This window comes from Enoplosus armatus, chromosome 13 (assembly GCF_043641665.1).
Source record: "Enoplosus armatus isolate fEnoArm2 chromosome 13, fEnoArm2.hap1, whole genome shotgun sequence".
NCBI classification, from domain to species: domain Eukaryota; kingdom Metazoa; phylum Chordata; class Actinopteri; order Centrarchiformes; family Enoplosidae; genus Enoplosus; species Enoplosus armatus.
This window is the reverse complement of record NC_092192.1, coordinates 2,649,847-2,789,850: the sequence shown is the minus strand read 5'-3', so window position 1 is coordinate 2,789,850 and position 140,004 is coordinate 2,649,847. Positions and strand designations below refer to the sequence as shown.

The 140,004-nt window shown below is 41.5% G+C and overlaps 22 protein-coding genes, 7 non-coding genes and 6 pseudogenes across 29 annotated transcripts in view; 19 read left to right on the top strand and 16 right to left on the bottom strand.

Moving 5' to 3' along the window:
- Positions 1-23,869: 23,869 nt before the first annotated feature.
- Positions 23,870-23,942, bottom strand: trnav-aac (transfer RNA valine (anticodon AAC)). The gene has a single exon. It is a non-coding gene; the product is annotated as a tRNA-Val (tRNA).
- Positions 23,943-24,383: 441 nt separating this feature from the next.
- On the bottom strand, positions 24,384-24,456 carry trnav-cac (transfer RNA valine (anticodon CAC)). Its single transcript has one exon. It is a non-coding gene; the product is annotated as a tRNA-Val (tRNA).
- Positions 24,457-26,075: 1,619 nt separating this feature from the next.
- trnav-aac (transfer RNA valine (anticodon AAC)) lies at positions 26,076-26,148 on the bottom strand. Its single transcript has one exon. It is a non-coding gene; the product is annotated as a tRNA-Val (tRNA).
- Positions 26,149-27,049: 901 nt separating this feature from the next.
- Positions 27,050-27,122, bottom strand: trnav-cac (transfer RNA valine (anticodon CAC)). The gene has a single exon. It is a non-coding gene; the product is annotated as a tRNA-Val (tRNA).
- Positions 27,123-29,279: 2,157 nt separating this feature from the next.
- On the top strand, positions 29,280-37,231 carry ncf1 (neutrophil cytosolic factor 1). Its single transcript, XM_070917111.1, has 11 exons — positions 29,280-29,370; positions 29,509-29,589; positions 29,718-29,793; positions 32,340-32,505; positions 32,608-32,666; positions 33,057-33,179; positions 33,732-33,839; positions 33,926-34,043; positions 34,562-34,675; positions 35,716-35,888; positions 36,043-37,231. The coding sequence occupies exons 1-11, from the start codon at positions 29,299-29,301 to the stop codon at positions 36,204-36,206; spliced, it is 1,254 nt and encodes a 417-aa protein (XP_070773212.1). The 5' UTR covers positions 29,280-29,298; the 3' UTR covers positions 36,207-37,231.
- A 707-nt stretch (positions 37,232-37,938) lies between these two features.
- Positions 37,939-38,010, bottom strand: trnaw-cca (transfer RNA tryptophan (anticodon CCA)). The gene has a single exon. It is a non-coding gene; the product is annotated as a tRNA-Trp (tRNA).
- A 373-nt stretch (positions 38,011-38,383) lies between these two features.
- On the top strand, positions 38,384-38,455 carry trnae-cuc (transfer RNA glutamic acid (anticodon CUC)). The gene has a single exon. It is a non-coding gene; the product is annotated as a tRNA-Glu (tRNA).
- Positions 38,456-42,078: 3,623 nt separating this feature from the next.
- st6gal1 (ST6 beta-galactosamide alpha-2,6-sialyltranferase 1) lies at positions 42,079-54,812 on the top strand. The gene is made up of 8 exons (XM_070917894.1): positions 42,079-42,090; positions 49,214-49,420; positions 49,994-50,362; positions 50,590-50,854; positions 52,490-52,587; positions 53,038-53,139; positions 53,444-53,618; positions 54,541-54,812. Exons 1-8 carry the CDS (start codon positions 42,079-42,081, stop codon positions 54,810-54,812), a joined length of 1,500 nt encoding a protein of 499 aa, XP_070773995.1.
- Positions 54,813-62,254: 7,442 nt separating this feature from the next.
- Positions 62,255-62,566, top strand: LOC139295696 (histone H4). The gene has a single exon (XM_070917931.1). The coding sequence runs from the start codon at positions 62,255-62,257 to the stop codon at positions 62,564-62,566; it is 312 nt and encodes a 103-aa protein (XP_070774032.1).
- Positions 62,567-64,095: 1,529 nt separating this feature from the next.
- On the top strand, positions 64,096-64,464 carry LOC139295019 (histone H2B 1/2-like). The gene has a single exon (XM_070917072.1). It carries the CDS (start codon positions 64,096-64,098, stop codon positions 64,462-64,464), a length of 369 nt encoding a protein of 122 aa, XP_070773173.1.
- A 1,011-nt stretch (positions 64,465-65,475) lies between these two features.
- LOC139294912 (late histone H2A.L3) lies at positions 65,476-65,875 on the top strand. Its single transcript, XM_070916903.1, has one exon. The coding sequence runs from the start codon at positions 65,476-65,478 to the stop codon at positions 65,857-65,859; it is 384 nt and encodes a 127-aa protein (XP_070773004.1). The 3' UTR covers positions 65,860-65,875.
- Positions 65,876-66,306: 431 nt separating this feature from the next.
- On the bottom strand, positions 66,307-67,024 carry LOC139294921 (histone H1-like; annotated as a pseudogene).
- A 3,432-nt stretch (positions 67,025-70,456) lies between these two features.
- LOC139294807 (histone H2A-like) lies at positions 70,457-70,840 on the bottom strand. The gene has a single exon (XM_070916739.1). The coding sequence runs from the start codon at positions 70,838-70,840 to the stop codon at positions 70,457-70,459; it is 384 nt and encodes a 127-aa protein (XP_070772840.1).
- A 364-nt stretch (positions 70,841-71,204) lies between these two features.
- Positions 71,205-71,622, top strand: LOC139294804 (histone H3). The gene has a single exon (XM_070916736.1). The coding sequence runs from the start codon at positions 71,205-71,207 to the stop codon at positions 71,613-71,615; it is 411 nt and encodes a 136-aa protein (XP_070772837.1). The 3' UTR covers positions 71,616-71,622.
- Positions 71,623-73,974: 2,352 nt separating this feature from the next.
- LOC139294811 (histone H4) lies at positions 73,975-74,286 on the top strand. The gene has a single exon (XM_070916742.1). It carries the CDS (start codon positions 73,975-73,977, stop codon positions 74,284-74,286), a length of 312 nt encoding a protein of 103 aa, XP_070772843.1.
- Positions 74,287-77,163: 2,877 nt separating this feature from the next.
- LOC139294808 (histone H2B 1/2-like) lies at positions 77,164-77,535 on the top strand. Its single transcript, XM_070916740.1, has one exon. It carries the CDS (start codon positions 77,164-77,166, stop codon positions 77,533-77,535), a length of 372 nt encoding a protein of 123 aa, XP_070772841.1.
- A 1,047-nt stretch (positions 77,536-78,582) lies between these two features.
- trnad-guc (transfer RNA aspartic acid (anticodon GUC)) lies at positions 78,583-78,654 on the top strand. The gene has a single exon. It is a non-coding gene; the product is annotated as a tRNA-Asp (tRNA).
- A 3,339-nt stretch (positions 78,655-81,993) lies between these two features.
- On the top strand, positions 81,994-82,629 carry LOC139294812 (histone H1-like). Its single transcript, XM_070916743.1, has one exon. It carries the CDS (start codon positions 82,009-82,011, stop codon positions 82,627-82,629), a length of 621 nt encoding a protein of 206 aa, XP_070772844.1. The 5' UTR covers positions 81,994-82,008.
- A 1,344-nt stretch (positions 82,630-83,973) lies between these two features.
- Positions 83,974-84,345, top strand: LOC139294809 (histone H2B 1/2-like). The gene has a single exon (XM_070916741.1). It carries the CDS (start codon positions 83,974-83,976, stop codon positions 84,343-84,345), a length of 372 nt encoding a protein of 123 aa, XP_070772842.1.
- Positions 84,346-90,133: 5,788 nt separating this feature from the next.
- Positions 90,134-90,544, bottom strand: LOC139294805 (histone H3). The gene has a single exon (XM_070916737.1). The coding sequence runs from the start codon at positions 90,542-90,544 to the stop codon at positions 90,134-90,136; it is 411 nt and encodes a 136-aa protein (XP_070772838.1).
- A 2,903-nt stretch (positions 90,545-93,447) lies between these two features.
- On the top strand, positions 93,448-94,165 carry LOC139294803 (histone H1-like; annotated as a pseudogene).
- A 3,648-nt stretch (positions 94,166-97,813) lies between these two features.
- Positions 97,814-98,211, bottom strand: LOC139294806 (histone H2A-like). The gene has a single exon (XM_070916738.1). It carries the CDS (start codon positions 98,209-98,211, stop codon positions 97,828-97,830), a length of 384 nt encoding a protein of 127 aa, XP_070772839.1. The 3' UTR covers positions 97,814-97,827.
- A 364-nt stretch (positions 98,212-98,575) lies between these two features.
- On the top strand, positions 98,576-98,993 carry LOC139295295 (histone H3). The gene has a single exon (XM_070917464.1). The coding sequence runs from the start codon at positions 98,576-98,578 to the stop codon at positions 98,984-98,986; it is 411 nt and encodes a 136-aa protein (XP_070773565.1). The 3' UTR covers positions 98,987-98,993.
- Positions 98,994-103,642: 4,649 nt separating this feature from the next.
- LOC139295698 (histone H4) lies at positions 103,643-103,954 on the top strand. The gene has a single exon (XM_070917932.1). It carries the CDS (start codon positions 103,643-103,645, stop codon positions 103,952-103,954), a length of 312 nt encoding a protein of 103 aa, XP_070774033.1.
- A 482-nt stretch (positions 103,955-104,436) lies between these two features.
- Positions 104,437-104,815, top strand: LOC139295022 (histone H2B 1/2-like). Its single transcript, XM_070917076.1, has one exon. The coding sequence runs from the start codon at positions 104,438-104,440 to the stop codon at positions 104,807-104,809; it is 372 nt and encodes a 123-aa protein (XP_070773177.1). The 5' UTR covers position 104,437; the 3' UTR covers positions 104,810-104,815.
- A 2,283-nt stretch (positions 104,816-107,098) lies between these two features.
- LOC139295833 (histone H1-like) lies at positions 107,099-107,805 on the bottom strand (annotated as a pseudogene).
- Positions 107,806-111,111: 3,306 nt separating this feature from the next.
- Positions 111,112-111,618, bottom strand: LOC139295832 (histone H2B 1/2-like; annotated as a pseudogene).
- A 9,157-nt stretch (positions 111,619-120,775) lies between these two features.
- On the top strand, positions 120,776-121,087 carry LOC139295702 (histone H4). Its single transcript, XM_070917937.1, has one exon. It carries the CDS (start codon positions 120,776-120,778, stop codon positions 121,085-121,087), a length of 312 nt encoding a protein of 103 aa, XP_070774038.1.
- A 2,438-nt stretch (positions 121,088-123,525) lies between these two features.
- LOC139294844 (histone H3) lies at positions 123,526-123,947 on the bottom strand. Its single transcript, XM_070916790.1, has one exon. It carries the CDS (start codon positions 123,934-123,936, stop codon positions 123,526-123,528), a length of 411 nt encoding a protein of 136 aa, XP_070772891.1. The 5' UTR covers positions 123,937-123,947.
- Positions 123,948-125,632: 1,685 nt separating this feature from the next.
- LOC139294845 (histone H1-like) lies at positions 125,633-126,359 on the bottom strand (annotated as a pseudogene).
- Positions 126,360-128,233: 1,874 nt separating this feature from the next.
- On the top strand, positions 128,234-129,082 carry LOC139295413 (piggyBac transposable element-derived protein 4-like). Its single transcript, XM_070917606.1, has one exon. The coding sequence runs from the start codon at positions 128,234-128,236 to the stop codon at positions 129,080-129,082; it is 849 nt and encodes a 282-aa protein (XP_070773707.1).
- Positions 129,083-132,419: 3,337 nt separating this feature from the next.
- LOC139295028 (histone H2B 1/2-like) lies at positions 132,420-132,791 on the bottom strand. The gene has a single exon (XM_070917083.1). It carries the CDS (start codon positions 132,789-132,791, stop codon positions 132,420-132,422), a length of 372 nt encoding a protein of 123 aa, XP_070773184.1.
- Positions 132,792-135,894: 3,103 nt separating this feature from the next.
- Positions 135,895-136,305, bottom strand: LOC139295284 (histone H3). The gene has a single exon (XM_070917449.1). It carries the CDS (start codon positions 136,303-136,305, stop codon positions 135,895-135,897), a length of 411 nt encoding a protein of 136 aa, XP_070773550.1.
- A 364-nt stretch (positions 136,306-136,669) lies between these two features.
- LOC139294836 (histone H2AX-like) overlaps positions 136,670-140,004 on the top strand; it is a 25,076-nt gene continuing 21,741 nt past the window's right edge. The window contains exon 1 of the mRNA XM_070916779.1: positions 136,670-137,049. Coding sequence (XP_070772880.1) covers positions 136,670-137,049 — 380 coding nt within the window. The remainder of the gene's footprint in view (positions 137,050-140,004) is intronic.
- The window catches only part of LOC139294878 (histone H1-like), a 739-nt pseudogene continuing 214 nt past the window's right edge, over positions 139,480-140,004 (bottom strand).

The following is a 140,004-nucleotide window of genomic DNA, read 5'->3' as shown; positions in this document are numbered from 1 at the left end:
GTGTGTGTGTGAGTCTCAGCAGGTGAAGCAAACCAATTACAGCTGCCCGACACTCGCCTGCGTCCGTCTCAGCTGTTACAGAGCGAATGTGCAGTGAAAGCAGCCGTAAATGGGAGAAAAACTCTTCTGAAGCAAAATATTTTAGCTGATTTCAGCATCTCAACTCTTACCAACAACAAATTGTGTATTCCCCCTCCTCCAACTGGTTTCCCTAACACAGTGGTGGAGGAAGTATTCAGATCCTTTACTTAAAAGTATCAATACCACACTGTGAAAATACTCCACTACAAGTAAAAATCCTGCAATCAAAACTTGCATGTTACATACTTACTTAAGTATGTAACATGCAAAACGCAGTAGAATAGTCCCTGTCAGTGTTTTATATTCTATCTGATGTTTCTAGATTAATATTACTGCTGCATTAATATGCATTAATGTTGCATTTTACTGCTGTAGATGTTTCAGGTTGAACTCATTTTAACTACTTTATATAGTGTTGGGTAGTTTAATCTACAGAAAAGCATCATACTCTGTAAGATCAGCATATGTTTGTAGCTTCGAAGTCCTGTGAGAACCACGTAGCTCTAAAAAGTCAACTTCTCATGAGCTCAGAAAAACAGCCCTGTTTTCAGCTTTGTGACGATGCATCTTCCAGCTGATCCATGAGGGGTTTGAAACAGTTTATTTAGCTTAAGAAGTGGGACATTTTTTCAGCCCATAAAGGAACGCTTATTCCTTCAGTATATTAGAAACATTCACATTCAAATCTCCAAAATTTGGAGATATATTTTTCACTAACTTAATTTATTTATTGTTTTTCACTGGATCATCATCAATAAATCAAATGATGAATGAGTGTTAAAGTGCTCCTTTACCTCATTAGAATTACTCTACGCTACAGCACAACAACATCAGAGTCAATTTAGATTACAACAAGTCAAAGGAAATGAGTTAAATTACGGTTCTGGGGTGGAGATGAGACATCATACTTCCTTCCTGATTTAGTTTGCAGAAAACTGTCCTCTCTGTCTCTTTCCCTTCTTCTGCCTCTTAATCTTGTTTTCTATCCGGCTCTCTCCTTCTTTCTCACACCCTCCCTGCCTCCGAGAGATGGTGAGAGGTAAAAACAGAAAAGCAGAGGGGGAGGAAAGAGAGGGAAAAGAGGAAGAGAGGGGGCGGGAGGCAGAGAAGCCATTTTATAACTGAGTGACCTGGAAATGTCAGAGATGAGGAGCGAGAGTTTCTACAAGACACATACACACACTCATTCTTTCTAACTCACACTAATACAAATTTAGACACTTTCACACAGTTTCTTTCAGACACATTCATGAACACACACATTTTTCAGGGTGAGACAGCCCTGCAGGTGGTTCTCCTTCTCTCTTGTAAAAGGACTTTTGCCTTTGAAGTAAGTGAAGCAAAATCAAAAGGAAGCTACGCAGGAAAGTTGTATTACATCAGCTGTGAGAGATGTTCGCACACCGGCGGCCCCGCATGGCGGCGAGAGGTAACTGCTGGGGAATGTCATCACCCAGACATGATGTCAGTAAACTACAGCTGTGTTCAAATAGTTTGCACTATGTACTCATCTAACTTAAACTAATTGAGTATTAAGTGCATTCAAACAGGAAACATGCTTCATTGTGTGGGTCTGTAATTTCCTGGAAAGAATAATTTGTTGGTACTACTCCGAATATGATGAATTGTTTGTAGATACATTTCACATTTATACATGTTCTGCTGAATAAAAGACTCTCTGGGTTAACACTAATAATTAATGAGAATGAATTAATTGAAAGTGCACCAATTGAACATTGTTTCCATTTTCTCCATTAGTACCAGGCAATAAAATTAAGTTAAGTTCAAACAAGACCAAGGTGGTTAGGCACAGCTGTGCTTTGAGCTAAATGCTAACATCACCATGCTAACGTGGTCACAATGACAATGATAACATGCTGATGCTAAGCAGGTGTTTGCCATGTTTGCCATCCATCCTGAGGGGGGCATGAATGTGTGATCCCAACTGAATGGCAATCCTTCCAAAAGCAACATTTCACTAAAAACCACAAATGTCAACCTCATGGTGGCGCTAGAGGTAAAGTCAGGGGATCTCCAAAGAACCAAATTTTGTGACAATCCATTTAGTACATGTTGTGATATTTCACAAGATGAATAAAAGAAAAACTTTGACCTGCTGGTGATGCTAGATGAAACGTCAGGGATCACCAAAGTCAGTAGGATTCATCCTTAGGACACCATGAATACCTGTACAAAACTTCATTGCAGTCCATCTAATAGTTGTTGAGTTATTTCAATCTGGACAAAAGTGGTGAACTGCCCCACCAAACACCATTTCCACCATTTTTAGCCATGCTGCTAGCATAGGGATGGGCAGTATTGCTTAAACCAGTTGCATAACTTATAGAAATATATTTGCAAAATCAATATACTGTATATTACTATATGGAAAATGCATGAAAGTCTCATGTAAATTCATCAAATTTGTGTTCAAGGGAACCAGCCCCACAGCATGTAGACTAAAGTACTGTGTAGAGTGACAAAGTCGAGAGTCAAACTTGTTTATTGCCATGACTCTAATCACCTTATCCTATCTGAGCTGTGAGAGCTGAGCTCAGAAACTATGATAGTTCTGCTGCTTTAAAAGCAGGTTTAGTAACAAAGAAGTTGTTGGTTCAAATCCTCCTTGAAGTTGTTGTAGTTGAAACTCTTGTTGTTTTTGCATGTACAAAAACACACATTAGAGTAGAAGTAAGAAACATCCATGTTTTCATGCAGCTCTGGAGGTGTTTGTTTTTTTTGTTTTTTTAACTATAAAGCTGTCCAGCACCACATTTATACCCAGAAACATTATGAACAGTCAGTGTCAAAAGCTTAGTTTTATGGTAATGCTGCTGGCTCTTTGGCTTAATGTGTATAAAGCCTGTAAAATTAAAACCCCAACACACTGTACTGGCAAAGAAGAACAGAGAGTTTGCCAGCAGAACCTCACAAACAGAATGAATGATGAATCATTACAAAGCTTTGGCCTGAAAAATAACCACAGCTGAACCCACATTTTCTGTGCCCCAATCTGCACAGCAAAAGCACTCTCTCTTGAATTGCACAAAGCTCTTTTAGATAGCAGGGATGCTATTCAGAAACCATTTCCACAACCTGGTGTGAGGAACACAAAGACCGCAGCACCAACAGGTTTAGAGGTAATTTTGGTCTGATGAGTTATTTTTCATAGACCTTTGTGAAGGCAGGACAAGCAGGACTGAAGCTGCACTAAATGTGCCCTTTTATTCTTATATTTTGAATAAATCATGAATATGACAAAGAAAGAAACAGGCTGACTTTCAGAACAGGCTGCACTAGCATGTTAACATGCTAACATTTGCTAATCAGCACTAAACACAAAGCACAGCTGAGAATGATGGGAATGTCATATGTTTCGCAGGTACAGTATTTAGTCTTAATGAAAATGATGATTTTGACCTGATAATGGCATTAGATGAAATGGCTGTACCAACCTTAACAACAATCCATCCAATAGTTGTTGAGCTATTTGAGCTAAAGAAAACAAACAAAAATGATCAACTTCATGGTGGCACTAAAGGAAAAGTCAGGGGATCAACCAAAGTCAGTAGGATACATTGTCTGGAAGCCATGAATATCACAAAATAATTGCCTAGGAGATGTCGAGATATATCTGCTGGTGGCACAGGAAAGGGGATCACTAAAGTCATCATGATTCATCTTCCGGGCACCATGGATATTGGTAACAAATGTCATGGCAATCCATGCCATAGTTGTTGAGCTATTTCACTGAAATACAAAATGTCAACCTCCTGGTGTTGCTAAGGGAAAAGGCAATCATGCATATCTTTACAGAATTTCAAAGCAATCCATCCAATAGTTGTTGAGTTTCATTCTGGACCAAAGTGGTGAACCAACGGACCGACATTGCCATCACTACAGCCATGCCACTACCTGAAAATGAGCAACCGTAAAAACAGTACATATCAAAGGAAACCTTAAACATTGGGTCAAACAGTGCTGTAAAAACTATTTCTCCACGCTCAGAATTTTTCATGTTTTACTGGTTTACAACACTGAATCAAAGTAGATTTAATGTGAAACGTACAAATACAAATACAATACAAACACAAATAAGCTAAGTGGGTTGAATGTGGAACCAACACTGACCACACACAAATTAATTCAGATAAATGCAGCATGAGGCGTTTTATTTATTTCTTTTGTCCTCTGTTTAAAAAAATATCTAAGACGGATTAAAACCACCCTGAAGGCAGAATGAATAATCATAACACAACATTCACTCTCTGAATTTTCCTTTTGAATAAACGCACTCTCTCACATATGATTGTGACAGCATGCCCACTTCAGTTATATCTCTTTACATTTTATTTACTCATTCTTGTTTTCTCACATTTCTCCTCCTTATCGAGGCTGGAAATAATTTGTTTCTGTTTGTCAGGGAGAGTTTTTGTTTTACTCCGGGTGAAATATTTTTGGAAACCCCTCAGGGTTTGTGTTTCCCTCTGTACTGGGAAGCTACACCTCAGTGTGAGTAATACAGTTCATTCATCCATCCATCCATCCATTAATCCGGCCAGTCAGCAAGTCTTTAATCCATCCATCCATTTTGCCAGTTGTTTATTCATCCATCCTGCACATCCATACACCATCTATTCATCTAGTCATTTATCTATCCATCCAACTTTTTCCAGCCATCATCTGTCTATCATGCACCATCCATCCATCCATCCATCCACCCAGTCTCCCATCCATTCTGCCAGCCAGCCATTTATTTATCCAATCATCTAATCATCCATCCAGCCAGCCATCCTTATGTTCATCTATGCATCCACCATGCCTTTCATTCATTCATCCAAAAATCAAGCAGGCTTTTCAACTATCCACACATCCATTTGTCCATCCAGCCAGCTAGCCTTTTATGCATCCATCCATTCAATTATGATCTATTCATCCAACCATTCATCCATCTATCAATCCATTCATCCGTCCATCCACCCAGCCTCTTATCCGTCCTTCCATCCAGCCTTTCCTCAATCCATCTGTTCATTCACCAATCAGTCTCCCCACCATCCGTTTACCCATCACTCCATCTATCATCCATCTGTTTATTTCTCCGTTCATTCAACCCTTCATGCATCAGTTTATCCATTCATCAATCATCCCTCACTCCCTCTACCATCCATTCCTCCATCAAACATCAGTTCATCCATACAGTCCATTCCTTCCCTCTATCCAACATATATCCATTTCTTTTCCATTAATTCATTCATCCACTCCAAGACAACTGCCCCCCGATTAAAGGGGGGTCAGATAGAGTCAGAGACTCCGTTTAAAATATGGTCTCAGACGTTGCATCAAATCACATCATCACGCCAAATTACCCACAAGTCTCTGCTCATTTGTCTCCCGTTGTGTCCAATCTGTCCGTCTGGCTCCAACGCTCCACTGGGCAGCGCTGTTAGGCCTGACCGGATTCGGGATCCTCCTCTGATAATTGGGCCAAAAAAACAAAAAAGGAAGTGGATCTGCAGGGGACAGGAAGGAAGTGACGCACTGAAAACTGTCTACTGCTAAATCCCTGTTTGATTTTGTGGCAGTTTACAAACATGGACGAGTAACGCTAAGTATAGCTGGAAGGAGGAAAGACAAAGTGTGAAGAAATGGGCCAGATAAACTGAATCTAAACACTCTAACTAGGTCACATGGTTGCAAGTCCTGAGTTTTATTAAACAACAGTGATGAAAACCAACTTTTCGGGTCCTCAGCAAAATTTGCCATCACCCCTCCCATTATAATAACCCCCTGCAGTGTCCCAACACATAAACTGCACCTTGTATGGTCACCTCAGAGAAAATTCTACATTGTATTATTTCATTCTGATGCGTATAAATGATGCTCAAAAAGTATTTGAGCTAGGAAATGTAAACAGTGACGTATTATCAATCTATAACAAACAGTTGCTTTTTTACACTTGTTTACAGAGCAAAATTAGCATTAATTTGGAGTCGTGTTTGTGTCACCTGGTGAATATAAATCCAATATTCACTCTTATAGCTCGTCGCTAACTGTGTCTGTCTGCCACTTTCTGCTGAGCAGGTCATGTAAAGTGAGTTTTCACAGCATTGTTTGCTGAAAACTACACTATGAGAGCAGTGGGAGAGGCTGGACAGCTTAACAATAATCTGAAAGATGGTAAAGAAGTTTGTTTGACATTTTGGAAATACACTTATTTGCTTTCTTGCAGAGAGTTACATGTTTAGATTGACACCACTTTAATGTCTGTGCAGTAAGTATGAAGCTACAGCCAGCAGTCAGTTAGCTTAGCTTAGCATAAAGACTAGAAACAGGGGTAAACAGCTAGCCTGGCTCTGTCCAAAGGTAAAATCCACCTACCAGCATCTTTAAAGCTCACTAATTAACGTTTACTAACTATGATATGCTCAGTGCAAACAGCTCAAGAGCAGCTTTCAGACAATAAATATTCATATTCCTGCCGGTTCCAGTATCCTCACCTGTACCTGAACCCCCACTCATCTGCTTTGGACTTCAAATTGGTCATTTCTTCTCAGTAAAGACGATTTTGTGACCGGATGAGCACCAGGGTTTGATTTTATCAAATAGACTGCAGTGGGAACTCTGTCAGCAAAATTACATCATTTCAATATGAAATACGATGTGAGGAAAATCAAGTTTGTACAAACACACAACCATTACAGATGATTCCCAGGACAAGATAAATCTCTCTCACACACTGCTCTATCTCTATGGCCTCAGGTTGTGGGTTTAGATCATCTGGATTAATGAAGCGAATACAGCTGGACTCCAACTCTGCTCTTTTCTTCTTCTTGTTTTTTTTTCACCATCTTCTTTCCTTTCTTCTCATCTACTCCTCTTTCTTTTATTTGTCTGCTGTCTTCTCTCCTCCTGTCTTTCATCCTCTCTTCCCCTGTTGATCTTTTTTATTTAATCCGTTCTTCTCTTCCCTGAGGTCACATGTGTTCTGCAGTTATTCCAGCCATCACTTTCTGTTTTATGAACCTCCACATCTTCATTCTCCTCGTCCTCCTCGCTGCCTGCGGCCATGCAGCTGTGAATTAAGAAGCGCGATGACCTTCGACCTCCAGTCACTGATCATCATAATGCAAACAACCACCAAAACAGAAAAAACAATCATATTCTTAGGAGAAAAAAAAGTCTCAGAGAATCAGTCTACTCAAATCATGTCATATGCATTGCATATGCACAGATTTTGGGTCAATAAAGACCAAATTACATGCTGGTAACATCCTTCATATTCAGACAGAAGAACAGCCTGAACCATGTTGACCCGTCATCACAGATTCAGTCTAGAAATTCAAAGGTTGTAAGTTTATACAATTTTGAGCTAATGTTACCTGTAGCTCTCAAACAAACTAAACATCCACATGATTAACTAGCCTGGAGTTCATCAACTGTTTCATTCTGTCTGCAACTCACTATTATTTATTTTCATTTCATTAAGCTGCTGACTGATTTTTGATAACTCTAAAATGTCATTGTTAAAAAAACGTCCCTTGTAATTTAACAGAGCCAAAATTGACATATTTGAATTGGGAGTTTTGTCCAACAGGCACATTCACTTCATTATCATATGAGACAAAGAAAACTAGCAAATATTCATATTTTAGGAGCTGGAACCAGCACATTTTTGGCATTTTGGCTTAAAAATGAGTTCAACGATTAATCGATTACCAACAGTTATCAATAGTCAGATGAGTTTTGGAAGCATTGACAAGAAAATGGAGTCTATATATTTATCTATATGTCAATCTATTTGTTAAAAACAAGGTGGCTAAAATAAGTTAGCCTCTCTCTCTCTCTCTCTCTCTCTCTCCCTCAGGAGTCAGATAAGCAGTATCTCTCGCTCTCTTCCTGGCAGTCAGTTTGAATTTACTGATTAGCCTTCAGCTAACCTGTGGACGACAGGATCCACCGGCTCACGTCTGTCTGGATTAGGGTCGCCTGTTAATTCACCCTGTTGCTTTTGGCAAAATACCAACTCTGGGGAAAGAAGGAAAAGAAATGAGAAAGAAAAGTACATCTGCATGAAGAACGACTTTCAGGAACGATGCAAAGAAAGACGTTTATGTGTGTTTTTGAAATTTTACATGGAGTTGATAGCATGTGCTTTCATTTCCTCCTCCCTCATTTTCTCTGTCTCCTCCTGAGCTTTATTGATCATCACATTCAATAGTCACGTCTTCAGTCCTGTTTGACACTGACAGTGAGGTTGACGTGTGAGACGTGGTGTGCTCGGCTGGTGTCAGAACATTCACACAGCTGTTAAATCTGGCTTTATGTTATTTTAGTGTGTCTGGAGTCTGGAGAAAAGTCTATAAGTCTTTTTGAATCAGAATTAACTTTATTGGCAAAGTATGTTGACGCATGTAAGGAATTTCACTCCAGTTCTCAGCAGCTTTCAGTACATGTACACATGAACGGTCTACGGCCACGCTAGCAGCTCTGTGAGGTTGTACTTAGGCACGGCTAACATGCTGATGTTTAGCAGGTATAACGTTAACCATGTTCACCATCTTAGTTTAGCATGTTAGCAAGCTAACATTAACTAATTAGCACTAAACACAAGTACAGCTGAGGCTGTCTGTCATTAGTTTTGCAGGTAAACCAAATTAAAATTTTGACCTGATGATGGCGCTAGAGGAAAGAGAGGATCACCAAATTAGTCAGAGTCATCCTCTGTGAACCATGATGGCAATTAATCCAATGGGTGTTTAGATATTTAAGTCAGCTTGCACGTCTAAAACTTTGTAGAAGGTCAACTCCGGTCTTTGAGTCAAAATCTGATAGTTGTTGCTGCCACGCTAGTTCCAACTCAATGAAATCTCTCATGCGTTCTCTCTGGTCATGTGGAGGGGGGGTTTGTTTTTGCCCTGACCAATCAGTAATGTCCCGCCCATTTTATGTAATTTTTAGTCGACACTGAGATTGGTAGCCAGTCCACATACAGGAGCATTTAACTCAATGGGAAGACAGTTGGGTCCCCGGGCGTGATATGCATTTTTATTTTTTATTTATTATTTGACCAGATTCCTTTTTTTCTTTTCCTCTCCTTTATTTGCTTTCCTTTCCTTACATTGCACATAAAGCCATGCATGTCCCTCTCCCTCTGTATTTGTATGTATGTGAGTGTGTGTTAACATATACACTAAATCTGTGTGTGTGTGTGTGTGTGTGTTTGGCAGGTAGTGGGCCAGTTATCAGGTCTGTCCAGCTGCTTCATGCTCGCTAAGCTCTTTACCAGCCAACACTACACACCCAAGAAATCACACACACACACACACAGACACACACACACATACACCCACACACACACCCATCCATCCGTCCACTCAGATATCAGCAGCATCCATCCCTCAACCTTTGTCTTTCCCTCCATCCTCTTCCTGTTCTTCAGGCCTCGTGTCTGTCACCACTTTACTTCGGGCAGGTCGGTCTCAGTCTCAATGAATCTATTAACATCAGGACTTATAGTCTAAGTTTATCCTGCCGACGAGAATTCAACTAACAGACTGCAAACTTTACTGCATTTCTCTAACCTTCAGCTGTTTTTTTTTTTTTTTTACTGTCGTAGTTGGTTGACGTGGAGCTCAACTATTGTGTATCGGACTAAAGCTAATGATTATTTTGATTATGGATTAATCTGCTTTGGCCCCGCCCACTGAGGTTTAACTCAACCAATGAGATTTTTTCCGGCTACAGACTCAACGTGTGAATCGCCATCCCTCCATCTTCCTTCATCCCCCTGTCCTTTCATCCCTCCATTTAACCAAGCTCGAACCAATCGCATCAAACACACACACACACACACACACACACACACACACACACACACCACCTGTCTCTCATTCCCTAAATCTGCCCAAGTCATCTGGAGTCACAGCTAAATCTCCTGCAGGCTTGTGTGTGTGTGTGTGTGTGTGTGTGTGTGTTGAAAGCCTCAGAGCAGAAAGATGCTGATCAGTGAAATATGTGTGTTCCTTTTACATGAACAATGTGGCAAGTGATTTTTCTAAATGACCAGCCTTTCAGTATTTTCACTATAAACAACATTTTCATCTAAAAAAAGACTAAAAGCTCAGTCACACCAGCATTTAAAATGGTGAAATCTTACAGTGAAATCAATTATTTTCACTGTAATCTGCAGTGAAGTAAGTCCATGTGAATGTTTCCACTTTGGTAAACTTTGACACGCAAATTTGTGCTCTAAATAGAGACACGTCAAAAACTCCGTCTCTCATCCGTCTTATGTATGTGTCTTTTAGAAGTAGCATTATGTTTATTCTGCATCACTTCCTGTTTCCTTCCGATTGGTTGTTTTATAAACGCGGCTCATATCTGCAGTCACCATTTACACTTGTTGTTTCAAATGTCTCTGACATCCTCCTCCCGTCCAGAAGGAGGTGGAGATGCACCTGAAGCTGTTTGTTCATGCTGGGACAGCAGTACAAGAAAAGTGTGTATATATATTTTGACCATATGCATACGTTGCTCACACTTTCTGTTTCGTTATTTCAAAATAAAAAAGAAGGGAGGGAGGATGTTCATCTATTAATTTCTTCTAGCAACGCCAAGGTGGTTCAGCTATGTCTTGTCTTGTTTTTGACTACGATAAACTGCCGTAGAAAGAGTTAGATCGAGACGAGTACAACCGCAAAGTTTGAGTCGAGGGTTTTTGTCTGAAGTCCTGTAGTCTGCACGAGGATTCAGGATTCATCCAAAGTGTTGGAGAGGCAGACCGACATCACCAACCTCAGACTCAGTCGAGTGGAAAAAAGGTTCTTATTTTTCTGTGGCCTTCCACAGGGAAATCTTTCAACTTTCCAACACACTGTATTCCCCTGCCTCACACACTCTCCCTGTATTCTCCAGTGTGTGTTGTGGTGTGTTTTTGTTCCCAGAGCACATTTGCTTTCCGCATCATTCAACACCCCTCCAACCATCTACCACACACACACACACACACACACACACACACACACACACACACACACAGGGATATGGGAACGACCTGGTAACTCCAATCCTGATGCCTTTTTTTTCTTTAAAACTCAAAGACTGATATTTAACATTTAGACCTGAATAATTAAATGGACACGGCCATGACTGTCTCATGTGGTCACTCAAAGACTTATGTCTAAAAAAATACCATCATTTGGTTTATTCCAACATGGTGTTCAGCTGAGACACACTGACCCGAGGTAAACTCTGACGTAACGGCAGTATTACTATCAGGCACATTAAAGTACCTTAAAACTTTACATTAAATATTTGTATAAAACAAGCAGCAACCAAAGACAAAGATAGAAAACCATCATGAGTTTTAAATGAATAAGAGTTTAACTCAGGTTAAGGTTTTAAACTATAACTTAGTAAAAACAAGTTAGTTAGTTAGTTGAGATAGAAATTTATAAACTCCCCAAGCAGGTGTGACACTGAATGTCCACAGGATCCAGCATTATGTTCCAGCCGAAGGGAGAGACTAGAAAGAAAGGAAACAGAGAAGATGAAAGACGATAAGGAGAAAGGAGGAAGACAGAGGTGGAGGAGAAGAGGAGAGGACGCTGGGGGAGACAAAAGGAGAGGAAAGGAAAGGAAAGAAAAGAGGAGATGAGGACGAAAGGAGGATAAGATGAGAGGAGGTGAGAGGGGAAAATAAACAGAAGAAAAGAAGGAAAGGAGAGGGCGAGAGGAGGACAGAGGACAGCAGTAAGGAGATGAGGACAAAGGGAGGACAGGTGGGAAGAGAAGATGACCAGAGGAGAGAAGAGAGGCAACAACCAAGAGACCGAAGGAAAGGAGGAAACAGGTGTGTTTGAGAAAGTGACAGAGAGGATGTTAGTGTAACACAAACACACTCGGTAGTGAAAGGCCATGGTCTCAATAGAGAGGAATTAAGCCTCAGTGCTTATATAAGACGCCTCCACAAGACAGGAAGATTTATATAACAGAAGAGGAGAGGAGACAAGAGAGGAGAGGAGAGGAAACAACAGAGGAGAGAGGAAACGAAAGAAGAAGAGTGGAGAGTGGGATAGTGGAAGCAGGAGAGGAGACAAGACAAGAGAAGAGATGAGATGAGAGGAAAGGATGGAAAAGGTAAGGAAAGGAGAGGAAAGAGGATGAGAGGAGAATCGAGGCGAGGAAACAGACGGACAGAAAAGGAAATGAAGAAAAGAAAAAGGGAAGTGGAAAGAAATAAATGAAAACTGCAGCTTCCTGCTCTCTCTCTCTCTCTCTCTCTCTGTCTCATTCATTCAAACATACACACTAACGCTTTGCCAAAACTCTGTCTCCATGACAACAGCTTCCCATTTTCTCCCTCTTGTTGATTGGCTGCTCAGAGACACATCAGACTTATTTCACAATGAACAAGCGAAAGTGGGCCTCACTGGGTGAATGGTTTCAGCCCCAGTTAAACTGGTCCAAACTGGTCCAAACTAGTCCACATAAATTAAACTGGTCTAAATTAAGATCATGAAATTAATCCATACTGAGATGAACTGGTCCAGACTGAAGTCAAACTGGTCCACTCTGAGCTGAAGTGGTCCACATCAAGTTAAACATAATACAATACCAGAACATCATCGAAAAAATTACCTCATCAATCAACAAACAAGATACAACAAGTAACTCAGACAACTTTGGGATTGTTGTGTATTTTTTACTCTTTAGACGGAGCTAGGCTAGCAGTTTCCCCCTGCTTCCACTCATTGTGCTAAGCTAGGCTAAACACATCCTACATGACCCATCTTTCTACAATGCGCAGAATGAGTGAAACTGACATCCATCTTCTCATCTGGCTCCGGAGCAAACGGCTAACAAGCGGATTTCACAAAATATTGGATTGCGCCCCAGATGAAAAGATTTCCGCCTTGTTTTTTTTCCTCTATGTTTTGCCTGCAGTCGGGTTGGAATGACAACAACAAAGCCGATGAACTCGCCGATTTATAACAGAAAAAAAACATCAGCCGACTAGCCATAACCACAGTAACTAGCAGCCTGAGGACACTAAAATACAGATTTAATGAGTCGAATCGTCAGATGAAAAACATTCGACTCAGCTGTCTTTTTCTTTCTTTCCGCAGCTCTCTCTTTAAAGATCCTCTGATCATTTATGTGAATATTGTCGGGATGCTGTGACTGACTCTGACTCCTGACCTCCTTACAGGCTGCTCACCATGTTGGTGATCGAGGAAATGAAGCCGTCTCTGCTATTACGCTCCTTTCATGTCAGTATAGATATTAGAAAGTCCTTTTCTCAGAGCACCACTATGAGTCGGTCTCCTGTGATTTAACTCGTTTGTATTTTTAATCCAGAGCCACTCTGTCACGACTGTAGTCTGCAGTGGTGTACGGTACTTAAGAATAATCTCAATATACTTGTACCTTGAATACAAGTCCAAATACTTGAATATGTCCATTTTACGCTACTTTTTGTCTCGTGTGTTCTTAATTCAAAGGGAATCTGCCACGACTGTAGTCTGCAGTGCATTCACTCAAGTACTGTACTTAAGCAGCATTTATATGCTTTGTTATACTTATATTCAGAGGGAAATATTATACTTTTTACTACTTTTTTCCTACTTTTATCTGACAGCTGTACTGATTACTTGCAGTTTAAGATTTTAGATTCAACATACAAACCCATGATCATCTTGTAAATCATGATGCATCATTGTAAATAATTAAAATGAGCTCCATCAGCTACAAAATGGTGATACTGTACCTGCAGTAAATGTGTGAATGCAGGACTTCTACTTGTAATGGAGTATTTTTAAATGGTGCTATTGCTACTTTTATTTAAAGGATGTGAATCTTCCTCCGTTGATAATCTGTAAAACAGAAATAACCAAAAACATAACTTCTTTTTGTAAATTCTCATGTTCTGTGTTGTTTTCAAGGATTCGTTATTGGCTTCTCCACACTTTCTTCTCTCCTCCTCTGAGTCAAGAATCATAGAGGATGAAGTGAATATGATGAATGAAAGCTTTGGTAGCATCTTGTCTTGTCTGGCTTTTGATTGCCTGTTGGTGGTTTTCGATGTAAACTGGGATCAGGCAATAAAGCACGTTTCCTTTCATTCATCTCTGTACATTTGAGTGAAATGAAGACGTCGTGGGGTAAAATAGCTAAATCCCATAAGCTCTGCCTGCAGGTAGTATCGAGCTCTGAAGCCTCCATGTGTGAATAAAGTTTTTTTTAAATACTTGGACGTGCTGCAGTGACAGACATTGGTCCCACTGGATTATGTCAGAGCTCTGCGGTGAGTCTGGAGAGTCTCTGAGCAGATTAGGAATCAGGGTGAAAATGAGTGGGAGATGTGTGGGAGAGCAGCTGTAGGGAGCTGGAGAGGTGATGAGAGTGTGTGTGTGTGTGCGTCCATATGTCAGTGCAGATGAGGCACTCTGGGGACTGAGTGTGTCGGTGCCTGGGGAGTCGAGTTTTCTGTGTGTCAGTTTGTACTGTACATCAGATACAAAACATTTCTCTGCACTGATGAACACTGACACTCACACACACGTAGTGGACCATCACCTGTGGTCATACAGGTGAGGTGGTTTATTTTTCTCTGTGACAGTAAAGACAAGAACACGCATCTCCTCCAAATGGGGCATTGGGAAAACTTTTCTGACCAAATGTTGAGCAAGTTTTCATGAGAATTTCCAAACAAGACTTTGAGTCTGCAGCCTCGCTAGTAACTCTGTGAGGCTGTACTTAGGCAGAGATGCTTAGAGCTAAATGCTAACATCAACATGCTCACAATGACAATGCTAACATGCTGATGTTAGGAAGGTGTAATGTTTACCATGTTCACCATCTTAGTTTAGCATGTTAGCTCAAGGTTCAAGGTTCAGCTTTACACATTACAGGGTTGCAAAAGTTGTAGCCCGCCGCGCTACACACACAGAAAATGTATAAATATTTGAAATTAGAATAGAATAAAACAATCAAATAGGCAATAAAACAGTATGTAAAAGTAGCGCTAAAGGAAGACATGAAAAAGGGAAACTAAATTACATTCAATTCATGTGCAATATCATTGTAATATGCAAGTTATAGTGCAAAAACTTCAGGTTGCAGACATTTGTGGCATTTCATTGCTGCTTCACCCACACAGTAATATGAGAGTGATGTTATACCCATGAATCTCCTCTGTCTACACACTTTTGTCAGCCACTATTTTTATTCTTTATTTTTAGGTCTTTCTGGTGGAGTGAAGGCATGACAACAATATTCTGATGCAGGAAATAAAACAAGAAGAAGAAGAGCAGCAGGTGCAACAATGTGATTATTTATTTTAGAGAATCTGTCACCAACATATTCTCTTCAATAGTTTGAGTATGTTTTTTTAAACTCATGGTGTTTTCAATTCAGGTTTTTAAATGTGCAAATTCAAAATGTGCATAAAAATAAACGTTTTGTTTGATAAATAATAGAGTGTTGATTCGGTCTGGCTTACTATTTCACTGCTCTTCCTTGTTATTGGTTTCTGCCTCGCTGCAATTCCTCTCCATTTCTTCCTGCCAGGGTTTGTCACTTCTGTGTGTGTGTGTGTGTGCTAAACAAGTGTGTGAAGAGGGATAACAAGGGCAGCACCCTGCCAGTCTGAGTGGGCTGACTCATGGTGAGTAGGGAGACAGAGAGAGGCAGGTATTTACGGTGATTTGGCTTCTGTTTAATACACTCCCCTGTGTTTCTGGGCTTTGGTTGCACTTCTGTTAACATCGTGCCTATAAAACAGACTGAATTAAGGCCTGAATGAAGGGAGAGATCACCGGGGAAAGACAGAGCGATACAGGGGGAACAAACTCCTTTAAGGCTTGTTATAAACTGTGAGGATCCATCACAGAGAAACAAACTGTATTATGAGAGGGAACACTGGCAGTGTCAGACTCAGAGGAAGGTGAAATGCAATAAGCCAAAAGTAATGATAATAACTTGCTGAAGAGATGATTGTAAAAATACAATTTGTAGAGATGATCCTTCATTTAAAGGCTCATTTCAGAAATTTCATTTCATTTGCATTCAGAAAGTACAGAAGCATTATCAGCAAAATATACTTACAGCATCAAAGTAAAAGTACTCGTTCTGCAGTATTATGTCCCCTGTGACTGATAAATGATTCTCTGGCCCCTTCAAAGGGTCACAAGATAAATCTGAGGGGTTGTGAGATTATTAATGGGAGAGAAAAGAAGAAAAAACTAAGTTCTGATACACAAATCTGTTCTTTTCTTCTTTTTTTTCTTTCTTCTAATCTTTCAGCTTTGAAGCGTTATTGAAATGAAACCATGTCAGAAGTTCAGAGGTGGAATATATCTTTGGTGGAACTGATAACAACTCTGAAACATCTGAAACACAACAAGCTTCTACAGGGTTCATCAAATTAAATGTAAGACGAGAAGAGAGTACAATTTAATACTTTTTTCACGATCATACCAGTCAAAGAATGACTGCAAGCACTATTACTTATTAAGCAGTTATTGACATTTTTGTCAGTACTTCCCTGCTGTATATAACAACTCAGTAATACCTAGTAATATAATTAATCAATTTATGTAACCTGGGCTCAGATAAGAGGCATACAATGAATGTATGGATTAACCAATTACAAAAGATTAATTCATTTAAGAGTTTGCAAAAATCTTCACTTGCTGCAGCAGTGACAGTGTTCGCTGCAGGTCTGATGACTGAAAAAGGATTAAACAGCCTCCTGCAGCACAATCAGCTGTCACAACAATCCCACGTTTAGTTTGTAGCTGTGTAACGTCTCCCGACAGCCCGCAATCACACACACAGGAAGTTATAACTAATGTTACCATCTACAGCAGGCAATAAACAATATTCAAGACCTTTAAATTACATTTAATTCTTTTTAAATAACCTCTAAGGCCTTTTTTTCCTCCAGGGAAGGGAATTCAATTATTTTTTAAGACTTTTCAAAACCTGCAGATACTCGTCTTCTTTGTAAGGGGTCAGAAGCACAAAAGGTTCAGAACCACTAGTTAAATATATAACACTGTGTTGAGTTTTTTAAGCTTATTATGTAGAATGATGTTATGAAGTAAAAAGTTGAAGTAAAGGTTTAATATTTAAAATGTAGTAGAAGTATAAAGTAGCATAAAGCAGAGCCACATCTGGCAGCCACATGTGGGCTTTAATCTTAGAAGCACCTGAATAACAAATTGTGAGTCTAAACACTACTGAGATCTTAATGGGGAGATTTAAATACCAGATTTAAGGTGTTGAAATATTTCACTTTGCCAACCATTTATCTGGATTTGTGTGGTTTGAAATCACCTCTTTCAAATTTCCAGGTCGTTTAAAGAGCTGAAACTTCAAAAACTGCGTGGGTGTTTCTGTACTTTTTCTGTACAATGAATTGTGTAAAGTAAACAGTTTTAGTGACCAGACTTCAATTCACAAATTGATCAAAACTCCCATCATTCAGTCTGTCCTTTCAGTCGGGGACAAGGACGACTCTGGCTCCATCTGGTGTTCACCGAACAGAAACAACTCCAGTTTATTAGATAAGAATCAGTTTTCTAATCTGATGTCAATTTCTCACTTAATTAGTGACACCTGTTTAATTTGGTACAAACTGAGACTTTAATCATCCCAGCAGCAGCCTGCAGGAGACAAATGAGTCGTGACAGAGAGCATGATGGGAAGGAAATGACACAAAGTAAAAAGCTAAATTATGTAATAATCTATTTAAACATCAACGCAGACTGACTAATGAATCGTAATCATTAAATGGCTCATAATTATTAGAGTCACATTTAATTATTTTTACTATTTGAGTTGAATAAGTAAAATACAAATTATTTAAATACGCAGTTTTAGTTATGTAATCAATTGTAATATGAAACGGTCTAATTATTATGATGGCACACTGCAGCCTCTGCTAGTTAAATATTTTAATTTGATTTTTAGCAGAAGCTACAGTTTATGACGCTGACAATGAACAGCTTTTTAGTGGAAATCAAGTGGAAATATTCCAGATGTCTTTTACCTCATTAAAAACACAAATTCAACCTGTGAATTTGGAGCCATCGGTACATCCAGTAGATGTCATTATGGTCACTTTTGTCTTTCAGGAACGCCATCACTGACTGTTACTCTATAGTTTGATTTTGATTTTCTTTTCTTTTCTGTTTTTGTTATTAAGTAAATGGTCTTCTTCTTTTCTTTTGCATTGTTGTGTTGTTTTCTGTTTTGAGACCCCATTAAAAACAAGATGATACATAAACACATAGAAAAATCTGCAGATGTTGCATAAATATAGTGCAGTAAAAAGTACAATAAAGCACAATATTCCCTCTGAATTGGGTTTACACTCAATTACATTAGATTCAGATTTTGGATTGAAAATATTCATATTCTGTGTTCAGGTGGAAATTTGAAATAATATGAAAAGACATAATGAAGATTAAAGACACTTTAATTTGCAATAGAAAGAAAAGTCCCAACAACAGAACATAACAAAAGAAATGTACATCCAAGGCAGGAAAATATGTTTTCAACCTTTCATGTATTGTTTAGACTGCATTGAAAAAACTAATTTATTAGCCACAAAATGACCGGCGTCCATATGTTTGACAGGAACTTCCACACCTCTTCACAAAACTACAAACATCAACAAAACAAGGACGCATCGACCTTTAACCTCGTCACATGCAGCCAATCATAAAGCTCATAGTGAGCTGCTTTTGGTCCACGACTGCAGATGAAGATGAAAGGCTAAAACACACTAACCTCACTGCAGATTTTGGCTTGTTTAATGACTGCTGATGTGTGTTTGTGTGTCCAATGTGGGAAGATAAACGTGAGATGAGTCATTAGAGGCACTTCATGCTTTTGGCTAAATCAATTTAGAAACCTTTAAATCATATTTGACCAACTGATGTTACTGTGTGTGTTTACTAAAGCTAATAATCTTATAGTCCCAGCTTCTCAAATGGATTTGATGGTTTTCTGTTTATCATTGTAAACTGAATATCTTCATGTTATGGACTCTTACGTCACCTTGTAGGAAGTTATCTTGTAGGAATGCTATTAATAATAATATTTAGGGTTTAGACTGCTGGTTGGACAGTCTAGTGATTGGAAGACATCACCTTGGGTTTTAGGAAGTCGTGACTGTGAACATTTTCTGGCATTTTACAGAGCAATCAATCAATCCTTTGACAAAATAACAAGTGTAGTTGCAGCCCTAATCTGATCACTGATTTTCTGCTTCTAATCAATCTCGACTTCTATATCAACAGGTTTCAGTTCTCGGACAAACATGATGTCTGAGTTATCATGAAGGTCCAGCTCGCTCAAGCCGTCCTCCGGCTCCTCTTTGCAGACAATCTGTGAGGACTCAGAGACCTCAAAGGGCAACTCAAACACTTGGCTCAGATAATCTCCCTTTCTGCCATTTTTTCCTGCTATGGCTATCACCTGAGATGCAATGGACCATGCAAACTCCACCTTGCGATGGCTCTGAGAGCTCAGATCAAAGTTGTACTCCAGAATCTCGTACAGAGCAGGAACGTATCGGTGGCAGTTTTGTCCTACGTACTGGTGCATCTCAAAGAGAACTCCCCTCGTCAGCACTTGCAAATCAAGTTTTGTTTTGGCTTCTGATCTAGAGCCAATATCAAGGTCCAATCCTATTTCTTTGCAGATGTGATAGCTGTTGATCCTTTTCGCCTGATGCACATTTCCATTGAAAGCCCCCATTTCTCTGCCTGGCTTTACGTCTTCTGTATCCAGATCCTCCAGGCTGTTGCCAGTTGGTGGTTGTGGACTGGGCTGCGTGTGACCTTTCAGTGGGACAACCATGTTTAACCACCTATTTATCTTTGGTGATGTGTTTTGCTTTTTCATGAAGCTTTTATGTGTCACGCACCATCTCTGGATCACCTGTGCGGCCTTGGTTGCATCACTTTGCAGATCAAGATCAAAATTATGCTCGAGGACTTCATTAACTGTCTCACGGACTGCACCACACAGCTCCCTGACAAAGCTGAATATTTCGAGCACAGCGCCCGTGGTCAGGACAGTCAAATCAAGCTTCTGGCTCGCCGGACGTTCTTCTCTCAACCAAAGGTTGAGACCTAACTTTTTACAGAACGGGTGGGACTCCATTTCTGCCTGCTGTCTTGTAGCCAAGGCTGGTGAATCCAAGTTTGTTTGCTGCTCTGTCTCAGCTTCCTGCTCACTTTTAAAATCGCTGGTTACATCAACCATTTTGTAAACTTCCGGGAACTGAAAGGGACTGCTGAGAAACTCCATTTTCTGTCTAGCAGGGTGGTTCTGGAGAATCTTTTCTTTTGTTATGATGTAAAATATGAAATTGCGCTGATGCAGTTCATCTTGGAGGACAAGGTTAAAATTGTTGTTCAGAATGTCAAATAAGAAACTGCGTAAACTCTTTGTCATGGCAGTTGCAAATTTATAAACCTCCCACAACACACAGTTGGTGAGAAGATGCAGATCCATGTTCTGTTTGTTACCTGAACCGACATTAAAGTCTAAACTTATCTCTCTGCAGCGGGCAAACATGTCGTTCACTCTGCTAGACTTAAGGATTTGTTTTGAGCGTGTAGCACGTCTCATCCACAGCTTCTGTTTCTGTGTTTTTACATTCATATCCTCATTTTTATCTTCAGAAAACAGATCCCAGATTGCTTTTAGAGCCGTGTCTTTTGGACGAGGACTAAACAAATAAGAGTTGTGGCCATTTGTCTGAGGCTGCACTGGGGAGACGAAAACTTCCTCCTCTTCCTGCTTCACATCCACAGGCACTGCCGACATCGTTTCTGCAGCTGTTTCTGACAAACAACTTTCAAACTTAATTTTTTCTAGTCCGGCCTCTGTACCCGACTGCATTTCTGTATCAAAATCAACTGGACACATGTATGACAGGTCACTATCCTCCCAGATTTCTTTCGCATCACTGTCCCTGTGCCTCAGCGTTTCCTTCCTCTTACTGGCCAGTGTTAGTCTTTCCAGTTGATCTGCGTCATAGTGTTTTCTCTTTCTACGATTCTGTTCCTGTTTCTTGGTCTGGACTTTAAAAGGCTCCTTTAGGAAAGCGTCCTTGTCCTCAGCTGTTATGCAGGCGTATTTTCGCTCCATCATCTTGGTTACTTGCATACGGAACTGCATTTTATCCAACTCATGACCAAAGTTTTGCCTGACCAAGTCGTTAACTATCCGAGAGTGTGTTCCACAAAGCACTCTGGAAAAGTCAAGCAGTTCCATCATCACACCGTTTGTTACCAGATTTGGATCTAGTTTTTCTGTGGGTGTGTCATCTGGTCGAACAACCAGAGTCACACCAAGTTCTCTACAGAAAGAGTAAACGTCACCTGTTAGTTTTAATCGAACTCCTCCTGGTTTCTTTAAAACGAACACACTGCTCGCAGCTCCGTTACTCTCTGTCTTCTGATTTTCTGACGACTGGCTGTTCTTGCTGCCATCAGTGAGGACTGAACTATCCACGATTTTGTTCCTTTTAGGGTAGTAGCGAGCTATCTGCTCTGACCCAGCGGACCCCATTATAATGTTATGGTCTGGTAATGGAAAGCTTTCTTTCCATCTACGAGGTTTCAACTTGATTTGTTCCTTTAGCAGCTTAATTTTACTGTGAACGCGTCTTGCATAGTCATAGCACTGCATGTCATTGTCCAGGTCCACGCCGAGGTCAAAGTTGAACTCTAGCATTTCGAACAAGAAATATATCTCTGACTTAGTCACAGTTTTGGCAAAGTCACAAAGCTCCAGCATCACAGCATTTGTCAGCAGACACAGATCTAACTTTTCCTTCCTTTCCAATGCCGCGTTGAACTCCAAACCGATTTCAACCGACCCTGGAAACGGGACTGCGCCTTTCTGATACCTAACCCCATGGTGGATGCGGCGCTGCCAGATGTAGTCATCATCAATGCCATCCATGTTGTCATCTAAACCCCAAAGTTGACAGAAGCTGTCGAGAGTCCTCAGACCACGCGATCTCTTTGTGTCCTGAACAATACCTCATGAGCTGAGTCCAAAAAGACTCCTAGTCCACTTCTTTGCAGAGGAATCCCAGACACTGTCTTTTAGAGCAGCTGGAGGCATCGTCTGCTGTTACTGCATCACTGCGACATCTTCTCAGTCTCTAAGTAAAGACAGAACATGAAGTTTGAGTTAGTTAACAGAGTGGTAGTTTATAATCCTAAAACCTTTAAATATTGGAGCTGTGTGATACTTCATTCTATAACTGGCCTATTGTAGCCAAAATATCACAATAAATGGGTATCACAATATTCAGTCAACTTTACTGAAATATAATAATTTACCTCACACCATGTGAAGGTAATTTTTGTCATAATTTTCTGATATTTTAAAGACTAAACAATTAATCAGAAAAATAACTAACAATAAATGATAATGAAATTAAGTCTTTGTTTGTTAAAGAGACAATTTTCCTTATCATAGACCCTTAGGGGTGGGTATCATTTACAGTTCAATTCATTGATTTACAGTCTCTGTATCTACCAGTCAACATAGTGAGGTAGTATTGATATAATAAAGAAAACCCACCATCTTAAATACTACTACTCATTTTATCCTCTGGTAGCTTCCTTCTAGGTTCAGCAAAAATAAAAACTAAAAAACTGCTAAAATAAAAACAGCAAAAATATAAAACTGCTAAGTCAATCTTTGTTTTTTCTTCCTAATAATCACAACCCCTCATAGTCACCTTGTGAGCCTTTGGAAGGGACCTAACCCCAAGTTGGCAACCAATAGATGAAAGTACTTTACTGAATATAATATATAGTAGTTAAAACCTCGAGCAGCTACAACAGTAAAATTCTGCTTACACATTGATGCATCAATCTAATAATGTCATATGTAATAATATATAACTGATATCAATCAAGATCAAGTAAATTGTATTTCTTTACTGTTCCTGTGTGTACTCAAATTATTTACTTAAATGCGGTGATACATTTATTTATATATTTATATAGATTCCATGTGCAATTGTACATTGTGTACACGTGTGTACATGTACCTGTATCTCCCCCTGGCATTGTGCTCTTACTGTTGAAACGAGTAACGTAGCATTTAAAAAAATAAATAAAGTCCACGTTTCGTCTTTACCAATGGCACCTGGATGTGGTGCTCTTCTATATGCTTCAATTCTACACCAAAATGGCGGCGACATGCAAACACAACTTCTCTTTCAAAGTCCAAAATACTCCAGTTATAATGATAATGGGTGAAACAGCTTAACAGTTAGTGGTAGTGTTGTTTGCTAGCAACGAACATCCTGAGCTGTTTACGAAGCTACAGAAACACCACAGTCGGCGTTAATGCTAACGTTAGCCTCTCAAAGGAAAGCTAACGTTATGTAGGCACAGCAGACGGTCAGAGGCATTTGGCACGGAGAGGCTAAATACGAGCACTTACCAAAGACCGGAGCACAAACCGGTCATCCCGGTGGGTCAAGAGGTTGGTATGTAGTCATGAAGTTTATGAGACCACAGCTCCAGATGAGGTGCTGCAGCGCTGCAACACGTCGCCAAACATCAGCAACACACATGTAAACTCCCCCTAAAGGCCGCGTTCGGGGACGCATGGGAAATTCCGATTGCAAAGACTATCAATAACGGACAGTTAACTATGTATTCTGATCTGCCCAAGAAGCAGCTGAAAGCTAAGTGAAAATGATATGTTGTGTTTGGTTTGATATGTGAAAAATAATTGTTTCCGCCCGGTCTCGAACCGGGGACCTTTCGCGTGTTAGGCGAACGTGATAACCACTACACTACGGAAACGCTGTATGGGTTCAGTATTCACGATCATGTAAATCATTGTTCTTCCATGCCCGCATTCATGTAGTGTGATTGCATTATTGATCATAATAGCCTGACCACAGTATATGGTCTAAAGTTTAGACGTATGGTATACATGACAGCGCCAACATGCTGATTAAAATTGCTTGTTTTTGTAGTGTAGCATTTATGGACACTACTGTTTGTGAGTGTCACCTTCAGGAACATAACTTCCATAAACATGTATCGTATCATTATCTAAAAGCCCCGCCATGTTGATTTAAATAGCTTGATTTTTGGGTGGCGTTGGTGTTGATGGACCCTTGTGAAAAAATCAATGCACAAGAGAAAATGGGAACACATTTTTTTGGGGTTTGTAACAATCGCAAATTAAATACATGAACCTGGAAGTCATAGTCTAATAAAAAGAATAAGAATAAAGAATGTTTCCGCCCGGTTTCGAACCGGGGACCTTTCGCGTGTGAGGCGAACGTGATAACCACTACACTACGGAAACGGTGATATGCAGCATGTATAACGATGTCTGATCAAATCTCTACGGTCGTTTTTATCACTGTGGATGTAATTTCTACTTTGGCCACAAGAAAGATTGTGGTGGCGCTGTTTCCCCTGACAGAGTGACAGACAGTGCAGCATCAGTGGGAACAACATACATAATACAGTGCAAGGTTTGTTTTCTTTCTACAGCATTTTATCACGGCTCTGTCATCTAACAAAAAGTCAAACTTAAACGTAAGTAAATTAACATGTCTCAGTCGTTTGTGAGCAAACTGTTGTAGTAAGTTGTGTTGTCTCAGCAGTGACGGGTTCTAACTCGGTCTGTTGTTAGCTAAGTTAGCTAGTAGACGAAGGTCTTACAAAAAAAAAATTGACAACACACAGCCTTGCAATGCAACATAATTTAAATAAAAAATGTGGTTGTGGTTTGGTTAGCTAGCTGGCTATGTAAACTGTGTAAACTTAAATGCTGATTAATGTGCATTGTCCCTGGTTAATAAGTTTTACGTACTGCCACCTAACCATGGATGCATTTTCTTGCACCAAATGCGTGACTGCAATGCATTGTGGGTGAAAAACATCTCTGGAGTGACCATCGCTCCCTCAGCCCTCCAAGGGTTGATCTCACCAAGTTCACTTCAGTTTTTCAGACAAATGGAACAACACTTATGATAGCAGCGGTGATTACACCGAGGGGAATTCAGAGATGTTGAACGACTAATGAAATGCATCCTCAGTCTTTGATGGATAACCCCAAAGCTGACAGAAGCTGTTGAGAGTCCCCATACCACACCAACTTATGGAGTATTAACAAATATTTTGTTCATGTTTCTACATTTAGAATTCTTTTGGATCAGTATGGTTTGTGTGTTTATTTAAAAACCCTGATAGAAATTTAAAACCTAGTAGAAACGCAAACATTTCCAAAAATACCAAATATGTCAGGACACATTTTAAGTGTACAAGTATAAATCATGTATATGTATGTATGCTGCACAAAACACCCACAATATTTAAGGCATGAAATGCATGTCATTGTTGAGCCTGAATATTTCACTGCGTTCACTGAGTTCAGTAAAGCTAAATTCAAATGTTATCACAATAAAGATTGTGATACTGTCGTCAATTGTTTTTTTTTTTTTACCTTTAAAGTTTCTAAAAGGTCAAAATAATGGGAAAATCTAGGTTCAATGGGTCACTTTGCATCATAAACAGGAAAAATAAAAAGTTGAGGCGATGTAAGGTAGTACACAGCCTTCACTACTAGATGGCAGTCAAATACAGTCAGTGGATCAACAGAGTAGTGAAGGCTTGTGACAGTAATTCAATTCAGTTCAATTCAATTTTATTTATGTAGCGCCAAATCACAACAAAAGTCATCTCATGACACTTTACAAATAGAGCAGTTCTAAAGTGTACTTTTTATAATATTATAACAGAGACGTTTCAACTAATATTATTACAGAGACCCAATAGTTCCCACACAGGTAAGGTGACAGGTAAAGGAATAATGAGAATGCACAAAGCAGTAGAGAGCTATGTGTGAATGACACATGACGTGTGGTTGGCCTTTTTGATATATGTATGAACATAAATCGTCAAGGAAAAGTAAAGTCTTGTTTCCGCCCGGTCTCGAACCGGGGACCTTTCGCGTGTTAGGCGAACGTGATAACCACTACACTACGGAAACTCCGTGATAATGACCTGTTCAGGAACATACAGGAAATGTGCCCCAGAAGCGTGGGCTGTATGGTGTGTTTGTGTATGGTTTGTTGTGAGGGACAGATTGGAGCAGGGGGCTGTATGCTGGGGGTTGGGGGTGGGGCATTGGGCAGGAAGTGCCATGGATGTGGAGGATGGCTGCGAGCTGACTGTTGTGTGAAGGGGGGAGAAGGTGGGGGTGGGGCAGTATGCAGGGGTTGCAGACGATGGGGGTTGCAGCAGAGTGGACTGGGCCGGGGGGTGGGCAGATGCCTGATCAAATCTGTTGATGATCAGATCATTCACCCGCTTCCGGTCCCCCACATGCTGTGAGTTTGGTTCAGCCAGAGATGGTTTTAAGGCCCTTCCAGACTCCACTGATATTGTTCTGCTGCAGCTGATCCTCCATCTTCCTCCTGTAGCTGTTCTTACCGTCCCTGGGATAATACAGGGTTTGTTGTTGGAAAAACACCGTTATTTGGGGTGTGGGTACGTTATTTTCCACACAGAAGTTAATATCTTGAATCCACCTTCAAGTTTGACTAAAATGACAGACCCTTGTGAAAAAAGCAATGCAAGAGAAATGGGAACAAATGTGTGTAACGAGTTTTATCTAATAAAACAAATGAAAAGGAAATCTCACTCAGTGTTACAAACATAACATAAAAAAGCGCCGCCATGTTGATTTAAATAGCTTGATTTTTGGGTGGTGTTGGTGTTGATGGACCCTTGTGAAAAAAGCAATGCACCAGAGAAAATGGGAACACATTTGTTTTGGTTTGTAACAATCACAAATTAAATACATGAACCTGGAAGTCATAGTATAAATGAGCGTTTGCTGGCAGATTAGAAATAGAAACACAATGTGTGTGTTCCAAGTATGAAAAGGATGTTTCCGCCCGGTTTCGAACCGGGGACCTTTCGCGTGTGAGGCGAACGTGATAACCACTACACTACGGAAACTTAGCTGTTACGTCAATTTCAATATCTATAGTTATCCAGTCTACCCAAAAGAGTCCGAACCCTACCTGTAAAAAGTTTCTTAATAACTTTCTGGAAAGAATGGACAGAGTACTTCTTCCACCACTGTCTATTTTTATCTATAATTATATTACACGGTTCTTTCTGGGAAACATTCCAGGAAGTGATTATGAATTTATGGTAAAATGTTTGTCAAAGACACACTAATACACACTGATGTGTGTGTTCGGATGTAGTAATAAGTGAGTCATTAGCTGCTCCCTCAGTGACTCAGTAATGTGACTCTGGATGTCTTACGGGAAGGAAATCATCTGCTTTCTCCAAATATAAACACCTTCACCTTTTTGAACTCTTGAAATGTCATTCTATATTGTGGCGATCACTTTAATTTGACAGAAATCTAAATGCAAACTGAAGTCATTAGCCTCACTGACCTTTTTCTCAGTGGCTACAACGGAGGAAGTTTATCAGTGTGGGTTTGTTTGTGTTTCTTTTTACACTGTTTTTGTTCCTCTTTGCCTGTTGCAAAAGTTTTTGGGAATCACAAGTTTAGCTGAAAGCCCCTCTGAAAGCCCACACGAGTGACCAAAAAAGAAAAAACGGTTGCTACAGAAATAAAATATGTTTTTTGTGTAGGACAGAGTCGGTGTGTTCATGCAGGGTGACATCAACACGGTGATTCCCCTTCTGGACTATTGAGAAACAGTTTGGAGGGGAATTCTTAACTTGCAAGATTTCTTCAAATTTGACCATTTACTGCTTTCGAGTCAGTTAAAGATGCAACTACAAGAATTTCTGCTACTGCTGGCACTGATACGGCTTCTGACAAGGGAGTACTGGGAGAAAGAAGTACTCAGATATTTTACTTAAGTAAAAATGCAAATATAGAAAGAATCAGAAACTGTTTATTGCCAAGTAACATACATTACATACATTAGAAATACGGTATTACAAGTTAAAGTCTTGTGTAAGTGTAAGTATCAAAAGTAAAAGTACTTGTTCTACAGTAAAATGACTCCTGTGACTGATACATTATTATGTCTCTTAAACAGTTATTTAAATGAAACCAGCTGAGAAGTTTAGAGGTGAAATGTCTCTTTGGTGGAACTGCTAACTACTCATAGACATCTGAAACATGATAAATGGCCTCAACCAGGCACTGCTTTATTGTAAGAGGTCACAAATCAAATAGGCTCAGTAACCACAGGTTTAATCTTTAACAGTGTGTTGAAGATTAAACATATTTAATTTATAAGCTTATCTTATATAAAGTCACCAGTAACTATAGCTGTCAAAATAAATATAGTGCAGTAAAAAGTACAATATTTCCCTCTGAGATGTTGTGGGAATAGAAGTATAAATCCCTCCCTCTAATCTATCCCTCGTGGGATAGAAGTACAAAGCAGCACAACACGGAAATACTCAAGTAGTACCTCAATATTGTAGTACAGTGCTTGAGTACAATTTCCCCCTGGGGATCAATTAAGTATTTCTGATTCTGATTCTGAGTAAATGTACTTAGTTACTTTCCACCACTGAGTATGACATCTTCACAAACTATGGTTTTAAAATCAGTATAGAATCTAATCTGACGCAGTGTAAAAAAAACCAATTTGCCTATAACATTAAACAGTCATAGAAATACATTAATATCATTATGTAATATTGTACAGGGGTTTGTATTAAATGTATCACTACAAATTATCATAGTTAATTTCAGAAATATTACTACAAAGTTCTTGTAAAGTATGGTCTGTATGGGTGGGGGTGGGTCTCCAGGTGAGTTTTGGTGAGATGGTCTGAGTCAAACTACTTCATCACATTTCTTAGGCAAATATTGTACTTTTTACTAAACCTTGGCTGCTGCTACCATTGCTATTATTTGTATTACATTTAAATATCATTATTCGTATGTTAATAGCATTATTATTGTTCCAACAGTTGACGAGTGAAAGCAATAATATTTCCTTGTTTCTTTTTCTCTGTGATGCAGTTACATTACTTTCAAAGAGGAACTAACTCTTGCGGTATGTTGATGGGATACTGTACACACACGCACACACACACACACACGCACACACACACACACACGTTATATAAGCTTCATGTCTGGTGCTCTTTATCTCAGTTGGACTCTGTCACTCCGGTGTATCTCAGCATGGAGGGGACCTACGTCAGGCATGTGGAGCTGTTGGGCTTCGAGAAACGTCTCTACCCGAGTCAGCACTATGTAAGGCTCAAAACATTTTCTCTACAAACAGAAATTCTGCTAAAGAAGCTTCAAATCAAGAATCTAGTCTTTGAAAATAATAGATGTTGTTGTGTTTAAGTGTAATGTAATGTGTTGTTGTACTGTCTGTATGTGCAGGTGTACATGCTGATGGTGAAGTGGAGCGACCTCTCTGAGAAGCTGATCTACAGGACGTATCCTGAGATCCACACCTTCCACGTGAGTTCCTCAGCGCTACAAAATAAAAGCTCTGCTGATGGTGGAAATAAATGAAGTAAAACCAAAACAAAATGCAGTTCTTGAATCTGTGCTCATCTTTCTCTCAATCTTTTATATTTTGGCGACAGAAATCGCTGAAGGAGATGTTTCCCATCGAGTCTGGTCAGATAGAAAAGAGGGACAGAATCATCCCTTCATTGCCAGGTAAAAAAAAACCCCCAAAACAAATTCACTATATTTAAGCTGTTTGTATATAAAAGAGTACAGATTATGTTTCATTCTGTCGCCACTAGTTACTAGTTGTCCTGCCATCCGGGCTGTTCAACTCTCGTTTCTGCATTTTGGTTTTGTAGGAAGTCACTCTGCTTTGTTAGTTAGTTCATTTGTTTTGACAAGCTGCAGAGTGGATAGATCAAACTGGATATATTACACCATGACTAGTATAGATAAAAGATAATAATGAAGTAGATGAGGCATTTTAATGATGAAGGAAAAATTGACCAACCTCCTCTCCGGTTAAAAAACCCCACTGCCTGCTGTAATGTTCTTTCAGGAAGCATCTGCGGATGTTAAACACATGTGGGTAAATCTACTTCTCGTTTTTATATCAGTTAAGCAAACTGCAACAAGGCTGCTATCACAATGTTAAAATGTACTATTTGATCCCTGGGGGGAAATTATACAGGAGGGGTGCTCCCATTCAAGAGTCGAAAGTAGCATGAATTTAGAAATGAGAGTATGTACAAAAATAAGATATAAAAAATTAAGAATATACACATTTACAATATTTAAGTGAAAAATAAAAGTGAAAAATATATACAATAACAATGTCTATATATATATATATATATATATATATATATATATATATATATGTATTGCACTGACTAATGAGGTGGTATATGAAGCAGGTCCAGATTTCCAGTCTGTTTCTTCTGAGTGTCTGACACTCAGAGGGAGGAGTGGAACAGTCTGATGGCCACAGGCAGGAATGATTTCCTGTGTTGCTCAGTTGTGCATTTGGGAGGAATGAGTCTCCCACTGAAGCTGCTCTTGTGTCCGACCAGTACGTCATGGAGAGGATGTGAAGCATTGTCCAAGATGCCCCGCAGCTTAGACAGCATCCTCCTCTCTGACACCACCGTCAGAGAGTCCAGCTCCGCCCCCACAATGTCACTGGCCTTGCGGATCAGTTTGTTGAGTCTGTTGGAGTCCGCCACCCTCAGCCTGCTGCCCCAGCATGCAACAGCATAGAGGATAGCACTGGCCACCACAGACTCATAGAACATCCTCAGCATAGTCCGGCAGATGTTGAAGGACCTCAGCCGCCTCAGAAGATAGAGACGGCTCTGGCCCTTCTTGTAGAGGGCATTAGTGTTCTTTACCCAGTCCAGTTTATTGTCTATGTGAACTTCCAGGTACTTGTAATCCTCTTCAATGTCCACACTGACCCCCTGGATGGAAACAGGGGTCCTCGGCACCTTGGTCCTCCTCAGATCAACAGTCAGCTCCTTTGTCTTTGTCACATTGAGCTGTAGATGGTTCTGCTCGCACCATGTGACAAAGTTGTCCACAGCAGCCCTGTACTCCTCTTCATCACCCTTACTGATACATCCAAGTATTGCTGAGTCGTCAGAAAACTTCTGAAGACCTACCGACAACTTTATTGCTAACTAACTAATTCTAACTTAGTTTAATCTGTGCACAAACTGAAATGTGAAAAAGGCAGATGGTGGCTTTAGGGGAGAGTTGCATGCTTGAACTATTTCTTGACCAACAAACGATGGCTGCAGTGGCTGTGGCCTACAGTGAGGTTGCCAGGTTTGGTTTGATACCATCACGTCCGAACAAAGACTAAAACCTGTGCTCACTTCACCAGATCATTTTCTGTTCCTGTTCAGACGTTCAGGGATAGTTTTCATGAAAACAGAACTCAACACATTCCCCTTGAGAAACCTTAATTACAAAACAGTTGTTGCAAAGTAGAGAAAGAGAAGCAAAGACAAAACCTCAACCCTGATGCAACAGCAGCCTACCTACACAGGTCTGGAAATTTCCACCTCTTGAAAGTCACAATCGCAAGAGGAACTCTTGCAAGCTGGAAAAGAGGTTTTAAAAAGCCAGAAATCTTAAAGGACAGGGCAGAGTAACCACTGAGCCCTTAGTTTTAATAAACAATAAATTGGTATTTGTGTGCGATTAAACTAATAAAATGCAAAACAAAGCTTACAAATTAATGGCTGCATGTAATTATGTACTAGACACTAGACATCTTCTGACCATAACTTCCGCACAGTTCACCAAACTGTTTTTGAAAATATTTAACTATTGTAATATTGTCTTGTCATCCTACGTTAATTTATTTATAAGACCTTCATTGATATTCCCCCAGGTCTTCGAAGGACTTTCAGTTACATTACTGTTGTACATCTTAATATCAATACACAATCAAATACAGAGGTCCTGCTATCCCGAACAAGTTGTAATCAAATATAAAGTAATATACATCGTTATATGTCTTCAAAACTCACCTTGCAGAGGCGAAGAAAAAAGATATTTGCTAACTGTCCATGGATCGCTTGGATTTTATTTCATTTAATTTTAACCGTGGACTGACATGTGGATGTACTTCAGGTCTTGGCTGTTAAACTCATTGATGTGTTATCTCTGAGATGCCTTAAATGTATTTAAGAGGATAACAAACTTTTTGATTATGTGATGTGATGATGTGGTTGTGCTTGTGTCCTCAGCGCCGCGGTGGCTGGACAGCCAGAAGTCGACAGAAACCAGGCAGAGCACCTTAGCGGAGTACTGTCACTCTCTCATCAACCTGCCGCCTCACATCTCCCGCTGCAAACACCTCACCAGCTTGTTCAAGGTCCGACCCGAGGACGAAAACCCACCTGCCCCAAACACGTCAGTATATCACACACACTTCTGCCTCCTTTATAGCTGATGTATTAGATAGTAGAGCATAATAATGGCAGATCAGTAAATTGATGATAATTTCCTCTTCAGACTGAAAAGAAACGAGACGTTTGTGGTGTCCAGGGAGTTGGCCAGAGGCAACGCATCCGGTAAGAATCATTTCAAAACGCTTTAACAAATTCACTACATGCTTAAAATTACAGCCTTGATTGTTAACAACATTTTGAAAATGGCAAAATGTGTTTCTAATAACTTAATACTGAAAGGAATCATGGCTGGATGGCTTCTAACGGTCTTTTCTTTGCATGGTTTTTTATTTGTTTGCTGGATTATTCTGATATACTGGTTTATGTATAAATGTACTTAATATGTTGTATTTCTCCGGCAAGTTAATAACTTCAGTTGTAACTTACAGGGCTTGACTTTAACTGCAGCTATGAGTTTTGGAAACTGCTACTGGACTCATTTTGAAATTGCAAATCAGTTTCCTGTTAATGTTGCAGGTGTTTCCTGAAATTAAATTGTGTTTTACCCCTCAGAGATTTCTGGCCCCATCATACTGGACACCTACAGAGTGATCGCAGACTTCACCAAGACGTCCAAACATGAGATCAATCTACACACCGGAGACCTGGTGGAAATTGTGGAGAAAAATCAGAACGGTGAGTTAAAACCCTTAAAGTCATCAGCTCAAACCACACCCACATAGTCCTGATGGACCAGACTAGTTGAGTTTTTGACTGTTTAACTCATAATAGATACGTTTTTGTACCTGGACTTTAACTTGGAGTGATGCATATTTAATCATATTTAATGTTATAGAAAAATACTTGATTTGATTTTTAGGTTTTCAGGGGCTTTAAGCAAATCCTGAGTTTTGAGCTTAGTAGGTAGAGTAGGCTGTCCAGTAGTCGGTGGTTCGACAAGTGTCCATGAGCAAAACACTGAACCCTAATTTCCTCCAGATTGTTAGACCAACCTTGTATGGTAGCTCGCTGCCATTGTTGTGTGTGCACTTCAGATCAATGTGCCATGTAAATGCAGTCAATCCATTTTAATCTATGTATTCTTTGTCGCTGTCACTACGTAGCGTCTGATTTAAGATGGTCACCTTAACATGAAAAAACATATCTGGAAGAATAAATACAATACTCCTTCATCTTTGATAACTGAGACCAGGTTTTTAGCTGCTGTGGTCCTACTGTTGTGTTCAGGTTGGTGGTTCTGCCAGTGTGAGTCCAAACGGGGCTGGATTCCATCGTCCTACTTGGAGCCTCTGGACGGACCGGAGGAGTCCGAGGAGGCTGAACCAAACTACGAAGGCAAGATGTTTTCTTAATGAAACATTTCAGTCACATTTTCACTTTCCCCTTGTGTGTTTTTTAAACAGTGTTGTGTGTCCCTGCAGGAGAGCTGCACATCACTATCAAAGCCTACAAGGCGGAGCAGGAGGACGAGATCTCTCTGGAGCTCGGTGAAACCATCGAGGTCATTCACAAGCTGCTGGACGGCTGGTGGGTCATCAGGTATGATCCACACACACACATTAAAGCGGCCGACATTTTTATAATAACAAAAATCAAATGACAGTGTGTAACATGTGAAAGGGGTTGCTCGTAAACCTACAGAGAATTAGCACCCAAATCTGCAGCTCCTGTCGGCTTTACAGGGCTTTATAGCGAAGTTCAGCTCATTGTTTATGTGTCCGGCTGCAACTTTACTGTTTTGGTTCACTCTCACCCTCTCATACCATCGTTTCCAGTGGTAGCAGGCAGCTGTTTTCAGAGAAAGAGCTGCAAAAAGCCACTGTACATGACCTGCTCAGCGGCAAACATTTTTGGATATTTATATTTATTTATCGCTGTATTTATTGATGAATATTTGTCAAGATATTTCACTCTGAGCCTCTCACAGCCTTACACTGCCATCTGTACAGCCACGTATATTCCCATTTTAACATCTTCTAAAACTTAGCATACAGTTATTAGTTAATTTGGATACTGTTTTTTGTTATAAATTAAATTAAATCCATTTTTTTTAACAGGAAAGGAGATGAGACCGGTTATTTCCCCTCCATGTTCCTGCATAAGGCCGACAAGAAAGAAAGATATGAAGCAGAGAGGCTGAAGCTGCAGGGAAAGAAACCACCACCCCGCAGGTTTGTCAGAGTTTACACAGGATGACTGTAAATAGAAGTCATTCAAACCTTACAGCTTATATATGTGTATATATATATATATATATATATATATAAGAAATCTTAAAAATCATTGAAAAGTATCACCTGCAATTTGTAAAAAGCTCCTGCCCATTTCAGGAATTAGATTAGTACTAATCTAATCTAGTAAAGAGATCTTAAATATGAACAGTTAAACTGTTAAAATTGTCCAATGTAATGACTTGATATGGATGATACCCACAGATGTGCAGGTTTCCACGTAGTTCCTCTGTGGCCACTTGGGTGTATTTAGTCACTTGAGACAAAAAAGGAAGTGGGTTGTTTTAAACTTTCTCACTCTGTTGCACCACAGTTTGTCATTTTATTCCTCTTTGCTGCTGACTGTCATGAATTCACCTGTTTCTGCGACTAAACTAACATTAATCTTTGAAAATTGATTAGATATGTTTCCATAAAAACATTAAAAACCTACGTTATTGTATATTGAAACGGTGTCTTTATTAGGAAACAGAGCCCTAAAAGGTTTTTGACGGATAATTTGAGGCATAAACGCTCCACAAACATGTTTTTTGCGTTCTTAGTGCTTCACTACTAAGTTTCTTTTAGATTTTAGATTCATTTATTAATGTATTCATTACAAATTCCACAAGCTTACTGACTTAGGCAAGTTGCTGTACACTGTAGATCTTGCAGGGATGAATAAAGTTGTATTGATTTGAATTGAATTGAATGATGAACATTCTAACATCATGTAAACGTGTACAGTTAGCATTTATCATGTTGTCATGTTGCTTAATTAGCATGCACTATTAAGAATCGTGCAATGTGAGTTCAGCTGTACACAAGTTCAAGATCAAAGTTTATTTGTCATTTCAACTATTCTTCATCTCACTGTTAATATTTTGAAACTCAAAAGCTGGAGGATGTTCTAGGATTTGGGAGATTGTAAAAATATGTGAGATCAACACCCACCACGTCTACTTACCAGTACAATTCTGGGTGTCCTTCTCCGGTCTCAGGTCCTCCATCCGAAACGCCAAGAGCATCCACAAGAAGGGTCGTCAGCAGCTCAGCCAGGACTCCTACCGCAGGAACAGCCGCCGATACCTCCAGCAGAAGGGCAGCCGCCTCGCCGAACCAAACAAGTACTCCGACGCTGCAAAGTCACCACTGAGGGAGAGGAAGAACCAGGGTAATGAAAACATGTTCATACTTACATGTTTCAGCAGCTCAGGGCAGGTTGTCACGTCTGCGGCAAGAAAGTAGAAAACAAATACAACAATCCATCCATTAACCCACTCCCATCACACATACGAACTAATAATTATGTTATTTGTAACCAACAGAAAACATTCCCGAGCAGTCTAGCTCCAGTTCAGAGAGCGAGCTGAAGAAGGAGGCGCCGGTCATCCCTCCCCGGCCCAGTCCGGAGCTCATCCTGGAGCGCTGCAGCGACAACACCCGCAAGAAAGTCAGCATCCACAAATCACGCTCCAGCTCCTCCAGCTAGCATGGGGATTCATCGTATGTCGTAAAAGTTGCAATGAAATAGCTTTTGGGAGCTTTTTTTCTTCCTTAATTTGTTGCAACAGTTCAAATACAAGTGTAAACCAATGGGAGATCAGTTAGATGGAGAAAGGCAGGCGGCCATTAGAGTAAATGTTATGGAATTTAGAAAGTACTGGGAAAATAAATTTGTCATATTTTATTTATATATTTTTTAAATTGACATTATAATTATATTAATTGACATTGCCAAAAAGGTCAAAACTATTTTTTCATTTAGTTGTGACTTTAAAGAACAAGTCTATATTGTCTTTATTATAGTGTCTGTCTGGAGCTCTCAGCTCCAAACTCATTGGTTCCTACTTAAAAAAAACACCTCACAAATATATAGTTTATAATAAAAAGCACATACACATTTTTTGTACAGATTAAACAAACAAGATATAACGTGTTAGTGTGAGAGTGACATCAATCTTCTCGAGAAAGCTGAGAGAAAGCGAATAAGTCCTGGTTCTCAAAACACATCTCCAGACGACATTCAATCATCAAGTCTTTATCTCAAAATGTTACGAACAAACACCTAAATATGAGCACCATTTGTAATGTCGAGATTTCAAGTTAACTGGCCTAAAATATGTTTAGCCATCACAGCGGCTCTGGGCTTCTGCACACAGCTAACATCACGACAGTGTAACAAAATTGGCAATACTTGCTTAGATTTTACTCTCCGGCAATCCAGTGGGACTTTGGTTTGCTTAGTTTTGCTTTGGTTTGATGTGTTCAGCTCTACCTCGCTGTTAGCTTCACATTCGCACCGCAAGAAAAAGAAGCTACGAAAAAGAAGCTACGAAAAAGCTACAATTCCTAGTAAAAGATGAATTTATTTGTTTGCTGTAAAAAAAATAATTATATGTCCGTTTGTGACTTTTGTGTGGAAGCGTTCTATTTCAAAGCATGCGATCTGTAAAGCTTTGTTTTTATTTATTGGCTCAATATATGTGTACAATAATAAAACAAAACGTGAAGCTTCATGATTGTTTAAAATGTTAAGGTATCAGCAGTGCCTCCCCCACGCAAGACACAAACGCTCACTTTGGGTTTCTGTTAAAGATCTTTGCTTATAAAACATTTATTGGAACTTTTAAATATGGCAATGGCAAATATGGCAAACTACCCCTTCTGAAATTAATCGATGCTAAATAATCTTCCATTTATATTCTTCTGACTTTCCTGTATCAGGCTGCTCAGACCACAGCGTTTCATAATCTGAGTTCTGTAAAAGCAGATGGATGAAGGTTTCCAGGATTTGTGGGACAAACAGGACAGAAGTAGGTTATAGAGAATGTAGGTCTGTCTTTAAAAAGCCTCAATGTCAACACTCTGCAGCACATTTAAAAATGAGGCTGAGGATGTCGAGGACAAAATGTTGATTTGAACATCAGAGGTTCCACTTCTCACTCTGTTTGGCTGACACCTACCTTTTTAACTTCTCACTGACCTAATTTAAACAGACCTTTGTATTCTATATTAATCCCGTCTTCATCCAATATTCCCTGCAACGATTTCATTATGTCATGATGTAGATTAGATTAGATAAGTGTAATAATCCCCAGAGCAGAAACTAGGTTGGCAGCCTATGCAGAGTAAGCAATTTACTCTAAATGTACAAATACAGAAATATAAAGGTAGATATAAACTCTGTGCCAATGAATTCTTCCTAAAGAAAGGAAAAGATTTGACCCCGACGTGATTTGAACACGCAACCTTCTGATCTGGAGTCAGACGCGCTACCGTTGCGCCACGAGGTCTACTGTGAGAAAGGTTTGTCCAAGACTAATAAACATGGACTCTATGTGGGCAAATCAACACGACAGCTTCCTCGCAAACTAAATCTAAGCTAATGTTAGCGAGGTTCAGCTAGGTTAGCCAGCTAATATGAACAAATAGAATATGTTAAGGGAAGACAGTCATTTGTAACGTGTTGCAAGTAACTGCATTACTAACATTTGCTAGTTAGCTAACTAACTTCAGGACAAGATAACGGAGTTTACCGACGAGGTAAGATCTTCTGTGTTAATAGTTGACATAAATAGATCAAGTCTATAATCAAACCACTCGATCATTACACCACATGCAGAAAACAATGAATTAATTCAGTCATGATTTCAAACGAAGTAACCTTCCCTGGTGGTCTAGTGGTTAGGATTCGGCGCTCTCACCGCCGCGGCCCGGGTTCGATTCCCGGTCAGGGAACTCAACTTTTTACTCTTGTATATCATATACATTTATTTATGAATACGTCATGCATACATACAACAAATGAGAAATAATAGAATTTATATATAAATCTATATAAATAAATGCTATTTAAATACATAAATAAAATGAATATATATAAATTATTTCTACATATCTATATGTAGTAATATTTAATACAATAATATTTACATATTTCTATATTTCTACATGAATCTGTCTGTATGATATGTATTGGTTCTGTATTTGTTTATTAGCCTGCTTTCAGTTTCACACACACTTCAAAAATCTCTCTCTGCCTATTAAAATGTTGTAATTTTCTACAGTAAAACAGTTTTTCAGTGGTGGAAAATAACTAAATGCATTTACTCAAGCAAAGAGTTAATATCCACAGCTATTTGCACAATGCACAGTGCAATGCAAAGTACTAAGCTTTTGAATTTGCATCATCATTACTCAAATATCAACAATATCGATACTGTAATCAGTATGATGACAGTTGTGGTTATAGCGATGCTGCAATTCAAGAATCAATCTTTAACTCAGGACAGAGGACATATGTAGAGTAGAGATGCCCTCTGGTCTGTCTCTGTTTCTGCTGTGTACCTTCATCTACCCTCCTTCTCTGCAGAGAGATTGCGTGTCTTGGCTGCTGCAGAGAGATCCGTCAAGGTGCACATATTTAAGGAGAGAACCGGACGTCAGGTGATCATCCCTCCCTTTCAAAATAACATAGAAAAAGTAATATGTCACTTCTGAAAGCAAACAATTGTATGTGGAAGGTCCCTACAGGACAATAACAAAGTTAGTAAAACAAGTAAAAAAGCAGTGATTGACTGTATTATATATGAAGTAAAATTACAGCTACTGAAATGTAATAACAAAGCAGATACTTTCATTAGTAACTAAAACTACAGTGGTGCATTGTTAGACTCTGTGTACTCCTATAATTGAGTGTAAATCTTCGAAATGTCAAGTTAGTAAAAGAAAAAAGCAAAACAGAAAATGATTGTATGACTTCTTCAACGATGAAAACACAGTTAGGCTGAAGGGGAAATGGAAGTCCTTATGAAACATCATCACATTATATTTAGCCTGTTAGGAAAACCCCTACTAAATTATACACAAGTCGAGCTACATCATTATTTCCCTGAAAGGCGCTCATGATCCTGAGATAGCCCAAATAATCTAAATTCAATATTTTTCACGTCTTGTTTTATGTAAATAGTGCGTTATGGCATTTTAATGAAGTCACATTAGAATTAAGAGGCTTCCCAGAAGATAAAAGAGCTAAAATTACAAATAAGAAAGAAAGGAGTGCACAGATTGACTAAATCAACATTGTATTATTTGTACAACCGTTACTATTTCATTCCACTTCATAAGAAGAAACACAGTGAACCACTACAAACCATCAACCAATCGCGGCTCTTATTTTGAAAGCCTTGACACAAACGCTTTTTCTTCTTATCGCTGACTTGACACTCGGTGCTGCAGCCCGTTGTGTGTGTATGAGTGTGTGTGTGTGAGTGTGTGCGGTCACAGGGAAGAAGAGGACTCGCCGCCCCGGTTCGTACCTCTCCCAATGCCACCGGACACCGACAGAGGCCTCGGACGGGACAGACAGACAGCGGGACCGCGTCGCACGGGACTATCCGGGAACATGGCGGCGGGAACAACAACCTGCTCGGTACCGTAGCGACGATAAATCAAAGGAACGACGCGTATGGCGGGCGGGCAACGGAGGAGCATCACTAAACACAGGTCAACGAATATCAGCGTAACACCTTAGATAAACTAAAGCTAGATGGATTAGCTACAGATAGATGAACAAATAAATCTATCTGTCGATCTGTGTCGATCTATCGATCTATATGTTCCTATCATGTTCTTGTAATGATCCTGTGGTGACTTGCGTGGTCTCTGATGATGGCCTGCCTATAAAATATATCTTATAGTATCTTATTTGTCATCTATTTACTCATTAACTACTTTCATTAACTATCATTTAGTAATTATTATATGTACTGTATATACTGTGATACACAATTCTATATTACGGTATTAAAAAAATATAATATATATATATATATTTACTCTAAATAGTTGGTCCCATCCTCCCTTTCTCCCTTTCTTTCATCGTCACTTGTTTCCTCCACTTCCTCTCTCCAGGACAGTCCCACAAGAGGACATATAGAAATAACAAACAAACAAATAAAAGCACAATGAGACAATTGGAAGGCGTCCAAAGTGCTGATAGTATCTCTGCCAGGATACAGCACAGGATGCAGTAAAAGGTTCATGTAATAAAAGTGCTGAGCTGTGCTGTTGTAGCAGATGTGGATCAGCAATATTAACTCAGCTACACTGTGAATCATGAGGCAGCTCATGGTGGATTATAGTTAAGAGCGCCTACTGCACATGGGATAAATGAAAACTTGTTGCAAATTTTCAGACACCTGCATATCCGAGGATGTCAGATGCCTTCAGATTTGCGATGATGGTATGCGGACGATACAATTATCACGTCTACGGCAAAAGAAATAGATGATATGTTTGATTTCTGGAAGTTGAAGGTCAATAGTGAAACCAGTGTCACTGTTATGGGTAAAGGTTAGAAAAGCTGATATAAAAGTTTGTAAGTATTAAACAATATTTAGAGATTGTCCATGGCCTAAAATGTCTGTATGTCGTAATGAATTATAATGGATCATTTAAGATCATTTGCCTTTGAGTAGCTGCATAAACAGGCCTCAGAAAACAGAGGCAGGTTCATTGCCAAGTAGGTTTTCACATATGAGGAATTTGACTTAGTGTTGTGGTGCACAACAGTAAAAAAAGGAAAAAGAGCACATCTTCATATTTGCGAAGCTGGAACCATGAAATGTTCAAAATAAAAAATCTAAATAGTTCATTTTCATTCATTTTCTGTCAATCGACTAATTGTTTCAGCTGTACTTGTATATACTTTTGGGTAGTTTAATTTATAACAAAACATCATATTCTATATGCTCGTTGTGTGTTTTGTATTTAAAACTCTTAATTTGTAAAGTAACTAAAGCTGCCAGATAAATGTAGTGAAGTAAAAAGTACAATATTTCCCTTTGAACTGTGGTGGAGCAGAGGTAGAATGTGGCATGAGAAGACTATTGTGAAGTACAAGTACCTCAAATTTGTACTTCAATACAGTACTTGAGTAAATGTACTTAGTTACCTTCCACCACTGGAGGGATGCAAAAACATGCAAATAATAAGTAAAACTACGTCATTATACATGTTTCTTCAGCTAACGCATTGCTCATCATGACCAATTATATTTTGTACAGTCGCTCAGAAGATGTGACTCACCTCTAGTTCTGTACTGCAGTCATCGAGGACTTACTCTTTAACAAAATAGAGAATTTTAAGTAGTAAGAAATGTGTTAAGTAGGTTTTATTCAGTAGTGAAGTCCAAAATTTCACTTTCAACAGTTTGATAGATAAGTGTGTTTATCCGTGTGTGTGTGTGCAGAGAGCTGACAGATATATTCTGTGTCCACAGAAGCGATGAGGGGAAACCTGAAGGCAGCAGCCCGTTTCTAAGCAACAAAACAGCAACACAGTGTGCGGTACTACACACCATGGGCTATAAGGTAACATCACCACACTGAACAGCAGCAGCAACTGGACCGCAAACATCAAGTGTTTGCTCTCAAATCCTCCACAATCATTTCCCCGTGAGACCGTCAGTCAGTATTTGAACACAGAAATGTGTGTTTTGTGAGTGAAGATGACTCCAGATGACTCACAGCTTCAACAGTAGTAACAGTTACTGTAGCTGTCATGATTCATTCATTGCACTGATACACCTACAGTAGTAGGATTTATGCAGATGTAACTACATGCATCTGCTGAAAGAAATGCATCAAAACACAGTCAGCTGGAAGGAAATTTAGGAAAACAGGAAGTGGACTGGAAGCTGATATGTCTCTGGTTAAAAATATCATTGAGCTTGTGGTGAAACAGTCTCAGTCACTCCTATCTATAAAGCTGGAGATAGACACGTATTCTCTAATTACAGATCTGTGTCTTTGCAGTTCTCTAAAACTTTGGAGAACCAGATACAAACACACTGTACTACTAACGTTATTATCACATTACGATTTACAGTCTGTTTTAACTGTATGCAGACATGTATGGACTGCTGTACTATTACAGGTATTTTGAACAATGCAACCTGTACAAAAAAGTTATGCAGCCTCATTAGAAACTTTGTATTTGCAATGTTAATTAATTTATAAGATTGATACTTGGCGTCCATGTATCGATGCAATATTTTCACCCAAAATATCACAATGCAGTGCTGTATTGATTTCAGTGTTTGCCACAGTGGGTGGGTGACGCGGTGTGTGATGATCGGGTTCAGTAATAAACCAGTCAAACAAACGTTTATGAATAACTTATTGATACATCATTTTGCACTGACTGTTCAGTTCGGTGTCGAGGCTAACATCACTAGCCAGCCAGGTTAAAATAAGGTATGTAACGTTAACATTAACGCAGTAAATACGACAAGTCATTATTTTTTAGGCATCCAAAACAAGAGGTGAAATGGTGCACAAAATCCACGGTTCGGTATGTTACCTCAGTTTTGGGGTCACGGTTTGTTATGTTTTCGATACAGCAGGGAAAACAAAAAAATGCCTTGTCATTGAAAAATATAAACATTCTGTGCACAGCTCCTTCTCATTTAGCTGAATCTGTGCTTTTTTTCTGTATATAACCAATTGATATGGGTGTTATTTGGTAACATGTGATCTCCTTATTTTAGGTGGAACTGTCTATTCTGTCTCTATTAAGCCTGTTTTTTTGTGTTGTTAGCCTGAAGAAGGTCAAAACATTGCACATTTCAGTGTGCGGACAACCTCTCTTTTTTTGCTTTTTGTCCGGCACCTGCTTCCAACTGCGATATATAATATTTACCTTATATTGTACATCTGCCTCACATTTTAATACCTAAGAGTATTACTTCATCATCTAAATGTGTACAGATTGGTTGATACGTGTCTGACCAGACTGAATCAAGTCTCAGTTTTTTGTTTTTGTTCAGTCATAATTCACAATTTTCTGCCATGAAGAGAGAACAAGATATTCAGTTGTGCAGCTGGATTTTGTTCTCTGATAAATCTCACGCTGCACCCGACAGCAACCAACCAATCAACCTCTCTGTGGTTTGATTCAGAGCTGCTGCTGACACATACATAACCATCTAACTCCCTCTCACTGTGCCCAGCCAGATTAAAACACACACACTGCAGAAACACACACTCGCACAAACACACACACACACACACACACACACACACACACACACACACACACACACACACACTGTAGCAACATACACAAACGCACACTGCAGAAACACACACACTCCTACCTTTTAATCTTGAGTAGTTTATGGCTCCGTAAATCCATGCATAATACGCACACACACGCACACACAGGCAGCCAGAGGTGTGTGTGTGTGTGTGTGTGTGTGTGTGTGTGTGTGTGTGTGTGTGTGTGAAGGCAGGGGATTTAGGGCGACATCTTTAAGCAGATATCGGGTGACACCACCATCTGTCTGAGGCTCTGAAGCTCTGCAGCACTGCAGTGATGCAGACGTTACATTCATTCAGTCATTCATTCATTCAGAGGAGCCGCCAGGCGTCACATCCTCCGGCAGCCATGTTGGAGGTCCACAGCTGTGTGAGCTGTAGCCGCATTTTGCAGGCGATCCACTCCTCTATAGTTCTGATATTGATTCAAAACTGCAGCTATAATTGATATGGTAACAACAACGTATGAAATCACAATATGAACAGAGAGTTATCTGTTATCCCCTCGGCTTTACGGAGCTTTAAAGTGAGTTTCAGCTCATTGTTTATCTCTCCGGCCCACAACTTTAGTGTTCTGGTTCACTGTCAGAGCTCTCATAGTGGTGTTTTTTAGAGAAAAAGCTCTAAAAACCCACTGTTCGCTCAGTAGCAACAACAGACAGACACAGTTAGAGACTAGCTGGCAGATGAACCAACTAGAACCAGATATATAGAGCTGAGAGAGAGAATATTGGACATACATTCATCAGGTGACACAAACACCAGATTACATTAATGATAATGATGCTTCATAACTGCTGGTTGTGTAAATAAGCAACTGTCTGCTAACAAGTTCAACATGTCAACTGAAAAGGTGAACAACTGAAATATCACTAAGCCATTTAGCTAAGAGAGGCAGCAAAATGTCTCGAAAGAGTCAGATATTGATAAAAAAAATGTACTCTGCTGTTCATGAAAGAGAAAGTAAGAGGGTGCAGACAGATCCTTCCTTCAAATGAAGTGAAGTAGAAGCAGCTGTTTCCCCCAAAAGCCTCTTGATTTTCTCCCTGAGGTCAATCAATGGAATCTTTTCCGTCTTTTCCGTCACTTTGTTTTATTTTAGCTGGAAGTGCAGATGGTCCATTTATACACTGAACCGGACTCAGGGCTTTAATTTCAATGATCTCGATGGAGAAAGCCACTGAAATCAATTCAGAACTCCTGCTATATTTTTGGAAATGCACTCAAGTGTTTTCTATTTCAAATTCCTAAAAAGTTAACTTTCCTGCATTTATTGGTTTCAGCCTCTTAAATATGACACTTTGGGGCTTTTCTCTTTTTTAATCAGCTAGGTGAAAACCTTTGGAGTTGTTGTGATTTTGTTTGAAGACGCTAGTTTGGTCCAGACTGAAATATGAAACAACTACCATTTTTCACTATTTTCATAAATGTATACAACAATCAATTGATTCATACTGAAAATAATTGTTACTTGCAGCCTTAGATTCATCTATTAATCAATACAATCATCAGATAAATTGATGTGAACTAATTTTTACCTCCAGTCCTCTCTAAAACAAGTGATATTGATGAGAAAATATACTGTATTATACCTAAATCAACCTCAACAAACGTTCACTCTCACCATCATATGTACAAGCTGATTTTTCAACTATAGAATAAGGATCAAGATTGTTTGTTCATATTAAGTTTTAAAAAATCACTATCCACCAATATATTGTTATCTGATTTTTTCCCCTAAATAATCTGGTATGTGTCGGGCTTAAGTTACCACTGTGGCACAGAAAAAGTAATTCAGACAAATAATTAAAATCAAACTGCTCTTGTGTTCTTCACTGTGTCTGACTGCACAGTGTGGAGCTGCCTGCTGCACATTATGCATCCGGCTGTGTACAAAATCTATGTATAGAAAAAAACACAGCAGGAACATATTGATTTCATTGGTTCTCTACACTCGTATGCAGCAAATTGAGCAGTCATGCGTGAGTTTGTGTTCCATAGGGTCTGAAATATCCGATGGATTCAAACGATGCCATCTGACCACGTTGTGTAGCAGCACAAAATGAGTACGAGTGGTATGAATAATACTGATTCCAGGGTTAGGTATTGTTTAGATTGAAATCCGTTTTCTGACGCTTATCCAGGTCGAAGCTAAGTAGTTCAGACACCGTTCTCCCTAGCTATTCCCTCCAGCTCCACCTGGGGCGTCCCAAGGTATTCCCACGCCAGATGGAGTATATAATCTCTTCAGCTGGTTCTGGGTCAGCCCCCGGGTCCAAGTTGATTATGCATCTCCTCTGAGAATCCTCACCTTATAATGGTGGATGGTTTTTTCGACCCTGGAAGCTGTGTTGTCAGGGGCAATAGCTCGTCGTAGGCAAGTTTGTTGCAGGCAAGGGACCAGAACAAGAGCGATTCAAGGACCCTTATGCAACTGGTTGGGGGACCTTCACCCATGGGATTCAGTCAGACTCAGCCCCCAAAAACAAACAGACACACACAATGCGACGCCAAAAGTCAAAGATTCCTTAGCTTGCTCAACTCAAGTAAGAAAATAAAACGTAAGAAAAAGTAAGAAAAGTGAAAGATCATCACAATGTAAAGGAAACGCTGAGTCATGTTATACCACCTTCCTCCCTGCAGGGATTTATTTTGGCTCAGTGATTACATTTCACTCTATCACTGCTGTTTTTGTGAGACTGAGCCTCACCCTTCAGCACCAGCTCAGCCACAGGGCTAAAAGAAACCTCGGACTAGTGGCGAGACCTAAAGATGATGGTGTCAGTCTTTGTCTTACTTTTACTTGGGGGATAATCATGCTCTAAGTTTTGAAACTACAGGTACTATAATTTGGTGGCTTTGTTGGATGTAAACAGGAAGTATAACGTTGTGATGGAGTCAGTGAGTGACGCTCTCTACAACTTTTTTCTAGCCTGTATTTGTTTACATTTTGGCAAATTAGCAACATTGAAGGTATGCAGCAGAATTAGCTATTAGCAGTTCCTGTTTGCAGTGTACTGATGGATAATCAGGTCAAATGCATGGGCTGAAAAAGCATTGTGGAATAAAAGGCAACCACTGACATTCTTGGCTTCTGCTCCTGTAATGGACTTCCCCCATTTCTCTCTCTATTTTCCTCTTTCTCTTTAGGCCTCTCTCATCCCGCCTTCCCTCCTCTTTTTTTCCGTCTAGCCTATCCTCTGATGAATCAAGCCATCTTCGCCCCCCTCCTCCTCCTCCCAGCTCTTTCTCCCTGATTTCACCCATCACCCGGGGCAGTGATGGCATGCTTCCGCCTCCCCATTCTTCTTTGTTGTTTCACTCATTCACTTACAGTGTTAGAGGCAGGATTCAGTGGGAAAGCATGTTTCATCTTGTGTCTGAATGAAGCAGCCGTTATTAAAGAGTTTATTGATGGATTCACATTCATTTCAAGGATGTGATTTTTCCAGATTAATCCGGAATCCTGGACTTTCCAACCTGAAAATGTGACCCACGTGAATCATGTCGATCTGTAAAAGAATGAGCTGGTGCTTTGAGCTGCCTGAGTGAAATGGAGAGGATTTAAGAACATCTATAAGTTGAAGTGCGAGAAGATATATATATTTTTTCCTTTCCAAGTATCCACAAGGATGTTTTTGCTTGCGTTCAGCTCAACCTGACGGTTTTAAAAGGACAGTGGCGAGCGGGAGGGAGGCGACCGGTGCTACCTTGGCTGTTTTAATCAGTACAACGGGAGAACTTGCTGGGTGAAATAATATAATCACTGTGACTTCACTCTAAAAAGGGGGAACTGCTGGTATGTGGGGTTTCTGTTTCTGTATGACTTACTTTTTTTTGTTATAGGCGAATTGTATTTCTGTCCACCGTTTTAGAGAATGTATAATTTTTCTCTCAAGTAGCATTAACGCTAACCCAAAATGAAACTCTGTTGTTTATTGTTTATTTGACAGGGACAGCGCACAGCTTCTTAGCTGTACCAGAGTTAGCAATAAGCTAATTTACATCGTCGCTGTCTTCCATTGTATTGGGTTGGAGGCAGAAATATTGTAAACAGATATCTCAAAACATTATAAACAAGAACTGTCTGCATGGCTAAATACCACTAGAGATAAGTGCCAAAATAATTTCCTTGTTATTTGGGTGAACCGATCCTTTAATACATCCGGTTGTTGTACTTTTTATTATTATTGTACATTTATTTTACACATATAGTTACTTTTGAGTTTAAGACTTTACATTAAATCATATGATCAGTTAATAAAATACAACCCATATTTAAGATTAAATCAGTGGTTTCCAACCTTTTTGCTTGTAATGGAGTATTTTCATACTGCTGTATTGGTACTTTTACTTAAGTAAAGGCTCTGAATATTTCTTCCTCCACTGGTTATTTTATGATACATTTTGATTAAGATTAGTTGTCTAAATGTCAGCCATGATAACAAGTTGTTGTTATCCCTAAATGCTGAGGAAAAGAGTGATTCCTCTTCTGTCTCTTGTAGTCCGTCTTTTATGAGAGGAAAGAAGATCCTGCTGACCCACTTGTTCAGGCAAAAAAAACAACAACTCACACTGCAGATGAGAGCTGCCAACAAGTGATTTCAAACACTACATCAGTCAAGGTTTCAATTACTCTCACACTAAATAAAAGTGAGATTAGTTAGATAAGTGACATACTTAAACCTACAATAACTGATTTTGTTGGCCACTTGGAGGCACAACATTGACATATTGTCATCTTTTAACTGTAATGTGAGCCCAATATTCACTGTCTTTTAGTTTTTGGGCCAATCTGGCTAAATGTCCACTATGTTCACCAGCTAGTCTCTTAGTGTGTCTGTCTGCTGTTTGCTGCTGAGTAGGTAGTGCACAGTTGCAGGCCATGAAACCAAAACAATGAGCTAAAAGAAGCTAAAACTATGTGCAGGGATGCCATGGTGAAGAACGTTTCCCACCGGATAATAAACTCTTGACAGCACAGGTGTTACCAATTACACCGGACATTTTACAAGAGAATATTTTCTTGATGATGGCACTCGCTACAAGACGTGCCTCAGCCCTGAACATGCAGGACTGGCACTCACTCCCTCGGCCATTTGCACCCACTGTGTATGTCACGGAGAAACTGCTGCAGGCGGACGCCTTTCAGTGTATATAAACTGCCTTACAGTAATGTTTGAATTAATTAGAAGAAATTACGTGTTTGTTTGAATTGAATTTGATTTTATGAAAAACTCACCGCTTTTCTTACTCAGTAAGTTGTTTTATAGCTTCAAACCAGCTGTTGGAAACTGTTGTCGTCCTGATTTTATTTGTTGCGTACATTTAAGAAGTTAGAAGTTAGGATAGACTTTCCTGGACAGTAGACTGTGAATGTGTGTGTCCTGTGCAGATCCCTGGGGCGGCGATGGACAGAGTCAGCCTGCTGTGGCGTCTGAGGCGCCGGGCTCGCCGTGGAGTGCTCTGCATGGCCTTCTTCTGCATCTCCATGGCTCTGCTCTACGCCATCTGTGCTGAAAACAGCGTTCCTGTCACTGACGCCATCTTTGGGGTCCGGGCGCGAACCCGGGCTCAGCCTCGTGCACACTCTGTCATCAAGGTCTGTCGCCACGTTGATTTTGTTAGCTGAATCGCATAACCCAAAGTAACAGAAATCTGAATGACTGAGCTTACGGATCTGTCAACGTTTTAACTTCTAGCCCTGCTGATCTCTCCAGATTTGTCATAGTTTAGCTTAACTAGGCACATCAAAAATCAATCTTCGAATGGGGCTGTAGTAAGAGAGATATGCAGTATATAAAGAGTTTGGAAGGTGGCGTCTTTATTAACCTTTCCAAGCACATCATTAGCTAACTAGGTAACATTAGATTACAGGTTACTTTTACTGTGTGTGAGCCAGTTCTTGACGCTATCAGGCTAACGTTAGCAACTCTGTCCCGCTATTTATTGGATTTGGGGAAGTTTAGTTCCTGTAACTCCAGCTAAACTCCAAGATAGCTCTACATTTACCAAAAACATTGGTTAGTCCTCATCCTAAAAGCTATTTCTCTCTAAAATAAAACATACTATCTGAAGATACAAACAGGGAAGGCTAAGCAGCCAAACAGATAAATACGTGCCCTGGATGTTTGACCTACATGACTTGACATCGTCGTCCCTCTGACTTCCAAAGGTCCTGCGAGGCGGAGCCAAGCCCATGTACATCGACCCTCAGAAGCTTCCTGGTGTCGTCCCAGGTGACCCTCACCGTCCAATCCCTGTCCTCTCCTCTCCAAACCACACCCACGAAGCCGGGGACTCCTCGTCAAAGCGACAGCCGAGAGAGCGGGAGCCCTCTGGGTTTTTCGCTCGGCTGCTGCCGCGCCCCTTCACTCGTGCGCTGGAGACCCTGTTCGGAGGCCGACGGAGGGGGGAGCTGAGTGGGAGAGCGGGGGATGCAGAGTTCTTTGGACCTCATGGGCTTTTGGGAGAGGTATGGGATGATGAGATGTCCAGTAGCATGCTGGGAAGCAGACTGAGGAAGGTGGTGCAGAATTATCAGGTGAGAGTCAGTGGACTAATATGGAGATGGAAGTCTGAATTCTGAGAAAAATAATAATACGTTAATTTTTTTTATTTATTCACAAAATTCAACTTTACTCTAAATATAATAACCACACTGTCATAATTTGACAGTGTCACTGACATTTTATCTGAATTCTGAGATTATTTTCAGAAAAAAACATCTTTTTTGTCCCTAATCTTTTTCTGTATCTCTGTCTGTGTCAGGCGATGAATAAGTACGGAGTCGAGTTCTCCGGCCCTGGCGGTGTGTCCAGCAGGCCCAAGTTGAGTGGCCCCAAGCTTCTCTGCCAACTGAAGGACAACGTAGAAGTCACGACTTTGACCCCTGACCTCCAGCCCTTCTCGTCACTGCCCTGGGCCACCCAGCTGCCACCGAAGCAGCTGACCTCTGACCTCGGGCCGTACAAGAGCTGTGCTGTGGTGTCGTCAGCAGGGTCGCTCCGCTACTCTGGACTTGGCAAAGAGATCGGTGAGATAGTTTTACATGGAAGTCTCCCTATATAAGAAAATAATGGATTTACGTGGACACATAGGAGACTGTTTTGTTACGTATACCACAACTACTTAACAAAAGAACAAACAGAGGCTGCATTTAAAATGTAAAACTCCTGCTCCATGTGTGTTGCACGCTTGGACACAAAGAGATTGCCAGGCATTCATATGTGTGAAACACTTCTCTACGTTCTGGAAATACAGAAGCACTTCAACATAACGTAGCTGCAGGCTGCAGGTTGTCTGGGTCTACTGAATAACCCGTGTACCCTCATCTCTTACCCACAGGACCCCTCATCTGCCCAAAGTGCCTGAGTTAAATTAACTTAAAATAAAAATATTACAGTCACTATTGCAAGTGAACATACATCAGATTACGAATGAACAAAGTAATAAAACCAAAACAATGATGAAATAATACATGATTCTCACACATGTGTCAAGTGTGTTTGTAGTCACTTTAAGACATGGTTAGGGTTGTATATCAACAGTCAGTTAAGTGCAGCATCAGTACTGTTGATACGGTTAGCTGCAGTATGACATATTGTTTAACTATTTGAGAGAGAAAACTGTCCATTCGTCTTAATGTGTCTTTGTTTTTGAAGTTGTCAAAAACATCTTCACGTTTAAAGTCTACTTTTTTCTTCAGTCCTTGTGATTTGCGTTACTTTATATCCCACAATTACTATTTCTGTTATATGGTCAGTTTGTCCTGTAAGTTATTGTTTGCATTTTAAACCAAGAATGTGTTTCAATTTTTTCTGCTGAAGGCTGAAAGCTGTAGAGTCTCACATGTATTCTGAAAAGCACTATCGCTGTGCTGACTGTTTACACGGGCTGGATAACAGCTTGCGACTAAGTCGTACTTTATGTACTTAGCTGCGATCCTAAGTGTCTTCTTATGCTTGAACTTAATACACATTAATACACACACATGTACATGATTGTGTGTTGGGCTGTGAGTAGATACTCTGTACTTAGCAGTGACTGGGTTGCTTCTCGCTGTATACGTGCAATATTACGCATACTTACACTCCATCATGACAGTTCCTCTTTTTTTGAAATAGTCAACGCTGCAACAGGCAGCTCAGCATCATTGAGTTGCGCCTCTGCTGCTGTTTGTTCTGTTGTTAAGGAAACCCTTTTGGATTTTGATTAATTCCTTCTTGTGTGCCAAGATGTCCCACCAGTGACCAAAATGAACACCAGCTGTAATCACAAAACAAGGAGGAGGCGTCGCAGTGCACAAACATCAGAATGAAAACAGGAAGAAATTAAGCTAATTAGTCAGTTAACTTTTTCAATTTCAGTAAAACAAGACTCCTAATTCATTCTCTGTTTGTGCTGCTGGTGCATCATGTTTTTTTATAACTCTTTATTTTGTTGAACAATATTTTAAATTTAAAATCTCTTGGACCAGTTGGGTTGGCTGATTGTTTGCTGATCTTTGAGGTGACACTAAACAGAAACATCTGAAATAGCACGCACTATTTCTACTTTCATGTTCCTGTTTTTGTCAACAAGTTACAAACATAGAAACAGAAAATTGGTTGCATCAATAACTCAGACAGTTTCACTTCATGTAAAATCGTTTTCTTTTATTAACTTACAGACTCTCACGATGCTGTGCTGCGTTTCAATGCCGCGCCCACCACCGGCTACGAGAAGGATGTCGGGTATAAAACCACGTTCCGTCTCATCAACTCACAGGTGAACACACTGACTGAGCTAACTTATTTAACTTAAGTTTGCACAAATATTCATAATAGATACAATGTCATCGCTTTGTTTCTCATGATCATCGATTTTATATTAAATATAACTTAATAAATAATTATCAACAGGTGCAATTTTTGTTGTACAGAATTGTGTACTTACCTGCTTAAACTGAAAGGAGTTGATGAGGAAGCAAATGTTTTGTCATACCTCATTCTCTCTCCATGTTTCCTGTCTGTCAACGCCAAAAATGTTGGATGAAAGGATCTGTCCAGTTTGCTATAAAACATTGTTGTAAAAATGATTAGCGGAGTTTGTGCTCAGAAGCCTCTTGCCGTGGAGACACTGGGTTTATTAAAGATTAATTTCTCATCTGTGTTTTCACAGTGCTATAGATATGAATATGATGCATTTGTTTTAAATTAATGTTCACGTGTCCTGCAGGTGATGGCATCTGATGACCATCGTTTCCTGTCCAGTTCTCTGTACAGCTCAGGTGCTCTGGTGGCCTGGGACCCCGCCCCCTTCTCTGCTGACCTCACTCAGGTGACGTTTACATCATACAGCACTCATAGAAAACAAGCTAGAGGGCTGCACCTTTTTATAGCTATTACTGAACGTAATTCCTGCTTAATCTTTTGGGATGAAAGGCGTCGTCACAGCAGAAAGTTCATGCTAATGGCAGAATGGGAAAACACCTCTTATTCCGACTTGTCTTTGTGTTGTCATAATTAATGTTATTTGTCACTTCTATTATTTCTTTGTCTTACTTCTATTTGGAGAGTAATCATGCTCTAAGTTTTAGAACTGCAGGATGTGAACAGGAAGTATGATGTCTCCCCCCCTACAGTGGTACAACAGGACAGACTACCCCATCTTCACCCAGTACCAGAGATACAGGAGGCTTCATCCTATGCAGCCTTTCTACATCCTGCATCCTCGCTTTGAGTGGCAGGTCTGGCAAAGAATACAAGACAACATGGCCGAGCCGATACAGAAGAATCCCCCCTCCTCCGGTCTGCTCGGTATGTGAAACTCCACTCCCTTCACACTTCCTGTTTATGATGTCGATTCATAACACACACACACATGTTTTTGAAGTCTAGGCTGTACTGTTTAACAGTATTATTTGTTATAGCTGTTAACTATAAGGAAAGGTTTGGTGTCTTTAGAAATCTAGCTGGTTTCTCTAATAGTCCTATAATCCTCTAATAGGTTTAAACACCTTAATTTTGCCGTTTTTATGTAAAGCCCCCTTTCAGACATGCACCCCTTTACATTCGTCTGTTGGCAGTTTTACATGTCGGTCTCATGTCTGAACAAGTACCCTGTTCTGATCTTATGAAATCGGACCTGAAACATTTCTGTATCACTTTCGAGTCTGAATTCAGTGCCGTCTGATTAACGTGAAGGCTGCAGCAGTACGAGGTTAAATATACAGAAAGAGACTAAATGCATCTTGTACCACTTTCTAAGATCACTGCAATAAATATGTTATCTCAATCACATTTCTTATTCACAAAGAAAATAAAAGAGATTTTTTAAAAAAACTGTACAACCACAGTAATAATCTGACCAGCACTCCCCTCTGCCTATTTATTTTTAGTTTTCATTTATGCCCACTATGGATGAATAAATTCATATTCAGCAAAACGCTTTACATCTTTTACCTCCTAAACAATCTTTGACTGCGTACAGACACTGTCTGCAGAGGGGGCACACTAGAAAACAGGTTTTTATTTTGGCCTGTCATGAAGTTACTCACATGATTCATGTTAATTAGCCGATCTGACCTGCTGTCTGCAGCGTTTGCTTTAACCGGTGAAAGTGAGCGTCTGCACCGGCTACAACAGAGAAGCTGCAGTCTAAATGTTTCGTACACTGAGCTTTGCTAATGAAAAGAGAAGAGAAGAGATAACAGTCTCCTCTCCTTCGTATCCTGCCCAGGCACCGTCCTGATGATGTCGCTGTGCGAGGTGGTGCACGTTTACGAGTTCCTGCCGTCCCGGAGGAAGACGGAGCTCTGCCATTACTACCAGCGTTTCTTCGACGCCGCCTGCACGCTCGGCGCCTACCACCCTCTGCTGTACGAGAAGAACCTGGTCAAACGGATGAACCAGGGGTCGGACCGCGACATCTACACCCACGGACGCGTCACTCTTCCTGGGTTCAGCAAGATGAACTGTACCCAGGCTGCTGGAGATGGACCCAACCACTGACTGGAAAATACAGAAGCAGTGAAGCAAATTACACATAAACACACACACACACGATGCGAAGCAGAATCCTGCATGAATACACGTAACGATGAGGACAGACGCATGAAAACTTCATCCTCACTGCCGAACCTAAAGGAACGCTGTGACACTCACTATAAATATTACATGTTGTTATTATAGGCTGTAAACATAGAATACACACATTTCTTTGTCATAGCACACACACACACACACACACACACACACTGATAGATGTGCCTGCTGTTCACATAAATATATCCTTATGAGGACGTTCCACTTATAATGTTCATCCCTGAACCCTAAACTAACCCTGACACCGACCCTTAAAGGACCATACCCCTGCTTTTTGAAGGTTTTAGCCAGTTCAGGTGAATTGCCAACAACATACCCAAAACTATTTAAAGATGATTAACTTTGAGAAATAGAAATTTCTCTCTGGGGAAGACAAAGAAAACCACAAGACTCTTCATAAACACAGATAATATTTTAGTTATACAACAAGCTCCTGATAGCTAAACATCTATTAAATTAAATGGTTTCTGTTTATTTTAGTCTTTGAGATTTGAAACTTGATTGAGAAGTTATTCACCACAGTTTACATCGTCATTAAAATGTAAGTCGGGTGTTATTCTATAATTTTCTGATTGACAACAAATCCCATGAAAAGACCAAAACCAAAAATGTGTTAGTTCGTCTCTCTATACTTTCCAAATTCCCAACTCAAGTCTTGCATGTCCGAGCATCCATGAATATAGTTGAGTTTTTAGAATAGTCTTGTGTTGCAACCAAAAAGTCTAAAAACATGTGGCATGCTTTGGAAACAATAGTAACATGAAATATTTGCATTTTGTGGTTTATTGGACTGAAACATGTAAAATCAACGGTATGGTCCTTGACTCCAATTCTAATATTAATCCTGAACCAGACCAAAGTCTTAAACTGACCCCTGAAGGAGTGAGAATTGGCCAAATGGACCTCATGAATCAAAAAGGTCCTCACTACAAAGGTCTAAATTATAAAACAACAGCACCCTCCACCACACAGACAGGGAGGGCCTTTACCTTTGAAATGTATATACTGTAATATATTAGTCATTCCACTGTGAGGCGCTGTTCTCACGCTTTCATTTCTATCTTTGACTTTTATTTTGAAACCGAATCACAAAGTTATTTTTCCTTCTGATTGTTCTTTGGATTTAGCAGCAGTTTCTGCTTCAAGATGCTCGGCTGCCCTGAAAGGTGTAATTTAGTTTTTTTTTCCTTTTGTTTGATGATAGAGTCAACCAGAGTCTAGATCAGTCTCTGGATCAGTTTTATCACTGCCGATACTTCTCCCCTAACATCTGATCATACTGAGGACCAATCAGATTCAGTGCGTTTACTCAGCTCAGCTTTGAAATTAGCATTACAAGTTCATGAAGACTTACAATCATTAGAGACGTGTGGCACTTATGTGTATGAGAAAGACAGAAAATACAGCTGCTTTGCTTTGGTTTCAGACATGTTTTAATGTGGCTTGGATTTTATTTGTTGGTATTTTTTACTGCCCTATTTTCAGGGCTTAAGAAGCACCTCAAGGATCAGGGTGTCTTGGCTCGAAGTCAGCAGTCTCCTCCAAATGTGATTGTATTTGTTCTCAGACTGAGACAGGGAAAGTGTACTTACTGTGATTGGTGGTGTTAGGTAGAGTCCTCACCACAGGAACGAACCACAGTAGGAGTACGCCCACATTCAGCCAGTTAAATTTAAAAATGCATCTTCTTCTCCCCATTTCAGACCTCTGTCCGCACAAACGTTTTCTGGAGTCGATAAATCTTGTTTGTAACTGAACTAGAGTATCAGCAGGTCTTGAAAAGTCTTAACTTTAATTTATAGAAGTTTTAAACTTTTGTAACTTTTGTTCGTTGGTCAGTATGACTGTAAAACATGTGATGTACTACATTCAATTTGGCATTAAAAAGGTCTAAAAAGGTCTTGAATTTAACCCTGAAAGCAGCTTGTAGAGCTTTCTGTCCCCTTTAACCTTCTCGTTTCAAATGTCAATATATATATTCATGTTTTATTTGTCAGACGGTGTTGCGGTAAAAACAATTATACAATTAGATAACAACTTGACCTGCACCGCCTGTTAATACTCAATCCATTGCCTGACGACAGAAACAGAAAAATGTGTAAATGTGAACAAATAAATCATTTATTTGGTTGTATTAAAACGCACTATAGGTGATCAGAGAGCCGGACTACTGACCAGATTGATATTGACGTGATGCTCAGTTTTGTTGTTTGCCGACTTAAATGAGAACAAAGAAGAAGAGAGGTGGCCATTTTCCTCCTGTCAATGTGTTTCAGTGTGGACAGAGATCTTAAAAAATGAGTTATTGTGGACGCAGTCTGAGAGCAAACACAAATCAACATAATGAGAGGTTAACTCATAAACTATTATAACTAAATAAAAAATAAAGTGATACATATGGAGGGTGTAACACTTAGCCAAGCCCAAGGGATTTAAAACCCAGTTGGTTGGGTGATTAGCTTCAATAAGATACAACATGTTATTCAGACAGCTCTGTAGCTGTCTGAATAACATGTTGGTGGTGTATTTTTCTCCCTGCTACTAGTTTGCGGATCTGCACTGGATCCACAGAAATCCATCTTCTCATCTGACTCTGGAGAACACAAGAGAACCAGAGGATTTCACTAAAATGTTGGACTGCTCCTTTAAGAAACCTGTGGAGGGAGTAAAGTGATGAGAGAGCTGATGAATGTCTCTACATGACACACACACACACACCTTGCTGAATCTATTTATTGAAGAAAATACTGCCTGCGGATGACTCGACTCCTCTTACCTTGTCTTAACAGTGATCCAAAAATCCTACAAATTAAACAGACTAGCAAACATTTTGTATCCACATTGTCAACCCTGTAACAACCTATTCCCAATAATCTTTTTATGATTCTTATATAGTGTAAATATTATTGCAGTAATATCCAGGGGGACGGTCTTTAGTGTGATTCTGTGACTCAGCTATGTGAAGCAGAACAGAGTTTTATTTCTACAAATATTCATACGAACATCCGATTCTGTTGTTGTTAAAAGCAACATGTCCTTGGAGAAGTGCTAAGGTGGCTGCTTGCTAATGTAGATTAGCTCCCTCAACAGCCTGCACTGACTGCTTTAAACTTCATTAGATGAACCCAGTTTTTCTCTCTGGCTAATAAACTATTAATTGAGTTAAGAGAGGAGGAAGCTAATATCATAAAGCTAAAATGCAACAGACTTAAGATATCAACGGTAGCCTGTTAGCGTAGCTGATCTTAGAAGTTGGAACTAGTCATATAAACCGGGTGACCTTGGTCATAAGTTAATAAGAAAAAGGAACTAATTTCCATTTGCATCACAGCTTTGACGAGAACTGTCAAACTTTTCTGTACAAATCTTACAACAATGTGTCTGAAAAATGTTTCAAGGACTAAAACTCCAGTCTGCTCACACATTTGCATCGCTGTTGTATTTTCAGTATTGTCACAGTAAAGAGGATCCTCAAGGGTATTAAGACTTTTATTCTATTATTACTGACGCATGTGTACCATCTGTAAGTTTTTCTCCAAAGTAGTGTAGCAACAGGAGAAAGCAAGAACACGTTACATCTCTCATAAACAGAAATTATCCGCATGGCACAAATTCAGCTTTTATCCCTTGATTTTTCTTGGTAAATAGTAAAAACCATTGATGTAAAACATGCATATTGGTTTTAGCATCATGACATGTGAGCCAGGTTATTTGCATGCAAACAAAGACAATGAGCCTGGAATAGGCAGTGTGAGTGTAATGCTCCTCGGAGGATGGATGTTTTGTGTCTAAAATATCAGATTTTTCAGCCAGAAATAGAAACCTCATCGGTTTGATATTAGCTGCAATGGAAATCTATGTAGACAGATAACGGAACGGTATTCTGTGGAGTTAATGCAAAACTAGGGGGCGCCATCATGAAACCAAAAAATAGAAAATAGAAATCTCTCCCTTTTGTTTTGCTTGTTTTCTTTTCTCAAAGGAGACAAACACATGAAGTGATTTACAGAGCAGATATGTAGCTGCAGCAGACAGCGAGTGAATTGTGTCAACAAGTATTGGATGGATTACCATGAAAATTGGTGCAAACATTCATGTTCCCCTCAGGATGAACTGTAATAACTTTGGTGATCCTCTGACTTTTCATCTAGTGCTATCATCAGATCACAGTTTTAATTTGTCCAACACTTTTATGACCAAATACCTGCAAAACTAATGACATCCCCATCAGCCTCAGCTTAGTACTTAGTGATAGTCAGCAAATGTTAGCATGCTAACACACTAAACTGTGATGGTGTTTTGACATCAGCTGTTTGACATCAGCGTGTTAGCACTGTCCTTGCAAACATGTTAGCATGCTGATGTTAGCACGACTGTGCTGAGCTGCTAGCATGGCTGTAGACTTCTTCAAACACAATCCAGAAAAAACAAAAGATAAGACACTATATTTTTGGGCCAGTACAGTGATGAAGCTGCCATGTGGTTTTACCTGTGTGCATTTGTACCTAATGTGTACTTTGAAAGTGACAGTAGACATACACAATGCACAAAGGACACTAGGTGGCAATGGAGAGTCAACAGCAAATGCTGATGTTTTTGAAAGACATGATGTCACATCGATTTTTACTTCAGTCTGAATGAATCAGAGCTGAAGAAGTCTCCAAGAAACAAAATGGCTTGATTTTGTAATAATTTCAGTTTCATGTTTTCACCAGGACTTTATTGTTCATTCAGGAGGCAAAACATTTGAAGAATTGATGTCATTGCATTTCAGAGGAAAACTACGAGAACAATTTGTCGCTATGCAGTTGAACTCTTGTCCCATCTCCTGCTCATTTAATCTCAGCTGTCAGTGAACGTTGACATTTTATTGGAGCTTACAGATGCACTTTCTGGCTTCTGAGAGGGTTGGTTGTTACACTGTTAACTGTGGTTTCATGTGGTTGATTGTATTTATTATTTCTTGATTTTTTTTCCTGTGCTACTGGACTCTTGTCACTTGATGTGAGAACAAACATGCAGCAAACATACAACTGACTTTTGTGAGAGTTTCATATTTTTGTTGTTTTTATAGGGTATGAATTCACTGAACCATCAGTTCTTGTTTGAGTTCAGCTTTCCTTTCATTTATTATATTTTATAACATCAAGAATTAAAGTGTGATTGCCAAATATACAATTTCCTTGTTCCTACATGAAAGATGAGTCCAAATTATTAACTTAATTAATTATTAATTCCAAATTGTGTTGTTTTTATCCACCTGAGCGGCATGGCTCTATATGGCGATGTCTGTCGGTCGGCCCACCGTTAAATATCTCAACAACTGTTGGATAGATTGTCATGAAATCTTGTTCAGACATGTTCCCCAGAGGATGAATCAAAATGACTTTGGTGATTGTGTCTTTTCCTATAGCGCCACCAGCAGGCTGACATTTTAGGCTTTGAGTGAACTATCTTCTCAACTATTGGATGGCCATGACATTTGGTGCAGATATTTGTGGCAGGTGATGAATCCTACTGACTTTGATGATGAAATTACTCAACATGTACTATATGGATTGGCACAAACTTTGGTTCAGACATTTGTGGTTCCCAGACGATGTATCCACATGACTTTGATGGTCCCTTGACTTTTCCTCTAGCGTCCAGCATGAGGTTGACATTTGTGGTTTTGAGTGAAATATTCCAACAACTTTTGGATATATTGTCATGAAATCTGGATCAGACATTCATGTCAATTCAAGTGTAACTTTGATGATCTTGTCTACATACATCACCATCATCAGGTAAAAATTTAAATGTGCCTAATGCTTCAATTTCTGACCATATGCCTCCAAAAGAGTGACATTCCCATCAGCCTCATTTGAACTTTATGTAAGTGCTAGTTAGCTAATGTTAGCATGCTAACACATCAAATTATGGTGATCATGCTACCTGCTAAATATCAGCATGTTAGCATGTTCATGAAAGTGACGTAGCTCAGAGCACCACTGTGCCTAAGGACAGCCTCACAGAGATATTTAGCATATTTACCGACTAGTGAAGATACTTTACTTCTTCAGGCCTCTTAAACTTGTCTAAATAAAACAATCTGAGAAGGAAAAATCATTCTTTGTTTGCACACAACTGATGTCGTTACCCAGTTTCACCAGTGATGAAGGAGTCACAATAAGTTTATTTTAAAGGATCACAAGTCAAAAAGGTTTGAAACCACCGATTTAACATCTCCACTGCCTGAATATTACATTCCACAGTCACACAGGCTATAAAATACACCACATCCTGCTTCTCTGGTTTCATAACAGTATATTTTTAACCCTGCATGCATTAGTTTCAGTTTCCAAAACCAATGCAGTAAATGTTAGTTAAGCATCTGCTTATGTTGGATAAATTATTATTATTATTATTATTATTAATGTTGTATTTTGAAGATTCCTCTTTGTGTTACAAAAGCTGTCAGTGAACTGTTTACATGATGTTTGGTTAATGACTTCAGCCATTTGATCTGTGTGTGAGCAGGAGGTTGTGACAATCTGGAGTGAAACATATCTGGATGTTGGGATGAAGACAATACATGTATTTAAAACTTTAAAACTGAGGCCATCAGTTAATAAAGAACTGGCGAGAAAAAGGCTCTGGAAATCATTCAAAATAATCATCATCATTTAAAATAATAAAACAAACAAGAAATAAATAAATACACTGTGTTATATATATATATCCATCTTATGTATGTATTTACTGTGTCATAACTAAATGAAAAACGTGTTAAAAAGGACAAATATTGAGATTTTTTTTACATCTATCGCCGGCCATTCACAGTTCGTGAAGGCAACAATAAACCGCCATTAGCCAACACTAGCTGTTTACAAGGTTAAGTTATTAGCTCTAAATTTATGCTACTTTCTAATCTTGAAAGGGAGCACCGGTACTGTACAATTTTCCCCGGGGATCAATAAAGTATTTCTGAGAACATCTAGTTAATGTTTGTTGTCACACTGTTTACAACTTGTCAGAATATTTAAACTGTTCATCATCACGCTCAGTGACTTCACAAATGCAGAATGATGTTCTCAAATTTCTGTCCTGCTGCTTTTATTGAAGTCAAAGATCTAAATACCTTTTCCACAACTGGATAAAACAGATGTAGCTCTCAGCCAGCCTTATATGAGACAAGCTGTCTCTGATTTGCTCAGTTGGTGGCGCTAATGCACCAAAGACTTACTTATCAGCTGCCAGAAGGAAGAAGAACGAGCCCGCCTCTGTCTTCTCTTACGTCCTCAAACAAGGTATAAAGTCCGGTGTGTCTTTCTATTACGATCAAATCTGTACTCAACATTTGACAGAAAATGAGTGGACGAGGCAAGGGAGGTAAAGGACTCGGTAAAGGAGGCGCCAAGCGTCACCGTAAAGTGCTCCGTGATAACATCCAGGGGATCACCAAACCCGCTATCCGCCGTCTGGCTCGCCGCGGCGGGGTGAAGCGTATCTCCGGTCTGATCTACGAGGAGACCCGCGGTGTGCTCAAGGTGTTCCTGGAGAACGTGATTCGTGACGCCGTCACCTACACCGAGCACGCCAAGAGGAAGACCGTCACCGCCATGGACGTGGTCTACGCTCTGAAGAGACAGGGTCGCACCCTGTACGGCTTCGGAGGCTAAACCTGATCTTGATGCACTGATATTGAAACCCAAAGGCTCTTTTAAGAGCCACCCACTTCATCTCAGAGTTTTGTCCTCATGTCCTTTTAAAATGTATCTGATGTATATTCTGAAAAACTACTATACGTGATACTACTATAAATTAACTTCAGGATAAAGACCACAGTAAACATCTAACTGCATCATGTAGGGCAAATTTATGTAGCTCCAAATAAAGATTTTATCACCTCAACTGCTGGTTTTAATGGTCATGTGTACAGTGAAAGTCCAGTAAGCCTTTGTAATCACATGTAACTAAATCTCTTCTGTTCTGATTGTTACTGTAAAATTGATTTTAGTGTCCAAAAGCCATCTATATAAGTGTGTCCTCTTCTAAATGAATGAATTTGATAATTAGTACAGATTAGAAGACCTGTTCTGTGGTCACTGCACTGTTTGTTATTTATCTTATCTTATTTTTATTCTTCTTATTTTACCTTTTATATTCTACTTATTTGTTATCAAAACAACAGCACCTTCAGACCACAGCAAATTCCTTGTAATGTATGTTACTTGGCAATAAACAGTTTCTGATTCTGATTCTGCAACACTGAACGTTTAAGTCACCTGCCACCAGCGAACCGACTCGTAAACGACTCGTACGATCCTGTTATTTGGCACTACCCCAGTCCGAAGTTATGTCACTTTGTTACTTGCTGTTTTGGTCTAAACACCTGTCAAATGGTTAAACTAGCGGCATTATATAACAAATACTAATCGTGTGTTTCTTTCGCTTCATTGTCGCTGCAGCGGCTTCTTCAGTGAGTGCTTTCAGGTTAGCTCTAAACGAGAGCACTGCTTCCAAAACTTTTTTTTATGTTTGATATAGAAATTCAAATTATTTGGAAATGTTGACAACACATTTTATTATCCACGAGCAAATCCCTCAGAATTGATTTTAATACATCTAACTCATCAAAATGAATAATTATAATAAATATTCTGATTAACCCTTTGTGTAATTTATTTATCATATTCCATTTTACCTTGTATTGTTTGTTACATTGATACAGTGGTCTAATACAGCTTAATACACTAACAGTTGTGCTTGTACACATTTCTGGTGTCTTATCACAATGTGTGTCTTATTGTGACGGTTGGTAATGTACTCCTGATACATGCTGTAATTTTACTACCCTGATCTGAATCTGAGGACTGAGGGTGTCTGTCCCCTGGAGGCAAATCTGTGATATTGGGGTGTATAAATATAATCTAATTATTTTGAATTGATCAGTCTGAACTTATTACGATCTATCAATACATGATCAATATTTTCCTCACAGTTTCAAGTCCGACATTTAAAAAACCCGGTCAGATCGCACTGTCAAAGGGTTACTTTGTGTTGGCGCAGGCTCAGTATAGAGCACAACAAACGCAGCCAATCCTGTGCGAGCAACAGCACACTGCACTTTGCATCAGGCGCATATAGATTAAGTGTCCGGCGCGATGTTTAAGCATCTGTTTGAAGGAAATCTGACTGCAGTAGAAAAATGCCAGAACCCGGCAAAGCACCCAAGAAGGGCTCAAAGAAAGCCGTGTCTAAAGCCACCAAGAGCGGCAAGAAGCGCAAGAGGACCAGGAGGGAGAGCTATGCCATCTACGTTTACAAAGTGCTGAAGCAGGTCCATCCCGACACCGGCATCTCCTCCAAGGCCATGGGCATCATGAACTCCTTCGTGAGCGACATCTTTGAGCGCATCGCCGGTGAGGCTTCCCGCCTGGCTCACTACAACAAGCGCTCCACCATCACCTCCAGGGAGATCCAGACCGCCGTCCGCCTGCTGCTGCCCGGTGAGCTGGCCAAGCACGCCGTGTCCGAGGGGACCAAGGCCGTGACCAAGTACACCAGCTCCAAGTAAACCCGCTGTTCATCCCAACAACACAAAGGCTCTTTTAAGAGCCACCCACCACTTCAACTAAGAGCTGCTGTCCTGCTACATTTAGTTTTAATCTGAATATGTAACTCTATGAAGGTATCAAACAAATGTACAGTACAGTGTGCACACACACACACTGATACTTCCCACCACTGCCAGTAGACTCATTCAGTACTCCATATCAATAACTCTTAAGGTTCATGTTGATCGCTCAGTCTCAGCATGATGATACGAATCATTTGATGCCGACTTTCTTTCACTAAACTACATGTTGAATCAACTGTATCAGTGCAATACCACATTGAACCACACAGTCCGACTGTTATTCACCAGCTGTTACGATACAGAGGGCGCTGTTTCTCACCTAAAGAAACTCACAAAAAACTGGAGAAGAAACTCATTTAAACTTCCAGAAGAGATGTATACAGCACTTCATACTGGTAAAAGCACATTTACCTTAATAAAAACAATAACTATACTATAAGGTGAGCTAAGGCATCTAATCTTCAAAATAAAAGCCAACATGTTCAAAAGAATGTTGAAAAGAATAATTTACTCTATTGAATATTAGATTTATCATATGTATATTGTAATATCTACTACACATCTATAGGAACAAGGGTTTCAACGCAGGTTCATTTTTATTTAGTCATTTATTTATTGGTAAGATCATTTAGGTGTGGTATGTTAATTAAGGTAATGTATGTATGTAATTAAAGTATGTAATATATTAGTCATTTAATAGGTATTGATTACATATTGCATATTGAGTGTGTATGTGTGACTGCCATTTTCGTTTGTCTAAATCTGTTTCTGTCTAAAATTCCTTGCAGCACAAAGCGAAAGTCTTATTACAACACAAGCTCTTTTCTTATTGGGCGATCATTCACTTTCAGTCTAACCAATGAACGAGCAGCTGCGTCGCCATATAAGGCCGATTTTCTGTCTCCCAGCTTCACTGTTTTCGACTCTTTCGAAGAACAAATACTGAAAATGTCTGGTCGCGGAAAAGGAGCCGGTAAAGCCAGAGCTAAGGCCAAGAGCCGTTCTTCTCGTGCCGGGCTTCAGTTCCCAGTCGGCCGTGTTCACAGGCTGCTCAGGAAGGGTAACTATGCTCAGCGTGTCGGTGCCGGAGCCCCCGTCTATCTGGCGGCGGTGCTGGAGTACCTGACCGCTGAGATCCTGGAGCTGGCCGGGAACGCTGCCCGCGACAACAAGAAGACCAGGATCATCCCCCGTCACCTGCAGCTGGCCGTCCGCAACGACGAGGAGCTCAACAAGCTGCTGGGCGGAGTCACCATCGCTCAGGGCGGCGTGCTGCCCAACATCCAGGCGGTCCTGCTGCCCAAGAAGACCGAGAAGCCCGCCAAGAAGTAAACACCCGGAACCGGCTGACAACAACCAAAACAACGGCTCTTTTAAGAGCCACACACTTCTGACTAAAGAGCGACTTCCTTTTTCTTTTGCACAACGAGTATGAGAACTCATCTCTGTACCTTATTGCTGTGGAACTCCGTGAAAAATGAAATGAGTGATCTTCAATAAAAAATCAAGAACCTCAATTGAAGATTGAATTGAAAAATGTTTTCATTTCAACATTTCACATCACATGTGTGATTTTGGGAGAAAATGGCTGCCCTTGTTTATCTTTCCATTATAAAATCTAATCTAATATTTTTTAATTCTATTTGAAATGAATAGTTATTTCTTTAAATACAGTTTTTCACAACAGTAAGAATAAGTGGGACCAGGCTCTTTCAGGATGATGTGGTGGCTCTTAAAAGAGCCTTTTGTCGGGACGTTGATCATCAGACTGATGGCAGCTCACTTCTTCTTGGGTGCTGCCTTCTTCACTTTGGGCTTGGCAGCCTTCTTTACGGGGGTCTTTTTGGCTGCGGGGGTCTTTTTGGCTGCGGGGGCCTTTTTGACCACCTTCTTGGGGCTCTTGGTGACCTTCTTGGGGCTCTTGGCGACCTTCTTGGCCGCTGCGGGTTTCTTCACCTTCTTCGGAGACTTCTTAGCGGCTGCTGGCTTCTTGGCTGCCGCTGTCTTGGGCTTTTTGGCCGCTGCGGGCTTCTTGGCTGCTGCGGGCTTCTTGGCTTTAGGAGCCGCTTTCTTGGCTGCTGCGGGCTTCTTGGCCTTGGTGTCCGCCGTCTTGTTCATCTTGAACGAGCCGGAGGCCCCTGTCCCTTTGGTCTGGACAAGAGTCCCCTTGATCACCAGGCTCTTGATCGCGGTCTTGACGCGGGCCCTGTTCTTGTCCACATCGTAGCCTCCGGCAGCCAGAGCCTTCTTGAGGGCGGCCGCGGACACGCCGCTCCGCTCCTTGGACGCGGCCACAGCTTTAACGATGAGCTCGCCGACGCTGGGGCCGGTCTTCTTCGGCTTGGAAACCTTCTTCTTGGCTGCTTTGGCCGGGGCGGCGGCCGGAGCTGGAGCTACTTCTGCCATTGTCTTGTTGTAGTTGAGTTCCTCCTCACGATAACACGAGAGTCTGAGTGTTGGAGAGTTCCGAGCAGGAGGCTGCACTTAAACACACCATGAGAACCGTGGAGACTCAGCCTCTTGTGTTTTCTCCTTTTTGAGAAATCTTTATTACATTTTTTTGTGTATATATATATATATATATGTATACACACACACACACACACACACACACACACAGTAAAATATAAGCCACATATAGAAACATACAGCAAAATATTACCAAGCATACAATACAAATTATGAAAAGGTGTTCCAGTTCTTTCTGTCAATGTCCAGGATGTTCCAGGCAGGATGTGTTTCTTGTCCAGGGTTCTCCTGCTCCGGAGGTCATTGAGAGTTTGTTTAATGACCAAATTACTGTCGAGAACAGTCTGATTTTTAATCATGATGCATCTAGATGTCCATAGTTTATTGCATACAATGCTGATGATGAATTGATGCAGTTCCTTATGTTTAGGAGGCATCGTCTCCTCCAACAGTCCATACATAACTGAATTATAATTTATATTACACTTGAACCCAAACATTTTTAAGGTTTATGGTCATGGTTAGCAACTACACATGTCAGCGGAGAACAAGGAAGTGTCCCATGGTTCTCTGGTACAATATGCTGGATGTTGCCACACTCAATGCCTACACCAACTTCACTGCACAACACCCTGATTATATGGGTGGTGCGAGCAATGCACGCCGGCTATTTATCAAGGAGCTGGGCAGAGAGCTCGTCATGCCACATATGAAGAGGCGCATGGATGGCACACCCAAACTCCAGAAGCATATTATTCAGGCAATGGGAAGGTGTGGGTTAAAAAAACAAAACACAGCCACCACCCAGCTACAAGAGGACATCAGACAGGAGGGCCAAAGGAAGAGGAAGAGGTGCGCGATCTGCCCAGTTTCGAAAGACAGAAAAGCCAGCAGCTGGTGTTCCCAGTGCACCAGGCCTGTGTGCAAGGAGCACAAACATGCTCTAGTGATGTGTTCAGTTGTGTTTTATTTTGTCTGGTCACATTTCACCAGTTTACAGTTGTTAAACCACAGATAAAGTTCAGTTCAATAGCCATGTTATCTGTTATCAGAGGTATGTGTATGTGTGACAAAATGACAAACATGTTGCAAATATTAAATAAATAACTGTTTGGCCCCATTCACTGCTAAAGTAATTACTTGAAACAAATTATTATTATAGTATTAAGACATTTAATTTTAAATCACACTTGGATGACCCATGTGTAGTAATATAAAAAGTATTTTTGTTCATAAAGTAGGAAAGAAAAAATGAAATTAATGATCTGTGCTAATTAAAAACAAGATATTTAAAGAATACTTGGAATATTCAATCATAAAATAAATTGATTTCAAAAGATAGAGCAAAGAAAAACTCAGTCAGCATGAAATAACCTGGAAAATGAATGTGGGTCATTTTTGACCCATGTCGTGCATTAGAAGGGGTGTGCATATGTTGTGCATCAAAGGGTTAATTAACCCCCCATATTCAAAATCATTAATTTTATGAAATATTATCTTGCTAGTAAGACCACACCAGTCTATCTGTAGATGCTGGTGTACAAAAGTAAAATCTCCAAAAATTATTTTATAATAAGGGCCATGTCTCGCTTTCCCTTTTCTTTTTCTCCACATGGAGAGATCTCCAACACAGAAAGCATCTCTGTGGACGGCGGCTGAAACATTTTTAACAAAAGCAATATTCAAACGTATACCGAGCTCTACAGCACCGAGCCTGTGGGGGAAAATATTAGATAGAAAAAGGAATTTAGATAGGATGAAGGTTTTCACAATATTAACTCTTTATCTTTTTTATTTTCCCATTTTTTCACCTCTTTTTTAATTTCACAGTTTATTCTCCCAATTTCTTTCTCCACATTCTCTGTTACAAATAGTCAAACCCAGTATTTTCATTTCTTGTTTGATTAGAATATTAATATTAGACTAGATTTAGACTTTATTAATCCCACAGCGGGAAGATTTACACGTCACAGCAGCAAAGACAGAAAGGTGCAGAAACACACAGCAGACAGCACTGTGTCAATAAGAATAAAAAAAAGAAACAATATACAAATAATAAATACAGATTATATGGGGGCCAAAAATAAACATATACACGGAAAATATAAAGTAAGTACAGATTGTGCAGATTTATGTGCAGTTAAACAGTCTTATAGCCGTAGGAATGAACGACCTGCGGTAGCGCTCCTTCTTACACCGTGGGTGTAACAGTCTGCTGCTGAAGGAGCTGCTCAGGGCCCCCACAGTCTCGTGCAGGAGGTGAGAGGTGTTGTCCATGATGGATGTCAGTTTGGCTAACATCCTCCTCTCCCCCACCTCTTCAATGGGGTCATGAGTCACTCATTGTCATGAGTTAGTTTTGCTCCAGAAGCGAGCTCGTACAGGTTTAAATGATTTGTTAAGACATTCATCTCCAGTTGGTTTTTAATAATCACAGTCACATCATCAGCATACACGATGGCAGTAACTTTGTGCGCATTCCCTACACGTGTTCCAGAAATAAGACTGTCAGAGTTGATCATTTTAATTAAAGGACTGTGTTTTCTGTGCACCAATAAAAGAGTCCAAACTACATGTGGGAGCAGGTCTGCAGACTGACAGTGAAGGGACTCGTGTCTCTTCATATTGAAGTCATGTTGAGCTCTGATGCACTCTTATTTTATTCCTTGATTTATTTCGACTAGAATTAATGATGAAGGCAATTCTCTTAAACCAGCTTTATGCCATTAGTCATCTGTTTAGTATACTAATTTCACTGCAGCTGTCCATGTGCAATTTCAGGTCGCTGTAAAAGAGAAAGTGTCATGTGGAAATCTTTCATACATCAGAATTGTTTGACTGTGGTGCAAATCGAAAATATGGTATAGGCTATATTTACAGTAACTGTTTAATTGATCCAGGCTTCCTGACATAATTTTGCAACTAGAGCAGCAATATTAGAGTTTAAACAAATGACCCAAACTATGAGAGAGAATATTAACTGTAAAGTTTGTATATTCTGCATAGTAACTTTCAGAGAAAACACAATTAAAATTTATTATTTATTGGCTGTTTTACAGCAGCCATTACATTGACATATGTTGTTGGTCATTGTACATTTTTTTTTTTTACATATTAAGACCTATTGTTTTCCCCAAATATTTATACAGTTAATTTTTAACCAATTTTTTCGTCCTTGTTTTTAGCTTTATTTTCTTTCCATCTCAAATTCTGTTGTAAATGTAGGGTTGTATTCTGGTTTTGATTATGCATTTATTAATGTCAGTGTGTACATGGTTATGTTATAGTATAGTTTGTATTTGCTTATCTGTTGATCAATAATTATAACGGCGATCGGCGGGTCACTTGAGATGAGCTCGCATACACGTTGTGCAAAAGAAAAAGAAGTCGCTCTTTAGTCAGAAGTGTGTGGCTCTTAAAAGAGCCGTTGTTTTGTTTGTTGTCAGCCGGTTCCAGGTGTTTACTTCTTGGCGGGCTTCTCGGTCTTCTTGGGCAGCAGGACCGCCTGGATGTTGGGCAGCACGCCGCCCTGAGCGATGGTGACTCCGCCCAGCAGCTTGTTGAGCTCCTCGTCGTTGCGGACGGCCAGCTGCAGGTGACGGGGGATGATCCTGGTCTTCTTGTTGTCGCGGGCAGCGTTCCCGGCCAACTCCAGGATCTCAGCGGTCAGGTACTCCAGCACCGCCGCCAGATAGACGGGGGCTCCGGCACCGACACGCTCCGCATAGTTGCCTTTGCGTAGCAGCCTGTGAACACGGCCGACTGGGAACTGAAGCCCGGCCCGGGAGGATCGGGTCTTGGCCTTAGCTCTGGCTTTTCCTCCGGTTTTGCCTCGTCCACTCATCGTTATATTTGCTCTTTAGAGACGATACTCAAAGAAACTGTGTCTCCGACAGCCCAAACCCCTTTTTATACGTTAGCGGAGCGCGCGGGGAGGTTCTTCAAGACCAACCAGAAAAGGGGCTTCCAGCAGAGCAGCAGAGGGCGGCCCGCTCTGAACTTTGGCGGAAGTTTTGAACGGATTTCTCGCCAATAAGCAGCTGAGATTCAGGCGGCGGGTCGCTCCTCTGGGCGGTGCTGAGCTCCAGGAGGAGCCCCTCACCAATCAGGATCCGGAGGTCTGAAGAAGCGTCACCGGTTCACAGTTTAAGAGCAGCGAGTCTCCTCTCTTTACTACACTCTTCTCCCGATCAGAGAAACAAGTTAAGATGGCAAGAACCAAGCAGACTGCCCGTAAATCCACCGGAGGCAAAGCCCCCAGGAAGCAGCTGGCGACCAAGGCCGCCCGTAAGAGCGCCCCGGCCACCGGCGGCGTGAAGAAGCCTCACCGTTACAGGCCCGGTACCGTGGCTCTCAGAGAGATCCGCCGCTACCAGAAGTCCACCGAGCTGCTGATCCGCAAGCTGCCCTTCCAGCGCCTGGTGAGGGAGATCGCTCAGGACTTCAAGACCGACCTGCGCTTCCAGAGCTCCGCCGTCATGGCTCTGCAGGAGGCCAGCGAGGCTTACCTGGTCGGTCTGTTCGAGGACACCAACCTGTGCGCCATCCACGCCAAGAGGGTCACCATCATGCCCAAGGACATCCAGCTGGCCCGCCGCATCCGCGGAGAGAGGGCTTAAACTGACCCCAGACCTGTTTACATCAACACAAAGGCTCTTTTAAGAGCCACCTCACTCTGAACTAAAGCGCTTCTTCCTCTGCTGCTGTTACATTGCTCATTTTAATGATTCTATGTTCATGTTGAAGTTGGAAAAACTTATTATCAATAATCACTAATTTGATGTTAGTTCAGATGTCTTACGATATTCTCATGCAGTTGCTGTCTGAGGTGTTGAACTGACATCACAGTTGCACCGACTGTCAGGTGGTTAGTCTGTCATGGCACACACTGAAGCAACACAGAGGATCAAAGTGAAATCGATCAGATACCTGTACATCTAGACTTCTGCTCACTGCTCAAGGGGACACATTTAAATATGATTCCCTCATTGTAAGAAATTACATGTAAGATGATGGTATTGCTAACAGTTGGTAAGGGCGCCGATTATGAGAGGGTCTCATAAGGGGGGTGTTCAGAGGCTGACAAAGACCTTTGGCTTTCACTGACGGTGTTTTATATGAGAATATAGATTCTGGTCGGAGGGAATGACTTATGTGTATGTTTCATTGTGCTTTTATATACTGATATCATCCTCCAGCAGAGACTGACTGAAGCACTCAAGCCTTGTACTTGTCTTATATCTAAGATATGAAAGTAAGCCTACTCGCCGCTTTGAATCATGTTTTTGTATTTATGTTTTATTTGCTCCCAAGTCCGTCTGAAACACTGCGGTTGCAGTTGACAGAATAAGACTAGCATTCAGTCAAACATGCCATAAGAATACATCTAAGCAACACATTTATTTAATATAATATATAAATGTAATCACAGACAGATCTCCTCGTGTCCGGATGGCATCAGACTCTATCTGCTCAGGAGACTCAGGTCTTTTGGAGTGCAGGGGGGCCACACCTGAAGACCTTCTTTGACTCGGTGGTGGCATCAGCCATCTTTTATGGAGTGGTCTGCTGGGGCAGCAGCATCTCAGCTGCTTACAGGAAGAAACTGGACAGACTGATTAAGAAGGCCAGCTCTGTTCTGGGATGCCCCCTAAACTCAGTGGAGGTGGTGGGAGAAAGGCGGATGATGGTGAAGCTATCATCCCTATCATCCCGGCTGCTGTCAGGTTTTACAATCAGCACTGCTCCCAGTAGACCACACACACCTCCATGTGCAATCCAGTATAATCCCTTTACCTTCATTTCTTTCTTTCTGTGAATTTGTACATTTCAGTTTTTTAAGTTTTAGTAGCTTCGTTTTATAACAGTCTTTATTGTTTTTGTCTACTTATGTCTCTGTTGCACTATCCTGTATGCTGCTGGAACAATGCAAATGCGGGATTAATGAAAGATTATCTTATTTTATCTTATCTTGACTTACCCACACTCACACCCCTCACCGATGGTTGTTTGATAAGTCGGAGCGGGTACGTACATGTTTTTTAACATGTACATATCATCATGCACTGTCACTGTCAACATGAATCCTGCATACTGTATATAGTCTACTATACACATATACACACTGAACACAACCATCCTCTCCATGTATATCCCTACAATATTTATTTCTTTGCTCTATTTGTGTTGTTTACAACTTACAAAACAACAATAAACTGGACTGGTCTGACCACACTCAGGCCCTGTACAAGAAGGGCCAAAGCCGCCTCCACCTGCTGAGGAGGCTGAGGTCCTTCGGTGTGTGCAGGAAACTGCTCCGGACTTTTTATGACACTGTGGTAGCTTCGGCTATCCTCTATGCTGTCTATGCTCTCACCCCCTGGACGAGACTGTGGGGGCCCTGAGCAGCTCCTTCAGCAGCAGACTGTTACATCCATGGTGTAAGAAGGAGCGCTACCGCAGGTCGTTCATTCTGACTGCTATAAGACTGTTTAACTGCACAATCTGTACATACTTTATATTTTCCGTATATATATTTATTTTTGTCCCCTATATTTTTTATATCTGTATTTATTATTTGTATATTGTTTTTCTTTAAAAAAAAAATACTTCTAATTATTATTGACACAGTGCTGTCTGCTGTGTGTTTCTGCACCTTTCTGTCTTTGCTGCTGTGACGTGTAAATTTCCCAGTTGTGGGATTAATAAAGTCTATCTTAATCTTAATCTTAAAAACACTTGACTTGTTGGTCATTGGTGCTTTTGCTATATATTTACATATACACCTATTTTTCCAAATTCATTGTATGTTCACACATTCTTGGCCAAAATTCTGATACTGACCACAGAGTTTAGCACCGCCCAGCGACACTCGCGACATCCGTTCTCCTTTACGTCCGCAGATAAGATGTATATACCAAACGTCCGGATGCATTTTTCAGACTTCAGTCTATCTTTGAAAAGAAAAACAATACCAAAATGAGTGGACGAGGCAAGGGAGGCAAAGGACTCGGTAAAGGAGGCGCCAAGCGTCACCGTAAAGTGCTCCGTGATAACATCCAGGGGATCACCAAACCCGCCATCCGCCGTCTGGCTCGCCGCGGCGGAGTCAAGCGTATCTCCGGTCTGATCTACGAGGAGACCCGCGGTGTGCTCAAGGTGTTCCTGGAGAACGTCATCCGTGACGCCGTCACCTACACCGAGCACGCCAAGAGGAAGACCGTCACCGCCATGGACGTGGTCTACGCTCTGAAGAGACAGGGGCGCACCCTGTACGGCTTCGGAGGCTAAACCTGATCCTGATCCCCTGATACTGAAACCCAAAGGCTCTTTTAAGAGCCACCCACTTCATCTCAGAGTTTATCCTCTTGTCGTATAAAATGTTTTCTTACCTACTATGTTCTGAATAGCCACCCATGAGTTCTGTATCTGCTTATTTGTATGTCTATGTAGGTTTGTGAGAAGTAGGAATTTGGATACTATAATTGAGACAGTACAGTCACTGTTAGTCTGTATACGATTTAGACTTTTCTTTTCTACAATGCAAATACCCACTTGTTTGAAGGTACAAAACCAAAATAGACAGTGGAAGAGACCATCCTATTAAATGTATTATTTTTGAATAAAGTACTAGTAAAGTAGTATTACTGTAAAGCAACACATCTATTTTCAAAATTCAAAGAATAACTTCTGTTTATCCTCTAACATTATGGACAGTGTTGACAACATACCAACAAAAATATTTTAAATACAGTATATTTAAAAAATATATGATGGCATCACTCACACAAATGTGGATCCTTCATTAGTATTTTTTGTTTCATCTGTTATTGTTTGTTCTTCGTTTCGTAGAATCTAGCATCACTACAGAAGTAATACCAGTGCATAAATTATTTATATCCACACTAAAGCAGCTACTGTCCTATCATCATCAGGGAGAGATGCATTATTATTAGGCCACTTTTCAACGGTAAATAATATATGTTCATTATGTGACTTCTCTGAACTAAAGAGGTCATATGTAGGACTACATTTCCCCATCTCCCCCCAAACTTCTGGCTTTGTTGTAGTAGGTCATGTTGCATCTCATAGTAACACAATATGTACTATCATTACTCAAAAGACAAAAGACTTCATTTCGATCGATCTGCCTACCCCCCAATGATTACATCCATCAGAATGCATTATACAGAAAGTTTGCACTGAAAGAAACCCAACAAGCTCACTTTGATGGACGAATAATACTTTATCAATTACATCATTGAAATAACTGAAAAAAACTGTCCCACAACGTGTTGGTTTACCATTTTTACTGTCAAAATACAATTTTAACTATTTCCAGATGTTGGTCAAAGACCATAAACATTGTGAATGATTTTGTTCACTTGGTAAGATAATAGCACTATTTTTAGAATTTTTACAATCCAAACAATCAATTGATTAATGGTGAAATAAGCAACCCAGGTGCCTGACCCCACCTGCAGGTGGATCACAGATTTCCTGTCTGACAGGAAGCAGCACGTGAAGCTGGGGAAACACGTCTCAAGACTCGCGGACGATCAGCACCGGCTCCCCTCCAGGCTGCGTTCTTTCTCCTCTACTCTTCTCCCTGTACACCAACAGCTGCACCTCCAGTCACCAGTCTGTCAAGCTCCTGAAGTTCACGGTCGACACCACCCTCATCGGACTCATCTCTGGAGAGGATGAGTCTGCCTACAGGTGGGAGATTGACCATCTGGTGACCTGGTGCAACAGCAACAACCTGGAGCTTAACGCTTCAAAGACAGTGGAGATGGTTGTTGACTTTAGGAAGAGCGCAGCCCCACCCGCCCCCATCACCCTGTGTGACTCTCCAGTGGACACTGTGGAGTCCTTCCGTTTCCTGGGCTCCATCATCAGCCAGGACCTCCGGTGGGAGCTGAACATCAGCTCCCTCATCAAGAAAGCCCAACAGAGGATGTACTTCCTGAGGCAGCTGAGGAAGTTTAACCTGACACAAAAAATGCTGGTTCACTTCTACACCATCATAGAGTCCATCCTCACCTCCTCCATCACCGTCTGGTACGCTGCTGCCTCCACCAAGGACAGACGCAGACTGCAGCGTATCATCCGCTCTGCAGAGAGGGTGATCGGCTGCAACCTTCCATCTCTTCAGGACCTGTACTCCTCCAGGACCCTGAGGAGAGCCAGGAAGATCGCTGCCGACCCCTCCCACCCCTCCCACCATCTGTTCGACCCCCTCCCCTCTGGCAGGAGGCTGCGGTCCATCAGGACCAAAACCTCCTGCCACAAAAACAGTTTCTTCCCCTCTGCAGTCAACCTGACAAACTTACATTGACACCCCCCCCCCCCAACACAAACACAAGTTATACGTTATATCAACGTACATCACCCCTGTCCCCCCTGTGTTACATTAACGCACCCACCCCCTACTGGACACTTTACTTTATTTTGGTCACTGCACTGCTTGTTATTGTTATTGTTATTTATCTTATCTTATTTTTATTTCTATTTTTATTCTTATTTTACCTTTTATATTCTACATATTTGTTGTCAAAACAGCACCTTCAGACCATGGAAAATTCCTTGTAATGTATGTTACTGCAATAAACAGTTTCTGATTCTGATCAACTGATTAATCTGTAATGAAAATAATCATTAGTCGCAGTCCAATACAAAATAGTTCAAAATGGCTACATCTAAATACTTCCTCCAACACTGATATTAACACAGTCAACTGTTTAAATCTGTGCTAAAGTGTTTATTGTTTGACCTTCACTTCTTCTCTTGATTTATAATTTGTATTTTTGTTTTCCCATTTTTTCACCTCTTCTTCAATTTCACACAGTTTATTCTGCCAATTATTTTCTCCTCATTCTCTGTTACAAATAGTCAAACGCAGTACTTTAATTTCTTGTTTGATTTGAACATTAATATTACTTCTATCATTCTCCGCCCCGATCCAAACTCCTTCTGTTTTGTCATGATTCACTTCCCATATAGGGAATGTGTAACAGCTGTTTGTGCAGCGCATGCTCAGTCGCGTTTAGAAACTCGGCCAATCCTGTAGGAGTAACAGCACAGTCTCATTTGCATCAAGCGAATACAAGTTAGCCCCCTCAGCGGTTTTTTGGGTCATCTGTTGAAGAAATTCATCCGAATCTAATCATGCCTGACCCAGTGAAAGCACCGAAGAAGGGCTCGAAGAAAGCCGTCTCTAAGACCGTTACCAAGACCGGTAAGAAGAAGAGAAAGACCAGGAGGGAGAGTTATGCTATCTACGTGTACAAGGTCCTGAAGCAGGTCCACCCCGACACCGGTATCTCCTCCAAGGCCATGCTGATCATGAACTCCTTCGTGAGTGACATCTTTGAGCGCATCGCCGGTGAGTCCTCCCGTTTGGCTCACTACAACAAGCGCTCCACCATCACCTCCAGGGAGATCCAGACCGCCGTCCGCCTGCTGCTACCCGGTGAGCTGGCCAAGCACGCCGTGTCCGAGGGGACCAAGGCCGTGACCAAATACACCAGCTCCAAGTAAACCTGCTGTTCATCCCAACAACACAAAGGCTCTTTTAAGAGCCACCCACCACTTCAACTAAGAGCTGCTGTCCTGCTGATTCGTTTAGACTTTAACTTTATTATGTTCTGCTGACTGGTACAGCTATTATTTGTGAAATGCAATTAAATTAATTTATCAATAATCAGATTAAACGTGAAGGGGAACATTTGTAAATATAGTTAATCTCAGATCTCGGAACTACGGAAGCGTGATCACGTAATTTTGAATAATATATTATTACGTTAACTCCACCTAGGAGCAGAGGAGGGAAATGCAGTTCTCCATGTGGCAGGCAGGAGGATAGAACATATCCATATATATATATATATATATATATACACATTTTTTACAATTTTCTTAGCTAGTACAGGCCTAAGTGAGGTGAAGAGTCGGAGCTTCTGTTCAGAGTGACACCAGGTGACTAACCCTCACAGCGGTAGGCTTTATATATAGACTATATCCTGCTTCACCCTTTGCCCCCACATAACAAAACCCAATTGAACCCATGTGACCTGTATAACGCCCGTGCCCCTTCAGCGGATCAATTCAATTTTATTTATAAAGCGCCAAATCACAACAAAAGTCATCTCATGACACTTTAGAAATTCTCCGCGCAGTGTTGCCGCATTCACGTTTTAACAATATAAGTTATAATGTAAAACTTGATAAATTATAAAAGTATAAAGTATATTGTTATAACAATAAACCTATCACGTGATAAGGTTGTATGTCGAAATAACGTGAAAATATCTTGTTAAAACGTGAACAAGATGTTGTTATAACAATAAACTTACCACGTTATAACGTGATACTGGACCGTTTCTTCTGGTGTGGCAGCAATACGCTTCCATACTAAACTTAGACTCGACAGCCAGTGAAGTGACTGTACTAATGAGGAGCGGTGTAGTAAAGTCGCTCAGTTAAACTGCTGAAAACTGCCTTAGCAGCTCTTCGACCACATGACGGCTGTTTCCATTTGTGTTTACTACTCAACTGGAGGAGGAAGACCACTGGTGTATGTACCTCTCCTCGTTAGTATAGTGGACAGTATCTCCGCCTGTCACGCGGAAGACCGGGGTTCGATTCCCCGACGGGGAGTGATTTCCTATTGTAGTCAGTATTCTGAGTTCTTATTATTTCCTATTATAATCAGTGTACTGATTGTATTACACTGACAAAGACAGAGGTTTCCACACAAATTGAAGCTGATTACACTGAGATATCATCATCATCATCATTATTGAACTACAGGACTACAAAATGCTAGTTAGTACAAGTGCTACACGTACAATTTCCCACCCAGGGATCAATAAAATATTTCTGATTCTGCTTCATGTTGTATGTTGTAATTCTATTTGTCTTTATTCATATAAAGCCAGCTGGGACAGATGTGTCATTTTGGATTAAATCAATAAATCTGAAGGTGGATTTTGAACATGTTTCCCCATCTTCCCCCAGTTTCTGAGCTTGCCTGCTATCAAGTTGTTAACAAGACATTTCAGAATCAGAAACTGTAAGTAACATACATTACAAGGAATTTGCTGTGGTCTGAAGGTGCTATTGTTTTGATAACAAATAAGTAGAATATAAAAGGTAAAATAAGAATAAGAATAAAAATAAGATAAGATAAATAACAACAGTGCAGTGACCAGAATAAAGTAAAGTGTCCAGTAGGGGGTGATGTACGTTAAAGTGTCCAGTAGGGGGTGATGTACGTTAAAAGGTAAAATAACAATAAAAATAGAAATAAAAATAAGATAAGATAAATAACAATAACAATAACAAGCAGTGCAGTGACCAAAATAAAGTAAAGTGTCCAGATAAAGTGTCCAGTGGGGGATGGGTGCGTTAATGTAATGCAGGGGGGACAGGGGTGATGTACGTTGATATAACGTATAACTAGTGTTTGTGTTCGGGGGGGGGGTCAATGTAAGTTTGTCAGGTTGACTGCAGAGAGGAAGAAACTGTTTTTGTGGCAGGAGGTTTTGGTCCTGATGGACCGCAGCCTCCTGTCAGACGGGAGGGGGTCGAACAGATGATGTCCGGGGTGGGAGGGGTCGGCAGCGATCTTCCCTGCTCTCCTCAGGGTCCTGGAGGAGTACAGGTCCTGAAGAGATGGGAGGTTGCAGCCGATCACCCTCTCTGCAGAGCGGATGATACGCTGCAGTCTGAGTCTGTCCTTGGTGGAGGCAGCAGCGTACCAGACGGTGATGGAGGAGGTGAGGATGGACTCTATGATGGCAGTGTAGAAGTGAACCAGCATTGTTTGTGGCAGGTTAAACTTCCTCAGCTGCCTCAGGAAGTACATCCTCTGTTGGGCTTTCTTGATGAGGGAGCTGATGTTCAGCTCCCACCGGAGGTCCTGGCTGATGATGGAGGCCAGGAAACGGAAGGACTTTGGACTCCACAGTGTCCACTGGAGAGTCACACAGGGTGATGGGGGCAGGTGGGGCTGCGCTCTTGCTGAAGTCTACAACCATCTCCACTGTCTTTGAAGCGTTAAGCTCCAGGTTGTTGCTGTTGCACCAGGTCACCAGATGGTCAATCTCCCACCTGTAGGCAGACTCATCCTCTCCAGAGATGAGTCCGATGAGGGTGGTGTCGTCCGCGAACTTCAGGAGCTTGACGGACTGGTGACTGGAGGTGCAGCTGTTGGTGTAGAGGGAGAAGAGTAGAGGAGAAAGAACACAGCCTTGAGGGGAGCCGGTGCTGATCGTCCGCGAATCTGAGACGTGTTTCCCCAGCTTCACGTGCTGCTTCCTGTCAGACAGGCACGTTCAGCTGAGAGAGCTTGTCCTGAAGAAGAGCCGGGACGATCGTGTTGAAAGCAGAGCTGAAGTCCACAAACAGGATCCTGGCATAGGATCCTGCAGGTAAAAGTTCAAAGTCACTTATGAATGTTATATTTATTTTACTTTCCATATATATACTATTTAAACACACACATACAAATACCTATAAATATATAACATTTCAAATGTACTGTATTCAGTGAGTGATGGTGAAAAACCACTGATGGGAGTATCAGTTGAAGTTATTTCACAGGTAAAGAGGAAGCGTCTGGAAAATACAATCTATGTCTGTAGCATTTCTCTTTCATTTAAACCAAGTATTTCCATTATTTTGTCCAGCCCCTATACATGTGTTTCTGTAATGTTAATGACCAGAGTGGCCTCTTGTCTTTTGTTATTATTTGAAGAAGTAAATGGACTCCCAATCATTCCTTTCTTGGGACACTTCTTCTGTATACTGAAATGCTAAGTACAACATCAAACAGGCAAAGAAAGCATCACACCAATCCACCTTATAACAACGTACATTCAGTTAATGATAAACCAAATTATTTAACTATGAAATACACAACAACCTCAGACAAAGAGTGTAATCTTTTTTTTATATATATATACCACAATAGAGGCATCAGAAAATGGTTTGATTTCTGAACACAAACACCGATAATATTGGGATTTTATTTTATTTATTTATGTATTTTATACTGTTTTTTCCAGATTTTACTGCTGCTAACAATTTACCTTATGATGTTTAAAGCAGATAATTGTTTCACTAACTCCTCTCAATATATCCAGCAGTTTGGCTGTAAACATGCACAATAAAATAAAATAACTTAAAGTCTGTAAAATCACATTAATTTGAATATCTAACATGTTTAATTAAATTAAAAACAGTCTTTATCAAATCATGTTACAGACAGACAGCAGATCTGAACACAAACTGAAGATGATGAAAGTAATTTTAATAAGTCAGGTCTCTGTACAGCAGAAGAAAGAAATATGACTTCATTTAAATCTTAATTCAGAACATGATGAAGCTATTAAATCGTGCTGTCGGTGCCTTCATGTTAAATTCAACATTTGGAGGAAATTGAAAGTATTTCCCAGCGGATCAATCTGTGACAGGAGTCCGTCTGACCGCCCTGAGTCACCGGCGGCGTCCGTGTGTTTACCTCCACCGAAAACTTCTCAGATTACAACTAAATGAACCACATTACTGCAGCGACTTCAGTTGTATTACATCCTCACACGTCTCTGCCGACCGGAACACCTCCGTCACATTTAATACAGATCACTTTTGGACATTTTTAGAGACGAAATGTGAAGAAAACTCGCCGCGAGCTGTCCAAAGTGACGGCGTCTTTGAGAGGTTTGAAGCCTCCTGGAATTAAATACATGAGTCCTCGCCGCCAAACATGACGTCAGTGTGAAGGGACAGAGGTTTTCTCGCTTATACGATAAAAATGATGGTCTAAAACGTCCCTCTTGTATGACTTTTAGCTCCAAAATGTGGCAGAGAAAACACAAGTGTCGCCACATTTGAGCCGGGCGGCAGAGGGGCTGTGTGGTTGACTCTCCACGGTTCTCATGTGCTTTATATGTCCCGCCTCCTCTCAGCTCGGACACCTTCAGACAAACACAGCAGAGCAGAGACACAGACATGGCAGAAGAAGCTCCAGCAGCGACCCCGGTGAAAGCCCCGGCTAAAGCCCCCAAGAAGAAGGCGCCCCCCCGGCCCAAGAAAGATGGACCCACCCTCCCCAAGCTGATCGTCAGCGCCGTGAGTGAATCCAAGGAGCGGAAGGGGATGTCGCTGCCGGCGATTAAAAAGAGTCTTGGCGGTAAAGGCGTCGACGTGATAAAGTCTAACAAACGCATCAACATCGCGGTGACTAACTTGGTGACCAAAGGAACCCTGAGCCAGACTAAAGGGACCGGGGCCTCCGGCTCATTCAAGCTCGCCAAGAAGGAGTCGAAAGCCGCCGAACCTGCGAAAAAAGTGGTGAAGAAGAAAACCCCCGTGAAAGCCAAGAAGCCCGCTGCCAAGAAAACAGCGGTCAAGAAACCGGCGGCCAAGAAACCCGCAGCTAAGAAACCTGCAGCCAAGAAAGCAGCAGTGAAGAAGTCCCCGAAGAAAGCACCGGCGAAGAAAGCGGTGAAGAAGCCGGCAGCGAAGAAGACTCCTAAGAAGACCCCCGTTAAAAAGCTGAAGACAGTGAAGAAGCCCGCTGTGAAGAAAGCTCCGGCAAAGAAAGTTGCAGCTAAGAAGTCCAAGAAGTGAAGTGGCTCCATAATCCAGCACTCGGTGCACCAAAGGCTCTTTTAAGAGCCACCACAGCCTCCACTAAAGAGCATCTCCTATAATGTTTGTTTTGTTATGTTGGACCCAAACACACTCTCTTGCATCAAATATCATATCTGTAAATGTGGATAAGTGACTTAGTTTATCCTTTCAGTCTTGTTACTAAAGTACATTTCTATGGCATGAAGTAGTTTTAAAAAAATATTATATTATTATAGTAAATATCCATTATTATTATAGATATTAATGTGTGTGTGACTGCAGTGAGAGACCTCAGGACCACTGAGTTCCCGCGACACCCGTCCTCATTTACATCCGCAGATAATGTGTAACGTCTGCCGCTCATCTGAGGCACAGAGTGTACCTTAATCATATCAGACATATAGCACCCTCCTGTTGGAAAGCACTTAACACAAACTGAGCAGGGTGAAACACTTTGCACAATGTCTGATGAATGTAGACTTACTTGGGCATATTGATTAATCTATTCCACAATCTCAACATGTCACCATTATGCCGCACTTCACATGGCTCCCATCACATGTCACTGCATACAGTTGAGAACTGTGTCACATTTTGTTTGCTTAAAATAACCCCAGAACCCTTCACCATCATCTAACATAGGACACAATATTTATACAGCTGTGTATAGGGTTTATAACCAAGATCCCAACATAACTTAACCTTATAAAGAACAGCTCCCAGTGCCCTACCTGCGGAGTCTGATGGGGAGACCTGTCCGTTCACTACGGCTCTTTTTGTCTATCAAACGCAAACACGTGCCAAAATCATTGAAACACAAGCAAAATAGCCACATGTATAATATATATAAATCTTATTAAGCCGTGGCTCTCACTCAAGGGGTGTATGCAGAATGAAGGAGTTTACTCAGAGAGACTCGGAGTAGGACGTTAACCTGGTTCTTATGAGGTCATGTGTAGGACTAAACTTCCCATCTTCTAGCTTTGTTGTTCAGGAGGTCGTGTTGCATCCCATAATAACACAATAGGTTCTATGAATACTCTGATTTCATATCAGTACTATTGATACCCGCCCACCGAGTGATTGCATCCATCAGAATACATTATATAGAGAGACTGCAAGCACTGAAATATGTGTCTCAGTGTTTATCGTTTGATCTTCATTCACTTCCCATAGAGGGACGTTTAACAGTTGTTTGTACAGCGCATGCTCAGTCGCGTTTAGAAACTCAGCCAATCCTGTAGGAGGAACAGCACAGTCTCTTTTGCATCAAGCGCATACAAATTAGCCCTCTCAACGCGTCTGCAGTCATCCGTTGAAGACGTTCATACGAAATTCATCATGCCTGAGCCAGTGAAAGCACCGAAGAAGGGCTCAAAGAAAGCCGTCTCTAAGACCGTCACCAAGACTGGCAAGAAGAAGAGAAAGACCAGGAGGGAGAGCTATGCTATCTACGTGTATAAGGTACTGAAGCAGGTTCACCCCGACACCGGTATTTCCTCTAAGGCCATGCTGATCATGAACTCCTTCGTGAGCGACATCTTCGAGCGCATCGCCGGTGAGTCCTCTCGTCTGGCTCAATACAACAAGCGCTCCACTATCACCTCCAGGGAGATCCAGACCGCCGTCCGTCTGCTGCTGCCCGGTGAGCTGGCCAAGCACGCCGTGTCCGAGGGGACCAAGGCCGTGACCAAGTACACCAGCTCCAAGTAAACCCGCTGTTAATCCCAACAACACAAAGGCTCTTTTAAGAGTCCCCCACCACTTCAACTAAGAGCTCTGTTCCTCCTTATTCATTCAATATTACATTAAACTAATGTTTAGCATATTATATTAACAAGTAAAACTCAAACTTACCGGCAGTAACGTTGTTCAGGGAGATAATCATTGTACTAACAAGTAGCGGTGTAGTAAAGTCCTAACTTGATATGGATTTCTGTGTACATATGAACTATCAACCATTTCATGTAATAAAAAATATTAAATTATATCCATTTGACATCAATGACGTTGTTGGGGTGGAGCTGGACTCTCTAATGGTGGCAGAGAGGAGGATGCTGTCCATGCTCACATCCTCTCCATGATGTGCTGGTCAGGCACACAAGCTATATATATGTAGATATACAGGCGCATCTCAAAGAATTAGAATATTGCGGAAAAGTTGATTTATTTCAGTAATTCAATTCAAAAAGTGAAACTCATATTACATAGATTAATTACACACAGAGTGAAATATTTCAAGCCTTTATTTCTTTTAATTTTGATGATTATGGCTTACAGCTAATGAAAACCCAAAATTCAGTATCTCAGAAAATCAGAATATTGTGAAAAAGTTCAATCTCAAACTCACGGTGTCACACTCTAATCAGCTAATTAACTCAAAACACCTGCAAATGTTTCCTGAGCCTTTAAATGGTCTCAGTCTGGTTCAGTCGGCTACACAATCATGAGGAAGACTTCTGACTTTGCAGTCATTGACTCAAGGATGGTAAGCCACGAAAGGTCATTGCTAAAGAAGCTGGCTGTTCACAGAGTGCTGTATCCAAGCATATTCATGGAAAGTTGAGTGGAAGGAGAAAGTGTGGTAGAAAAAGGGGGTGTGTGGGTGGGTGTGTGTGGTACATATATATAAAATCATATTTGTACTTCTCCCAGTGGACCCTGGCCTCTCAGAAAGCAGACTGCTCTGAGACATGGTGAAACTACACCCCCTGCAGTCCAAAGTCAACATCAACAGCAGCACTACTGCAGAGGAGATTTTATTTACAGGGGTCACATGCAATCATACAAGGTACAATCACAGCGACATGTAATATAAAGCATTACTGAGGTAGTGCGGTAAGCATATTGCTTCACTTCCCGTTTCTTTGTCACTGTAGCGTGTGTTTGTCTGCTCTAAGCTCAAACAAGTTAAATTTGTTTATAGATGTCATTACATCGGCTAATCATCCGCTAACCACTTAAACGTACACTAGTTCTGCTGAACACGGATAGTTCTCTACATCTTTTAGCGACTTTTTCGCTAATCTCACAGTTGTTTACACACTGTTCTGTCTGTTACATTAGCTTAGCAGCTAATGGCTTCTCTCACTGCTTCTCACAATAAATGCAGTTTATTTAGCGTCTATGAGTATAAATAAGCCTAAATCCCAATTTGGTAAATCTGTTATTGGGCATATTGATAAATCTATTCCACAATCTCAACATGTCACCATTATGCCGCACTTCACATGGCTCCCAGCCCATGTCACTGCATACAGTTTTGGGGCCATTTTATGCACACCCAGAAAACAGCGCATCTCATTATTGGATTCAATTAGCTTCTGTCAGAGGGTACAGAAACCAAATCACACCCATGTTCTGACATATGGACTTGAAATTGAACATCTAATTGTCTTTTCACAGAATCCTTTGTTATCGGACCATTATTTAATGACTTTTGAATTCCTATTACCGGACTACACGCCATTAGGCAAAAAAGCCTACACCAGATATCTATCCGATAGTGCTGTAGCTATTGCTTGTTAGAAAACACTCTGCAATTATCTGATGTTGAACTCGCACCAGACAGAAGTTATTGTTCTTGGCCCTGAACACCTCAGAAACACAGTATCTACGGATATTGTTGCTCTAGGTAGCATTGCTCTGGCCTCCAGTGCCACCGTGAGGAATCTTGGAGTTGTCTTTGATCAGGAAATGTCCTTTAGCTATCACGTAAAACAAACTCAGGAAAATCCTGTGTCAAACAGATGCAGAATAATGAGTCCATGCCCCAATATGTCCCGGAAGACTCACCAGTTGATCCAGAATGCTGCAGCACGTGTACTGACAGGAACCAGGAACAGAGATCATATTTCTCCTGTATTAGCTTCTCTGCACTGGCTCCCTGTAAAATCCAGAGTTTAAAATCCTTCTCCTGACCTACAAAGCTCTCACTGGTCAGGCACCATCATATCTTAAAGAGCTCATAGTACCCTATTACCCCACTAGAGCACAGCATACCCCTCGTTTTCAATTTTAAAACAAAATGGTAAAATGAACCTCGAGAGAATTATATAAATAAATAAAAGGTTGTTATGTTACCTGACTATTAATGAGGGGTATTAGAACACATCTCTTAAATAAATTTTTTTATTTATTTATCTATTTTAATATTATTAACTATAGTAACATCTATGGTGTTACGGGTCAATTTTGACCCATATATATTTACTTCAAGAAAAAGGCAAAAAAAGGGGCATTTTCCACGGAAAGGGACAAAACGTTCATCTACTGTCACCTCTGGCCTCGGGTTGAACATCAGTGGAAGGAGCTGCACCCATCTCTCCCTGACATCCCTGACGGGAGCAAGCTTGTCAGATTTTGCTCTAGTATCTCTGTTGTCAAATCTGAGGACTCTTGATATCATTCGAAAGGTCTGAAGTGACATTGTTGCCCGGAAAATATTCCTGCCTGTCAATGCGTCCCAGAGACTATCAGTGGCCCCATTGCTGGATCTGTACACTCCAGCAAGAAGAAGAACACCAATATAAGCATCCAGGTATTCCTCATCAATGTCATTCCACATGTCGCCGTGGACTTTTTTCCTTCAAGGTTTGTCATAGCAATGATGACTTTTTTTTAGTGACAATGGCATAAACAGATCAAAACATGTCTTGATCCCAGGGGTCATTTTGATGACCTTTGCAGCAGCTGCCCTGCCATGTATGTCAGGAGGTACTGAGCTCCAACAGATGTTACCACTTTTGGATTTGAATGTCCTCCTCATCAGATGTGTCTGTGTCTTCTGGTTGACACTCCACATCGTCTTCCTCCTCAGAGACCTTCTCATCTGTATTGCTATGCTGCTCTGTGTCCTCTGCCTCATTTTCAGTAAAGATATGATCCAGAGCTTGGCTTACTGTAAATCTTCTTCTCATTTTTGCATGTTGCAAACTGGAGATGTGTACTCTGCAAGTCACCAACTCTAAAGTGAATTGGCCTGGAAATGTCCGTCTTTGTTTGTTTTGTTTGTTCAGGGAAGGAGACAAACAGGTAAAGAGAGAAGCCCCAAACTAAAGCTCAGGTGGTTGGGAGAGGAGCTGGCTGTGGGCTGTTGGCTGATAGTGTGTTTATGATTTCAGTTTTGGCACTAATCATTGTTTTATAATCTTATATTATAACTGGGTCGAAACCGACCCTAACAACACAAAGGTCATAATTTTCACCAGAGCATTTTATCATTTAGTGAAATAGATTTTTTTAATTTAATTTTGTTTTAATAGAAGTTCCTGACAAAGTCAAAAAGCCTTGATGCAATAAACAAATTTATGTGGTACTTTTATACATTTAAAACCTAAAAACGGGTCGGTGCCGACCCTAACACAAGAGGAAGGTTAAAACTTTGCTTTTTGATCAGGCTTATAGTTAAGGGCTGGCTCAGGCCTGCCTGGATCAGCCCCTAGTTATGTTGCTATAGGCCTAGACTGCTGGTGGACTTCCCATGATGCACTGAGCTTTCCTCCTCTCCCTCTCCATCTTTACACATTCATCTCCCTCCAATGCATGTTACTAACTTTATATCTTCCCCGGAGTTTCTTTGTGCTTTCTCGTCTCGCAGGTTCCTGTGGATCGTGGTCCTGGTACGCCTGGCTGCTGCTGCCATGGGCCTGCCTGACTCTCATCACTACAGTTATTATGTTTAGTCGTAGTTCTGTTACTATTAAAGCTGTTATTGATACATCTGTGTCTGTCTGTCTGTCTGTCTGTCTGTCTTTCTTTCTCTTTCTCTTTCTCTTTCTCTCTCTCTCTCTCTCTCTCTCTCTCTGAGAGAGATGATGAGATGACTTTTGTTGTGATTTGGCGCAATATAAATAAATCAAAATTATCTTTATAAACTTTGTAATTAGCTTTTGTGATCTCTATTGTCATTTTTTATTTAGTTTTAATTATTGTCTCTCTCAGACTTCACCATTACACAAGATCGACAACTTCCTGAGGCCCCCAACTAAAAGGGGCCCTAACAGCTAAATAGTCATGATGTTTAGATATGAAACATATACAATGATGTTACTATTCTAACTCAAATATACCCTCCAATAATTTACAAAATCAACATCAGTAGTGGAAAGAGTTTATGCTAGTACTGTGGTACTTCAATTTCAGAGGGAAACTTTGTACTTTTTTCGACTACATTTATGTGTCAGTTTGTTACTTTATAGATTGCAGTTGTTATATTATAGTGTGTATATAAAGCATCAATGACGCCGTTCTGTACAGCGTGCAGAATTTATATTGACAAAATAACATGTTTAATGTCAGAGTGGGAGAGGAGTGTGATTGTTGTATATGCCGAAGGTTTTAGCTGCAGCCAAACCTGTTTACATCAGAGTGTGATGTTCTGTCAAAATGTTAGTTTATAAAACCTCAACCACATCATTCAACTTGATCAGTGTGGTCTGGACATGTTCATACATATTGATTTAAAGTTAATGAAATTAGTATCATATATTAGTATAAAACTACCTCAACTAATATGAAATGTGATTTATTATTTAACATTAAAAAAACCCCACAAATACATGTTAACAGGAGCAGGAGAGGAAGAAGCTCTTTAGTTCAGAGTGAGGTGGCTCTTAAAAGAGCCGTTGTGTTGTTGTAAACAGGTCTGGGGTCAGTTTAAGCCCTCTCTCCGCGGATGCGGCGGGCCAGCTGGATGTCCTTGGGCATATGTATTATATTAAATAAATGTGTTGCTTAGATGTATTCTTATGGCATGTTTGACTGAATGTTAGTCTTATTCTGTCAACTGCAACCGCTGTGTTTCAGACGGACTTGGGAGCAAATAAAACATGAATACAAAAACATGATTCAAATCGGCGAGTAGGCTTACTTTCATATCTTATAAGACAAGTACATGGCTTGAGTGCTTCAGTCAGTCTCTGCTGGAGGATGATATCAGTATATAAAAGCACAATGAAACATACACATAAGTCATTCCCTCCGACCAGAACCTATATTGTCATATAAAACACCGTCAGTGAAAGCCAAAGGTCTTTGTCGGCCTCTGAACACCCCCCTTATGAGACCCTCTCATAATCGGCGCCCTTACCAACTGTTAGCAATACCATCATCTTACATGTAGTTTCTTACAATGAGGGAATCATATTTAAATGTGTCCCCTTGAGCAGTGAGCAGAAGTCTAGATGTACAGGTATCTGATCGATTTCACTTTGATCCTCTGTGTTGCTTCTGTGTGTACCATGACAGACTAACCACATGACAGTCGGTGCAACTGTGATGTCAGTTCAACACCTCAGACAGCAACGGCATGAGAATATCGTAAGACATCTGAACTAACATCAAATTAGTGATTATTGATAATAAGTTTTTCAACTTCAACATGAACATAGTATGATTAAAATGAGCAATTTAACAGCAGCAGAGGAAGAAGCGCTTTAGTTCAGAGTGAGGTGGCTCTTAAAAGAGCCTTTGTGTTGTTGTAAACAGGTCTGGGGTCAGTTTAAGCCCTCTCTCCGCGGATGCGGCGGGCCAGCTGGATGTCCTTGGGCATGATGGTGACCCTCTTGGCGTGGATGGCGCACAGGTTGGTGTCCTCGAACAGACCGACCAGGTAAGCCTCGCTGGCCTCCTGCAGAGCCATGACGGCGGAGCTCTGGAAGCGCAGGTCGGTCTTGAAGTCCTGAGCGATCTCCCTCACCAGGCGCTGGAAGGGCAGCTTGCGGATCAGCAGCTCGGTGGACTTCTGGTAGCGGCGGATCTCTCTGAGAGCCACGGTACCGGGCCTGTAACGGTGGGGCTTCTTCACTCCGCCGGTAGCCGGGGCGCTCTTACGGGCGGCCTTGGTCGCCAGCTGCTTCCTGGGGGCTTTGCCTCCGGTGGATTTACGGGCAGTCTGCTTGGTTCTGGCCATTGTAGTTTATCGGTTTTCTCTGTGTTCACAGCGAAAGAAGGAATCCTGTCAGACAGCGAACAGCGGCTTTATAAAGGAACTGCCGGAGCGACGTCAGCTCTGATTGGTCCTGGTCAGGATGAGCGCGAGCTGTAGCTCATCAACTATTGGAGAAAAGAAAGTTCAAACTAACCAATCCTCCACAGCGGCTGCTAACGGCCTCTGAAGAAAAGAAAGAAGCAAAGAAATCAAAAGCCTTTGGAAGACTAAAGTGTAAATTACATTAAAATAGTTTTCCAATACTTTGAGTTTAGATAACAAATAAGTAATGTATTTTAGTCTACATAGCCTGTATATTATGAACTATACACTCTTAATCTACAGCTTCATCTACCTTTAGTATTCATTAACAAACATAAATGAATGTTGTAGATGGTCAGTGTGGAGCACGTTTTAACTATACTGTATTAATGCTTATTTGTCTTTACAAGATTTTGTTCAATAATCCCCTCTGAAATACTATTGACAGTATGTATTTAGTTACTTTCCTAAAGTGTGCAAAAAAACACAACGTTGGTTACGTATTGTAACCCCAGATTTAATATCAGAATCAGAAATCAGAAATGCTTTATCCCAGGGGGGAAATTACACATGTTACAGGTGCTCCTATTCAAGAATAGAAAAGTAGATATAAAATATATACATTTACAATATTTAAGTGAAAAATATACAATAACAATGGATAAGTATGTATGTATGTATGTATACATATACATGTATATATGTATATGTACATGTTTTTTTATTTTTTGAGCGGCTCCAGGACGAGTGTCTCCAGGCAGGTCCCACAGTGTCAAATCTATTGATAAACAGATTCAGTTCGTTGGCCCGGTACACGCTGCCTTCAACGCCTCTGTTGTTGGTCGGCCTGAAACCAGTGATGGTCCTCATTCCACTCCAGACATCTCTGATGTTGTTCTGCTGGAGTTTCCACTCCTGTACTTCTCCTTGGCCTCCCTGATCTTCACCTTCAGTTCCCCCTGGATTCTCACCTCCTCCCTGTTGCCAGCTCTGAAGGCCCTCTTCTTTTCATTCAGGATGGCCCTGATGTCCTTTGTCACCCATGGCTTGTTGTTTGAATAACAATGGACAGTCCTTGCTGGGACAGTGGAGTCCACACAGAAGTTGATGTAGTCTGTGATGCACTCTGTGAGCCCATCAATGTCCTCTCCATGCGACTCACAGAGCGCCGGCCAGTCAGTCACCTCAAAACATCCCTGAAGTGTCTCATAAGCCTCCTCCGGCCATCTCCTCACTGTCCTCGTGGTTGCAGTCTGGCTCTTCACCTGAGGTACATAACAGGGGTTGAGGTGCACTAGAGGGGGGAGGAGCTGTATGCATCCTTCACATTAGCATACAGCAAGTCCAGGGTCCTCTCCTCTTTAGTAGTACAACTCACATACTGAGCGAAGAAGGAAGGAGTGAAGTGTCTTAGCCATGGTGATGTGGTTGAAGTCACCCGAGATGGCAATGAATGCATTCGGGTGTTGAGTCTGGAGACGGGCCGTGGAGGAGTGAATGATGTTACACGCCGGGTTGGCAGAGGGAGGGATGTAAACATTCACAACAAAGGCATGTGAAAACTCAGATAGTACGGTCTGAGTCCAACCGCAAACAGTTCGATGTCCGGGCAACAGACACAATCCTTGATGGTGATGTGGGAGGGATTGCACGTCTTTGTCACGTTGAGTCTGTAGATGGGTCTGCTCGCACCATGTGACTAAATTGTCCACAGCAGCCCTGTACTCCTCCTCATCACCCTTACTGATAGCTGGATGTATCGTTAAGGGTGATTAGGATGAGTACAAGACTGCTGTCCTAGTCTTAGCCCTCTAAGAGCTGACGCTATTTGGTTTAACCCCGCATGCATGAAGTCCATCCTGTCTGTCCTCAGAATCAGTTTCAACCCCCAACCTACAACCCCTATTGTAAATGTGTATATTTTTTATTTCTTATTTTTGTACATACTCTCATTTCTAAATGTATGCTACTTTCTACTCTTGAATGGGAGCACCAGTACTGTATCATTTACCCCCCGCAGATCAATAGTATTTCTGATACAGATGAAACAAACACATAACACACTTTTTATCACATGTGGAGCACTACTTCACATTCACAGAAGAGAGAATGAACAAAATTACAATATGTATTCTCATGTTATGTATGCATTTACTGTGTCATAATTCAATGACTTCATGATTTGTTCCCCAAGTATGTTTGGTACACAATTTATTTAAGGTAATGATTGTCTTTGTGAGTGGTGGAAACAACACCAGAATGAATAATATGAATAATAAATGTGGCACAATACACATTCTGCAGCAAAGTGAACCAAATAAATAATATAAGTGCTGTAAACAAAAGTTGTCCTGAGCAGAGGACATGTTGACAGTGAGCAGCTCTGACAGGAAGTCTGGCTGAACGGCACCATCAGCCTCAGCCATCATCAGTGTGTTTGCTGCCGCCAGAAGAACTTGAGTTTATTACAAACTGATGATCAACAGATGGTTGTTTTTACTTTGAGTCTCTGAACAAACATGTGGCTCAGCTGGAAAACGGCTTTTGACGGAGCTCTGATGCTTTTTAAAACCTTTTAGGAGAGAAATGAGAGGGGAAAGTGGCGGCCACGGCGGTGAATATGTGAAGTTTGGAGGCTCCACAAACAAAGTGCAGAGCGCATCAGAGCTCAACATGACTTCAATATGAAGAGACACGAGTCCGCTACCGGCTGCCTCCACTGTCAGCCCGCAGACCTGCTCCCACATGTAGTCTGGACTCTTTTATCGGTGCACAGAAAACACAAGTGGCGGCATCCAGACTGCACCGAGGGGCAGGAGCCGGGCTGAGTCTCCACGGTTCTCATGGTGTGTTTAAGTGCAGCCTCCTGCTCGGAACTCTCCAACACTCAGACTCTCGTGTTATCGTGAGGAGGAACTCAACTACAACAAGACAATGGCAGAAGTAGCTCCAGCTCCGGCCGCCGCCCCGGCCAAAGCAGCCAAGAAGAAGGTATCCAAGCCGAAGAAGACCGGCCCCAGCGTCGGCGAGCTCATCGTTAAAGCTGTGGCCGCGTCCAAGGAGCGGAGCGGCGTGTCCGCGGCCGCCCTCAAGAAGGCTCTGGCTGCCGGAGGCTACGATGTGGACAAGAACAGGGCCCGCGTCAAGACCGCGATCAAGAGCCTGGTGATCAAGGGGACTCTTGTCCAGACCAAAGGGACAGGGGCCTCCGGCTCGTTCAAGATGAACAAGACGGCGGACACCAAGGCCAAGAAGCCCGCAGCAGCCAAGAAAGCCGCTCCTAAAGCCAAGAAGCCCGCAGCAGCCAAGAAGCCCGCAGCGGCCAAAAAGCCCAAGACAGCGGCAGCCAAGAAGCCAGCAGCCGCTAAGAAGTCTCCGAAGAAGGTGAAGAAACCCGCAGCGGCCAAGAAAACAGCCAAGAGCCCCAAGAAGGTCACCAAGAGCCCCAAGAAGGTGGTCAAAAAGGCCCCCGCAGCAAAAAAGACCCCCGCAGCCAAAAAGACCCCCGTAAAGAAGGCTGCCAAGCCCAAAGTGAAGAAGGCAGCACCCAAGAAGAAGTGAGCTGCCATCAGTCTGATGATCAACGTCCCGACAAAAGGCTCTTTTAAGAGCCACCACATCATCCTGAAAGAGCCTGGTCCCACTTATTCTTACTGTTGTCATGAACAGCACAATATTTATAAATATTTATATTACAAATATTTGTAGTGTTAAAGAAGAGGAAGAGTAACACAATCAAGGACATACAACAATGATTCATGTCGATTGGATTAATATTAACCAACATTAAAGGTGTCACATAAAGGAAGAATAAATATACCTCAGGAGAGCAGCAAACTCTTAATGAATAATATGTTTCAGATCCAGTGTGAAGTGAATGTGAGCAGCTGACTGAAACACACTGATGAGCTGCAGACCTCCACAAACATTTAGTCACACAGAGATGCAGAAACACACAGCGCCCTTTCAACAGCACTCTTAATCCGTCACATAATTGATTGATAATAATATGTTAATTATTAATAAAAGACAAAAGTCTTTGCGGATTTGAATGAGTTGATTCCTGCTTTGATTGTTGACGTTGGGAAAAAAACATTCTGAAGTACTTGAAATTATGTCAAAATGTGGCGCATATGGTTTAGTTACAATGATAATAGAAGGCTTGTAATAATTAGTTGTCTCTTTAATCTACATTTGTCTGCAGTTTTTCATGACTGTTGCACTTTAACAGTCGCCAATAGTTTAACACACATTAATAATGATCTTTTATTAATTAAAGTTAAAAAGGACAGGAGCCAGACCCTTCAGCTATCGAGCTCCTCTCCTGTGGAATCGGCTCCCAGTTTGGGTCCAGGAGGCAGACACACTTTCTACTTTTAAGAGTAGGCTTAAAACTTTGCTTTTTGATAACGCTTATAGTTAAGGGCTGGCTCAGGCCTGCCTGAACCAGCCCCCTAGTTATGTTGCTATAGGCCTAGACTGCTGGTGGACTTCCCATGATGCACTGAGCTTTCCTCCTCTCCCTCTCCATCTTTACACATTCATGTCCCTCCAATGCATGTTACTAACTTTATATCTTCCTGGAGTTTCTTTGTGCTTTGTCGTCTTTGCAGGTTCCTGTCTGGCTGCTGCTGCCATGGGCCCGCTTGACACTACAGTTATTCTTTTTAGTCGTAGTTCTGTTACTATTAAAGCTGTTATTGCTATTATTAATCATATTGCAGTTATTATTACAGCTGTAACTATTATCATCAGCCATATTTCCATTATTATTATAATTATAGCTTCTATGGATACTGCTAGTGCTGCCATACATCTGTCTCCCTCCAACCCAACCGGTCAAAGCAGATGACCGCCCACCTAGAGTCTGCAGTCACCAATAGTTTAACACATCCATTAATGATAATTAATTAAGTTAATAAAATAATATTAGGGATTGTATCATCCTACCCCCTTCTAAAGTTTCTAACAAAATAAATGTTACTTGTATTGTATTTTTTCAGGATGGATCAGAGATACATGTATAGAGATGACGCTTAAACTTCTGGAGCAAAGTGGCAAATGTTTCCACCGGCTCTTCTTGTGAGGATTCATATTCTGTTTCTCAAAGTGACCTTTGAGGTTACTCCAGAATCATCTTTGTGCTTTTTGTCAACAGTTGCCCACTGAAGGTAGGAGACACTATCTGTAGCTTTGTAATGGCCTGTGAGTGGATAGCTCTTATTGCTGCACTTGTCACATTCTCCATACATACATTGCTTGCTTGTGATGTCACACGTGATGGCTTCTGTCAGGCTCTCCAAATTGAATGTGTCAATGATGTGCATCTGATGAAGTTTTTTTTAGCAATGAAGCCAAGATTTTCATGTTGTTTGCACATACATGTTTCACGATCTGCCAATGTTGGGTGCACAACCCAATAGGGACGAAGTGTGCAAAACAGTGAGTATGACAGCTGGATGTTGGTCTGCTCAGCGAGGAACCTCAAATGCAGGTTCTTCACTGAATCCAGAAGTAGTCTTTTCTGCATTTTCTTTTTTCCTTTTGTGACCGTTTGCTTTTTTCCAGTAGTGATCCTGCTCACATCGTCACGTACAAAAAATGACTTAACCTTTTCTCTTAGTCTCGCACCAATTCCAGTGTATTCCTTCCTCTTGTAGTCGCAGACATTTTCATTTCCCAGGTTCTTCCATCTTCTCCTTGAAAATCCAAGTACCTCCTGTGCCAATTTCTGCAGCCTGTACTTCTTCGGGATTTTGCTGGTGATTACTGCCGCAATGAGTTGTCTGTGTCTCTCTCTCTTTGATTTTTTGTACTTCGTACGCACTTCCTCAGCTACTGCTGTATGGAACAGCAGGGTTCTTCTTAGGGATGTCTGCGAAGCTTCCCTAGGTATTTTGTTGACTTTGGCTCTTGGAGATGGACGAGCCATTTTCAATCGTTGAAGCCGTTTCCTGTATTTTTCTGTTTTCTGTTCTGCTCTTCTCAACTTTTCTTCTAGTTCCTCTTGGTTCCTTTTTGATTTTTTTTGGGCAGCCCATTTTCTTCTTCTCCCAGTATCACTCTGCCTAAAAGAAACATATAAGCATTCATTTTGTTCCATAACAATTTCACCTGGAGCAAAATGGGCATTAGCAGCCTTTACCATTTTGTGCTTACACTAACTTACATTCCTCAATAACCTTATTGTATATTGTCCTTGAAGTCCCAGGTTGAGAGCTGGAGCTAGATTCTGGATATTCTGCCCTAAAAGGGATTTCTGGTGTGACTGGAGGTTCAGGGGTGATTGGAGGGGTTAATAACCCTTCAGGTAACTTTCTCCTGGCTTTACTCTTCTCATGAGCCTCTCTCCGCTTTTTCTCAGGAGTACAAGCTAGCTTTTTAGCTAGCTGTTACTGCTGACCAAGAGGACACACTTACTTATGTAAAAAGTAAAGAAAAAAAAGAGAAAAAATTGTCTTATCCTGATAATATGCATAACAGGGTTGCATGAGGTAGAGTGAGACATTCAATCAAGGCTAACAATGTTATAAAAATATGAAAAATAAAAAAGAGGACATACCTTTGCTCTGTCCATTCTTTTGGAAAACTGTTTGATGATGTCAATTCCAGCGTATCGTGTGATTCGCTGCTTTCTTCTTCTTCTACCATGCTAAAAAGGTTATGGTAACAGGGTTGCGTGCATGTTGTGGGACACATGTTCCATAAATAATAATTATTTGAAATATTATGTTTATTAAAAAAAAATCCCACAGTAACAAGAAACAGCAATGAAACAAATACCAAAAAAATGATTTAAATTTAATTTTGACTGTTTTATTTGAGATTCAATTTGGTCATCAGGGGGGTGGGTCAAGAGAAAAATGGCAGTTTCGGGATACTCCAGACTTATTTGGTAGTTTTAAAACTATTTTCAAGCATCTTTCTCCTAGATTTGGTCTCAGGGCAAGTAAATTTACACAGAAACTGCGTATTTTAGTATTTTGTATATGGACTATTTAAAATTTGGTGGGTGGGACGTAAAATGTCCTCCAATTCTGGAATGACCCACGTTACACATTTGCACCCATAGGTTAGTGTCAAAGTAATCCAAAAGAAATTATAGACATTATACAAAAATGACCAAAAAGTTGTTATTAATAAAAGGAAGTCGCTCTTTAATCAGAAGTGTGTGGCTCTTAAAAGAGCCGTTGTTTTGTTTGTTGTCAGCCTGTTTTGGATGTTTACTTCTTGGCGGGCTTCTCGGTCTTCTTGGGCAGCAGGACCGCCTGGATGTTGGGCAGCACGCCGCCCTGAGCGATGGTGACTCCGCCCAGCAGCTTGTTGAGCTCCTCGTCGTTGCGGACGGCCAGCTGCAGGTGACGGGGGATGATCCTGGTCTTCTTGTTGTCGCGGGCAGCGTTCCCGGCCAACTCCAGGATCTCAGCGGTCAGGTACTCCAGCACCGCCGCCAGATAGACGGGGGCTCCGGCACCGACACGCTGAGCATAGTTACCCTTCCTGAGCAGCCTGTGAACACGGCCGACCGGGAACTGAAGCCCGGCACGAGAGGAGCGGGTCTTGGCCTTAGCTCTGGCTTTTCCTCCGGTTTTGCCTCGTCCACTCATCGTTAAATCTGCTCTTTAGAGACGGTACTCAAAGAAACTGTGTCTCCGACAGCCCAAACCCCTTTTTATACATCCGCGGAGCGCGCGGGGAGGTTCTTCAAGACCAACCAGAAAAGGGGCTTCCAGCAGAGCAGCAGAGGGCGGCCCGCTCTGAACTTTGGCGGAAGTTTTGAACGGATTTCTCGCCAATAAGCAGCTGAGATTCAGGCGGTGGGTTGCTCCTCTGGGCGGTGCTGAGCTCCAGGAGGAGCCCCTCACCAATCAGGATCCGGAGGTCTGAAGAAGCGTCACCGGTTCACAGTTTAAGAGCAGCGAGTCTCCTCTCTTTACTACACTCTTCTCCCGATCAGAGAAACACGATACGATGGCAAGAACCAAGCAGACTGCCCGTAAATCCACCGGAGGCAAAGCCCCCAGGAAGCAGCTGGCGACCAAGGCCGCCCGTAAGAGCGCCCCGGCCACCGGCGGAGTGAAGAAGCCTCACCGTTACAGGCCCGGTACCGTGGCTCTGAGAGAGATCCGCCGCTACCAGAAGTCCACCGAGCTGCTGATCCGCAAGCTGCCCTTCCAGCGCCTGGTGAGGGAGATCGCTCAGGACTTCAAGACCGACCTGCGCTTCCAGAGCTCCGCCGTCATGGCTCTGCAGGAGGCTAGCGAGGCTTACCTGGTCGGTCTGTTCGAGGACACCAACCTGTGCGCCATCCACGCCAAGAGGGTCACCATCATGCCCAAGGACATCCAGCTGGCCCGCCGCATCCGCGGAGAGAGGGCTTAAACTGACCCCAGACCCGTTTACAACAACAACACAAAGGCTCTTTTAAGAGCCACCTCACTCTGAACTAAAGAGCTTCTTCCTTTGCTGCTCCTGTTAACATGTATTTTTTTTATTTTACTGACACTAATTTCATTTTAACCATAAAACAACAGGTTGATGTGCACATATTTAAACGGTTCAGACCACTCTGCGATTTTTCTTTTTTGTGAATGAGCTTTAACATTTTGACAGAACATCAGGCTCTGATGTTAACCGGTTTGGCTGCAGTCACACCCCTCACCTTCTCTGACATGCTATTTTAACATGTACATATCATCATGCACTGTCACTGTCAATATAGTTCAGCACACTGTACTAAACATAATCAGACTTCATTGATTTTTCAATCATTAACTTAGTGATTTGATGTTCGTTCAGATATATTATTCTGATATTCACAACAAGCTTTCTGAGTAAAATCTCATGTAAATGGAACAATTTCTAGCATTTCTTCCCTCCGTCAGTGCATTACTTCATCCTCTGGTGACTCACTGTTCGTTAATGTTAATGTTTAAATACAAAAGATTCAGAGGCTATTGCATGGTGGTCTTCTTTCATGTCAGTTTGTGCACATATTTAACAGGTTCAGACACGAAACTCAGACCGCACTGATCAACAAACTTTACTAAACCACATACTACAGAATACTATTTTCAGACGTGATCATTCATGATTTTTTTTAAATGAGCTGTGATTAAATAAACTTCAGCAGCATCACAGTTGCACCGACTGTGTTCAAGTTCAAACTTCACTTGGTGAAAACATCAGTGTTTATGAAATCTGTCATCACAGAAACTAGTTCTTTCATTGAGGTCAGTTTTTGTCTAAATATTTACAGTCAGCAGCTACTAGATGTAACAGCTTCTTAGCTGATAACCAACTGAACAATCTGCCTGCTTCAAGGCTAAAAACACAACATGTGTTTAGACAGCTCATTGCAAATACATGTCAGGCTCCACACACTTGATCTTTAGGATGACGTGGACATTTGGATGAGTCAATATTCTTCCTCCATCCAACCAAAAGATAATCCAACTAAGCAAACAGAGTGTGAGATTAATTTGGGGCACAATTTAAGAACGATTTAAGAAGATCTCTGGACATTGAAGAGGTGAGGAGAGACACCAGGACACTGGAGACAGAGACTGGGTAAACCAACTGAACCTGTTTTTCAACAGATTCGATTCTGCCCAGTCTCCCTCCCCCACCTATCCTGCCCCCTCTTCACACCTCCCCAAGCTGCCCTCCACTCCACACCCCTGCTCGTCACCCCCCACCCCCCTCTCCTTAACAGTGGACCAGGTGAGAAGGGAGCTGAGATTCATCAAGGTGAGAAAGGCCTCGGGGCCGGACGGAATCAGCCCCAGACTGCTCAAGGACTGTGCAGACCAGCTCTGTGGGGTGGTCATGCACATGTTCAATATGAGCCTCGGTCTGGAGAAAGTCCCGGCCCTGTGGAAGACTTCCTGCGTGGTCCGGGTACCCAAAACGGCGCACCCCAGGGAACTCAACCACTACAGGCCTGTCGACCTGACCTCTCACCTTATGAAGACCATGGAGAGGATCATCCTCAAACACCTGAGACCCCTGGTGAGCACATCGCTGGACCCCCTCCAGTTTGCTTACCGTCCCGGAATCAGGACGCTGTCATCTACCTACTACACAGATCCCTTTCCCACCTGGAAAACACTGGAAGCACTGTGAGGATCATTTTCTTTGACTTCTCCAGTGCCTTCAACACCATCCAGCCAGCACTGCTGAGGGTGAAGTTGGAGGGAGCGTGAGTGGACCGTCACCTGGCTTCATGGACAATCGACTACCTCACCAACAGACCACAGTATGTGAGGCTCCAGGACTGAGGTCTGATGTGGTGGTCTGCAGCACGGGGACCCCCAGGGTACGGTTCTCTCTCCGTTCCTCTTCACCCTCTACACTTCGGGCTTCAGACACAACACTGTCAGCTGTCACATCCAGAAGTTCTCTGACGACACTGCCATCGTTGGATGTGTGTCTGAGGGGAACCACCAGGAATACAGGGAGGTCATCAGCGACTTTGTCAGCTGGTGTGAGATCAACCAGCTTCACATCAACGCCAGCAAGACGAAGGAGATGATGATCGATTTCATGAGGAAGTCATCCAGCATCACACCGGTGAACATCCAGGGTTTGGACATTGAGGTGGTGGAGAACTACAAATTCCTGGGTGTTCTCCTGAACAATAAACTGGATTGGTCTGACCACACTCCACCTGCTGAGGAGGCTGAGGTCCTTCGGTGTGTGCAGGAAACTTTATAAAATATATAAAAGTTTAACTGATAACATTGGCACAGAGGTAAAAAAAGAAATAAAGAAAGATTTTTCAAAGATCATTAGAGAACTGTTGAAAGAGAAGATAACCACCTGGTCCACTACAAGCAGGCATCAGGTGCTAAACTGAACCAAATAAAACAGAAGGAGTGTGGATCAGTTCAGAACAACACACAACTGATTTAAATATTCAGGTCAAAAATTAAATTAAAGTCCTCTGTGTTTGGCTCGATGGGAGAGACTTCTGTAACTTAAACTGGACTAAGAAAGAGAGTGGAGTGGAGACATCCATCAAAAACAATCTTGTCTTTAAATAAATGATGTGCCAAACCTATTTAGGGAACAAATCGTGAAGTCACAAAAAGATTCTTAATGTATAAAAACAAACAAAATGGAGGTTTGGGAGCCCATGACATCAACATTCGATTAAAAATTCCTTTTATTAAAAATGTGTCAAATGCACTGAGTAGAGGAGCCGAGTGGACTGGGAATGAATGTCACTGGGGTAAATTGACGTTTTAATATCCAATCAAACATAAAATCAATCATGTTTGGTCTTTATAATGAAACATTTTATGACTCAAAAAGACGTCTGTGTGTTATCAATACTCAAATCTGGAAAACGAGAACAAAAATGATCCTTGAGTAATCCGTGATATCCGGTGACACTGTTTTTAAAAAACATTGTGTCTGACGTCAGGAGAAGAAAAAACATCGACTTAAACTCTAACAGTCCTCTGCCCTGGGACTCCTTGATTATCTAGTTTCTGTTCGTTTTATTGAACATATTGTCTTTTTTTACTCTATTGGTGTCTAATAATTCTATTTATTCTTTTGGTGTTTAACAATATCTATCTTTGTATCTAACACAGCTGTAATAGCCACTACTGCAAGTGTAAGTATACAGATGTTGTTGTTTTTGTTTCTCTATGAGGTAGATTATTGTTGTTAACTGATTACTTCAACCAACATAATATTTCCTATATACATATATATTGTCTACTTGAATAATAAAGTTTTGAGTTTTATTCACAGAAAAATAGACGATGATGACAGTAACCAACAGTCACTCTGTTAGTGTAACAAACACAAAATTACAAAAAAAAATGTTCAAAGAGAAGATAACCACCTGGTGGATGAAGCTGTGCAGCACATTCACAAACAATACTGCATAAAAAACTAAATCATGAACATTACAGCCCAGAAAAAATATATTTCACATATAAACATTGTCTTCATATAAAGAAACAAGGATGCAATTGCAAATGAACCTGTTGGCTGAATTAAATTTAATTATACCAGTAAATAAATAAATCGTCATGTCTAATAAACACCCGTTATAAAACAACATCACAGTAGGAAATATCAAAATATATATATATAAATTAACCTCTCACATGTAGGCTCAGTATGTGCAGGTGACAGCCATCGACATCAACGATACACATTCAGAATACATGACAGTGAGCAAACGCATCAAGGTACACACTGAAGCAACACAGAGGATCAAAGTGAAATCGATCAGATAACTGTACATCTAGACCTCTGCTCACTGCTCAAGGGGGCAAATTTAAAGAGTAAATATTCCCTCATTGTAAGAAATTACATGTAAAATGATGGTATTGCTAACAGTTGGTCAGATTATTCATGCTAACATCAGTGTGGTAGTTGGCTACATAAAAATATACCTGATCTAACATGAATATTACAAAGTAGATTATGCACAATGACGTCTTGGTTTCACTTTATATTATATTTCTGTCCAAGCAGGTATTCGATTAAGATGTTAGAAGATGTAACCTGAAGGTGTTTTTCTGCAGGTTTGATAAACCCACACTCACACCCCTCACCCGCTCCGACCCAGACATTAAACAACCATCTGCACCGTTTATACACCTATTTTTTCCTCATACTTGTGTTCATAACAGTCCTGTCTATTCTTTCACCTTAAATCGGTCAGATTTGTTGATACTGTACTTAGCTGTAGTATCTATTTATGCGTAAGTACATTAAGAGCAATGCAAAGTTCAATTCCTTGTATGTTCACACATTCTTGGCCAATAAAACTTATTCAGACTCTGATTCTGAACGTCAGATGGACCAAAATACCTCAAAACGGGAAAGAAAGCTGCTCAGTGTGGGCGGAGTCAAACGTTTGACTCTGCAGTGACAGGCCGCTCAGGACCACTGAGTTTAGCACCGCCCAGCGACATCCGTTCTCCTTTACGTCCGCAGATAAGATATATATACCAGACGACTGGCTCTGATTCCCAGACTTCAGTCTGTCTTTGAAAGAAAAACAGTATTATAATGAGTGGACGTGGCAAGGGAGGCAAAGGACTCGGTAAAGGAGGCGCCAAGCGTCACCGTAAAGTGCTCCGTGATAACATCCAGGGGATCACCAAACCCGCCATCCGCCGTCTGGCTCGCCGCGGCGGAGTGAAGCGTATCTCCGGTCTGATCTACGAGGAGACCCGCGGTGTGCTCAAGGTGTTCCTGGAGAACGTCATCCGTGACGCCGTCACCTACACCGAGCACGCCAAGAGGAAGACCGTCACCGCCATGGACGTGGTCTATGCTCTGAAGAGACAGGGTCGCACCCTGTACGGCTTCGGAGGTTAAACCTGATCCTGATCCCAAAAACCAAAGGCTCTTTTAAGAGCCACCCACTTCATCTAAGAGTTTATCCGGCTAGCAGTTAAATCTCTTAAATGTATTAACCGATATTGCAATTGAATACTGTGTTCATGTGACTTCAAATATATAATTCCCCACGTTTACCCAAGCGTTACTGTTCAGTAGGCCGTGTTGCGTCCTATAATACATTCTAGGAAAACACCGATTTCATACTCGTACACCGAGTAATCCATCAGAATACATTATACAGACAGACTGCAAGCACTGAACTGTGTTTGAACCGAGTGTTTGATCTACATTCACAGGGCTGTTTAACAGTTGTTTGTGCAGCGCGTGCTCAGTCGCGTTTAACAACTCAGCCAATCGTGTAGGAGGAACAGCACAGCCTCGTTTGTATCAAACGCATATAAATAAACCCTCTCAGAGCGAAACGCGTCATTCGTTGACGGAACTGACACGAAGCTAATCATGCCTGATCCAGTGAAAGCAGCGAAGAAGGGCTCAAAGAAAGCCGTCTCTAAGACCGTCACCAAGACCGGCAAGAAGAAGAGAAAGACCAGGAGGGAGAGCTACGCTATATACGTGTACAAGGTCCTGAAACAAGTCCACCCCGACACCGGTATCTCCTCCAAGGCCATGCTGATCATGAACTCCTTCGTGAGCGACATCTTTGAGCGCATCGCCGGTGAGTCTTCCCGTCTGGCTCACTACAACAAGCGCTCCACCATCACCTCCAGGGAGATCCAGACCGCCGTCCGCCTGCTGCTACCCGGTGAGCTGGCCAAGCACGCCGTGTCCGAGGGGACCAAGGCCGTGACCAAGTACACCAGCTCCAAGTAAACCCGCTGTTCATCCCAACAACACAAAGGCTCTTTTAAGAGCCACCCACCACTTCAACTAAGAGCTCTGTTCTTGCTTATTCACGTAATATCTATCATTTTGTATTATCTAATGATTTATTTGTTCCTTCCTCTTTCTGTGAAAGAGCTGTAGTGTATTCTAAGTCCACAGGATGGCGCTGTTTCTACTGTATATATGAAGTCCTCTGACTGAATTGGCAACTGATGGATTTCTGTATACACGGGAGGCAGGGATTGATACTATTCCTAGTGTGTGTGTGGTCCAAAGGTTAGAAAACAAAGAATTCATCGTTAAGCCATACTATCTCTCTATGCAAACTATGTATATATACACAAATATAATATAGATAGGCAATCAGCCTGTGGCACTGCTGAGGTGTTATGGAAGCCCAGGTTGCTTTGATAGCGGCCTTCAGCTCGTCTTCATTGTTGGGTCTGGTGTCTCTAATCTTCCTCTTGACAATACCTCAGGCGAGTTTGCTGGCCAATCAAGCACAGTAATACCATGGTCACTAAACCAGGTGTTGGGTGGTCAGGGTGTTCTGGGTGATCTCCTGAACAATAAACTGGACTGGTCTGACCACACTCAGGCCCGCTGGACTCCATTGAGGAGGTGGGGGAGAGGAGGATGTTAGCCAAGCTGACATCCATCATGTCACACCTCTCACCTCCTGCACGAGACTGTGGGGGCCCTGAGCAGCTCCTTCAGCAGCAGACTGTTACATCCACGGTGTAAGAAGGAGCGCTACCGCAGGTCGTTCATTCTGACTGCTATAAGACTGTTTAACTGCACAATCTGTACATACTTTATATTTTCCATGTATATATTTATTTTGTCCCCCATATTTTTTTATATCTGTATTTATTATTTGTATATTGTTTCTTTTTTTTATTTTTTATTCTTATTGACACAGTGCTGTCTGCTGTGTGTTTCTGCACCTTTCTGTCTTTGCTGCTGTGACGTGTAAATTTTTTCCGCTGTGGGATTAATAAAAAGTCTAAGTCTATTGGTACATTTCCAAATGAAATGCAAAATTTACTTTCATCTGAAAAGAGGACTTTGGACTACTGAGCAACAGTCCAGGTGAGACGCTTCTGACGTTGTCTCTTGTTCAGGAGTGACACGAGGAATGCGACAGTTGTAGCCCATGTCCTGGATACGTCTGTGCGTGGTGGCTCTTGACTCCAGCCTCAGTCCACTCCTTGTGAATCTCCCCCAAATTCTTGAATGGCCTTTGCTTCACAATCCTCTCAAGGCTGCGGTTATCCCTGTTGCTTGTGCACCTTTTTCTACCACACTTTCTCCTTCCACTCAACTTTCTATGAATATTCTTGGATACAGCACTCTGTGAACAGCCAGCTTCTTTAGCGATGACCTTTCGTGGCTTACCCTCCTTGTGTCAATGACAACTGTCAAGTCAGCAGTCTTCCTCATGATTGTGTAGCCGACTGAACCAGACTGAGACCATTCAAAGGCTCAGGAAACATTTGCAGGTGTTTTGAGTTAATTAGCCGATTGTGTGACACCGTGAGTCTACAATATTTAACTTTTTCACAATATTCTATTTTTCTGAGATACTGAATGTAAGCCATGATTAAACTGGGTTAGGGTCAACCCTGTAATGAATCTATAATAATAATATATCAGTTTCACTTTTTGAATTGAATTATTGAAATAAATTAACTTTTCCTCAATATTCTAATTCATTGAGATGCGCCTGAATACACACACACACACACACACATATATACATATTATATATATATATATATATATATATATATATATATACATATATGTAGACTGGCAGCACAGGCTTTAAGCACCCTGGGGCTGACACCAGCAGAGCCTGCAATTCACAAAATATTACTGGGTATTTGTCACATGCAATCATCATCAAACAAGGTCCAATCACAGCGACATGCGATATAAAGCATTAACTTTGCATTGTTAATGTGTAATTAACTTTTCTGATCTCTGTTCTCACTTTTTATTTAGTTTTAAGTACTGTCTTTCTCAGACTAGAGTACTACCAAGGTGTGTATAGCATGTACATTTATCAATATCTACATATCTTAACTGCTGCAGAGAAGTACTTCAGTAACAAGAGTAAAAGGAAAATGTCACGTATTCACATTTACAATTTAAATGAGTATGTTTGGGTCCACCATAGTGAACCAGTATGAAATAGGAGATGCTCTTTAGTGGAGGCTGTGGTGGCTCTTAAAAGAGCCTTTGGTGCACCGAGTGCTGGATTAAGGAGCCACTTCACTTCTTGGACTTCTTAGCTGCAACTTTCTTTGCCGGAGATTTCTTCACAGCGGGCTTCTTCACCGTCTTCAGCTTTTTAACGGGGGTCTTCTTAGGAGTCTTCTTCGCTGCCGGCTTTTTCACCGCTTTCTTAGCCGGTGCTTTCTTCGGGGACTTCTTCACTGCTGCTTTCTTGGCTGCAGGTTTCTTAGCTGCGGGTTTCTTTGCCGCCGGTTTCTTGACGGCTGTTTTCTTGGCAGCGGGCTTCTTGGCTTTCACGGGGGTTTTCTTCTTCACCACTTTTTTCGCAGGTTCGGCGGCTTTCGGCTCCTTCTTGGCGAGCTTGAACGAGCCGGAGGCCCCGGTCCCTTTAGTCTGGCTCAGAGTTCCTTTGGTCACCAAATTAGTCACCGCGATGTTGATGCGTTTGTTAGACTTGATCACGTCGACGCCTTTACCGCCAAGACTCTTTTTAATCGCCGGCAGAGACATCCCCTTCCGCTCCTTGGACTCACTCACGGCGCTGACGATCAGCTTCGGGAGGGTGGGTCCATCTTTCTTGGGCCGGGGGGCCGCCTTCTTCTTGGGGGCTTTAGCCGGGGCTTTCACCGGGGTCGCTGCTGGAGCTTCTTCTGCCATGTCTGTGTCTCTGCTCTGCTGTGTTTGTCTGAAGGTGTCCGAGCTGAGAGGAGGCGGGACATATAAAGCACATGAGAACCGTGGAGAGTCAACCACACAGCCCCTCTGCCGCCCGGCTCAAATGTGGCGACACTTGTGTTTTCTCTTCCACATTTTGGGGCTAAAAGTCATACAAGAGGGACGTTTTAGACCATCATTTTTATCGTATAAGCGAGAAAACCTCTGTCCCTTCACACTGACGTCATGTTTGGCGACGAGGACTCATGTATTTAATTCCAGGAGGCTTCAAACCTCTCAAAGACGCCGTCACTTTGGACAGCTCGCGGCGAGTTTTCTTCACATTTCGTCTCTAAAAATGTCCAAAAGTGATCTGTATTAAATGTGACAGAGGTGTTCCGGTCGGCAGAGACGTGTGAGGATGTAATACAACTGAAGTCGCTGCAGTAATGTGGTTCATTTAGTTGTAATCTGAGAGGTTTTCGGTGGAGGTAAACACACGGACGCCGCCGCTGACTCAGGGCGGTCAGACGGACTCCTGTCATGCAGTGTGGGGTGGCAATGTGAATGTTTACAGCAGAGCTGCTGAATATATTTAGAGGAATTGATTATTTCATATTTACTATTATCAACATCAATATCTGAGTTACGTAACTGTTCCATTTAGGGTGAAATGTCTCTTTCACAACTTGATAGCAGACAAGCTCAGAAACTCTGAGTCAGTGAATTGCATGAATGATCAAACAAACACACAGGCTCAAAATCCACCTTCGGATTTACTGTTAAAATCCAAAATGACAAATCTGTTCCCCTGGATTTATATTAATAAAGACAAATAGAATTATAGCATACAACATGAACTCCTTGCATAGTATTCCTGTTATTGTAAATAACAATAATGAATGTTTCTGTCTTCTGCTGTACAGGTGATGATGATATCTCAGTAATAAGCTTCAATTTGTGTGGAAACCTCTTTCTCTGTAGGTTTCCTGTTTCGCTTTTTAAGAAATCTTTATTAAATTTTATCAAAATTGAATCACGCAAATACACAGTAAAACAGCCACATATAGAAACACACATAAATACATATATGACATACAATTAAATATTGCCAAGCACTCAATATAAATTATGGAAAGGTGTTCCAGTTCTTTCGTCTCCTCCTACAGTCCATACATAATTGAATTATAATTCATATTACACTTGAAACCTAACCCTTTTAAAATACTCCATACTTCCTGTGCTCTGTAACAGCTTATTAAAAGATGCTCAGGAGTCTCGTCCTCATCACAATAAATCATTGGACATTTTTTGGTGGACAACTACAGCTCTCACAGGAAGTCTGCCTACAGAGATGAGCCATTGGACATCTCTGTTATTTCTTAATATTTGGATCACCTCTGTACTTTTTTCGTCACATAAGTTTTTATATTCAATTAAACCCCCATATTTAAAATCATTAATTTTATTAACTATTATCTTGCTTGTAAGACCACACCAGTCTGTCTGTAGATGCTGGTGTTCAAAAGTAAAATCTCCAAAAATTATTTCATAATAAGGGCCATGTCTCGCTCTCCCTGTCCTTTTTCTCCACATGGAGAGATCTCCAACCCAGAGAGCATCTCTAAAGATGGTGGCTGAGACATTTTTAACAAAAGCAATATTCAAACGTATACCGAGCTCTACAGCACCGAGCCCACCATGTTTGTTACTTTTATACATTAACTCTCTCTTGGTGACTTGAAGTTAACACACTGTTTATTTAAGCAGATTATCATTTTATTAGGTGGGGGAAAATATTAGCTAGAAAAAGGAGTTTAGATAGAATGAAGGTTTTCACTATATTAACTCTTGATTTATAATTAGTATTTTTATTTTCCCATTTTTCACCTCTTCTTTAATTTCACAGTTTATTCTCCCAATTTCTTTCTCCACATTCTGTGTTACAAATAGTCAAACCCAGTACTTTAATTTCTTGTTTGATTTGAATATTAATATTACTCCTGTTATTCTCCGCTCCGATCCAAACTCCTTCTGTTTTGTCATGAGTTAGTCGCGCTCCAGAAGCGAGCTCGTACATGTTTAAATGATTAGTTAAGACTTTCATCTCCAGCTGGTTTTTAATAACTACAGTCACATCATCAGCATAAGCGATGGCAGTAACTTTGTGTGCATGCCCTACACATGTTCCAGAGATGAGACTGTCAGAGTTGATCATTTTAATTAAAGGACTGATGGCTAAGATGTATAAAGCAGCGCTCAAAGAACAGCCCTGCTTCACACCTCTCTCCACTTCAAACTCTGTTAAAACTCCATTGACATTTACACAAACACTTAATTTAGCATACAGACATTTAACTATTTGGACAAAGACGTCAGGAAAGCCATATGACTTCATCACAGCCCAGAGGTAATCTCTGCAGACATAGTCAAAGGCTTTCTTTTGATCCAGACCGATTGTTTATAATTTATCTTAAAATACTTAAGTTATCCCACATCTGTCTACCTTTAATTGCACATGTTCATTCTTTATCTATCTAATTGCCTCCTTTCCCTCTTCCACTCATTTTCTATCAAGTGTTGAGTACAGATTTTTCTGTTTCCAATACAAGTAATCTATTTCATAATGATCTACAAAAAGTCCAGGCTACATGTTCTGTCTCAGATGTCCAAGTCCACTACTACTAATGTGTATATATAGTATATGAATGAGACATATAGATATAGTGAAAAGTATTACTATCTAAAATAATTACTATATGCCATAATAACCCCAGTCTTCAGCGTGACAGGAGATACTGTGACAACGTCACCACATCAAAACAATTACACCGCTTTCAATACACAAATGAACCACACCAGAATACTGGTAATGTATTATAGATCAAATTATACATATAATATAGGAAGATAATATGGTTTACAGTAGAATAGTAGTGAGAGGAAATAGTGACTAGTAATGTGTCACACATGACATGCAAAGTATATTTGTAGGCAGGAATCCATCAGATTAAGTTGGTAACTCTCCTTCAGGCAACTCCATATACAGTCAGAATTAAGCTCAAATACTTTCATATAATTAGAAACGTTACCTTTATTAATGTTCCGAGTTTCTACAACAAATACAGGAAAGTTTAATTTTTAGTGTGATAGGAGGAATGTATGTAGTTCAGGAAAAAGGTTATCATAACCTTAAATTGGTTGAGGTGATATGCAATATTTCTAGGAGCCTTTCCACTTAATCTGTATGAAATAAACATATCAAATTGTGAGCATAAATTTATATATTAAAGAAACATTTGATAAGTAACTAAATGAATAAGGACAGCAGCTCTTAGTTGAAGTGGTGGGTGGCTCTTAAAAGAGCCTTTGTGTTGTTGGGATGAACAGCGGGTTTACTTGGAGCTGGTGTACTTGGTCACGGCCTTGGTCCCCTCTGACACGGCGTGCTTGGCCAGCTCACCGGGCAGCAGCAGGCGGACGGCGGTCTGGATCTCCCTGGAGGTGATGGTGGAGCGTTTGTTGTAGTGAGCCAGACGGGAAGCCTCACCGGCGATGCGCTCAAAGATGTCGCTCACGAAGGAGTTCATGATGCCCATGGCCTTGGAGGAGATACCGGTATCGGGGTGGACTTGCTTCAGGACCTTGTACACGTAGATAGCATAGCTCTCTCTCCTGGTCCTCTTCCTCTTCTTTCCGCTCTTGGTGGCTTTAGACACGGCTTTCTTTGAGCCCTTCTTGGGCGCTTTGACGGTTTCTGGCATGTTGATTTAGGTCGGACTCCCTTGAATCGGATAATCCTCCACCACTGAGAATGGTTATTTTATATGTAATTTATGCAAATAGAAGTGTGCTGTTGCTCGCACAGGATTGGCTGAGTTGTTGTGCTCCAGACTGAGCATGCGTCAACATGAAGGTAACCGTATGTATCAGATATTAACTTTAATGTTAATATTACGCCTGTCACTCTTCTACCTGTTTTGCCATGATTTAGTTTTACATTTAGATTTAGTTAAGACATCTATCTCCAGCTGGGTTTTAATAATCACAGTCACATCATCTGTGTAAGCGACGGCAGTAACTTTGTGTGCATGCCGACACATGTTCCAGAAATGAGTCAGTCAGAGTTGATCATTTTAATTAAAGGACTGATGGCTAAGATGTGTAAAGCAGCACTCAAAGGACAGCCCTGCTTCACGCCTCTCTCCACTTCGAACGGCTCTGTTAAAACTCCATGGACATCACAACACTTGATTTAACATACAGATATTCAACTACCTGCTTAGAATAAAGGTTATCATGTTTGTTCTTCATATATTATTTCATCTATCAAATCTATTCATAGTTATTTTGGAAAGTATTTTATAGCTTTTATTCATAATAGTAGTTTAATGTTACATCCTGTTTTATTTTGGTGTTTCCTGTTTACCCCTCTGATTATCTGATTGGCAGGCACCTGTGCTGAAGTGGGCTGAGTTTATATAGGTAGGCTCTTTTGTTCAGTTCTCTCACTCTCCATCCTGCTGCAGCAGCACCTTGGTGGTGCTTGGTATGTGGTTTTTCAGTTATCCACTAATTCTTCAGTGAACTTCTCTCCTGGTATTGTGTTCATTATGTTCAGTGTTTCAGCCAGCGGTAACATCCAGGATCAAAACCTAGTCCTTTGTGTCTAATTAGTTAGTGAGGCCATCTATGTGTAGCCACATGAGGTAGTTTGTTGAACTTGCCCAGTTGAGTAAGCCGGCGGGTGCTGGAGAGACCAGCACCACTTTCTTATTTTTGTGTGATAGCCCTGGGGTGGCCCATGGCGTGCCCAGGTGCATCACTGAAGATAAATAGGTAAAGTAAGATAGTAATCCTGCAGGTAGATTAGGAACTGGGTTAGTTCTAGAGTAGGAGGTTAGACATGTTAAAATCACATTTTAAGAGTAGCATGTGGCTGCCCATGATGACCTGTGAGGCTTTGTGTGTGAGTGAGCTGTAGTTAAGATATTTAGGATTTAATGTCGAGCGTTCAAAGTTTCACTTGTTTTAGTCTTGTACCTTTTTGTGTGATGCTAATAATTTAGAAACCTTTGAGTTTTGTCTATGGTGTAGCTCTGCTTTTATGTTTTTCATGTATGTCGAAACATTCATGAACACATATAAACATACAGCAAAATATTACTAAGTAGAATACAAATTATGAAAAGGTGTTCCAGTTCTTTCTGTCAATGTCCAGGATGTTGGCAGGATGTGTTTGTTGTCCAGGGTTCTCCTCCGCCGGAGGTCAGTGAGAGTTTGTTTGATGACTGAGTTACTGTAGAAAACTGTCTGATTTTTTATCATGATGCATCTAGATGTCCATATTTTATTGCACACAATGCTGATGATGAGTTGATACAGTTCCTTATGTTTAGGAGGCATCGTCTCCTCCTACAGTCCATACATAACTGAATTATAATTTATATTACACTTGAGACAAAACATTTTTAAAATACTCCAGACTTCTTGTGCTCTGTTGATTAAAAGATGTTTTTGAGTCTCGTCCTCATCACAATAAATCATTGGACATTTTTTGGTGGTGACATAACAACTCCAAACAACTACAGCTCTCACAGGAAGTCTGCCTACAGATATGAGCCATCGGACATCTCTGATGCTGTCTGACAGATTTTTATTTCTTAATATTTGGATCACTTCTGTGCTTTTTTCTTCACTTAAGTTTTTATATTTAACCCTCCTCTTATGTTCATTTGTCAGGAACAATGATGTTCCTGACAAATGAATGCATGTTTAATTATCCAAAAGATGTCAGAAACAAAGGGTGAAATCATAATAAGCATTGTTAATATTTAATTACTAACTATTCTATCAATATTTAGTGCAATGGTGTTCCTTAGAAACATAGCCCTGCCTGTCTCTGCATCCCAAAGACTGGCTGTCGATTCATCCTTCGACTTATAGACCTCAGCCAGGATGAGGAGCCCCAGATACGCATCTCAATGTGTTTTGTCCAGCTTCTTCCACTTCTCCCCAAAAACACGCCTCCCTTCTAGATTGGTCATTTCCAGAATGATTTTCTGAATTGAATTAGGCATGACCAGCTCAAAAGCTGACTTGATGTCTGTCACACGAGTCACTGCCATCCTAGTGGGCCCTGGCACTGTCTTTATTATGTTTTCTCCAGACAGTTTTGCCTGGCGCATACAGTGCATCCGGAAAGTATTCACAGCGCTTCACTTTTTCCACATTTTGTTATGTTGCAGCCTTATACCAAAATGGATTAAATTCTTTTTTTTCCTCATAATGACTTGAAAAAAGTTTTTTTGAGATTTTTGCAAATTTATTAAAAATAAAAAACCTGAGAAATCACATGTACATAAGTATTCACAGCCTTTGCTCAATACTTTGTTGATGCACCTTTGGCAGCAATTACAGCCTCAAGTCTTTTTGAATATAATGCCACAAGCTTGGCACACCTATCTTTGGGCAGTTTCACCCATTCCTCTTTGCAGCACCTCTCAAGCTCCATCAGGTTGAATGGGAAGCGTCGGTGCACAGCCATTTTCAGATCTCTCCAGAGATGTTCAATCGGATTCAAGTCTGGGCTCTGGCTGGGCCACTCAAGGACATTCACAGAGTTGTCCTGAAGCCACTCCTTTGATATCTTGGCTGTGTGCTTAGGGTCGTTGTCCTGCTGAAAGATAAACCGTCGCCCCAGTCTGAGGTCAAGAGCGCTCTGGAGCAGGTTTTCATCCAGGATGTCTCTGTACTTTGCTGCATTCATCTTTCCCTCTATCCTGACTAGTCTCCCAGTTCCTGCCGCTGAAAAACATCCCCACAGCATGATGCTGCCACCACCATGCTTCACTGTAGGGATGGTATTGGCCTGGTGATGAGCGGTGCCTGGTTTCCTCCAAACGTGACGCCTGGCATTCACACCAAAGAGTTCAATCTTTGTCTCATCAGACCAGAGAATTTTGTTTCTCATGGTCTGAGAGTCCTTCAGGTGCCTTTTGGCAAACTCCAGGCGGGCTGCTATGTGCCTTTTACTAAGGAGTGGCTTCCGTCTGGCCACTCTACCATACAGGCCTGATTGGTGGATTGCTGCAGAGATGGTTGTCCTTCTGGAAGGTTCTCCTCTCTCCACAGAGGAACTCTGGAGCTCTGACAGAGTGACCATCGGGTTCTTGGTCACCTCCCTGACTAAGGCCCTTCTCCCCCGATTACTCAGTTTAGATGGCCGGCCAGCTCTAGGAAGAGTCCTGGTGGTTCCGAACTTCTTCCACCTACGGATGATGGAGGCCACTGTGCTCATTGGGACCTTCAAAGCAGCAGAAATTTTTCTGTAACCTTCCCCAGATTTGTGCCTCGAGACAATCCTGTCTCGGAGGTCTACAGACAATTCCTTTGACTTCATGCTTGGTTTGTGCTCTGACATGCACTGTCAACCGTGGGACCTTATATAGACAGGTGTGTGCCTTTCCAAATCATGTCCAATCAACTGAATTTACCACAGGTGGACTCCAATTAAGCTGCAGAAACATCTCAAGGATGATCAGTGGAAACAGGATGCACCTGAGCTCAATTTTGAGCTTCATGGCAAAGGCTGTGAATACTTATGTACATGTGATTTCTTAGTTTTTTATTTTTAATAAATTTGCAAAAATTTAAAAAAAACTTTTTTCACATTGTCATTATGGGGTGTTGTGTGTAGAATTTTGAGGAAAAAAAATAATTTAATCCATTTTGGAATAAGGGTGTAACATAACAAAATGTGGAAAAAGTGAAGCGCCGTGAATACTTTCCGGATGCACTGTATTTGGTGATGAAGACCACTGTGTTTCCCCATTTTTTTTGACATGAATGTCTTGCTTGGAGGAATAGGAATAGCAATTCCCTCATCTGGTTCAAAATCAGAATCATTAGAATCAGAATTGAGCTCAAGAGAGCAGAGCTTGCATCTCTTCCTCTTTTGCCCCTGTCCTTGTTGGGGGGCGTTGGGAGAGCCTGGGGCAGCGGCTGGGGCTTGCAGACTCCTAACCAGACTGGCAGAGGCTGGTGTGTGGGGAACACAAAAGGGTAATTATATTCTATCAAATCTGAGCCATATTATATTCAGTATATTTGTTTCAATTCCAGTGAATGTATTCATTTAAATAACACATTTCAATGGGATAAATGTATTATATCAAGGTCTTAGCATCATTTATACTTTTTGAGTTGGCTAAAGTATTTTTATATACTATATATTGGTTATATATTTGGATCGATCCGCCCATCAGTACCAGAAACACTCCCAGGTACTTTTGGCCGTCTCTTCTCCAGGCCAGGCTCTGTGGAAGAACTGGGAGACCGTCACGACATTCACCGACAGCTTCACTTTTCTTCCAATTCACCCTCGCTGCCGATGCAACAGTAAACTTCTCCAGCATAGTGGCTAGAAGATCTGCATCCCTCTGGCTTCCAATAAAAACAACGACATCATCGGCGTAGGCCGATAAAACAATGTTTCCACTAAAACCAGGTAAATCCAGTCCTTGGATGCTGGAGGGTATCCTGCTCAGTAGGGGTTCTAGGGAGAGTCCTCCATCCCCGACAGAGCACAGTCCTGCCGGACCCCTCTACACACTCTAAAAGGAGCACACAGACCGCCGTTAAACTTCAGCACACTCTCCACATCACTGTACAACACCTTGATCTTAGCTATGAAAATTGCTCTGAACCCAAACTTCTCCATGACCTTCCAGAGGAAGTTGTGCTCAACGCAGTCAAAAGCCTTTTCCTGGTCTAGAGAAATCAGACCAGTATTTATACCCAACGAGCTAGAGACCTCCAAAACATCCCTAATTAGGTAGACATTGTCTACCATGGACCTGCCGGGCACACAGTAGGTCTGGTCCCGATGGATGACCTGCTCCATAGCTCCCCTCAGCCTCTTGGCCAAGGCCTTGGACAGAAGCTTGTAATCCACACACAGCAAAGACACGGGGCGCCAGTTTTTGATGTCCTGCAAGTTTCCCTTCTTCGGCAAGACCGTGAGAACAACTCTGCGGCAGGACATCGGCATGGAACCAGACTTTCATTAAAAACATCTAAAATATCTGCACCTAAGACGTCCCAGAAGGCTTTATAAAACTCTACTGTTAAGCCGTCGATGCCGGGAGCCCTGCATGCTTTGCAGGTCGGCCTGAAGCTCCCGCATCTGCAGGGTTAGGGTTGCCCCCCCCCCCATACTCAGTGGAGTAGAGAGCGGAGTAAAACTCCACCGTTTGCCTTCTTATCTGCCCTGGTTCCATGAGCTCCTGCCCCGTGTCTGACAGCAAGGAGTGGATTACCTTCCTCTGTCCGCTCTTCTTCTCCAGGCCGAAGAAGCTAGAGGGAGCATCCATCTCAGCGATGTTCTGAAATCGGGACCTGACCAGTGCACCCTGTACTTTACCATCTAACAGGTCGGCTAAAGCCAGTTTTTTTACTTTTGAGGACTTCAATATATCCTCGATCTCCTGTGTTCCACTATATCACTCTCCAGGTCCTTCATAGATCTGGTGACGCCTCGTGTAACATTGAGGGTGTGCTGTTGACATAAAAGTTTAATCTCCGTCTTCCCATGGTCCCACCACTGCCTGAGACTGCTAAAATCACCCTTCCTCTGTCTAAAAACATCCCAGAAATACACAAGAACCTCCCTGTCAAAAGTTAAAACTGAATTAAAATGCCAATATGCACTTTTTTGGCAAAATATTTCTAATAAAAACATGACATAAAAGCAGGGAATGATCCGTAAAACCAGCAGGTATAATTCTGCACATTTTAAATATATTAAAATGATGCTTAAAACTATAATAATAATAATAATAATAATGATAATAATAATAATAATAATAATAATAATAAAACTTAAAACAAATACGGTCAAGTCTGGCTGAGGACATCCTACTCTCTCTGAGGTGGGACCATGTGTCCTGTCTGCTGTCTGCGTGCATCCTCCTCCACACTTCCACCAGGCCATGAGAGTGGACCAGCTGCCCCAGAGCATGCTGGGATGCTGGATGAGGCTCTGCATGGTTGCGATCTAGAGATGCATTTTCAGTACAATTTAAAATCCCCAACGAAGAATAAAAAATCCTCCGAGGCACAGCTATTTAAAACATCGTTGACTTTTTGTAAAAACCGCTTCCCCTCTGCACCGTTTGTTGGAGCGTACACGTTGATAAAAACAGCAGTGAAATGTCCAAACCGAGCTTTAGTTAAAAGTAACCTCCCCTCAATAAAATGCTCGACCTCCAGCGAGGCTGGAGAGAAGTTCCTTCCCACTCTCTCCTCCAGTCTGCCTCATTTCCAGAGTCAGTGTTTCTTGTAAAAACACAACATCAATGTGTTTCATTCTGGTAGTTTCATAAATAAGTGCTCTTTTTCCTGCTTCTCTGGCTCCATTCACATTTAAACTTCTCACTCTAAAAACGTCCATGTTAAGTGAGATGTTTAAAACACTTAAAACCAATAAGTTAATTAAAACACACATTGGAGTTTTTGACATCACTCGCCATAGCGCCAGCCCGATGTCCTCCACACTGCACGGGAAACCGGCGGAGATCTTAATGCCGTGTTTCCGCGTGAGCCTGGAGAAGTCTCCATTTACCATGGTGTCAGAGACATCAGCCAGCAGAGACACCGGCAGGAGACAAAGGAAACCCCCAACAAACCCCAAAAACCACAAAAGTGCACCAACTATCAATTAAAGTAAACCACCACCAAGAAACTACTTTAAATTAAACATTACTGAAAAAAAGTACGAAATCCACTCGCTCAGCGTCTCACTCACACGCCACAATCTCCCAGCATGCACTCTGAGAGAGACGGAGAGAGAATTGCTACATGACTTTGATCAATGTTTGCATGTGTATGATGACATGTTGCATGATGATATGTGTCTAGAGAAGATGGAGAAACAACTCTGATGCTGTGAGGTTGTGTGAGCTCATACAGTAGCTTGGCTGGACATTCATTGTAACTTATATTTAGTAAATGATAATGCATAAAGGTTGTGATGGTTTGTGCTTTTCAAGTTACATAAAATCTGCTTCTGTGAGCTTGTTTGTTGTAATCAGCCGAATACATTTTAAGTAGGTTGATGTATTTGATATCTTTGGAGACATTGGGATCTCGACTAGAATTTAAATCATATCAATATTACTCTTTGTCAATGGGGATGAGATATCTTTGCACATTAGTGAAATAATATCACTAATATATTAAAGTCATGCTTAAAAACTGGTTACAGCTGTGTTGAATTATAAAGAATATCCAATCACACATCAAACGGATGTGTATTGATCATTGTGGGACTGCAGCCATACCACTGTGTCTTCTTCTTTGTCCGTCTTCCTCAGCCTGGACTCTGAGGCTGCTGTCAGGGTTTCCACACCCAGACGATTTATCTGTCGTCCACACTTCTGCAACAACAGCTTCAGCAGCCACAGGTTAGTTTAGCTCGGTTAATTCATTTGCACAATAAGACATGACTTGACATTCATGTTGCTTAGTGTTGGTCTTGCTTATGAGGGTCTGTCATAGGATTTCTGCCTCCCCTGGTGGAGACTTGATGAAAACACAGGGACAGTGTCAGCTGCAGCTTAAAGCAGCACAACTAACCCACAGAGAATTATCACCAACTGCAGTTTCCTGCAACTCTACAGAGCATTTTAGCGTCTTTCAGCTCATCAAACGTCAACAAGCAGCTTTTTTTGTTTTGTTTTGTTTTTTACCAAAAAGGCTTTGATGAAGCCACTACGCTACCTGCCAAGCACCAAACGGCAGATAGACAAAGTTAGCGACTGGTGAACATAGTGAAACATTAAGAAGCTGTATACCAGATATTTTTCTCAGGAGTTGGTGGAGACCAAAGCAGAGCTAAAACAAGCCTGAATGCCTTGAACTTAAACTCATTGTTCAGACAGAAACTTGACTCCAAATGAGTGCTAATGTTGCTGTGCTTCTTCTGCTTTTCATTGTAATTTCAAAATGCATTTCTTTTTCATGAGCTTATCCAGTGGTTACCAACATTTTGGCTTGTAACCCCTTAAAATGTTGTCTAATGCTCTCTAAGAGTGTTTTTTGTATCTTAGTGTTTTATTTTAATATGTTTAAGGACTGAAGAGGTTAAACAGCCAGTCTGCCAGAGACTATGCCTCCTGGTTGGGGTAGGACATTGGCCATGTCTGGGCCTCTAACCCCCAGACCCCCTGGAGAAGCTGCAAAGACAGACGGACTCTTTCCTCGCTGCAGCCCAGCTTGTCCGGAGAGGATGGATGGAGGAGGGGATGAAGACAGGGTGGCAGATGGAAAGTGGGATCCAAAACGTACTGATATTTGCCTGAAGGACCGCAGGAGGAGGCTGGTTCCAGTCGTGAACAGCAGGAAGACGGCTGAGGACAGACTACCAGTCATTGCTGAGATAGCTAGCTGCCATTTGTTCCAGAGAGAACAATGAATTAAAGGTTTGAAGTACATATAAAACACATGGCTATCCTTCTCCTTGGTTATAAGAGTAGTAGAATCTATGACTTTAATTAAGCTATGTGTTAAATGGAGAACAGATGTTGTGAAGTAGCGTTGGATCATGGGAGTTGTTGTCGTCTTTGTTAAACAACCACCATTGCAGTTGAAAATCTATCTGACGTGACTCAGGCAGAAATCATGTTAACGGACAAGGAAATGTAATAAGGTTTACCGCAAGTTAACGTTTGCGTAAAATAAATTGTGTGTTCAACAAACAGTTTGATGCCTTAAGAGGTGAAATTACACATTTCACTAAAAAAGCAAAAGAGATCAATTGTTAGAATCACCACTGTTAGGAGCTGATCATTTTTATTAAACTGATGAATATTTATAATAAACATGTTCAGCTGACTTGATGCATAAAAACAACTGTAGGAGGAGCTGCTGAGTTTGGCGCCTCCCAGTAGACCACTCGTTAACTGTCTTCTCTTACGTCCGCAGATACGCTGTATATACCAAGTGTCTGCAATATAACTTCACAGTCGTTTTGAGTTGTTTGAAATACTTCCTTGCAAAATGAGTGGACGAGGCAAGGGAGGTAAAGGACTCGGTAAAGGAGGCGCCAAGCGTCACCGCAAAGTGCTCCGTGATAACATCCAGGGGATCACCAAACCCGCCATCCGCCGTCTGGCTCGCCGCGGCGGAGTCAAGCGTATCTCCGGTCTGATCTACGAGGAGACCCGCGGTGTGCTCAAGGTGTTCCTGGAGAACGTCATCCGTGACGCCGTCACTTACACCGAGCACGCCAAGAGGAAGACCGTCACCGCCATGGACGTGGTCTACGCTCTGAAGAGACAGGGCCGCACCCTGTACGGCTTCGGAGGCTAAACCTGAATCTGATCCGCTGATCATAAAACCCAAAGGCTCTTTTAAGAGCCACCCACTTCATCTACTGAGTGTTGTCCTACATGTCTGTAAATGCTGTTTTGGTGAAGTTTGTGGATAAAGGGTTAATCTGGGAAATAATAGTCTAGTTTGAGTTAATATACATTTTCTTAGCCATGGAGTACAGTATGGCGTAGAGTAATGAGTACTATTGCACTTCATGAATCTGCTGCCCATTTCAAAATGATCATAAACTAACCAACACAGGAGGGGGGCAGACGAGGACAAGATGATGGGCAAACTGCACAGTTCCCAGATAACTAGGGTGTACATTTGTGTTTTACAAACAGGGGTTCAGGGAAAAGGATACTGTCAGGGACAAACTGTAGGCCTGTAGCCTATACGTTACTGTATATGTTGTAAAGTAGGCCTACTTACAGTATGAGACACAACATTGTACGTACAGGGGACAACAGCCAAATGTGGTTCATGTTTTCATACAGAGTGCTGTTCATTAGTGTTATGGAGTCAAGGAAGTAGGAAAGCTACTGAGGTTAGCAGAATAATGTATGTGTTGCTCGTTCTTTATCACGACAAAATAAAACAATTGGAAAACGGTAAAAGATTGAGACAGGTTTGTGCCACAAAGATTCACAGCATAATGCGGAAGAATTGTAGTTAACGTGACACAAGATATTATCTGATTGGACGATCTCACTAACGTTCAATCCATCCATTGAACGAGCAGCTCCGTTGCTATATAAAGCCAATTTCCCTTTCAAACTTTACTTTTTCCGAATCTTATCTCAAAGAGTAATCACTGAAAATGTCTGGTCATGGAAAGGGAGATATAAAAATACAAATAGATAACTTTAATCATGAATTATTATATAGCAGTTGTAAACAGACAGAAATAGACAACAGAGGGAATCTACTTTACACCCTCAAAACAGGACAAAAACAAATTCAAAGTAAAGTAAATTCATTAAATAAGTAAAGATGGTTATGCTGTCCATTGTGAACAACAGAAATGAGATGCAATCCCAGATTTATGTTCTGATGCATATAAAAAATAAATAGAAATATACAGACTGTGTGAAATATTTGTTGGAAAGAGTTTCCTTTCACAGTTCACTAAACTTTAATCAAATAATTGGTGATATATGAAAAGAGGAGGTTCTGCAAGCCATCCAACAGTTAAATGTCAGGAAGAGTCCCGGTCCAGACGGTCTGCCTACTGAATTTTATCAATTATATAATGACGAAGTTTTAAACCTCCTCACTTCAATGTACAATGAAAGTCTGAACAGCGGAGGTATGGGAGACTCTTTCAATCAAGGTGTTATGTGTTTATTATATAAGAAAGGTGATGAATCAGAATCAGAAATACTTTATTGATCCCTTGGGGGAAATTTTACAGTACTGGTGCTCCCATTCAAGATTAGAAAGCAGCATAGAAAGTATGTACAAAATATAAAAATAAGAAATAGAAAATAAAAATATACACATTTACAATATTTAAGTGAAAAATAAAAGTAAAAAATATATACAGTAGCAACGTATATGTATGTCTATATATATGTATTGCATTTAAGAATTTCCGGTCTGTTTCTTCTGAGTGTCAGTGACATAAATAAACATGTCAAAAATTCACTTAGTCTGTAAAGTTCATTATGATACTGTACTTGAGTTCCTGGTTATAATAATGAGTAAAATTTGTTAAAAACAGGTACCCCTATATTTTTGTAATGTATGTAAAATGTGTTTTGTCTCAAATAGCAATTTAATGTAAAATACGTTGTTTCTGCTGTGTACTGTGTCAGAGCGATATTCAAATGACCTCATACTCACTGACCCCCCCCCAGAACACAAACACAAGCTATACGTTATATTAACGTACATCACCCCTGTCCCCACTGCGTTACATTAACGCACCCACCCCCTACTGGACACTTTATCTGGACACTTTACTTTATTCTGGTCACTGCACTGTTGTTATTTATCTTATCTTATTTATTTTTTTTTTTTTTTCTTATTTTTATTTTTATTCTTATTCTTATTTTAGCTTTTATATTCTACTTATTTGTTATCAAAACAATAGCACCTTCAGACCACAGCAAATTCCTTGTAATGTATGTTACTTGGCAATAAACAGTTTCTGATTCTGATTCTGATTCTGAAATGCGTCACTAGATGGCGCATTGAGCTTGGGTGGGACTGCGTAGAGGCTGTTGCTGCAGAATAAATCCTGCAGTCGAGATAAACAGAAGCCTCTTTGTGTTTTTACTCAGGGTTTATTCCCACACCAAGCTGGTTTGGGGGAGTAAAATATGTATGGAATTAATTAAAATCAGGAACAGTCGAGGAAAAGGCGCTTTAGTTCAGAGTGAGGTGGCTCTTAAAAGAGCCGTTGTGTTGATGTAAACAGGTCTTGGGTCAATTTAAGCCCTCTCTCCGCGGATGCGGCGGGCCAGCTGGATGTCCTTGGGCATGATGGTGACCCTCTTGGCGTGGATGGCGCACAGGTTGGTGTCCTCGAACAGACCGACCAGGTAAGCCTCGCTGGCCTCCTGCAGAGCCATGACAGCGGAGCTCTGGAAGCGCAGGTCGGTCTTGAAGTCCTGAGCGATCTCCCTCACCAGGCGCTGGAAGGGTAGCTTGCGGATCAGCAGCTCGGTGGACTTCTGGTAGCGGCGGATCTCTCTGAGAGCCACGGTACCGGGCCTGTAACGGTGAGGCTTCTTCACGCCGCCGGTGGCCGGGGCGCTCTTACGGGCGGCCTTGGTGGCCAGCTGCTTTCTGGGGGCTTTGCCTCCGGTGGATTTACGGGCTGTCTGCTTGGTTCTGGCCATTGTAGTTTCTCGGTTTTCTCTGTGTTCACAGCGAAAGAAGGAATCCTGTCAGACAGCGAACAGCGGCTTTATAAAGGAACTGCCGGAGCGACGTCAGCTCTGATTGGTCCTGATCAGGAGGAGCGCGAGCTGTAGCTCATCAGCTATTGGAGAAAAGAAAATTCTAAATAAGCCACGCCTCCACAGCGGCTGTCAGAAAGAAAGAATTAGAAAGTACACAGGAAAGTTTTCTTTAACAATTTATATTTTATGTTTATATATATATATCCTCAGCCGTTTTGTAAAATAATTACATATAATAACATTTAATAAAAAGTCAAGTTACGTTTAAATATTTAATTAGTCATTATAAGTAACTTTCAGTTTTATATCTTATTTAAAATGCGAAACAGAATTTGAGAAAACAGAAATGTGAATTTTATGAAAAGTAGTTAAAGTAATAAGTTAATAACATTTACTTTACACAGAATAAAACAAATAAAAGAGAAAAAACAAAAACACAGTGATCATACACTTAATCATTTTACCTGTGTCAAATAAGTTTTTACTGAAGTGTGGTTGCTTTTTGATTATGAATGTGTCGCAATATGTGTAGACTGACATGTTAATAATTGTGTTGTGATTTTTTCCTTTAATCTATATTATAACTTTTGTATTTTTAACTAACTAACTTTTTGAAGTTGTGCCCTCTCCAAACATGCTGGTTGATATAGTTCTGCTACTTTTTTTCTATATCTAATCTAAATTACACCTGCACCTGTTTCTGTCTGCAGGGTTGACATTTTTAGACAGGAAGGAACCAAAAAGAATATGTTATTTTATATAATTATTCCAAATCATATTTCCTCATGGAGGTAGAAAGTTTATGAACACCAGCTGTCAGATGTTCCTCTTGGACACAATGAATGCTGGATGTCCAAAATATCTGCAGAAGAGACGGATCAGACATCAAAAAGATTCTTTCTCAGGTGTATTGCAAGAGATGACGAGGTGTGATGAAAAAGAAAAGTAAATTTTAACATTTCTAATTCATCTCTGTGACATTTACTGTAGGGCAGCACAATCAATGCACTTTATTTTTGTTGTAATGGAATCATGTTTTCTGCTAATATGAAAGAACAAAATATACTTTTACAAAGACATTAACTGTAATGCTACCTGTTGGTAGAGATATGTAATGAATGGATCAGTTATCAATGTTATCAATTGTACTTGTTGATCCTCAGATGTGTATGAAGTGTTCTGGTTGCTTCAGTGCATTTTGGATGTGAGATGTTGTGCTGAGCTGCATGTTGCTAAAGAGGACTGAGTGAAGAGAAATGTGACTCCAAACGTGATGTTTTCATTCCACATCACCGGCAATCAACACACAATGGGCATTTCATTATTGTGCTAAATAGTTCAGCATGAAGCATTTTCTACTAAACTCTTCAGTAACTTACAAAGTATGTTACAGGCCCAGTTCTGTAACTACATCTGTCAGATAGATATAATGAAGTATGAATGTACATTAAGTATCAGGTCAATAAAACAACTTTCTCTCCTTTTTAAACACTGCTAAATAAACAAAACAAAAATCTTCCTTTCGTTTAAATATTTCATGTGTTTGGGTCCAACATAGTGAACCAGTATGAAATAGGAGATGCTCTTTAGTGGAGGCTGTGGTGGCTCTTAAAAGAGCCTTTGGTGCACCGAGTGCTGGATTAAGGAGCCACTTCACTTCTTGGACTTCTTAGCTGCAACTTTCTTTGCCGGAGCTTTCTTCACAGCGGGCTTCTTCACTGTCTTCAGCTTTTTAACGGGGGTCTTCTTAGGAGTCTTCTTCGCTGCCGGCTTTTTCACCGCTTTCTTCGCCGGTGCTTTCTTCGGGGACTTCTTCACTGCTGCTTTCTTGGCTGCAGGTTTCTTAGCTGCAGGTTTCTTGGCCGCCGGTTTCTTGACCGCTGTTTTCTTGGCAGCGGGCTTCTTGGCTTTCACGGGGGTTTTCTTCTTCACCACTTTCTTCGCAGGTTCGGCGGCTTTCGGTTCCTTCTTGGCGAGCTTGAACGAGCCGGAGGCCCCGGTCCCTTTAGTCTGGCTCAGGGTTCCTTTGGTCACCAACTTAGTCACCGCGATGTTTATGCGTTTGTTGGACTTGATCACGTCGACTCCTTTACCACCAAGACTCTTTTTAATCGCCGACAGAGACATCCCCTTCCGCTCCTTGGATTCACTCACGGCGCTGACGATCAGCTTCGGGAGGGTGGGTCCATCTTTCTTGGGCCGGGGGGCCGCCTTCTTCTTGGGGGCTTTAGCCGGGGCTTTCACCGGGGTCGCTGCTGGAGCTTCTTCTGCCATGTCTGTGTCTCTGCTCTGCTGTGTTTGTCTGAAGGTGTCCGAGCTGAGAGGAGGCGGGACATATAAAGCACATGAGAACCGTGGAGAGTCAACCACACAGCCCCTCTGCCGCCCGGCTCAAATGTGGCGACACTTGTGTTTTCTCTTCCACATTTTGGAGCTAAAAGTCATACAAGAGGGACGTTTTAGACCATCATTTTTATCGTATAAGCGAGAAAACCTCTGTCCCTTCACACTGACGTCATGTTTGGCGACGAGGACTCATGTATTTAATTCCAGGAGGCTTCAAACCTCTCAAAGACGCCGTCACTTTGGACAGCTCGCGGCGAGTTTTCTTCACATTTCGTCTCTAAAAATGTCCAAAAGTGATCTGTATTAAATGTGACGGAGGTGTTCCGGTCGGCAGAGACGTGTGAGGATGTAATACAACTGAAGTCGCTGCAGTAATGTGGTTCATTCAGTTGTAATCTGAGAAGTTTTCGGTGGAGGTAAACACACGGACGCCGCCGGTGACTCAGGGCGGTCAGACGGACTCCTGTCACAGATTGATCCGCTGGGAAATACTTTCAATTTCCTCCAAATGTTGGATTTAACATGAAGGGACCGACAGCACGATTTAATAGATTTAAATAAAGTCACATTTCTTTCTTCGGCTGTACAGAGACCTGACTTATTAAAATGACTTTAATTAGCTTCAGTTTGTGTTCAGATCTGCTGTCTGTAACATGATTTGATAAAGACTGTTTTTAATCCAATTAAACATGTTAGATATTCAAATTAATATGAGAGTTTACAGACTTTAAGTTATTTTATTTTATCATGGACTTGCATGACAGTATGTTTACAGCCGAACTGCTGGATATATTGAGAGGATTTAACCCTTGTGTTGTATTCCGGTCAAATCTGACCGATTTACAAGTTTCCTCTCTAAAAAGTGCAGTAAATTTTATCCGTTTGTCATGAGGTTCCATGACTTTGTTCACACATGGCATTTGAACACATAAAATACATTTGAAATATTTTTATAAAAATTTGTGTGTTTTATGGAACCCATGGTGTTCCGGGTCAAAAATGACATGGTCATTGGAAATGAATGGGTAAGACTTCAATTAGTGTATAAAACAGAGTTCAAGCACATTTCTACACTCCTTTCCTTTTTTTCTTTTTTTTTTTTTTTTTTTTGTCTTTCCTTGGGTTTGGTGATCCCCTGGATGTTGTCACGGAGGACTTTCCGGTGACGCTTGGCGCCTCCTTTACCGAGTCCTTTACCTCCTTTCTGCTTTTTAAAAAATCTGTATTGAATTTTTAACAAAACAGATACACAGCAAAAGAAACCACATATAGAAAACATACATTTAAATATACAACATATAGCAAAACATACAATACAAATTATGAAATGTTCCAATTCTTTGTTAGATGTCCCGGATGTTCCATGGCAGGATGAGTGTTTTGTCCAGGGTTCTCCTCCTCCGGAGGTCAGTGAGAGTTTGTTTGATGACCAAATTACTGTTGAAAACAGTCTGATTTTTTTATCATGATACATCTGGAAGTCCATATTTTATTGCACACGATGCTGATGATGAATTGATACAGATCTTTGTGTTTAGGAGGCATCGTCTCCTCCAACAGTCCATACATAACAGATTTATAATTTATATCACACTTGAAACCATACACTTTTAAAGTACTCCAGACTTCCTGAGCTCTGTAACAATTGATTAAAAGATATTCACCTCAACATGCAGGTGTCTTTGAACACACACACACATCTTATGCCCCTTTTTGGCTTCCACGGTAACCCCACGGGAACCTATCGACAATATAATTTTTACCCCACGGGAACCACACCTGTGGAAAAACAAAACTGCAGCATTGTTTCAATCATACAACTTTCTCGCAGCTCTGGTATATAAAGCTTTTTTGAGGCCTTGCTCACAGTTCAGTCTGTGGCAGCACGATGGCCAAGAGATATACTCCACGTGAAGCTCTGGACTTCATATTTGACCATGACAGTGATCAGGAGGAGAGAAGCCAGGTTGAGAGTGAGGAGGCTTTAGAGGAGGAAGTGTCAGAGGTTGAGGAAGACACAGAGTACAACCCAGAGGAGGAAGACCCAGCTGAAGTTGTGGTCTCCTTTTGGTCCAAAAATGGAAATTTTTCCTGGATGTCATCCCCACCTGAGAGAAGAGGTCAGCTTCCAAGTGAAACTGTCATCAGGATGACCCCAGGGCCAACGCGATATGTCATATCCCGAGTGGATGACATCAAGTCCTGTTTTCAACTTTTCCTCACGGACTCCATGGTAACCATTGTCATGAACATGACAAACCTGGAGGGGAGAAGGGTTTATGGAGACACCTGGAAGGAGGTAGACCCTGTGAATATTGAAGCCTACGTGGGTGTGTTGATTTTGTGTGGTGTCTACAGATCCCGGAACGAATCTGCATCCAGCTTATGGGATGCGGACACTGGTCGGGCAATTTTTCCTGCTACAATGTCTTTGCAGACCTTCCATATCCTGTCACATGTGATTCGCTTTGATGACCGCCACACAAGAGCAGCCTGCCGTCAACACGACAAGCTGGCACCAATCAGGGAAGTTTGGCAGAAGTGGGTGGAGCGCCTGCCACTCATTTACAAACCAGGTCCTGACATCACTGTTGATGAGCGTCTCGTCGGTTTTAGGGGACGGTGCCCATTCAAGAAGTATATGCCAAACAAACCACCTAAGTATGGTATAAAGATATGGGCATGTGATGCGAAGACAAGTTATGCCACAGTTTTTTCACTGGTTTCAAAAAAGTGACTTTGGTAAATATTTCAGTGAAGTACTCTGTGATAAATAGTACAATAGGTTTCATCTTAGTATTTGTTATAGTCAAAATAATATCTATATAATGTTTTTTTCCCTAAAAAAAACGAGTGGTATGAGCTCAGCTAAATGAGCGACGAGCGACAGTGTCGGCTTTAAACATTATAAAATAGATAAAATCCAAATATTTTGAATGGAATCCGTGTTGGTGTTCAGAAATCAAATCATGTCTGATACCTCTATTGTGGTATAATTAAAAAAAAAAAATAAGATTACACTCTTTGTAAATAAGCTTTTTTTCCTTGAGGTTTAACCCTTGTTGTGTATTTCATAGTTAAATAATTTGGTTTATCATTAACTGAATGCAGGTTGTTATAAGGTGGATTGGTGTGATGCTTTCTTTGCCTGTTTGATGTTATATGTATGTATCAGTAAGGGTGATGAGGAGGAGTACAGGGCTGCTGTGGACAACTTTGTCACATGGTGCGAGCAGAACCATCTGCAGCTCAACGTAACAAACACAAAGGAGCTGACTGTGGATCTGAGGAGGACCAAGACGCCGATGACCCCTGTTTCCATCCAGGAGGTCAGTGTGGACACTGTAGAGGATTACAAGTACCTGGGAGTTCACAATGACAATAAACTGGACTGGGTAAAGAACACTAATGCCCTCTACAGGAAGGGTCAGAGCCGTCTCTATTTTCTGAGGCGGCTGAGGTCCTTCAACATCTGCCGGACTATGATGAGGATGTTCTATGAGTCTGTGGTGGCCAGTGCTATCCTCTATGCTGTTGCATGCTGGGGCAGCAGGCTGAGGGTGGCGGACTCCAACAGACTCAACAAACTGATCCGCAAGGCCAGTGACGCTGTGGGGGTGGAGCTGGACTCTCTGACGGTGGTGACAGAGAGGAGGATGCTGCGGGGCATCTTGGACAATGTCCCACATCCTCTCCATGACGTACTGGTCGGACACAAGAGCACCTTCAGTGTGAGACAAATGTACAACTGAACGCCACAGGAAATCATTCCTGCCTGTGGCCATCAAACTGTTCAACTCCTCCCTCTGAGTGTCGACACTCAGAAGAAACAGACTGGAAATATTCTAAATAAACTACCTCACTATTACTTATTCTCAAATGATAGAGACATATAGAAATACATATACATTCCTGCTGTATATATTTTTAACTTTTATTTATGTATTCTCTATTTCTTATTTTTTATATTTTGTACATACTTTTATTTCTAAATTGATGCTGCTTTCTAATCTTCAATGGGAGCACCAGTACTGTAAAATTTCCCTCCAGGGATGAGTAAAGTATTTCTGATTCTGATTCTGATTATATTTAGCACTTCAGTATACAGAATAAGTTTGTGTTCATGTCCCAAGAAAGGAATGATTGGGAGTCCATTTACCACTCTGGTCATTCATATTACAGAAACACATGTACAGGGGCTGGACAAAATAATGGAAACACTTTGCTTTGATTTGAATGAAAGACAAATGTTACAGAGACTGATAAATTGTCTTTTCCAGACTCTTCCTCTTTACCTGTGAAATAACTTCAACTGATACTCCCATCAGTGGCTTTTCACCATCAGTCACTGAATACAGTACATTTGAAATGTTATATATTTATAGGTATTTGTATGTGTGTGTTTACATAGTAAATATATGGAAGCATCATTTGAAAATCCACCTTCAGATTTATTGAAATGGTCTAAAATGACAAATCTTTCCCAACTGGCTTCATATTAACAAACATACATCATGAAGCATTATACAAAAATAATAATCAACAAATAACAACAATGAAATGTTCTGTGTTTTGCTATATAGGTGATGATGACATCTCACAGTAATCAGCTTCAGTTTGTGTGGAAACCGCTTTCTCTGTAGGTTTCCTTAGAAAACTAGATATTAAATTAGATGTAGTGTAGAGTACAACCCTAGACCAGAATAGTGATAATATATTATAGATTAAACAAAACAATGTAATGTAGAAAGATAATATGGTTTACAGTTGGATAGTAGTGGGAGAGAACAGTGACTGTGTCTCACATATGAAGAATGACATGCACAGTTTATATGTACGAAGGAATCCATCAGGTTAAAAGGGTAATTCTCCTTCAGGCAGCTCCATATACAGTCAGAGTAGAAGAAAACGAGGAAACAGCACCACCATGTGGTCAAAGAATACACTGCAGCTGCAGCGCATCTGTAAAAACCCCTGTATCGCACCAGTCTGACTCCATCCATCGTGATGCACCTCTCCTCGTTAGTATAGTGGACAGTATCTCCGCCTGTCACGCGGAATCGGTATTTTTCTAGGGTTGTAATTTTCACTATATTGATCTCTCGCTCTCCTATACTATATATTTACTTAATGTATTTCAATATCTGTGACAGAACATGTAGGCTGGCCTTCATTTGGTGCAACAACAAAGATTTTATTGTACTGTATATTATTAACCTGCAGTAGAAACAGGAAAGCTACAGTCAGGTTTATTCAACATTTTCAACGTCTGAAATTGAAGATCTGATTCTGACCATATCCATACAGGTCAAAGGTTACATACAACTAACATACCTGTTGAGTTCCCACAACTAATACAGCTTGTGGGTTTATGGTACATATATACACACACCGGGTTTTATTCCGATAGAAGGATTGTTAATGAGAAAAACTGTAGGATAACCTTCAGTTTACCTACCAACATCTAGGACAATGTTTCACATCCTCTCCATGACATACTGGTCAGGCGAGAGCAGCTTCAGTGGGAGACTCATTCCTCCCAAATGCACAACTGAGCGCCACAGGAAATCATTCCTGCCTGTGGCCATCAAACTGTTCAACTCCTCCGTCTGAGTGTCACTGACACTCAGAATAAACAGACTGGAAATATTCTAAATGTACTACCTCAATATTACTTATTCTTAAATGACAGTGCAATATATTGCTGCTGTATATATTTTTTACTTAGATATTGTAAAGGTGTATATTTTGTACACACTTTCATTTATTAATGAGAGCACCCGTACTGTACAATTTCCCCCCAGAATTAATAGTTAATAGTTTTTCTGATTCTGACTACCTTGAGATTGTGGTTGTGGAATAGCCACAGACATAGATGAAGATGAAACTAATCAAGTATATGTCACAGAGAAAAGTGAGTTGTACAAATACATTGTTATTTAGTTATTATTTATTTGAGATGTATAGTATTAAATTCATTGTACTATTAAATAAATCAGCAGAACAGCAGCTCTTAGTTGAAGTGGTGGGTGGCTCTTAAAAGAGCCTTTGTGTTGTTGGGATGAACAGCAGGTTTACTTAGAGCTGGTGTACTTGGTCACGGCCTTGGTCCCCTCGGACACGGCGTGCTTGGCCAGCTCACCGGGAAGGAGCAGGCGGACGGCGGTCTGGATCTCCCTGGAGGTGATGGTGGAGCGCTTGTTGTAGTGAGTTAGACGGGAGGACTCACCGGCGATGCGCTCAAAGATGTCGCTCACGAAGGAGTTCATGATCAGCATGGCCTTGGAAGAGATACCGGTGTCGGGGTGGACCTGCTTCAGGACCTTATACACGTAGATGGCGTAGCTTTCCCTCCTGGTCTTTCTCTTCTTCTTGCCGGTCTTAGTGACGGTCTTAGAGACGGCTTTCTTTGAGCCCTTCTTCGGTGCTTTCACTGGATCAGGCATGATGACGTTCGTATGAATTTCTTCAATGGATGAACTAACATTAGCTGAGAGGGCTAACTTGTATGCGCTTGATGCAAATGTCACTGTGCTGTTCCTCCTACAGGATTGGCTGAGTTTCTAAACGCGACTGAGCATGCGCTGCACAAACATCTGTGAAACATTCCTCTATGAGAAGTGAATGTGAACACAGATTCAAACAGAATCAGAATCAGAATCAGAAACTGTTTATTGCCAAGTAACATACATTACAAGGAATTTGCTGTGGTCTGAAGGTGCTGTTGTTTTGATAACAAATAAGTAGAATATAAAAGCTAGAATAAGAATAAGAATAAAAGTAAAAATAAGATAAGATAAATAACAACAGTGCAGTGACCAGAATAAAGTAAAGTGTCCAGATAAAGTGTCCATATCACCCTCTCTGCAGAGCGGATGATACGCTGCAGTCTGCGTCTGTCCTTGGTGGAGGCAGCAGCGTACCAGACGGTGATGGAGGAGGTGAGGATGGACTCTATGATGGCAGTGTAGAAGTGAACCAGCATTTTTTGTGGCAGGTTAAACTTCCTCAGCTGCCTCAGGAAGTACATCCTCTGTTGGGCTTTCTTGATGAGGGAGCTGATGTTCAGCTCCCACCGGAGGTCCTGGCTGATGATGGAGCCCAGGAAACGGAAGGACTCCACAGTGTCCACTGGAGAGTCACGCAGGGTGATGGGGGCGGGTGGGGCTGCGCTCTTCCTAAAGTCAACAACCATCTCCACTGTCTTTGAAGCGTTAAGCTCCAGGTTGTTGCTGTTGCACCAGGTCACCAGATGGTCAATCTCCCACCTGTAGGCAGACTCATCCTCTCCAGAGATGAGTCCGATGAGGGTGGTGTCGTCCGCGAACTTCAGGAGCTTGACAGACTGGTGACTGGAGGTGCAGCTGTTGGTGTAGAGGAGAAAGAACGCCGCCTTGAGGGGAGCCGGTGCTGATCGTCCGCGAATCTGAGACGTGTTTCCCCAGCTTCACGTGCTGCTTCTGCGTCGTCTACAGACCTGTTGGCTCTGTAGGCGAACTGCAGGGGGTCCAGCAGAGAGTCTGTGATGGATTTGAGGTGGGACAGGACCAGGCGTTCAAATGATTTCATGACCACAGAGGTCAGGGCGACGGGTCTGTAGTCATTTAATCCTGTGGGCCCTGGTTTTTTGGGGACGGGGATGATGGTGGAGGCCTTGAAGCAGGCTGGCACGTGGCATGTCTCCAGTGAGGTGTTGAAGATGTCCGTGAACACCGGAGACAGCTGATCGGCGCAGCGCTTCAGGCAGGATGGGGAGATGGAGTCTGGTCCAGCAGCTTTACGCGGGTTTTGTCTCTTGAAGAGCCTGTTCACATCTCTTTCAAGGACAGACGTGTCGATGCTGGAAAAGGGGGGGGGGCACTGTGGGGGGCAGCTGTGGTGGTAGGAGGTGTGAGAGTTCAGCCCCAGGTGTGATGAGGGGGTTGGGGCTGTTGGGCTGGAGCTGGTGGGTGATGGTGTGGGGGATGGTGTCAGGACTGTCCCATTGTCTTTCAAAGCGACAGTAGAAGTCGTTGAGGCTGTTGGCGAGGCGTCAGTCGTTAGCAGAGTTGGGGGCTCTTGGCTTGTAGTTGGTGATCTGCCTGAGCCCCCTCCACACAGAAGCAGAGTTGTTGGAGGAGAACTGGTCTTGTAGTCTCTCTGAGTACAGTCGTTTAGCTTCCCTCACCGCCTTGCTAAACTTGTACTTGGCTTCCTTAAACTCCGCTCTGTTGCCACTTTTAAACGCCTCTTCCTTTTCCAACCTCAGCTGTCGCAGTCTTGCTGTGAACCAGGGTTTGTCGTTGTTGTAACTCACCCTGGTCCGAGTTGGTACACAGCAGTCCTCACAGAAGCTGATATATGAAGTCACAGCCTCTGTGTACTCACCCAGACTGTTGGTAGCAGTCCTGAAAACATCCCAGTCAGTACAGTCCAAACACGCCTTCAGGTCCTCTGCAGCTTCACTGGTCCACTTCTTCGAAGTTCTCACAACAGGCTTAGAAAGTTTTAATTTCTGCCTGTATGCAGGAATCAGGTGGACCATGTCGTGGTCAGAGTGTCCCAGTGCAGCGCGGGTGACGGCGTGAAAAGCGTTACTGACTGTGGTGTAACAGTGATCCAGAGTGTTCCCCTCCCTGGTGGGGCATTTAATAAACTGTTTGTATTTTGGGAGTTTGACTGTATTAATATCAGTGGTGGAGGAAGTATTTAAATATTACTCAGAGAGATCCAACGCTACCAATATAGCTGAGTATGTATACTGGAGTTAAAGTACTAATACCGCACTGTAAAATACTCTTTTACAAGTAAAAGTCCTGAATTGATGATCAGGAAAATGTACTGAAAGTATTAAAAGTAAATGTACTTTCTATCATTAGATTATTATTAATGTCATTAAAGTAAAAGCAGGATTTTACTGTTGTAGTTGGTTGAGGTGGAGCTCATTCAACTACTTGATATTGGACTGCAACTAATAATTGTTTTCAGTACGGCTAAATCTGCTTATTATTTATTTATTGATTGATTGATTGATCAATCATTCACAGTGTTTATGGTGTTTGACCAACATCTGGAAAGAGTTTTATTTTTATTGACAGTAATAATGGTAACCCAAGACGTATTGGGACAGTAACTGTTCCCCCCCCCCCCCCCCCCATTGTTTCAATGATGTAATGGGCAGAAAATAATAATAATAATGATCCAGTTGGACTGAGCTTGTTGGGTTTCAGACAATGTTCATATTCTTTATATAAAGACATGTTTATGATTTAGTACTATGCAGTATTGATGTTTGTGAATGTGCTGTACGGCTTCTGCCACCAGGTGGAGACTTGGCGTTCACAGTGGTTTTGATTCTATTTCATCGATTATTCTGTGAAACCTTACAAAATTTAAATATCTGAGGTGTCAAATGTCAAATTTATTATTTTACATTGTTTTGACTTTTGATATTATTGGAATAACTAAAATCATTAACAGGAGCAGCAGAGGAAGAAGCTCTTTAGTTCAGAGTGAGGTGGCTCTTAAAAGAGCCTTTGTGTTGTTGTTGTAAACAGGTCTGGGGTCAGTTTAAGCCCTCTCTCCGCGGATGCGGCGGGCCAGCTGGATGTCCTTGGGCATGATGGTGACCCTCTTGGCGTGGATGGCGCACAGGTTGGTGTCCTCGAACAGACCGACCAGGTAAGCCTCGCTGGCCTCCTGCAGAGCCATGACGGCGGAGCTCTGGAAGCGCAGGTCGGTCTTGAAGTCCTGAGCGATCTCCCTCACCAGGCGCTGGAAGGGCAGCTTGCGGATCAGCAGCTCGGTGGACTTCTGGTAGCGGCGGATCTCTCTGAGAGCCACGGTACCGGGCCTGTAACGGTGAGGCTTCTTCACTCCGCCGGTGGCCGGGGCGCTCTTACGGGCGGCCTTGGTCGCCAGCTGCTTCCTGGGGGCTTTGCCTCCGGTGGATTTACGGGCAGTCTGCTTGGTTCTTGCCATCTTAACTTGTTTCTCTGATCGGGAGAAGAGTGTAGTAAAGAGAGGAGACTCGCTGCTCTTAAACTGTGAACCGGTGACGCTTCTTCAGACCTCCGGATCCTGATTGGTGAGGGGCTCCTCCTGGAGCTCAGCACCGCCCAGAGGAGCGACCCGCCGCCTGAATCTCAGCTGCTTATTGGCGAGAAAGCCGTTCAAAACTTCCGCCAAAATTCAGAGCGGGCCGCCCTCTGCTGCTCTGCTGGAAGCCCCTTTTCTGGTTGGTCTTGAAGAACCTCCCCGCGCGCTCCGCGGATGTATAAAAAGGGGTTTGGGCTGTCGGAGACACAGTTTCTTTGAGTACCGTCTCTAAAGAGCAGATTTAACGATGAGTGGACGAGGCAAAACCGGAGGAAAAGCCAGAGCTAAGGCCAAGACCCGCTCCTCTCGTGCCGGGCTTCAGTTCCCGGTCGGCCGTGTTCACAGGCTGCTCAGGAAGGGTAACTATGCTCAGCGTGTCGGTGCCGGAGCCCCCGTCTATCTGGCGGCGGTGCTGGAGTACCTGACCGCTGAGATCCTGGAGTTGGCCGGGAACGCTGCCCGCGACAACAAGAAGACCAGGATCATCCCCCGTCACCTGCAGCTGGCCGTCCGCAACGACGAGGAGCTCAACAAGCTGCTGGGCGGAGTCACCATCGCTCAGGGCGGCGTGCTGCCCAACATCCAGGCGGTCCTGCTGCCCAAGAAGACCGAGAAGCCCGCCAAGAAGTAAACACCCGGAACCGGCTGACAACAAACAAAACAACGGCTCTTTTAAGAGCCACACACTTCTGACTAAAGAGCGACTTCCTATTATTTAATGGCCGTTTCATTCAATAATTATTATTGGACTATTTTGACACTAATTTATGGGTAAAAATATATCATGTATCTCTGATCCATCCAGAAAAAATACAATACAAAGAAGTTCAAAACTTGTTTGGAAGCGGGAGAAAAACCAGTTGAAAACGACTGGGTTAGAGCCAGTAGGATGATACAATCCCAAATATTATTTTATTCATTTTAATTAAAACAACTCAGTAATGGATTTGTTATACTATTGGTGACTGTTAAAGGCCGATAGTATTGAAAAATTGTGGACAAATGTAGACAGTGGCAAGTAAAAACTTGCGGCAGAACCAGACTGGTGGGCGGTCATCTGCTTTGACTGGTTGGGTTGGAGAGAGACAGACAGACAGAGATGTATGGCAGCACTAGCAGTAGCCATAGCAGCTATAATTATAAAAAAATATGGAAATATGACTGATAGTTTCAGCTGTAATAACTGGAATCAGAATCAGAATCATGATAATAGCAATAACAGCTTTAAAAGTAACAGAACTACGACTAAAAATAATAACTAGTGTCAAGCGGGCCCATGGCAGCAGCGGGAGAGGAGGAAAGCTCAGTGCATCATGGGAAGTTAACCAGCTGTCTAGGCCTACAACAGCATAACTAGGGGCTGGTCCAGGCAGGCCTGAGCCAGCCCTTAACTATAAGCCTGATCAAAAAGCAAAGTTTTAAGCCTACTCTTGAAAGTAGAGAGTGTGTCTGCCTCCCGGACTCAAACTGGGAGCCGATTCCACAGGAGAGGAGCTCGATAGCTGAAGGCTCTGGCTCCTGTTCGGCTTTTTGGAGACTCTAGGAACCACAAGCAGCCCTGCATTCTGGGAGCGCAGTGCTCTAGTGGGGTAATAGGGTACTATGAGCTCTTTAAGATATGATGGTGCCTGACCAGTAAGAGCTTTGTAGGTGAGGAGAAGGATTTTAAACTCTATTCTGGATTTTACAGGGAGCCAGTGCAGAGAAGCTAATACAGGAGAAATATGATCTCTGTTCCTGGTTCCTGTCAGTACACGAGCCGCAGCATTCTGGATCAGCTGGAGAGTCCTCAGGGACTTATTGGGACAGCCTGAGAATAAGGAATTGCAATAATCCAGCCTAGACGTGACAAATGCATGCATTCATTTTTCTGCATCTGTTTGGGACAGGATTTTCCTGATTTTTGCGATGTTATGGAGGTGAAAGAAGGCTGTTTGTTTTATGTGAGAGTTAAAGGACGTGTTCTGTTTAGAAGGGCAATAATCAGTTGAAAAATACAGCCAATAGGATGATACAATCCCAAATATTAGTTATTTTATTAACTTTATTTAAGAAAGATCATTATTAATGTGTGTTAAACTATTGGTGACTGTTAAAGTGCAATAGTAATGAAAAGAGACAACAAATTATTACAAGCCTAATATTATCGTTACTATTACTATTATATGCGCCACATTTTGACATAATTTGAAGTAATTCTGAATTAGAAGTCTTTTTTTCCCAACGTCAACAATTAAAGCAGGAATCCACTCATTCAAATCCTCAAAGACTTTTGTCCTTTAATAATAATTAACATATTATTATCAATCAATTATGTGACGGATTAAGAGTGCTGTTGAAAGGGCGCTGTGTGTTTCTTCATCTCTGTGTGACTAAATGTTTGTGGAGGTCTGCAGCTCATCAGTGTGTTTCAGTCAGCTGCTCACATTCACTTCACACTGGATCTGAAACATATTATTCATTAAGAGTTTGCTGCTCTCCTGAGGTATATTTATTCTTCCTTTATGTGACGCCTTTAATGTTGGTTAATATTAATCCAATCGACATGAATCATTGTTGTATTTCCTTGTAACATTTATCCTTAGTGTTGCAATATTTGAAGCGTGCATGTGTACAGTGATGGAGGGACCGCTTGAGATTACGGCTCACAACGTACAGCGTGATTCTCCCCACTTTGTGGTGTAATTCTTGTACTGATAGTGATTCAATATTTTGTGGTACAATTCAATTTAATTTAGTTAACAGGCAATTTGCAATTGCATCCATGTTTCTTTATATAAAAACAATATTCATATTCCAAATGTACTGGTGGTACATGACAGAGGTTATTTATTCTTCCTGTATTTGTCTCATTAACAAAAGAGAAACAGCTGTATTTCCTTGATTGTGTTACTCTTCCTCCTCTTAAACACTAAAAACATTTGTAATATAATTATTTTCTAATGTGTGCTGTTCATGACAACAGTAAGAATAAGTGGGACCAGGCTCTTTCAGGATGATGTGGTGGCTCTTAAAAGAGCCTTTTGTCGGGACGTTGATCATCAGACTGATGGCAGCTCACTTCTTCTTGGGTGCTGCCTTCTTCACTTTGGGCTTGGCAGCCTTCTTTACGGGGGTCTTTTTGGCTGCGGGGGCCTTTTTTGCTGCGGGGGCCTTTTTGACCATCTTCTTGGGGCTCTTGGTGACCTTCTTGGGGCTCTTGGTGACCTTCTTGGGGCTCTTGGCTGTTTTCTTGGCCGCTGCGGGTTTCTTCACCTTCTTCGGAGACTTCTTAGCGGCTGCTGGCTTCTTGGCTGCCGCTGTCTTGGGCTTTTTGGCCGCTGCGGGCTTCTTGGCTGCTGCGGGTTTCTTGGCTTTAGGAGCCGCTTTCTTGGCTGCTGCGGGCTTCTTGGCCTTGGTGTCCGCCGTCTTGTTCATCTTGAACGAGCCGGAGGCCCCTGTTCCTTTGGTCTGGACAAGAGTACCCTTGATCACCAGGCTCTTGATCGCGGTCTTGACGCGGGCCCTGTTCTTGTCCACATCGTAGCCTCCGGCAGCCAGAGCCTTCTTGAGGGCGGCCGCGGACACGCCGCTCCGCTCCTT

What these genes read in the sequence shown, in the direction of transcription:
- LOC139295284 (XM_070917449.1), bottom strand. Translation starts at nt 136,305, where the DNA reads ATGGCAAGAACCAAGCAGACTGCCCGTAAATCCACCGGAGGCAAAGCC.
- st6gal1 (XM_070917894.1), top strand. An exon ending in AGGTGGTGCAGAATTATCAG is followed by an intron (nt 50,363 to 50,589) that starts GTGAGAGTCAGT and finishes TGTCTGTGTCAG; the next exon opens with GCGATGAATAAGTACGGAGT. An exon ending in TGGACTTGGCAAAGAGATCG is followed by an intron (nt 50,855 to 52,489) that starts GTGAGATAGTTT and finishes ATTAACTTACAG; the next exon opens with ACTCTCACGATGCTGTGCTG.
- LOC139294808 (XM_070916740.1), top strand. Translation starts at nt 77,164, where the DNA reads ATGCCTGACCCAGTGAAAGCACCGAAGAAGGGCTCGAAGAAAGCCGTC.
- LOC139294807 (XM_070916739.1), bottom strand. Translation starts at nt 70,840, where the DNA reads ATGAGTGGACGAGGCAAAACCGGAGGAAAAGCCAGAGCTAAGGCCAAG.
- LOC139295702 (XM_070917937.1), top strand. Translation starts at nt 120,776, where the DNA reads ATGAGTGGACGAGGCAAGGGAGGTAAAGGACTCGGTAAAGGAGGCGCC.
- LOC139295019 (XM_070917072.1), top strand. Translation starts at nt 64,096, where the DNA reads ATGCCAGAACCCGGCAAAGCACCCAAGAAGGGCTCAAAGAAAGCCGTG.
- LOC139295028 (XM_070917083.1), bottom strand. Translation starts at nt 132,791, where the DNA reads ATGCCTGATCCAGTGAAAGCACCGAAGAAGGGCTCAAAGAAAGCCGTC.
- LOC139294844 (XM_070916790.1), bottom strand. Translation starts at nt 123,936, where the DNA reads ATGGCCAGAACCAAGCAGACAGCCCGTAAATCCACCGGAGGCAAAGCC.
- ncf1 (XM_070917111.1), top strand. Translation starts at nt 29,299, where the DNA reads ATGGAGGGGACCTACGTCAGGCATGTGGAGCTGTTGGGCTTCGAGAAA. An exon ending in AACCCACCTGCCCCAAACAC is followed by an intron (nt 32,506 to 32,607) that starts GTCAGTATATCA and finishes TTTCCTCTTCAG; the next exon opens with ACTGAAAAGAAACGAGACGT. An exon ending in GGCTGAACCAAACTACGAAG is followed by an intron (nt 33,840 to 33,925) that starts GCAAGATGTTTT and finishes GTGTCCCTGCAG; the next exon opens with GAGAGCTGCACATCACTATC.
- LOC139295022 (XM_070917076.1), top strand. Translation starts at nt 104,438, where the DNA reads ATGCCTGATCCAGTGAAAGCAGCGAAGAAGGGCTCAAAGAAAGCCGTC.
- LOC139295696 (XM_070917931.1), top strand. Translation starts at nt 62,255, where the DNA reads ATGAGTGGACGAGGCAAGGGAGGTAAAGGACTCGGTAAAGGAGGCGCC.
- LOC139294809 (XM_070916741.1), top strand. Translation starts at nt 83,974, where the DNA reads ATGCCTGAGCCAGTGAAAGCACCGAAGAAGGGCTCAAAGAAAGCCGTC.
- LOC139294912 (XM_070916903.1), top strand. Translation starts at nt 65,476, where the DNA reads ATGTCTGGTCGCGGAAAAGGAGCCGGTAAAGCCAGAGCTAAGGCCAAG.
- LOC139294811 (XM_070916742.1), top strand. Translation starts at nt 73,975, where the DNA reads ATGAGTGGACGAGGCAAGGGAGGCAAAGGACTCGGTAAAGGAGGCGCC.
- LOC139294812 (XM_070916743.1), top strand. Translation starts at nt 82,009, where the DNA reads ATGGCAGAAGAAGCTCCAGCAGCGACCCCGGTGAAAGCCCCGGCTAAA.
- LOC139294805 (XM_070916737.1), bottom strand. Translation starts at nt 90,544, where the DNA reads ATGGCCAGAACCAAGCAGACTGCCCGTAAATCCACCGGAGGCAAAGCC.
- LOC139295698 (XM_070917932.1), top strand. Translation starts at nt 103,643, where the DNA reads ATGAGTGGACGTGGCAAGGGAGGCAAAGGACTCGGTAAAGGAGGCGCC.
- LOC139295413 (XM_070917606.1), top strand. Translation starts at nt 128,234, where the DNA reads ATGGCCAAGAGATATACTCCACGTGAAGCTCTGGACTTCATATTTGAC.
- LOC139295295 (XM_070917464.1), top strand. Translation starts at nt 98,576, where the DNA reads ATGGCAAGAACCAAGCAGACTGCCCGTAAATCCACCGGAGGCAAAGCC.
- LOC139294804 (XM_070916736.1), top strand. Translation starts at nt 71,205, where the DNA reads ATGGCAAGAACCAAGCAGACTGCCCGTAAATCCACCGGAGGCAAAGCC.
- LOC139294806 (XM_070916738.1), bottom strand. Translation starts at nt 98,211, where the DNA reads ATGAGTGGACGAGGCAAAACCGGAGGAAAAGCCAGAGCTAAGGCCAAG.